The 141,807-nt window shown below is 40.9% G+C and overlaps 2 protein-coding genes and 2 long non-coding RNA genes across 9 annotated transcripts; 2 read left to right on the plus strand and 2 right to left on the minus strand.

The window, feature by feature from the left end:
* The first annotated feature begins 7,577 nt into the window (after positions 1-7,577).
* LOC310676890 lies at positions 7,578-28,440 on the plus strand. 5 transcript variants are annotated; one of them, XR_014510771.1, is made up of 5 exons: positions 7,578-7,710; positions 10,300-10,369; positions 12,190-12,325; positions 14,255-14,345; positions 27,830-28,440. It is a non-coding gene; the product is annotated as an uncharacterized lncRNA (long non-coding RNA). The 5 variants fall into 5 exon arrangements; XR_014510772.1 differs by lacking the exon at positions 27,830-28,440 and adding an exon at positions 18,146-18,581; XR_014510773.1 differs by lacking the exon at positions 27,830-28,440 and adding an exon at positions 17,210-17,439.
* A 5,228-nt stretch (positions 28,441-33,668) lies between these two features.
* Positions 33,669-66,897, plus strand: CXADR (CXADR cell adhesion molecule). Of its 2 annotated transcripts, XM_083439288.1 has the most exons (8): positions 33,711-34,014; positions 48,737-48,897; positions 49,235-49,433; positions 50,566-50,718; positions 52,951-53,073; positions 53,189-53,327; positions 55,366-55,552; positions 66,367-66,897. In XM_083439288.1, exons 1-8 carry the CDS (start codon positions 33,960-33,962, stop codon positions 66,406-66,408), a joined length of 1,059 nt encoding a protein of 352 aa, XP_083295414.1. In that variant the 5' UTR covers positions 33,711-33,959; the 3' UTR covers positions 66,409-66,897. The 2 variants fall into 2 exon arrangements, with proteins under 2 accessions (XP_083295413.1, XP_083295414.1); XM_083439287.1 differs by lacking the exon at positions 66,367-66,897 and having other exon boundaries at positions 33,669-34,014; positions 55,366-59,527.
* Positions 53,112-86,797, minus strand: LOC310677021. Its single transcript, XR_014510861.1, has 2 exons — positions 86,689-86,797; positions 53,112-53,273 (listed from the first exon to the last, which is right to left on the minus strand). It is a non-coding gene; the product is annotated as an uncharacterized lncRNA (long non-coding RNA).
* A 6,267-nt stretch (positions 86,798-93,064) lies between these two features.
* LOC310676742 (glutamate--cysteine ligase catalytic subunit-like) lies at positions 93,065-96,426 on the minus strand. Its single transcript, XM_083438854.1, has one exon. It carries the CDS (start codon positions 95,258-95,260, stop codon positions 93,347-93,349), a length of 1,914 nt encoding a protein of 637 aa, XP_083294980.1. The 5' UTR covers positions 95,261-96,426; the 3' UTR covers positions 93,065-93,346.
* Between the last annotated feature and the right edge of the window lie 45,381 nt (positions 96,427-141,807).

Here is a 141,807-nt window from a genome sequence, read left to right on the forward strand (position 1 = left end):
CACAGAGATCAAAATCCTGGATAGTTACTACACAGCCTGTGTGCTTCCAAACCTGACTGGCTTGGCTTCTGAGAGTGGGGAGCTCTCGTCCCAATGCTTGCCTTCCTTCAATTTTTAGTTCCCTGTCACTTGTGTTGCAGCAGATAGCTTGGCATGCAAAATGGATGAGATTTTAAGAATTAAAATGAAGCACCTCTCTACATCAGCTCTTCAAAAGCACTGGAAAAACAGATATCCCTTTTGAGATGCCTTCAGGTCCCTCATTCAGTCTTCACCTAGTAACCTACTCCAACCTGTACCTGCTGCAGTTTCTGAATAGTCTTCTAGGATCACCCAATATACAATGCAGAAAATACAGCAATTTGTCCCTCCTGAAGATGTTACCTATAAACACTATGTTTACTGACCTGGTTTTTAATATCTTATTATTCCACAGTAAAATTCACTGCTGCTTAAATAATTTTTTGGGGGGAGGGGGTGTTGCCCCTCATTCACTCCTGCCAGATTGCTGGGAAACAAAGCCATAGTCAAGTCATCTGAACTCCAAACAAACCATGAATACAAAGTGAACAACAAACCCTGGTTGCTTGTAGAGAAACATATTATGAAACTGGGTCTGTACAACATGACAAACCAGACCATAGTTTTTTTTCTCAGTAGCATGACGATAGAGGAGTTTATCTTATCTATGATTTAATAATGTGATGTGTGAACCAGGCCAGTCTGTGCATGCTTCATTTGCAGAGTACATGTCACGACTTTTTGCTTTTTTGGGGACCAAGCTTTGGAAAACCAATCTTTGGGATCAATCTCTGGAAAATGAGAGATTTGGCAGAAGCCACCACAAGCACACTTAACCACTCTATTTGTTGTCCTTTGCCATCTGCAATCATGCATCTTAGGTATGCTTTGAAATCCCTTGCACAATTTTCAGCCAAGAATTCTGAACAATTTGATCACAGGCAACATGCTATTGATACCTTTGCCTTATAAAATATAGCCAGTAGGTGGCAATACTATCCTAAACATTATTGTTAGAATGTGTTCACAAATGAAAATCGAAATAAATGCATGAGAATAAATACAATTGATGGTAATTTGCTACAGCAATCAGCATTAATACGTCCTTGTGCCTTTGTTTCACATTAAATGCCTCTAGCATTCAGCTTTTTATCTGGCTATTTCTATTTAAGGGTATGATAACAGCTGCATAACAACATACAAACATATAAAAATAGCTACATCAACAGTGCTGGTCTACAGATGTGTCCTCTTAAATGCACCAAAGGATGGATGCAAGAGCCAATCACGGCACTGGTCATGTATCATTGTTAGCATTTCACTCAAGGGCAATGCTGCTCCATAATAACAATTTGTTCTCTGCTGTGTGAATGTACGTATATGTTTATTCACTCATAAACAAGTAGTGGCCATAATGGTGGACAAAAATCTCTTCTTTGTTGAGCATGGTGTCATGCACAATGGAGATAGTAGCTGGTCCCTTAACAATCAGCTGTAGAAAGAAACACTTTGCCTCTTTGTATGTGAAAGCTACCTGAAAGTCTAGTGTACTTTGTAAAGCGTATAAGCTGGCAAAGGTGTTTTGCAATAGAGTTGGAAGCCAACGACTCATGTTTGTTGTTCCTGAAAAGTAGTGTTATGAGTTTGGCAGGGAATAGGCTGTATGCTGAGGCCTAGGCCTCGCTTCTAATTCCAGGAATAGCCAAAATTGCTTCCTGGTAAGGTGATGGGTAATTCAGGGGACCAAAGAAGGAGCTCTGTGTGAGATGGCAAATGGGCGAGACCCCCTCCCCCAACTTGTGAGAAGTTAGAAAGTCAAAACCAGAGTTGAGAGCAGAGAGGACAGTGATGTGAACTACAGTGGAACCTCAAGTTGCAGACGTAATCCATCCTGGAGGTACGTCCGCAACTTGAAGCATTCACATCCAGAAGCACTGCGTCTGCGTACACATGTGGCGCAATTTAGCACTTCTGTGCATGTGCGAGTGGCGAAACCCAGAAGTAACTATTCTGGTACTTCTGGGTTGCCACGGGACGCAACTTGAAAAGATGTAACCTGAAGCGGAAGCAACACGAGGTATGACTGTAGAAGCAAAGCAGCAAGCTGGAGAGAAGGAGAGAGAACAATGCTTGATTTCTGTTTGAATCCAAGGCTGCAGCTATGGAAGAAGCAGGACCTTCTTGGGAGGTTAATGCTGTGACTCCTCCATCATAGGCGCAGGTTGTATATATGTGTAAATAAACCATGTATCATAAAGACAGCATAGTCTCCACTATGCCTCATTCCAAAAGAAAACACAGAGCCTGGGTAAGTGCCTTGAACTCCTGGAATCTTGCACTGCTTGGAGATTGGGGTGGTGGGAAACAGGCTACAGACAGGGTGTGCTGTATAACCAATACATCTGAAGTGCATGCACAGAGAGAAAGAGAAAGGGAGTGGGGAGAGAGGGTGAGGAGAGAGAGAGAATGCAAAGCATCCTGAGAACTGTAGTGTGTTAAGAGTGCTGAGAACTGCAGCTGCCAGGGAACCAGGCAGAAAGCCTTCTTGGTTGTCACACCCGCCTTGTAGAACACACTTCCATCAGATGTCAAGGAAATAAAGATCTATCTGACTTTTTAAAGACATCCAAAGTACAGGAAGGTTTTTAATGTTTGAAGTTTGTTGTGTTTTCATATTTTGTTGGCAGCTACCCAGAGTCAGATGGCTGACATATAAATGTTGTTGTTGTTATTGTTGTTGTTAACCACAGTTCCCAGGATCCTTACGGGCAGATGTGCTTTAAATGTGTAGTGGATACACCATGAAACACAACTTTAATGCTAAACCATTTATGAAGGGGAAAGCTATGCAGCAGGTTGCTGCTTGCAATGCAAAACTGAAACTAAAAACATGGTGTGTGACAGCTGACTAGGCCAGTTCCTGGTATGGCAAGCCAAGAAGTCCAATACACTGTGGTTCCTAAGAGTGAAGAAGAATCTAACTTCAAAACGTAATAAGGATACTTCTTTCTACCAATAAGTTCCTCTCTCTTCTCCCTCGCACTTGTTGCCTAGCCATTTCTCACCACCACCCCATTTCTCTTCAACTTGCGAAAATGGCCTGGTCTGGCAATCATATAGAATTCATGAAAGGAAAGAACTTGGATTTTGCTAAGCACATAGTTAATAGGGAACTGATCTGCAAAAGGCAAATGAGCCGCAGATGCTTGAGAGCTAACTTTCCCCTGCCCCCACAAAGCATATAACCACTGGGCTGGGATATTTGGGAACTGAAAATTGTCCAGCTGGGAGCCCCTTTCCTGCTGATACTGATCTGAGGAAAATGAAAAAGGCAAATGTCCGTTGCTGCATTTCAATCATTCAGTAAAAAAAGAAAGAAAAAAGAAGTCAGAAGAAGCCATCATGGATATGCTGCATGAAGTTTAACCTCCTACACCAGAGCTTTCCAAACTGTGTGTTGCGACAAGTTAGTGTGTTGGTTGCAGTGTGTAGATGTGTTGTGTGAATGCTCCCCATGCTCCCACCAGGGCTGGAAAGAAGTTAGTTTAACCACTGGTTTACTAGTAAAACTGAATTACTGTATCACAAAATGATGCATGTCTAAAAAATGTGTCACCAGCATGAAAAGTTTTGAAACCACACCAAATTTTGGTGTGGTTAAAGATGTTACCATACATATTTTGAATCTCTTGTTCTCGATATCAAGATAGCAATAGCTGCAGAAAATTACCTACATATTGATTTAAGAAGAACCTGCTTGATCAGGCCAGTGACTCATCTAGTCCAGCATGCTATTCTCTCAATGACCAACTGAAAGCTTGTGGCAAACTGGCAAGCATGACGTGAGCACAGGACCCTCTATCCTCCAGTAGCTTCCAGCAACTGGTACTCAGAAGCATTACTGCCTCTGACCATAGAGGCAGAGCACAGTCATCATGGCTAGTAGCCTTTGACATCCTCCATGAATTTGTCCAATCCTCCAGTCATCCAAGTTGGTTGCCATCATTACAGAGGCAAGGGCCATATGTAGGTTATTATTCAGCACATGAAAATCCCAGGCTTTCTTTCTAGCTGATGGAATCAGCGGGGTCTACTCAGTACACATTAGGATCTTGCCCTAGAAGTCATTTCCCAGTCCATTTTAAAAACATCTCATGAAAGATGAACCAGGATGTTTGCTGGCAGGAAAATGATGCACCGGATGACATCTCTTTGGACCATCTGTCAATCTTAATTGCTCATCTCCATCAGTACCCATGGGCATTATTGGAGAAGCATTCAGGCAGATAGAAATGGTTGGCTGCATTGAGAACACGCCAGCAGATAACACTGCAGCTTCACTGGCTCACTAAAGCTAACGGCATTAGGCATGTTATTGCCACACCATTTGGCATTTTCTATTGCACATAAATGCTCTGACTGGTATGGAGACTGCAAGCAGCTACCTCCTACCGTAATTCCTAAATGCTGCTACTGTGTGCAGGGAGTGAACGAGACTAGACAATAATAGCTGATGTGACATATTATCTCATGTTTCGTTGGGGGGGGGGACTCTGCTATTTAAAAGTCACACAATAAGGATGCCTTAAGCAAACGAGCTAATTTGCAAATTGACGGAATTCGACATTTTGCACTTATTTATTTATTTATTTCTAACATTTAAATCCTGCCCTTCAATGGTCAATCAGCATTCTTAGAGTGGCTTAAGAAAGATTAAAAAGAGGGAAATATTGCAAAACAAATGAAATAATAAAACAGGAGCACAACACAGGATGAAAATTCCAATCATTCCTATCACCGGCTGGCCTGAGATAAGGAGACCAATGATACTCAAACACATATCACTCCATTTACATGAAATAAATGTTAATGATATTCAAATGTCCAAATATAATAATATGTCACTGATTCGTATCTTCATCACACTGAAACATGATTTTGAAAACTCCAAGTTGTAATGGTAACATACAGAAGCACAAAGTAGTCACATTGCATGTCAGCACTCCTGACAGCGATGCAACATAGCAGTTAACCTGCACAGTTACCTATGAATATGTTACTATTGTGATGTAGAGACATCACTATGGGAGCATTTTTATTTGCAACCAATGGTATTGGGCTATGAGCAGGACTTGATGGCATGCTAAAGTCTCCATTACCAGAGAATCAAAAGATCCAAATTCTAAATCAGTAGCCAAATTAAAACACACAATTCTCTAACTTAGAATTACTGGATGACTATATGTCATTTTCTAGATGTAGAATACTCTTCTAGCTGCTTCAGAGGAAGCCACTGTTTGCTCTATTATGGCTACAGTTAAAGATGTCCCCAAGGCAATATCTTCACTGTTGTTGTTGTTGTTTAGTCGTTTAGTCGTGTCTGACTCTTCGTGACCCCATGGACCAGAGCACGCCAGGCACTTCTATCTTCCACTGCCTCCCGCAGTTTAGTTAAACTCATGCTGGTAGCTTCAAGAACACTATCCAACCATCTCGTCCTCTGTTGTCCCCTTCTCCTTGTGCCCTCCATCTTTCCCAACATCAGGGTCTTTTCCAGGGAGTCTTCTCTTCTCATGAGGTGGCCAAAGTATTGGAGCCTCAGCTTCAGGATCTGTCCTTCCAGTGAGCACTCAGGGCTGATTTCCTGAAGAATGGATACATTTGATCTTCTTGCAGTCCATGGGACTCTCAAGAGTCTCCTCCAGCACCATAATTCAAAAGCATCAATTCTTCGGTGATCAGCCTTCTTTATGGTCCAGCTCTCACTTCCATACATCACTACTGGGAAAACCATAGCTTTAACTGTACAGACCTTTGTTGGCAAGGTGATGTCTATACTTTTTAAGACACTGTTTAGGTTTGTCATTGCTGTCCATGGAGTTTTTTTGGCAGGGATACTGGAGTGGCTTGCCGGTTCCTCCTCCAGGTGGATCACGTTTGGTCAAAACTCTCCACTATGACCTGTTCATCTTGGGTGCCCTACTCGGCATAGTTCATAGCTTCTCTGAGTTATTCAAGCCCCTTCACCATGGCAAGGCAGTGATCCATGAAGGGGAATATCTTCATTACCATACTTTTAAAAAGTTCCCTTCATTCTGAGGCAGCCATATACCAAGTCAGACCACTGGTCTATCCAGTCATTTACACTTAACTGGTGGGAGATATTCAGGGATTCAGACAGGAGTCAGTTGAACTTGGGATCTTCCACACGGAATGCAAGTATTCTTCCACTGAGCTATGGTGCTTCCAAGGTTTATTAATACAGATTATGTTGAGGAATGCAGTTACTTAAATAAAAGCAAATTCCACTGATTGGCTTATCATGAATGATAGATAAAGAGGCATGCAAGGCCATTGTTCCTTTTCTGATTACTTCTCTAGATTTATTCTGTGTATTAGTTTCCAAGCAGGCTGGATTACTAGGATAATCCATGCAGGCCGTATGTTCTAAAATTTCAGCAGTTGTGCATTTTAATCCCCTACAAATATCTAAGAGAAAGATAACATGCCTCCACTCTCCCTCTTTTATTGTATTGCTTCCTTTAAGCCATGAAAATGAAGGCAAATATTTTCCAGCTGGTCCACATAGAATAATAGAGTACACATGTGTATAATTAAGATAATATATATTGGGTGTCAACAGTGTACTGTGCATTATACCAAACATTAAAAACATTCTGATTTGTGCCACATTGGATTGTTGGCATCTGTCTGTCTCGAGAGACAATGGAGTGGAGGGTGAAGTCAAACTGCTGGGTAAGCAGCACTGAAGTGTCCTCCCTGGGGAGCAAATCTAAGCAATGTGTATGGAGACCCTGGGCTGCCAGACCAGACCCCCCCCTCCCGTCTCACTGATGTGGTTGAAAGAAAAGCAGAGCAATATGTTTGGCACCAGCTTGACTGCAAAAATTGCTGGCAAATGAAGCACCATCCATCCGTTTTAGGGACTCCAGTCTGGATTATTGTTGGTTTTACTCCTTAGGCTTTTCTTCTCCCAAAGATGTCCCACAAGGCAGCAGAGGCTTAGGATCAGAGTTTTCCTTCCAGATGGGCTACCTTCCCAGGTTGACAAGCCCCACCTGCCCCTTACCTCCCTCTACAGCATGTGAAGGAACCACCTTCTTAACTGTTGGACCCACTATTGGTCTTGTCCGCTCAATCTGCCGGAGCCTATCTTCACATGCATGGGAACTCCTTAACTCACTGAGAGTTTGAGACCCATGGGCTACCCTCACCTTGTTTAGCTGGCCAGATGAAGCCATTCCTGAGGTGTGGTTCCTGTCACATGCTGATAGCTTCTAGGAGCCACATATGGAAGCTGAAAGGTGCTGAAAGCCTACATCTCAACAGGAAGTGATCTGACCATAACATGGGATTGATGTCAACGTCCCCCACTTCCAGATCCTCTTCCTGCCCAGTCTAGAAAACATGGTCCAGAATGTGACCTGCCACATATGTTGGACCATTGACATGTTGGGACAGCCCCATGTCATAATGACAGCCATGAAGTCCTGAGTCCACCTCAAAGCCAGTTGTCTCAGCATGGATGTTGACGTCTCACAAAACCAGGAGTCTGGGAGTCCTCAACATAGCCTTCAAGACCAGCTCTGTCAGCTCACGTACGCAGCAAGGCAAGTGGTAAACCATCAGAATCCCTGACCTTCTGCCCTGATTTGCGCCAAGTACCAGGTGGGCACAGCTAGGTCAGACCAATTCCACCCAGCTCATGCACCCAGGTCTCAGAGATGCAGACCAGATTGGCCTCCTCATACACAATCAGATAAGCAATGTCTTATTCAGAGCTGACCTATCATTCAGCAGCCACAGACCTGAGGCTTGCCTGATAGGACAACCACAATTCCCCAGGTTGGAGGAGGAGCTGGCACACAGCAGTCACTGTCTTCCTGTGCTGTATGCCTCTTACCTGGCCTGCCCCACCTGTCACACCATACCTCTCCTTACTTTGAACTATTGCAATTGCACGCCCTATTATCCCCAGCTTCTCTCCTCCCAGACAAATCTCTCCTTCCTCAGTAAAAACAACAACAATCCACACAAATGAAAAACAGTTAACCCGCCAACAATACCCAGCTCTACCTCTCTTTCAAATCAGAACCGGTGAAGGCGGTGAAGGTCCTGTGTGAGTGCCTGGAGGCAGTTCGAGGATGGATGGCGGCTAATGGATTGAAGTTGAATCCTGACAAGACAAAAGTACTGTTTTTGGGAGACAGTGGGTGGGCTGGTGTGGAGAACTCCCTGGTCCTGAATAGGGTAACTGTGCCCCTGAAGGACCAGGTGCGCAGCCTGGGAGTCATTTTGGACTCACAGCTGTCCATGGAGGCACAGGTCAATTCTGGATCCAGGGCAACAGTCTACCAACTCCACCTGGTATGCAGGCTGAGACCCTACCTGCCCGCGGACTGTCTCGCCAGAGTGGTGCATGCTCTAGTTATCTCCCGCTTGGACTACTGCAATGCACGCTACGTGGGGCTACCTTTGAGGGTGACTTGGAAACTACAACTAATCCAGAATGCAGCAGCTAGACTGGTGACTGGGGGTGGCCGCCGAGACCACATAACACCGGTCTTGAAACACCTACATTGGCTCCCAGTAGGTTTCCGAGCACAATTCAAAGTGCTGGTGTTGACCTTTAAAGCCCTAAACGGCCTCAGCCCAGTATACCTGAAGGAGCGTCTCCACCCCCATCGTTCTGCCCGGACGCTGAGGTCCAGCGCCGAGGGCCTTCTGGCGGTTCCCTCATTGCGAGAAGCAAAGCTACAGGGAACCAGGTAGAGGGCCTTCTGAGTGGCGCCCGCCCTGTGGAACGCCCTCCCATCAGATGTCAAAGCGATAAACAACTACCTGACATTCAGAAGACATCTTAATGCAGCCCTGTTCAGGGAAGTTTTTAATGTGTGATATTTTAGTGTATTTTTGGTTTCTATGGAAGCCGCCCAGAGTGGCCGGGGAACCCAGCCAGATGGGCGGGGTACAAATAATAAATTCTTCTTCTTCTTCTTCTTCTTCTTCTTATTAATAATACCTCAACCTAAGATTGTGAAGCTGGAGTCAGTCAGGGCCCCATCCTTCAGCCAGATGGGAAAAGGCATGCAAGACAGGAAGGAGTTCCCTGAGGACTCATAGCCAAGATGGTCTCCAACCTCTTCCCAGAAGGATAGTTTCCCAGCTTCCATTATAGTACCCTTTTTCAGCTCTCTGCTTGTAAGCTGGTTTCATTATACTGTCATACTTCGGGATAAATGTGCTTTAGGTTGAGCGCTTTCAGGTTTCACTCCGCGTCGACCCAGAAGTAATGGAGCGTGTTACTTCCTGGTTTAGCCACTTGCGCATGCGCAGACGGTCAAAATGTTGTCACACGCATGCATGGAAGTGGCGAAACACGACCCACGCACGCGCAGACGCGCTGTCGCGTCTTACATTCTGTTCAGGATGCGAATGGGGCTCCAGATCAGATCCTGTTCACATCCCAAGGTACCACTGTAGATGTCAAAACCACTGTTGTTAACAGTCGGAATCTTGATCTCTTCAAGTCAGACCTTTGCACAAACAAGTCCCATTAAATACAGTGGGGTTTACTTCCTGGCTGTCATATTTCACCAACAGTGCCCATGTAGAAAATGGGTTCATTTATTGTTAAATCAATATGCTTCCTAAGGGAATCTTCCAAATCATTTACAAATAATGGCTGCGCACCTTCAATCAGAGATACTGCACACAAACTGAATTGACGTTATTGATTTCAGAAGTCCTCCTCCAAATTTACTGAGAGACAGATTTGACCCTATTGCTCAGAAACTGCTTATGCTGGAGATTAATGCTTAATACCCCTCGATTGGATGTTACTTTTTGCATATGCTTCAATGATCTGTTCCCTGGTTGTATTAGACTATAAAACCCACTGTATCTGAGCATTAAAAAGGAAATACCAAGGCAACTATGGTACATCTGAAAGATTTTATATTAAATAAAACACTGTCTCCAGGTTTTGTTAGTAGAAAACCTTGTTTATAGTCACCAACCTGATACCCACTAACAGGAAGCACAAAGTAGGTTATTTGATACTGTTTAGAATCATCTGTCTAGTGTCAGTAGTTGATCCAATAGCAAAAATGATTTTGCTTACACGTGTCTCCCCTGATGGCACTATATATCTCAAACTTCTGTTCCCATCTATTGCCTTGCTTTCCCATTCCCAAGCTACAGCTACATATTTGTCCGATGGCCAGGTATATTCCAATCACTTCTCTTTTTCATTAGATTCTGGTGAACCCATGTAGATCCAAAAATGAGAGATAGACTGGATGGGAGCCAACAAACTACAGCTCAGGTGCGTAGAAATAATTGTAGAAGGCATGCCTGTTCTGGGAGGTATCAACCAGAAATTCAGATCTGTAAAATCCTTTCCCCTATTTAGAGCCTAATGTAATACCATGTCGTAAAAGCTCGTTCCTGATTCTGCTAATTGTATACATTGGTCCTGTCATTGAAGTTTCCTTTATATCCAAGAAATTCACCACATGCTGTTTTGCACCACTGTGTAAAATCCTGTTCTAACTAACCATGTAGATCTAAATATCAACCAATGGAAAATTACACTTCATGTAGCTAATGGTGGACTGTAGTCCAAAAGGGGAAGGGCACAATAAATCTGTTAGTCTTCAAGGGAGCCCTTTATAATAACAGCCAACCCTTTGAAATAATAATGAAAAACACAAATCAGCTCTCAGTGCCCCCCTTCACCATTATCCAACTGCAAGCAGTGATTTTCCACTGCTGTGGTGCATGATTAAATGTAAAGAATCCATTCAACACACTATACACCATTTCAGTCTCTCCACAGGGCACGGAAAATCCCACCCAATTTGTTGTCTTGATACAAATATGAAATAGTAGGTTGACTGAAACTACTAGAGCTTTGAAGTTACTGAATTCTACGCTTACCTGAAACATTCTAGCTTTAATTACTTTGGAACTCATTGAAATTACTTTGTGCAGTTGACACATAAAGAAACCATAGAATTTTGCAGGGTGGTGAATTTGCTGCTTTTTTCATCTGTCTCACTGATAACAGTACACTCAATAAACAGCTTGGTGGCCCTTCAGCTCAATGCCCAAGGCTAGCACCCAGCTCTGCTACTACTGTTTCCTTCTCTCACTGTTCTGATGCAGAAATACCGTGAATTATCCATCCTTCCTAACAGTATATATAATACATAATATCAGTCTCCACCCCCATTGTTCTGCCTGGATACTGAGGTCCAGCGCCGAGAGCCTTCTGGCAGTTCCCTCACTGCGAGAAGCAAAGCTACAGGGAACCAGTCAGAGGGCCTTCTCGGTAGTGGCGCCCACCCTGTGGAACTCCCTCCCATCAGATGTCAAAGAGATAAACAACAACCTGACATTTAGAAGACATCTGAAGGCAGCCCTGTTTAGGGAAGTTTTTAATGTTTGACATTTCAATGTATTTTTAATCTTTGTTGGAAGTTGCCCAGAGTGGCTTGGGAAACCCAGCCAGATGGGTGGGGTACAAATAATAAATTATTATTATTATAATTCACATTGCTTAGTAAGTGTGAACACTGTTGAATTTAGCAACTGTCATTTCCTTAGCAGCAGCAATTATTAGACATTAATTGCATTTAAACTGCATCACTTTAAATTAAGATGTGTCTTTCTGAGTTTAAGTCCCTATAAAAATTCTGGCATTGGTTTTAAGTAAGCTTTTCTCCCCCTCTTTAAAAACCACTTTATTTTCTTTTTGGATTCAATTAATATACTGGTAAGCCAATCCAGTCCTCCCAACTGCAAGTGCAATGGCACCATGCCTGACTTGGTGCTACCTCACCCCTTCTTCTTCATCGTCTGGTAAGCAGCAGCAACACGACGACAGTCAAGTGAGCAGTGCTGCTTCATCACACCAACTGATTTCAAAACTCTGTCTGAGGAAAATCCTTGTTCCAAGAAAAGTATCTGGCATCATTCCCAGTACATGGATTTAGAAGAAGACAAAACTAACTTTTTCTTTTTTCAGCTCACACAAATTTGGTTTTCTTAGGACATTGAGTTGTTCATAAAAAAAATCAGAGTATTGTTTGCAGTTCATGGGCTATTAACCTCACTGTTCACAATGTTTTCATTTGTACCCAGACAGCTGTGTTTGCAGATATGTGTATCTGCAAACTGAGGCTATCACCTCATGCATCTTGTCCATGAAAACTTCTCTCACAATAAAGCTGTTTTAAAAGTTCCACAAGATGACTTCTTTGGAATTGTACAAAGAAAGGTACCTCTTTAGAACTAATCTAACATTATCTCAAATAACTCTCTGCTACTTTCTGCTAGCTTGATTCTTAATGTCATAATTATTATTTTTGAAGAGTTGTGGCTGATTCAAGAATACTTTGTATAATAATTTCTAATCTTATGGTTATGACTCATCAGAGCTGTACATAAATACTCAGAATAACCCTAAGGCTTTTTTTCTCTACAGTAGGAGCAGAAAACAATAATTATTATTTTCAGAAAAAACACGGTATAATTTTAAAGAAACCATCATACTATATTTTCCGCCCTGGTACACTTCTGTCATAGTCAGCACTTCTGTGTGATAAGCCATGTGGTTCAATAGGGAGCCATTTGACATCTGATCTTGATCCATATGGAGAAGAAGTACTTGTAGCAATAGAATGGATTTCATGAAAAGCTACAATGACCCTGAACCAAAAACAAAACATTAATCATCACCCGTTTGTCTGTTCTACAGAACTGGATTAATATATATGATACTTACAAAGAACTTCACATTTTATTAGGCTTATGAAACAAAGACTAATTTGCCAGGGGCAAATTAGAAAGAAAATATAAACTTCATTAAGGGAGATTAATTCAGAATAGACAAGCAGCAGTGCTGGAAACCTCTCAAAGTAGAGAATGAATTACTGTGCTGTCAGCAATAAGCCAGCTGTCAGATCTCCATCATCCAGGTCAGTAAACAAATGAAAACATACATAAGGGCTTCATCAGCTAGCTGACAGTGATGTCTGAGGCATGTCTTAACACACCTTAAATCCCTAAAGTTAGCATATGCAAATCCATAGAGAGTTGCTTAACATTCACATTCCTAAGCAAGGATATATTTAAAACCACCGCAAGGGAGGGGTAAAACGCCTTATTACCATAGAATCATCAGTGCACAGGGTTTATTACAGAGTAACATAAAGACCATGAAAGCTGATTCGTATAGTCAAATTTACAATCTAAGTGGGAGAAATATCAGAGGGAGAGACAAAGGATATAAGAGAAATGAATTGCCGTGACTAGAATTACACTCCCTTTGGTTTCATGTAAGGCTGCCTCATGGGATGAACATGGAACATTTTTCTGGAAGTGAAGCATTATTGGCCTCTGGACTGGCCCTGCCCATCCAGGCAAACCACTGGCCCTCAAGAACAGGAAGGGGATGCGTTGTAGCTCAATGGTACAACCCATGCTTCCAGGCAAGGTTGGGAAAGATCTGAAACCCTGGACACAGCCTACTTCCAATTAGTGCTGAACTAGATAGGCAAATTGTCTGACTTAGTATAAGGTTGCTTTCTACGTTTCTATGTAGGTGCAATAAATGGCTCCCTTATGGACTGGGACCTTTCCTAACAAGTTCTTACTCGGACTAACGCATCCCAGTGTGTTCCTCGGTGCTGAGCCTTGACGATGTGTAAAACAGGCTTTCTTTTTGTTTACAGTGATAATGCGTGCGATCTTTTGTTGTCATTTGTCCATGTTTTCCTAACTCTACAAATGACAATATCCTGGAGGAAATGTTGGAGTAAGATGCCTGCAACATCTATAACTGTGTTGCTTCTTGAAGCCATAATCTAAAGTGCATAGAGATATACTAAAAAAACCCAGGTGCCAACATGATCCTTTTGATCTTCATAAAATGGCATCCTTCCACTGTTGCTCTTTGAATGACACCTATAACTACCTTCAGGGGATGGCTTTCCTATTAGAGTGAGGCATCTGCCTCAGTGGATGCTGAGGAGCAGCAGCAAAGTGTTGGAGGACAGACTATGTGGACTGCCATTTGCCTCCTAAAACTGTTGACCTTAGGTGCAATGAAGGATACGGTCCTGCCACCAGTTTTGAAGTTTGATTCAGCTGCCAGTCCAGTTAGTTTCTTAATATGAAAGGAGTGCCATCTTCTCCTTAATTTCAGGCCACAAAATGCCTTGGGTTGGACCCTGCCTACCTCTGCAGCACATGCTGATCATCCCATTGGTTTGGCCCTTCCTCCTCCGATGCTTCTGGTGAGTTGTGTGCCAATTGCTTGTCGGTTCGTTTATGTTATTATACAAACATCTTCTGTATAATTAAGGTTTGTTTCTAATTCTGCCATTCTGCTTGTGGAATAGATTTGTGAGTGTGCAACAGAACTTCTGCTCCACGCGGCTCCTGCGGGCTTTTCTACGAGGAGGGAGAAGGGACTGACTGGCCGCATCAGTCCCTTCTCCCTCGTGGGGAAAAGCCTGCAAGAGCCGCGCGGAGCTTGTGTGTGGCTCTTGGGGGCTTTTCCTGCCTTCCTCCCCCCTGCATTCGCTCCATAAGATGCACACACATTTCCCCTTACTTTTTAGGAGGGAAAAAGTGAGTCTTATGGAGCGAAAAATATGGTAATATCGAAATTTGGATTTTGAATTGTTTTTTTTTTAATGTATGCTTATATTTTTAAAAAATCAAATGATAAAAATTATAAAAAAGAATGTGATGTTCTGTCTCTGTAATTTGTGTATGATTAAAAAAAAGTATACAAACCTATTTTTGCACCTGCATGGTTGGCATGACTAAGCATCCAATCCTGGGGGTATCCATTATATTTGTGCATACTCAGAGGTTGCTAACTTTCATCCTTTGGTTATCCCAGGCCTATCTAATCCGTTTGTAAGCAAAACAGATTAAAAAATGGTCAGTCAGAGAATGATGCATTGTGATAAATGATCCTGTGGGCACATGAACAGAAAAGGAATGTTGCACAAAAAAATAAATAAATGAAAGTTCCCCAGGTGCACTTCAGAAGCATGTATGTGCTAAAAAAATGGCAATGATTTGAAAGCTTGGAATATAGGAGACCTATTTGGTCCCAATTTTTCATTCATAAATCTCACTCAGTTCTAAATTGCAGTGGGGCCATGCCTCTCATCATTAATTTAGATTCTTCCGAAGATAATTACCTCACGTTAAATTATACTCACTGTAATTGTCTGAGCAAAATTGGTAATTGGGAAACTTGCTATACTGTAATTGTAATGCATCTCCCAAGGTATGTTAAAAGTATGATTTAAGCTGTCACAAACAAGCAACACCTTTTCTTACCTTTCAATCTCTTTGATGTTTACATACCTGCTAGAACTTATGCAAATCTCTGTTTAAAGACACACATCCTGGCAACACCCCCGAAAGCTGTTATTAGTTTTAAGCATCAACTTAGGAAATGACTTGAGACTTATTAATATGCTCAGTATTACACAAATAGTTCATGGCAGCAAAAGGAGTTAAGTTTAGTGATATAATTTTGGGGAAAGAGATCTAGTTTTGATCATATCCCTCTCTCTATTTAAGTCAATGTTTTTAGGCCAGCTAATCAAAAGTAGCAAATGTTTGAATGTGAAAAAAATGTCAAAAAGACAATAAGTATTGTGGGGTGTAATGAATATACTCAATTATTTTAGATAGAGCTTTGACCAAAAATCCACATCAACTATTGGCTGTAAACAAAAAGTTATCAGTTTTTCATCTTTTAACAGTCCTGTTGTCTGCCAAAAAAGTTGAATGGTACAAGGAAAGAAGTAGTCAGTGGGGGCTTCCTGTAATTGAATGGATAAGCAGAAATGGGATGCAGTCAGCATTTCCAAGCTATAGAACATGTAATTCAGCAGGCAATACTATGTAACTTCTGCAATGTGCTTCTAGCACTACTACTTGCCTGCATTTTGTTTCTTTTAGTCATTTAAAAATATTTTTGTTTTGCAATTTTAGTATTTATAATTTGTTAGATGCTTTGAATATTTTACATGGAAAAGAGTGATGTAGTAGCAAATACCAAAAGCTATCCCAGAAACATTACACCAGCAGGTAGAAGAAAACACATAACTGGGAAACATATCATCTGGCAGAATAGAAATATTTTTAATTTATGTCCAAAAGTGGCCAAAGAAAATGTCATTCATATTTTGTAGGGGTGGGGGCTAGTAACAAAATCATCCAAAGAAACTCAAATTATTCATAGGGGGTACTACTGGTGGACCTACATTTTGGGGGGCCTGAAAATTGAACTGTTATGAGGCCCCCTTCGCAACCAGCAATGGGTTCTGGGTAACCACTGTTATCTTCTTCAGTGGAATTGTTCCATGACGGATCACCACACCTTTACAACATCTGTGCCACTGAATCTCAAACTATGATATTGTTGAAATCTATACAACAAAAAATTGATCAATGTCAATCGTGCAACTAAAATTGGGTCTACTAGACCCAATTTTGAATCTTAAGCTTCATTAGTTTCATAGTAGATATGCCCTCACCCGGGGGGGGGGGGAGGGTACTTGATTACAAACAAACTGATAAGTGAGAATAAATGAGATCACATAACTACCTACAAAACAAAACCTCTCTCCCTCTCCCCAGACAGCAGCCTCAAATTCTCCAGTATAGGTAAGGAAGGAGAGGAAGGATGAAAAAAAATCACATTTGGCGTTCCCACTCCAAAAACAGAATCTGTGAACAATACCCAGTATCAGAGACAGCAGTGATTTCTTTTTTTAGTACTTTTTTTTTAAAAAAAACCCTCTGCCGATTACAGTTGTGTAATTACTCTCTGCAGCTCCCTGTTCCTGCAACTTGTAACAGAGTTCGTGGTACAGTTCTGCTTCTGAACACTGTGTGAATTGAGCATGTCAAAGTTCATTTTGATAAGGGTTTATCCTTTAACCACAAACCGCCCTTCAAGCAGCAGTTCTATAGGCAGTTTCGGTGTTTATTGGTGGCGTAAGAAGTACAGCTACGGTAACATCCCCCACAAATGTATTCATTTATCCTGTTCATCTGCAATCTTTATGGATTTTTATAATTTTGGAGTCCCTCCAATGATGTTTCCCTTTTCACATGTTCAAATTAGGGTCGACTGAATGCGCATAGACTGGGGTTGGCCTCCAGCTGTGATTCCAGTCTTCTCTCACCTGCCGTTCCAAGAGTTCAAAATGGCTTACATCCATTGGGGGAGGAAGGGGGGTGCGGTCGGCTGTCATCCCTGAGGGGGGTGACATCGCCGCCCCACCCCCCTGGGACGTTCTCCCTGTCCCTGCGGGTGGCTAGCCCCGCCCCCGGGTGCACAGCATGTGTGCCGCTCCAGGTGCCGGAGCAGCTAGCTCCGCCTCTGCTTACATCACACACACAAAATGTCAAAAATTAAATTAAAAATATGAGAAAACCATGGCATTTGTTCTCCTGGTAGCTGAATCCAGTGCATACTCTTTCCACTTGATGGTTATGCCAGGTTGTCTGTGGATGTTGCATTAATGCTACTGGACTCAGTTAGCTTTGGGCTCCTTCCCACTCTATGATGAACATGAGCAACTTAAAATGCAGCTAGGTCATTCTTTTTCTCAGTTCAGATCGAACCTGCTTTGGGGCCAAATGCGTCAAAATACAGTATTTCATAAATAACCCAACAGGATAGATATGGATTGTGCGGCCGACCTCGTGTGTAAACTGCTTCCCAAACCAGTGTTGGGAACACTGTGGGTGCAGAGAAAACAGGACTGTGTACACAGCCCAGGCAAATGATTATCTTGATTAAGCAGGTAAATGATTATGTTAATAGAATTAAGCAATTATAACTACCAATGTTTCCAGAACACTTTAGTAACGATTGGGGGAAATTTATAGTATAAATCAGAGTCCGTATCAAATCCTATTTTCAGTGTCACTAGAAGCATATTATGCAAACAAGTCTTTAGCATTCTGAATTTCAGTATGAGGCAGTAGTTTCGCTAGATAGTAGTATTTTGGAAGGCAATGACGTAGGTGTCTGTTCTTTTTTTGGCTTGATCAGCTTTATCACATGCCATTTATGGAGCTTTCCCGGAATTCCTCTGAAGGTTCTTTCTGAAAGCGTGTGGTGATACTCGTCAAGAACAGTTTGGGAAATGACTCAAAAGCGGCACACAACTGATGCCTTGTTCTAGCAACAATGTTGGGACACTCTTCGGAATCTCTCCAGTATTCTGCCTTGATGACTTGCTTAATTCCAGTTATTTAGTATGTGAGACGTGTATGACAAATACGTCATGGACAAAGTTCATTTTACTAATTGTTTGTCCTTTGACCAAACCACACACACAAGTGAAACTGCAAATCATTTGGCAGCGTCAGGTTTCTCTTTTATGGTATGTTTTCTTTGGATTTAGGTTTCCTGGTGGAATAAAAAGTACAGCCACACCTTCCTTCTAGAGTCTGTAATAAATCCTTTGTCCCTTTCCTTTCATTCTTCCTGGGTTCTTTTTCAGCTATTGTTTGGCTAGCTAATTGACCAGACTAATTTCATTTTTTTTTTGTGGGAAATGAGAGCCCTCAATGCCAATCTTTGATACAAATGATGTATTTTAAGAACGTATGTTGTGTATGTGATCATAACACTAGATTTGTCTTCCTTTACCTTGCACCATCCAGATGTTTTGGGCTCCCATAAGATGTGTTGCCTGAGTGTGATGGAAGTTGGGAGTCCAAAACATCTGTATTGGGCTGGGTTGGAGAAGGCTGCTGTAGATAGAACAAAACAGGGTCAGAGTTCCAGAATACAGTGGTGGGTTCCAAACACCTCAGGTTACAAACTCCGCTAACCCGGAAGTAGTACCTTGAGTTAAGAACGTTACCTCAGGATGAGAACAGAAATTGCGCGGCGCCGGCAGCAGTTGCCCCATTAGCTAAAGTGGTGCTTCAGGTTAAGAATGGTTTCAGGTTAAGAACGGACCTCTGGAATGAATTAAGTTCGTAACCAGAGGTACCACTGTACCAGGTACTGTATTTATTTTTTTTAAAAAATGTGTGCAAAGCCTCTAAGTAACCTTTGTGCATACTCAAAAATCCAACATTTACTGGTTGGTGGAATGACGGAATGGAAGGGGTGGGACTATAGGCACATAACTTTGCTCAATCTGAACACTTCATGTCATTGGCATGATGGGAAAAAGGACAAACACCCTCTAAAAACAGCAATGTGATTGGTATGTGGATAGTCCTCTATAATTTCATTATAGGTTTTCATTTTACAAAAACATCATTAAATATAGCACCTATAGCACTATAAATGGAAGGGTCCATGGTGACAGCACTAGAAGAATAGGGAAGAAAAGAGCAAAGTCAGTTCTGAAAGGTTTGATGCTGGACGTATATCAACTATAGTATTCAAATCAGAATGGATCCAAGCAGTTGTTTATTTTAAATTGCTGTTATGGCCTAATCTGTATTGAAACTGTCCTTTGTTTTCTCTGGTGATATGTTTCGCTGACTAGCTGTACGAGTTAATCTGGTCTGTGACCGTTTAATAAAAATTTTTTGATGCTGGACCTGACAGGGAACATATACTGTACATGCTCTAGTGAGAGGCAAAGGATAAACAACTGCTTGGATCCATTCTGATTTGGATACTATAGTTGATATACATCTGGTGGATGTAACTTTGGCCTCTGCTTGGGCATGTTTAATGGATACTTTTCAATTTGTACAGCGTGAAGATGAGCATAAGGTCCTTGGTAATGCAAGAGCTACCTTCCTGGCTCATCGAAAGGGCCAGCAGAGGTGTTGCTGAGTGGGTGAAGGGGGTGGTCAATGACTCCTTACAACAGAGGAGGGCTCTGGTGACCCTAAAGGCAGCAGTTCTGTAATAGGGGCTGGGAACCCTTAACTGGGTGCTCTTAGTACTCATACCATTCTATATTTCTTAGGAGGCATTCAAGAAACCCTTGCAGTTAAACTGATAGAGTTCTTTACAGTAGACATACTCGATGTAGGAACCAGGACATCTTTGGAAGTAACTGCTAAGGGAAGTATCGGTATAGTCTGCTTCCTCACCCATTCTACTTTGCAGAATGGTCTCTTCCATTGTTTCCAAAGCAAAATATTTGCATAAACCAGAGTTCCCTAATGTGGTGCTCTTGCATACCCTCCAACATTTCTGCAATGCAAATAGGGACGTCCCATTCCATAATGATAATTTTACTATTTATACCTCAGACATCTTATTGGGTTTCCCTAGCCACTCTCGGCAGCTTCAAACATATATAAAAACATAAGAAAACATTAAACTTTTTTTTAAAAAAACCTTCCCTATATAGGATTGCCTTCAGATGGTTTGGAGGGGTTGAATAACTCCATACCTTCCAACATTTCTCCAATGCAAAAAGGGACATCCTAAGGAAAAGTGGGACATTCCAGGATCAAATCAGAAACCAGGATGGCTTCTCTAAAGCATGGACCTACCTGGAAAATAGGGACACTTGGAGGGTCTGCTCTTGAGGTTTTTGCCTGGTTCCTACAAAGCTCCTGAGCCCCCCACCCACTCACTGCCCCCTAAGCAAAAGATGGTGAAGGTCATTATCTTCCCCCCCCTTGAGAAGCACATAGCTGAAGTAGGAAATGGGAAGACCGATACCTTTTCCCACTTCATTTTTCAATTCTCTTTGCTTTCCAAGGCTCAGATTAGTTCTTCTGGAGTGGCCTTTTATCAAGATTGCCTGGAAAAGCAAAGTACAGTATAATTGTGTATTTGCATTGGGGACTGACCTAGTGATGGAGGAGAGAAGTGACCAGAGTGGATGATGCCCACAGCACTTGCTCAAAAATCCAAATCTGCCCATGGGCCAAAAAAAGGTTAGGCACCTCTGGTAAACTTTCAAATCGTGTTGTGCTCTTTAAAATCCCTGTTTTAGATTCAATGCAAGGAAACAGGGGACCTTCAAAGAAGGACATTCCTTAAATAAACCAATCTGAATATTTAGGAAGGAATCCTTATTGCTCAGCATCTCTGTGACTACTTAAAACAATTGAGCTGGCATCCATGTTGACTCAAATGCAAATGGTCCCTGCAGGCTATTTGAGTTAAAGAGCTGCTTGTTTTATTCAATTGCACTTTGGATTTTTATTTAGTTCCTCCCTAGGGGATACTGGGTTGATGTATGCTTGCTTTCTCAACTCATTATATTCAGCTATTATACATTCACTAATCCTTGTGTTTTAATTAGTAATTGCGGAACTCAGTGTAATTGGTTTTTATTGTATTTTTCAAATCATTGTAACTCTTCTATTTCACATTTTTATTTTGTGAAAATGGTTTTGAAGCTAGGTGGGGCCTGACTTCTAACCCTAGAAACTCATCCACAGATAGCGTTCTTACACACAGGAATTAGCATGTTTGCTGGCTGTCATAATCCACCAATGCTATGACAGTCCCAACACAGAAGAATCTGAAGAAGGGTATCTGAAGAAGGGTAGCTGAAGAAGTGTGCATGCACACGGAAGCTTATACCAAGAACAAACTTAGTTGGTCCCTAAGGTGCTACTGGACAATTTTTTTATTCTTTTTATATATTTCAGCCCCAACGCAGTAAAACATTTTGTGGAGATTAGTCTAGCCTGATTGAGGCCTATTGCTCATGATGAACATTTTAAAACCAAGGATTCTGACTGAATTTCTTCAATATATGGTTATTTTAATAGACATTGCTCTTATTGTGCCTGGTAATGAATAAATATCCAAAATAATGTGCAAATTGAATTGGTTTGGAAGAGTCATTCATTCATTTCTTCACAAAGAGCTTTCTGACGACGAATGTCTTGAACACTCTTTCCAAATAAACTCTTCCACTAGTCATGAATTTTAGGGGCTGCTTATTTATATTTGTAAGAGCTTTGATTTCAGCTTCAAGGTCCACAATCATTTGCATTCATATTCTTTCTGTGTTTTTCTTGGAATTGTGGGAATTGAGTAGCCCTGAGCCACTTTTTTTCATTTTATCATTGAAGCATCACAGGGACAAAGCAAATGTGAAAGGCTTGGAGCAAATATCCTTCGACATATATTATCATTTTTTTTAGATTTTCCAAACAACCCTGTAGCATCTGGTGTGCCTTTGGTGTGGTTATGAGAATGGGTTTTTACATTAGATGTACAAGAAAAGTTGTGGGACTTTAGGACATACTATACAGTACAACTTCTTGCTTGGTAGAATTGGAGTAGTTTTACAAAAGCATTGTTGAATGTTTGTTGCTTGCTGCCACATAAAAAGGCACATGTGCAAAGCTAGATGCACTGAAGCAAGTGAAATTAAGTGGTACCCACTTATGGAGACAAGGATTGACAGACGCAGCAATTTGGAGAAAAATGAAGGTGAAGTTTATTGCTGAGCAATAATGGACCCAGTTGGAATCCTTTCCAAAAGACTGGGACCTCAAAGAATACAAGTTCAGGAGTTATATACCTGTGTGCATCACAGATCATGAGACAATCATGAGACAATCACAAACGCCAGCGAAAATAACCAATAGCATGAATCTGCCATGCTCCTGGCCATACGCAGAGTTCGCTCCCCAACTTCTGCTTTCCATTGTCTGTACAGTAAAGTACAGTCTGACCTTTTCTCTAGTTGATTGAACAGGGAAATGAGACTTCAGGGAGGGGATCTCCTGGCGCTAATTCCCCTATGCAAATGCTCATGTAGGGAGTTTTTGTGGTTTGGCCCTTTCTGTTTCGTGGACCATTTTAGCCTGGATTTGAGGGGAAGATTTGTACCAGCGCCTTCTGATTTATGGCTTCCACTTTTCTCTAGGGTGTAAAAAGTACTAGGCGAAAGGTTGGTGTCTGGACTTGCGGTTTCAAGCAGTTTGCAGTTAGCAAAAGATTTTCTTGATTCAAATGGATTATAAAAATCACTGTAAGGCCTGATTATGTGTGAGCATATGTCAATATATTGATTACTGATAACTGATTATATGAATAGCATAAGGGTAGCCCTCCCTCTTGCTTTAGCACAACAATTTTTATTGACTCAGTTCTTCATAATGCACTAGAAACAAACTGTCATTATCGACTGGAATTCTAAGATTAAGAAATCATATAAATCATAGAAGAATAGACTACATGCCGGAAGAGTACTGTAGTATACTTCTCTAACATAAGCCATGGCACACCTCAATAAGGAACCATGTTGTGCTGGATTCTTCAGAGGCGGGGCTAAAGAGCTGTTATCTTAACACATGCTTATAGTTTCCAAGCTGTGCTGCTATTATGAGGCAAGCTATTTTGAACCTACATCCATTTCATTGTAAATTAACAACATGCTGCAGGAGATATGCTTTAGAAACCTTCTCACACAGTGCAAAACAATTCTGGAAAGTGTCCACAGTATTAACTGAACACCCAAAACATTGCACATTTGATCTTCTTATGTGAACTACAAAGCTAAACATATATAAGGCTTGTCATTTCGAGGAAAATAATTGATAACGCTATTACTGATGATTGGAAGGCTGTGAAAAATATTTGGGTGAATTTATTAATTTATTCATCATAATTTATAAGCTATTTATAGGCTATCTAAGTGATTAACATAAAATAGCAAAAACATAAAATAGCAAAAATACTATTTGTTAGAAAACAGAGAGGCATGCATGCCATTGTATTGGCTGGAAAAATCAGTATTCCCAACTCCAGTTTTCAGAGCAACTATGCTAAAGAGTGACTTTCCTTCATTCCTGATGCAATCAGGATTGTAGAACCTTTCGTTTTAGATGGAGCAGAGGATATGGGAGGAATCTGATAATTACTGTATTTTTCGCCCCATAGGGCGCCCCTAGTTTTTTTTTGGGGGGGGAATAAAGGGGGAAAAAATATTTCCCTCCCCCAGGCGCGGGGCTGGGGCGGGGGAAGTTTGAGCTTCCCCTGACCCCAGCCCACAGAACAGGCTGCTATCTGCAAGCCTAGGGAGCCCGGCGGGAAGTCGCGCCAGTCTGCCCAGGCTTGTGGATATCTGCCCGAAGCCCGGGGCGCGCTGCTCAGCAGGTAGGCCTCACTTCCTGCCCTGAGGCATGATAACTTTGCCCAAAGAACTTGTTTTCCAAGCTATTTTAGAATGTTTGTAGCTCTCTTCTGAATCTCTTCCACTATAGGCTCTATAGGTCAAAACCAGCACCTCAGATTGGGCCCAGAAAAGAACCAGCAGCCAGTGCAGTCAGGCCAGGATCAGTGCAACATGCTCAAACTGTTTTGTCCTGGTTGCCAAACTCTGCACAAGCCAGTTTCTGAACTGTCTTCAGAGACAGCCCCACACTCTTAATTCTGTCCTTTCATTTTAAAGCTATGTGTCTGTAACCTGGCTAGACTGAAAATTTAGCATAATGAAACTTTGCAGCTCAATGTTGGAAATAACAAGTTAAGCTGTAGCAAGTGCTACTATTTGGCAACCAAATAGTAGAAAGGATACATTTGGGTGTGTATGTTTAACTGGCTTTTGCTCATAGAGACTGAGAGCACCGGCTGAGAGCACGGAAGTACAGTGGTGCCTCGCAAGACGAAAAGAATCCGTTCTGCGAGTCTCTTCGTCTTGCGGCTTAGCGGATTAGCGCTATTAGCGGCTTAGCGGATCAGCTGATAAGCGGTTTAGCGGATCAGCTGTTAAGCGGCTTAGCGGCTTGGGAAAAAGGGGGGGGGGAGGAAAAAACCCCCGCAGGAACTCGCAAGACATTTTCGTCTTGCGAAGGAAACCCATAGCAAATTCGTTTTGCGAAGCACCTCCAAAACGGAAAACCCTTTCGTCTAGCGGGTTTTCCGTCTTGCGAGGCATTCGTCTTGCGGGGCACCACTGTATAGAATCATGAGTATTGTAGAGTTGGAAGGGATCTTGAGGGTTATGTAGTCCAACCCCCTGCAATAAAGGAATCCTGTCCTGGGTGGGATCAAACCACCAACCTTCTGGTTAACAGCCAGATGCACTGAGCCATTGTGCCACAGGAGTCTTAAGGTTAGTGGGTATGAGCTTTGAAAATCAAGCTGGAACAAGCAACCTGAGATTTTCTATTTTAATATATGGAGACTCTGGGCCTACATAATGCATGTCCCCATGTTTGTGAAGTGGTCAATATTGAGATCTTCTCTGATAGCTAGAAAACAGATTTTGGCAATGCCATTCTTGATCTTGTTGGGTAGGATTTTGCTCTCCAACCCATTTCCGTACAAAAGGAATGCTTTCTCTGTGCCAGTTCAGAGAAGTCTATGTGGTGAACTCCTAAAGACGCAATGTGTCTGCAGTACTTCCTTTTCACACCTCACCCTTTTCCTATTTTTGCTTGCTACAAGGATTCCTGGCCAAGATAATTGGTGTGACCATCACTCCATCCTTGTTCTGTGTGTATGTGGGGGGGGGGGGGTTAGGGTTAGTCTTCTTAGGTAGGATAAATCTTCTCTACAATTTCTATTCCCCTTTTCATAAATATAACTTTCTGTTAGAGAAAGGACACCCTAGCTGTGTAAAACTTTGATTAGGAAATAAAACTTTTAAACTTTCATTTTTTGGTCTGGTTGTTTCCCTATATATTCCAATGTGAAGAAGGACCTCAGGCTGTGGTTATTTGTAAAGAAATCCACTGGGCTACGTCTCAGGCCTGATCACTTTGGCACACACAGCAAGGCTATTGTTTAATAAATTAGCAATCAAATTCTGGCCCCAAACTGGATCCTAACAAGTAAACTGAAGGGTGGCATATATACTGTGATCTATTTTGGAACTCATTTGGGCCTTGGGAATTATGAAGGAAAGGAATGAAACATTTTTGCAGAATTGATGACACATCTATTTACCATTTGTTTTGAATTGTGGATTGGTTTCACTTCCTTATTACTAATCCACTAAAAATGGTTCTTCCTTGTGTCATTTCATAAAATATAAAATTATTAGAACACAGAAAGAAACCAGCAATGAGCTATTTTAAAGGTGGGATGATTCACAATTCTGTTTGTATAAAAAAATTATCTCTAGTGCTTTCTCATTGCCTATCCTCAATAACTGCTTGAACAAAGGTTCACTGTAAAGGACTATGCAACCCTTTAAAAAGAACCTTATCTGCCAAAATAAGGTATTGTTTAACCTTGCAGTAGGCTTTCCAGAGTTAGTATAATACAGCAGACTGTCGAAACCTGCCCAACCTGTTTTAAATGTTTTGAAAGCAGTTTGCATAGCTTGCTCTTTAAATACACATGTTGTAAAGGGTTTCAGAAGGTGTTATTTCAGAAGACAGGTGCAGCAGCTTAAAGAACAAGGTATCTTAGGCTATACAAACTTATCTGAAACTACCATTGAACTTAATAGTATTTATTTCTGAGAAGATTTCTTAAGTAGACATGTATAAGATTGCACTTATAGTCTGTTTCAGATAAAGTAAAACAAGTGAAGTGACACTCTTGAAAGAAAATGGGTGATCACAAATTTTAAAAGTGTGTGTGACATTTAGATATTGCTAAACAGTTTTATTATTCATATACCCACTTATCTAAGAATATGTACCATTGAACTCTGGTGCAAAAAAACTACTCATTGTGGTTTGTATGTTGTAACACAGGTTAACATTTAAATTCTATAAAACAATTACAAAAAAGAGAAAGGGTCCACATTTTTTTAAAAAAAGCATAAAACATTTGTCTGCCCCGTAAAATAAAAGCCTACTGTAATAAAAAGGTTTTTATGTAGCTAGCAAAAAATAGGGGAGGGGAGCCAACCACACTTTATGGGGCAAGGTGTTTCGTAATCTGGATGCAGTCGTAGAAAGGGCACCGTATTGTCCCTCCCACCAGCTGTACTTCATCTCTAGCTCACAGTCCAAGTCTAGCTTGTTTCCTTGGCCTGAGACTTTAGTGAAACCTACTTCCTATTAAGTGCCCATAGGTTTTCTTCGCCTTGTGGCCTACAGTCTCACTTCTGAACCTATGATCCATGGACTATTGACTTGTTTATTTCTGCTTCTTTCAGCCACACTGTTTGACTGATACATCATCACTTCACTTTCTTATTACACCTTTGGCTTTTATTAAATTATGTAATTGGGGAGTCATTATCCCATTAATCTCACACTGAATTCTTGTAAAGTATTCATCAGATTCTAAAGATGCTTCATCATAATCAGACCTGAGCCAAGTATCATTTATTCTAACCACGTGATCCTTCCCTTGGAATAGACAAGTTGTGGTTTGCTTTCATGCCTATTCTAAGGTACGGAGTTTCGATAACTATAATTCAACTGCAGAAACACTGTGGGATTTATTTAATTAATGCTTGCTCCATGCTAATCACCATGGTGCCTTACTTCGTATAGCAAGCATAGGCAAACATGGCCCTCCAGATGTTTTGAGACTACAACTCCCATCATCCCTAGCTAACAGGACTAGTGGTCAGGGATGATGGGAGTTGTAGTCCCAAAATATCTGGAGGGCCGAGTTTGCCTATGCCTGGTGTGTAGTATTGCAGCCAATATTAATGGAGCTGTGTTCTCCTGAGAGATGCTGCTGCTTGTTTCTCTCTTTCTCCCCCCTTTCCCCTGGGAGAGTAAAGAAAGACTCTCCTCTTCAAAAGCCTAAAACTAAGTCATTCCATTTTCTTCTTACCTGAGACTCTTACTTTCTTCTTTTGCTTTTTGGCAGTGCAGTGCTGGAAGGCACATCTTCCTCAATATGACAAGTACTTTTTCTCCACAGGACATTCATACTTTCAGGGGATGGGGGCAGGAAGGACACCTGTGTTTCCACCGTTGTTTCTCTCAACTGTATGACCAAGTATAAGCAACCTGTCTGTGAAGCAGAAGTTCATCAAATTCCCCCAAATATGTACCATGCAGATGTGCCTTTATCCACTCATGGCTTCCCATTAGGCATTAAAAACCATTCAGACACCTTTCTCTTCCAGTAGTGTTCATCATTTAGCCAGTCAAAAAAGAGAGCACGAGAGCCAATGCCTGTATCACACACTTGAGAGTAAACTGAATAGACATGAGAGTAGACTGAGTAGAATACAGGTGAGTAATCAGACCACAGGCTCCGAACTTCATTTTATGCAACCCACAAAGCTCCTATACCTTCATTTCCCCATTTTCCTTACTTGTGTTTGTCCTTCGCTTTCTATGTAGAAGCTTGTTTTAAAATGTTTCCCCTTGTTGTATGGCTTTAGGAATAGAAGTTTTCTTTTTCTCCTTCAGCTGTGTGTGTGTGTGTGTGCGTGTGTGTGTGATATCGAAGTCAGAAAGGAATTACCTTCACTGACTTTCCAGAGCAATGGCTGTACTGGTTCGTCAGAGAACAGGGAAGCAATAGTATTTCCCCTTTTCTTGAACATGATGTATAAGTGACCATGATGGCTACAATAAGCAATTTAATAATGAACAATGATGTTGATGTTTAGGTTCACATAATTTTACACATTTAAGCCCCCTAAAGATATCTTGTCTAAACCATTTTGTAAAGAAGAAAAGACTCCACTAAATTCAATTAGCTTTCATCTTTTTTCCATAAAGTCTCTTAATTTTAGCGACTTGCTGAGATACAAAGATCTCATTTCAAGCCAACAGGAATATCATTTCCCATTCACTCATGGGAGCAGATCTGTGAAGTCTAAACACAAGAGTTTCAGTTTCCAAAATGCTGTATAGTATTACATAAAATTACTAGGTGGTGTTATGTTGCATAAACATGAAGACCACCGATCTAACAAAGATAGCTTTTTATTTTTCTGTGCAGCGTATAATTACCTGATTAACTATTCCATCATGTACAATTTATGTCAACAGGCCACGCAACCAGGTTTTTCACTCATCTAGTCTATAAAAACAAAGTTAGACTACTACTGGTCTTCAGAACATCAAGGAGAGTGATGTATAGTCAAATGTATATTTCCAATCATGTATGATCACTCATATTAAATAGAAAAATACCACTGCAAATCTGCCTAACGTAATTCACCCCCACTCTCTAAACACCCAGGCTCTCACCCTGAGTGGTGTCACAAGCATCCACAGCAAATGACTCTCATTTCTTATCCACATTCAGAATGGAGCACAATACATACACAAAGGAAAAGAGAATGGCAGTATGCCATAGATTGTGTTCCTCTCCCCTTCCCAGTCCTGGGGAAGCTCAGGAACCTCAACAAGAAACATGCAGATGGCTTTGCTGGCTACCCACATCTCTCTTCTCCTTAGCAGCTGACACAAATAGTGTTCAAGGTCCTAGATCATTTGTACTGGGAAATCAATGTGTCTTGCCTCCTAGTGTTCCCACTGTCCAGGGACTGATCTGAACTCAGAGCACACCAATTATTAAGATAAGGTAGTTATGGGGGCAGATATCTCAGTACAGATACTGATTTCTCCTCTCTCCTATTTTTCCCTTTTGCAATATGCAAAATAGTTCACATCAAGTGAATAAATTAAATCCCTTGCTTAAAGAACAGATGCAGGTTGAAATTTCCAGATAGGTAGCCATATTAGGCTGCAATGCCAAAAACAGCAACAAGTTTTATTGCAACATAACTATAAATTTTTTTGATTCTATGATAAAGACTAGCAAATGTCTCAAACCAGGGATAGCTGCCCAGATTTTGCTGGACCACAGCTCCCATTAGCCCTGATCATTGGCCATTCTGGCTGAAGCCAAAGGGAGTTGCAGACCAGGAACATCCACACGATGTTGGCTGCACTGTTGTAAATTTAATCTGATGGTTGGCACTAATCAACTGAAATTTATGCTACAGTAAATGTGTTAGGGTTGTAGTCAGCATTAGTTCTGCTCAGAGTAGACACTGAAACTAATGGACCTATGTTAGTCATGGATAAAACTTTTACTCTTCAAGGTGCCACAATAATATCTGTTGTTTATCCAAGTTAAAGAGATTCATGTTGTTTCTAAAATGGCTAAAAAGACATTGGCTTTAGGGCTTGCTTAGTAACAAAGACTCATGATCAGTCTAATTTGGCAAGCCACAAGTGCTTATTGTAATCTACCAGACTTTTATTTTGGGGGGAAAACATACCTTTTAAAAAGCAATGCTAAATATATAAATAACCCCTTACACAAACATTTGTTTTGCCTGATCTGGAGGAAAATCTGAAGAAGCTGTTAAGCACAGTGATTGCCTTTGTAAAGGGTAAACAGTACTTTCAATTGTACTCTCAAGGAAAAAATGACATGCATCTACTGCGTCCCCTGTAATTTTACCAGGAAAACAGAGACTCAGATTTGGCAGGTAAAAGCTGTAGCTTTATCTATGGTAATATAACTAATGATTTCAAAAGATATAGGGCACATTTACATATTCATTATTTCAGCAGAAATGGAGGCATCATGATTCTCATCAGTGGGAGCCATCTACCACAGCAAGTGACTAATAACCACCTTTTTGTTAGCAAGAAGAAAATACACCCTCTTAGGTAACAGCCCATAGGCTCTATTAATGTCCATAGAACGCATAAATTAACTTGGGTTAATAGGGCTAGATTGATACTACGAAGGAATACTCTCAGACTCTGCCCAGTCATTAAAACTCATTTTAGTAACCACAGTCACATTGTTCTCTGTACAATGCTGTTTCTCCCCACTGCAATTTAACTAAAACCCCATTCCTGAGACACTTGCATGTTTTAGACAAAGTCCCATGCCTTCAGCAGAAATACAAAATGATGCTTGTGAAAGACAATCCAAATATATGGAATTCATCAGTTGTGATACCACTTCAGTTTTTCAAAGTGTCATGCTGTTCAATTGAATTTTTGCAGCTTCAGACTATATATTATTATTTTATTTACTTTCCCTGAACAATTGTGTCTCTTTTTTCACCATGCTGTCTGTAATTTACAATTCATGAACTCTGTGTATTGGGTATTTCCCTTTAAAAAAGGGAAAAGTTGACAGCTATGCAATCCTTCCTCCTAATAAACTATCCTTCTCAAGCAAACTCCTATTAAACTGTTTCTCATAACATTTTAAAACACAAATACACTTCAAATGTTCAAGGTTTAGTTAACAATGTACCATCAGCTATCTCTATCTGCTTGTCAGCAAAATTATATTTGCCAAGCTCAGTGTCTATTCTGAGAATGGAGATAACTGGGCACATGCAAACACATTCCAGTCCTAATCCTTCTTTCCAATGGACATTATCATCCTTCTTTTGTTAATGTAGTGGCTAATGCTGGCCTTTAACCTTATTCTTTTACCTATTAGATTTCTTACCTGCCCTTTGCTATCACGTCCCAGGGAAGGTTATAATGCTGAACTATAGACAGACAGACAGACAGACAGACAGACAAACAAACAAACAAGTTACAACCATAACAGCATAGCCTGACACAAGTCATTGCAGCTCAATCTGTCTACCTCATAGCACTGCTGTTAAGGTGAAAATGACATCCTGAGCTCTATGGAGAGAGCCAAGACTTTAAGTAAGTAAGTAAGTAAGTAAGTAAGTAAGTAAGTAATAATAAAGGCTTGTAAATAGACCACACTGCTGTATAAAATCCTGAAGTCCTGATCAGAGTTTAGAACTGTTCAGACAAATCAGCAGCTCTAGTTTTTAAACGTTTGAGTTCTCACAATGAGCATGATAACATTTCTAATGCACTGTTAGTGCAACTGTTTAACACGAGTGTTGGTTGGCTCTGCAAATCCACTGAAGTGGTTGACAAGTGCAAGTGTGTTGGGGTTTAACAGAGCAATCAAAGCTCCTCTTATGCTGGCTGAGGAGGAGGGTTGGATTGGGTGGACGTTTCCCTCCGCCCAGTTCTGTTGACTAAAAAGACCTGTTGGTGGAGCAATGCAGGTGTCATTCTGCCAGTGCAGAATGTGGGTACCCTATCTGTGGGTAGGAGTGCTGTTGGTAGGGTAGGCAGCAGAAACCTCCCAAATGAGGTGTTCTGGAGGAAAGAAGGAGATGCTGAGCTGGCCTGGGATCCACTGGTTCTGTGGGCCCACTTGCTGTAGTAGTAGCATCTCTGCACTGATTATTCAGCCCCTTCTTTCCCTCCTGGCCACTATGAGAGGTAGAGCTGTAGATGCAGCAGTAGCCATGCGGCTCTCTTAAAGCCCCAGCAGTAGGAGCAGAAGATCTGGATTGCTCCCTTAGACCTGGAATCTTTTTTCACTAAACAGGTTCAGTGAGGAAATGCCTAACAGTTCCTTAAGGCAGGGATGGGCAGAAGGTATTTTGGCATCCGCTGGTAGATCCCTGATAATCTGCTATAGATTGGGAAGGGTTTCTGACTCCCAATTGCTTTAGAGTTGCAACAATACAACTTTTTTCATCTGGGCTGCTGAAATGAAGAAAGCCAACAAGGCTGGCTGTTATGTACTGAGTTGAATAGGATCCAAACTGCAGCAGTCTGATTGGTCCTAGAACAATAGGATCCAAAATGCAGCAGTCTGATTGGTCCTAGAACAATGCAGCAGTATGATTGGTTGGCAGGAACCACCCAATCATGCTCCAGATAGAAGTGAATCCACAACCTGATTGGCTTACAGTAGAATTCCGGAATTAGCCATTCATGTGCAGCCCATTGTGTAAATAATGTATATAAAGCAGATACTTTGAGGGGACATTCATTCATTCCTCCTCACCACTATGAGCTGAATAAAGAACATGAAATCACTTTGCGACTCTTGAGTATATTTCACTTGCCTTACCATTAAGCAGAATGAGACAACTGCCTCAGGCAGGAGATTTAATGGGGCAGGTAGCATGGGCAAAGTGTTGGAAGGTAGAGCTATACCCTGCCCTGTGTCTCTTTAAACTAATCAGCTGTCTTCAGGTGCTGTGGAGATGTTGTCCATAGCCAGAGCTGGGGTAAGAGTCAACTATCAGTTTGCCAGGGTTCCATATGTGGAGTATTTCCCTCCCCCCTTTGCCTAGGGGTACAAAGTATTTTGGGAGCAGAATTATGTGAACAAAACCCAAGATCTTCAGTCATATCTGGGGCTGAATTCAAACGCCAACATGTGCTCAGAAGACCCTGTTCCTTAATTTATGGTCATACCACACCATACGTTTAAAGTACTATTATGACACTTCAATAATTATGGCTCCTCCCAAAAAACCATGGGAACTATAGCTTATTAAGGGTGCTGAAAACCCCTATGCACCTCCCAGGGCTACAGTGCCTTATGTAAATTTAGTTAAAATGGTGTTGAGTGTGGGCCTTTGTGCTGTTTGGTTGGGAGTGTTGCTGTAGCAACTGCAGCTTAGTTAGAGCATACCTACCTGAGTGTCACATGCGCAAAAAACAAAACATGGGGAGTCTGCGGGAAATAAATCGAACTCGCACTCCGTAATGGAAATTGGAATGGCCCCACTTCACTCATAAACAAGATATCGAAAAGGGGCAGGGGAACTCACACCGTTTTCTTTTCTTTTCAAGGTGCTAAGGAGCAAGCAACCCTAGCCATGTCTACTCAGAAGTAGATCTCATTGAATTCAACGGGGCTTACTCCCAGGTGAAGAAGCAGCCGCGCAGCTCTTGCAGCCATTGTTGCACGCTGAAAGTGTCCGCAGGGGTGTGCGCGGCGCTGCCTCGCCCGGCGGGCATTGCTTGCTCGGTGGGAGGCTGCAAGGTAGGTGGGTGTGAGCTCAGCCCAGTCAGACGCGCAGGCGGGGAAGCCCGTCCTCCGCGGCGAGTCCAGCGCCTGCCTCAGCCTCCCATTTGTGCCAGCGCAGCGGAGCGGGCGGCGGAAGTGACGGCCGCTTCACCTGCTGGGCTTGCGAGGGTCGGGCCGCAGAGTGTCCGCCGGGAATTTACTCGGGAGTCGCCGCTGCTGCTGCTGCTTCTCCGGCTGACTTGTCCCCGCCATGGAGTCGCTGCTGCTGGCGCGCTTACTGTGGAGTCTCCTGTTTCTGTGCGCAGGTAAGGAAAGCAGGCGACGGAGCCGGCGCCCTGAGGGGAAAGAGACCCCGCTTCCTCCCCCCCACCCCGCTTCGCTTCGCTTCCCCGGCACTGTTTTCCCTGCGCCTCGCTTCGTGGCGGCCCCCGCCCCACCTTCCGCGCGCGCTTCCCGGGCGCTTCTTCTGCCGGTCTCCGCGGGAGGAGGTGGGGGAACAAAGAGTCGGAGTCGCGGTGGGCAGCACGCGCGCGGGGGTTGATTTTCGCGAAATATGACTGGAGGTCCTCAGTCACTCAGTGCTTGGGCTGCTCCAAAGTATTGCCTACAGATACCCGCGCGCACTTTCTGAAATAAAAATGTTTTCGGAACTATGGATAAAAAAGAGAGCTACGAGCGTCTGTGCTTGGCGCGAAGTACTTCGCCTGTTGGCGGCTTCCCACGTAGCTATAATGTTTTAAAATGTGGTGTGTGCAACTTCTCTCTCTTTTAAAACCTTTTTTTGTGGGCTTTGTTCCTTGGTTGGGGTTGGGGGGGGGCGAGGGCGCGCTCAAACCGGACTGGTCTCAACCTGGGCTGGCCGAGCTCCTCTCTCTGTCTCTGGTGATTCACCCGGGCTGAGGTCGAAGGCTTTGTTGTGTGTGCTGAACGTCCCTCCGCCGCCCTTCCCTTCCCCACGCCCCATAGCGAAGCCCTCCCTCCTCTGGACTCGGCTGCCAGCCGGAATTTGTGTGTGTTCTTTGCGTGGGATGACTTCTTCTCTTAACAAAACAAATAAAAGCAAGGCTTCTTCCAGATCCTAGCACCGCCATCTCAATCCGCACAATCCGAACGCGGCAGACTGGCTGTGCCTTGGAAGGTGCAAGGCAAAAAAGGAAGGGGGAAAAAAGATTTTGCCAAACGTGGGCTCTTCGACAAGCAGCCAAGCCGGCAGCGCCAGGAGGGCTCAAGAGGGAGGAGGGGCAAAGCTCTCCTTGCAATCTCTGTGATCTGGGCAGCAGCGTGGTCCTTTCTTCTACTCTCTTCCCCTGTGTTTCTGGGAAAGAAAGAAAAAGACACCGAAGATCTTTTTTAAAAAGCAAAATATTGTGCTCTTCAGTTTAGGATTAATTTTTAGCCTCTCTTCAGAATTGGACTCTGTGACTGTAGATTGGGAAGCTAGTTGAATACTGGAAATAAATAGGATTAATAGCTGCATGTAGAGTAGGTACATTTTTTTTTTCCTTAAAGGCTGAGGCTGTTTTGCGGCTTGAACATGTGAACTTAAAGGCTGCCTTCACCACAGTGATTTTTTTCCCCTTGGTATCTCTAGGAAAGAAAACCTGTATTACCGGCTGTACTGAAATAAATCCATAATGCATGGCGAATGCATGTCTTTTTACTTTGGCACAATTCACAAAACGGGCAGGACTGTTTCTTAGTAGTTTGATACGACTTATATTTAGAAGATTCAGTTCCTGAAATCTGCAGGAGGAACAAAACTGGCTTGGAGTGTCTATGAAGAAGTCTGGCAGTCTTGAGGCAGTTGCACAATGCACAGATATTAGTGCACATATGGTTGGTTTGTTTTTAAATGGAAGTCATATCCATAAGAAAAGTGAAGTGGCTTTCTTCCAGTGTGTCATCTTGTATTGAACTTGAGATACTGATGGGGCATCTTTGGAAATGAATTGATGTAGATGTTCTGCTCCATGAAAAATGCTTTGCCCAGCAAGTATTGGGGCGGGAGCATGGGATGGTGGGAGTTTTGTGTGTGTTCTCCAAGTTGGTATGCTAACTTTACAATAACCACAAACTAAATTATAAATGTAAGTTTGCAATCTGGATAACTTTGAAAATATAAAAGCCTTTTTGAAGGTTTTCTTCATAGAACTAGTAATGTAATACTGGACAATTCTCTTCATTTTGAGAAATTGCTTGTAATTATTTCCTCTTCTCAAAACCTAGCTATTAAATTGCATGCAACAATCAGAATTCAATGCATGCAACACCTGTGGGGTTAAAAGCTATGCAAAATAAAAGCTTTTCAACACTTTTCAGCCCTTTGTTTCCTGTTGAAATGTTTTATGCTATTGTTGATGTCATACATGCTTTGGAACATTACTCATAGGATAAAAATCCTGTCCAGTCATCAAATAATATTTTGTTGAAAGTACATAGAAGTAAAAAACTGATTCAAGTTTTAAATAGCCTAGAATCAGACACCTGTTTTTACTGTGTGGTAATAAAAGTGACGATTGATTAAATCTCATTTATAAGGCAATACTATTTTAACTTTGGTCTGATGTCAACAAATGTTTTCATTTTATCCAGAAAACCAGTACTTATAAAATATATGGTTCAGAAATGGATTTCTTTCCCAATTGTCACAGAATTATACCATACACAGATAACTTAGGTTTCTCATCAAGTGCTGCGCTGAAACTTAATCATCACAATTCCTCATGTAACAATGAAGGCATATAATAACACTGACCACTAGTTTATAGTTTGTTAGCTGGTAATTAAGAATTTTCAGAATTGAAAACAGGGTTTGTGCAGTTGAAGGTTTGCAAATTTTGACTTGGATTACTAGTTAAATTATTGTTTGTAATCTTCATAGAACTCTCCCTGTAACAGACCTTTGGAATTTGCAGATACATTTAGGAAGAGCAAGTGCTTGCTTGCTCTTCTGCTAGACTTTTGCAAATGGAGAAATGGGTTCTGGCACTGCCAGCTTCTGCAAATTTCTAATGGGGAAAGGGAGTGAATCCATGTCTCCTTTTCTTCCTCCCAATTCTCTGTGGTGGAACAGGAAATGTTGGTAATCCTATAGTAAGAAAAGCTGCAAAATCCTATAGTAACTAAAGCTGGGGATATAAGGGGAGGGGAAAGGAGTAGTTTGTTTTCTGTTTTTTTACTTCCTACAAAACCCAGAGGTGGGACAGAACTCACAGCTTTTGCTCATTAAACTTTTATGGGGAGAAAAGGGCAGGGTAGTTATTGTCTCATGAATGGAAAAGCAGGGATTGATTGATTGATATTTATTAAATTTGTATACCGCCCTTCATCTGAAGATCACAGGGCAGATCACAACATTAAAATACATAATAAAAACAAAAGCAAATCAATAACCCCTCCTCACGCAACACATTTAAAAGGCCAAATTCTGAGCATTTGTAAGGTCTTACTTCAGTGTGCATTCTTTTATGTTTAATAAGATCAAATGGGGAAGTAAATCCCTTGTCGCAGTCTGAGCGTTCTTATGTCCTCTCCACTTCATGGGTTCTGTGGTGTGCAATAAGCTGTGTGCTGCTCTGGAAGCCCTGCTCACATTCCAAGCATTTATAAGGCCTCTCCTTGATGTGGATGAGTTGATGTCTAACAAGGTTTGATTGAGAACTATACCCCCTACCTCGGTCTGAGCACTTCTGTGGATTTTCCCTTGTATGTCTTCTCTAATACACTTTAAGGCTGTTCTTCAATAGAAGCTCTGTCCACATTCTGAGCATTTAAAAGGCTTCTGTTTAGTGTTGGTTCTTTGATGCACACTAAGGTTGGAATGAAAAGTATACCTCTTGCCACAGTCCGAGCATTCATACGGCCTCTCCCCTATGTGGGTTCTCTAGTGTGCTTGAAGGCTGGTGCTGTAATTTAAGTTCTGCCCTCGTTCTGAGCATTTATAAGGCCTCACTCCAGTGTGGTTTCTTCCATGTTCAGCAAGCTTTTCCTTGTAACAGAAGCCTTTCTCCCCACATACTTGGTACACGTACGGCCTCTCCACAGTGTGGGTTACTTGGTGTAAAGTAGGGCTTTGCATGAAGCTTTTTTTCCACACAGTTCACATTTATAGAGATGCTCTTCAGATGTGGGAGGGTGGTTGCTAGTAGCAAGCAGGTGAGTTAATGTGCAGAACCTTATATATTAGAAAGAAATTAAATTGGGAACACCTAATAAACAGTTCAAGTCAGTCAGAGCAGGCTTTGTAATTTTCCTTGTTACATCTGTTTAATGCAATGGCTCTCAGTATCTTAACCACATTTGATTTCTGATTTCCACAGTTGATGGCTCGACCACATGTTGCACGGATTCTTGTTCTGCATCCTTCTCACTAGTCGAATCCCTGGAGCATTTCAATGCATGGAAATGAACAGGATAGTCCATTGGTGGTGAAAGGGTGTCTCCCAGGAAGTGCAAAGCATTCCACTTCTACTACAATGTGGCTCACTTGCGGCCAAAGCACCTGTCAGTTACAGGTGGTTGTGATTGGCAAGGAACCTTCTTTTTGTGGGAGGAAGGATATATGTGAAGACAGATTGTGCCTACTAAAAAGTTGTGAATTGCTGGATTGAATGATTGTTGGCTTCACTTTAATTATTTAAAGGATTTTTATCCTGCCCATAAGCTAAGACTTCCCGAGCAGCTTACAGATCATTCAGTTAAACCCAACAAGACAGTCCCTGTCCTCAGGCTTTCAGTCTTAAGTTTGGGCCTGTACAGATAATGCAGTGCAAATCAGATCTGATCCCATGTGATTAATCCTAGACATTCAAACTAAAATGTGCACACAGTTTTCAGACGGAAAAAACACATTTCTCAGCACTAATATTTTTTAAAAAAATTAAGATGTACACAAACTGTTCACCAATCTTTGTGTCTTAATTTTTAATTTCATTATTTGTTAATTAAGGAAGAATGCTAAATTTCCAATTTTTGCAGTTCTTGTCTGGCAGGCATAGCATTTCTTAAGTATCTGATAGCTAAATATTTTATTAGTTTTTGAATTTTGTTCTAGCCTTATGTGTCTAAAATAATGAAAAGAGGCTGCAAGGTTTTGTTTTAGAGTTTGTCTTCTCTCTCTAGCATTAGAAAACAAAAATTTAATTGAGTGTTCTATGTTTTAGAAACTTCCTTTCATTTCCCTCAGTAATAGTCTCTAGAGGTCTCTGGAAGTAATTATATATTACAAAGGGAAATGTGGTGGTCTTAATTCTGTGTTTTCTTGTAACATCAAAGCAGTGACAGAGTTGGCAGTTGTAGTGGTGTGGAGATGGAAGGAGGTGCATAAGCTTTCTGCTTTCTACCATTCTCACTACAAATGCCCAGCCCAGCAGATGTTTACTGGTTTTCCAAAGATGTGGGTAGGATGTTAACTAGATACCATGTAGTTCTGCTCTCTCATTGTTAACCACTTTCTAGGTAGTGTTATCTTGGCAGGCACTGGGCAGCCAATCTTTAGTGGCAAAGTTTTGTGGCAACACCTAGATAGGAGCTGGCTGGTGTGACTACAACATAGCCTTCTCTAGGACAGTCCAGCCTCTTAGGCCAAGTGGGCTGGGCTGCAAGAGTACTTTGACACAAAACCTGTGAGCCGCAGGCTGAATTCAAATTGTAATACAATAAAATACAATATAGAGGGATGTGGGTGGCGCAGTGGGTTAAACCACAGAGCCTAGGACTTGCCAATCAGAAGGTCGGCGGTTCGAATCCCTGCGGTGGGGTGAGCTCCCATTGCTCGGTCCCTGCTCCTGCCAACCTAGCAGTTCGAAAGCACGTCAAAGTGCAAGTAGATAAATAGGTACCGCTCCGGCGGAAAGGTAAACGGCATTTCTGTGTGCTGCTCTGGTTTGCCAGAAGCAGCTTAGTCATGCTGGCCACATGACCCGGAAACTGTAGGCCAGCTCCCTCGGCCAATAAAGCGAGATGAGCGCCGCAACCCCAGAGTCGGTCACAACTGGACCTAATGGTCAGGGGTCCCTTTACCTTAAAATGCAATATATACCAAATAAAAGGAGGAATTAGGATACAGTTGTACCTGGGTTATTAAAAAGGCCTTGGTACTTGTATGTTTTGGGTCCCAAATGCTGGAAACCCATAAGTAAGTGTTCTGGTTTTCTAACGATTTTCGGAAGTTGAATGTCCACCGTGGCTTCTGCTTGAGTGCAAGAAGCTCCTGCAGCCAATCAAAAGCTGCCCCTTGGTTTTCAAATGGTTTCGGGAGTCAAATGGACTCCTGGAATGGATTAAGTTCAAGAACCAAGGTTCCACTGTATATAACAGCTTCTAACACAGCACATTATTAATGTTTACAACAACCAAAAAAATCATTAAGTGGTCCACCAAAGACCCTCAGCAATTTTCAAGTGGTGGTGGTGGGGAGAAAGTTGGGGAACTACTGGTATTGAAGATTTACTGAGGAGAAACTACTCAGGAAGAAGACTAGGAACTTTAGTTGACTGGAAGTTTTAGATCAGAAATAGCGGCAGTGGCGTTTGTTAGCACTGTCTCGCCAACAATTGACTGAAACATCCACGGATGTAGATCTATTTTCTCCTTATTTAACTGATACCGCAGCTCCCTTCTTTTCTGGGTGCAAGAAGCTTGTATGTATAGTAGTCACCTTCTCGGTAGGTGTGCCCACCCTGTGGAACGCCATCCCATCAGAAGTCAAAGAAATAAACAACTATATGACGTTTAGAAGACATCTGAAAGCAGCTTTGTTTAGGGGTGTTTTTAATGATTGATGTTTTAATATATTTTTAATCTTTTGTTGGAAACCGCCAGATGGGTGGGGTATAAATAATTACTACTACTACTACTATCACCTATTGACCAATCCAATAATAATAATAATAATAATAATAATAATAATAATAATAAATTATTTATATCCCACCCTCCCCAGCCAAAGCTGGGCTCATTGCCATGTCCTTTCTGCTTCCAAAAAGGTAGCAAATATCAAGTGATGCTCTGTTAGCTTCCTTAAGTGCAGACCATTTCCTATGTAGGATTGTTTTAAGGATTGTAGCATGGATTTCTATAAAATATGATTGAGGCAGCCTAACATTTTTCTAGTATTTTGTCCTATGCTCATGATTCCACTAATAATGTGCTCAGTGCCAGAAAACTCGCGACAGTGTGGAGGCTGTCAAAAGAGTTTCACATATGGTCAGAATTCACATTGAAGCAAAGACTTACGCTGGCCACCACTGATCTCCAAATGCCCACACTTACTTCCTCCACCAATTCCATAAATGAATAAATGCATACTTCCTAAGGGCAGGGTCATGCAGATAAAATACTTTTTTTAGGTCGTTACCATCATCATCCCTTTCCTTGTCCTAATTTTCCATGTGTAACATTCCCTATTTAATGATAACAGGGTTTTGGTATGTATGTATTTTTTTTAAGGTGTGGGAGGAGAAATGGCGCCCTGCATGACTCTCTAGTAAAATGGCTGTTACTGCCCAATTGGAACTGTGAGCCAGCTGATTTGTGCAGTACCACAGAAGCAAAGTCCTCCACCCCTCCCCCATTTTTATGTCTTTCTGAGGCCAGGCTGGCTGTCAGAGCTATGATGGGGAGAAGAATGCCATGGTGCTGCAAGTAACAGCCTGAGGAGTGAGTGAAAATGGTGGGGATTGAGGTGGAGTGGCCTTGGTTGGGGGGCACGGAGGCGGAGGACCACTGCTGCTACTACTAGCTCAAGTTGCCACTGTTCCTGGATTTCTGAGCCACTCGCGTGGGGACTGGAATGTCCTTTTCACAATGCTATATGCAGTGGGGTGACTAACTGTGGTTGCGCGGGACTGAGTGGGAGGAAGGCAGGAGGTGAAGGGAAGAGAGCAAGGGAGATGCGAGTTGGTGCCCCCCTTTGCATTTGTAGGAGCTGGAGAATGTGCCAAGCTGGGACTTCTCCTGGGCGACTGCGAGAGGAGTGGGAGACTGGCGCCTGCTGGCTTCTCCCAACTTGCGCCTTTTCCTGTGTTAACCAGGCATGCTGGTTAGAGCTAGAGGGTGTGGGGAGGGATGGGGGTGTCTGCCTGCCTGCCTCTGGGTTTAGTCCCCAGACAATGAAGTCAAGTGCTATTATGTTTGCATGAGTGGGGAGGGTGGCAGGGGGACTGACAATGAGGTATTATTGCTGCTTAAAGGCTTATTTTTCTTTTTTAGCTACCCTTTAAAAAAGGATTTTCTTAAAAAGAAAAAAATAGTGCTTTGAACTACCTGCATGCTCTGCCAGGGTGCCGTCTGTTGCGGCTGTGTGCAGAAAGCAGCAGGAAGGGACAATGGGAGAGGGCATACACCCCAACGGAGGCGATGCCTCCTGAACTGGGAAGGCAGGTCAGCTGAGGAGGGAGGGGAGTGTGGACAGGAGGCAGTGGCAGCACACAGTCTGGAACTGTTTCCAGGTGCGTTTCAGGATACTAGGAGGAGAACTTCCTGACCTCTGCTGCAGGTTTGGCTTGGCTCTCCCCTCCCAGTCTTGCCCACTTAATTCTAGAGTGGGGGTGCCCCCCTTTCATGCGGACGCCACCCTGTATACTCCTTCCTATCTCTCTGAGTCCCTTCCTCCTTCCCTCTCACCTGGCTGCTCTTGGCTGGCCCAAAAACAAAGGTAAAAATAACAAAACCGCAATCTGAGACCAAAAGAAACTGAAACCAGCAACCACAAAAAGGGGCTGCTTGGGAAAGCTGCCTCTTAGCATTAATAAGGACGATAATGATTATTATTATCCTGTTCCAAGAACTTCCACAATTGGGCCTTTGTTTTTTACTATTCTGCTGAAAAGTGTGTGTACCTAGGATTTCAAGAACTACGCTGTCAAGGCATGTTTTGCTCATCTGCAGAAGTTTACATTTGCAGCTAAACTCAAAAAAATTCTTCTCTTTACCTGTCAGATTGCTTAACAAATACAGAGACTCTCTTTGGGAGCTGCACCTATATTTAACATAACTGCAATACAATCCTCCTCCTCATAGAGGTGTCATATGTTCTTGGGAACTGCTGTTAAGAGAGTTGCCTTAGAAACATCTTCATTCTCTCCCAAGTGGCACAATAGTTGCCTGGATTCTGTTTGGCTACTATATTTACTTTTCTAGCCAAGAAGGGATGGAAATAAAAGCATGGTCACACAGAAGTATATTATATCTAATCATCCATCCCAGGTTACTTCATAATGTATGTAAAGTATCAGTTTCATTTTTGGGGGGAAACCCACTCTATTTATCCATTCTACAGTGCTGGCCAGTATCTTCAAAAATACTCAGACCTTTAAAAGCTTAGTGAAAGGAGGTTTTCAGCTGGTGCCTACAGTCAGATGATATCAGTGGCAGTCAAAGCCCAGGATGGAGGATGTTCTGTAATAGAGGTGTCATTTCTGAGAAAGCCCCTGTCAACTCCTAGACCTGCAGATTACAGAAAAAGGGGGTTCCTCCAGTTGATTCTCAGAGCACCAGCAGTACAGTATGGGAAACACATTCACTCAGGTAATTAGGTCTTAAGCTGTTCAGGGCTTTTTTATATGTCAAAACCATCACTTTTAATAGGGCTCCATAAGAAAAGGCAGACAGTGCAGGTCTCCCAGCACTGTCATTCCACTGTCCCAAGTTGTTAGGCGTATTAGACCTCCAGCAGCTGCCTTCCTTATGCACTAGCTGCAATCATTTCAAGGGCAGCCCACATAGTACAACAAATGAAAATGGGTAAAAGCCCTGCTAGATCAGACCAAAGGTCCTTCTAGTCTAGCTGCCTGTTCTCATTGTGTCTGTTCACAAGCCAGAAAATGAGCACAATAGCACTCACGATTCCTAGCAACCATTTTTCAGAGGACTGCTTATCCTTGAAGTCATGATTAGTAGCCACAGATCACCCAAACCTCCATGAATATGTCTAATTCTCTTTTAGTTGGTGGCCACCACCTCATCTTGTAGGAGTGAATTCCATAGTTGTACTGTGCACAGTGTAAAGTTGCACTTCTTTTTGTTAGTTGTTCATAGAACCATAGAGTAGAATCATAGAATCATAGAGTTGGAATAGACCACAAGGGCCATCGAGTCCAACCCCCTGCCAAGCAGGAAACACCATCAGAGCACTCCTGACATATGGTTGTCAAGCCTCTGCTTAAAGACCTCCAAAGAAGGAGACTCCACCACACTCCTTGGCAGCAAATTCCACTGTCGAACAGCTCTTACTGTCAGGAAGTTCTTCCTAATGTTTAGGTGGAATCTTCTTTCTTGTAGTTTGGATCCATTGCTCCGTGTCCGCTTCTCTGGAGCAGCAGAAAACAACCTTTCTCCCTCCTCTATGTGACATCCTTTTATATATTTGAACATGGCTATCATATCCCCCCTTAACCTCCTCTTCTGCAGGCTAAACATGCCCAGCTCCCTTAGCCGTTCCTCATAAGGCATCGTTTCCAGGCCTTTGACCATTTTGGTTGCCCTCCTCTGGACACGTTCCAGTTTGTCAGTGTCCTTCTTGAACTATGGTGCCCAGAACTGGACACAGTACTCCAGGTGAGATCTGACCAGAGCAGAATACAGTGGCACTGGAGTCTTTGGTGAGAAACTTTATTAAAAACTTTGACTTAGGTTGTGCTATGGACTGCATGTCTTTCAGTAGGGTGCATGAAAGAGACATGACTTTTCTCACAATCCAGAGAAACCTTGTGAATATCAGAGTCCTCCATTCTTTCCTGACAACCCATAATTACTCCAATTTGCAAGTGTCTTAACGGGAGATGAGACAGACTTTTCCTTTCCAATAGAGGCACAGCAATGTACCATTTCAAATGTATCTCAAAAGGACCAGCAAAGTACCGTTTCAAGCAGTGAACTCCTCCACCTTTATGCAAGCCTTCAAATCAGTTTTGGATGATATATTGCTATATTGCTGAGCCCTACACACCAAAGCTCAGGAAAGGCCCTGACATTCTAGGGGCGAGACAAAAAATGGCCCGGGTGGAAAAGCCCCAGTCACACTGTTCTCAAGTCCTGGAACATGTTGTGTTACAAATCAGATGTTGAATTTCATGCACTGCAGCACAAACTAAATCTTAGAACCACAAGAGAATGTGAAGTCAGTGCACAGGGGCCAGAGTGTTGCATCAAACAGTCAAGTTGGCAAACATGCATTGCTGCACATGTCAGCAACTGGTGAGATAACAAATAACGCTGATGCCATAGGCTCCCTCATTCTGTTGATAATTCTTTTGACCACAGGACTGACTGGCTGGTGCTCTCTTTTACTGCAGCTGAAAGAAAACAAATGTTTTCTGAATTTGATAAATGTGTCTCAGTAGAGCAAGGCCATCAACTGTTTGTTGCTAGGAGAAATGTTTGGTTAACGTTTAATTAAATTAGATTCTGAATTTGTTCAGAAAATGCTGTGAACACACTAGTTTTTAATAATGGGGATATATTTTTATTTATATATTTATAGTTTTATTTTTTTTATGAGAACCAGGAGTATATCTGTTTAACTGCAGAAAACATTAAAGCTGTTCTGTGAAGTAACTTGTTAAAAAGTACTTGCTATGACATAATTTACTGTGAGGACTGTACTGGTAAGGACTGTATCAAACAATGTATAGTCCCTGGTAAGGACATACATCAAACAATGTATGTTTTCCAATCAAAATAGACAACAGCTCATGCAGTAGGATTTGACTTTCCTTGCCTCTGCCCAGTAGCAGGTTTTCAGTGTCTGCATTGGAAGGTTGCTGGGGTAAGTGTGGGCTCTCTGAAGCAGATTTTGGAGATGTCCATTGGGTTGCAGAAGGTGAAGTCTTCTTGCATAAGTAAGTCTTCTCTTCCAGCGTTGGATTCCTCCCAAAACTTATACATGAAATTTCAGTTTTAATTATGTGTTTGATTTATTTATTGCTATCTTGACTTTAAAGATCTATGAAGATGCTGAAAACAACACAGTTTGGTTCTGTCCATGCTTGCTTAAGAAAAGAAATAGACATTTGTAGTGTAGACTATGAGCTTGAGTTAATTACAGGCAACAACTGGCTGATGCACGTCTGTGCATGTGTACATCACGGCGAACTGGAAAAGGAGGTGGGGTGGTCTTATGTGTGCTCCGTTGTTGCACACATTGGCCTGGAATGCAACCTCCATACAGATTGGCTGTTGCCTGTATTAGAATGTGGTTCTCTGAATATTTTACTTTTTAGGAATTAAGTAGTACCCTAATTTTACATGAAGGAAACTAGTGTGAAAGCTCTTGTGGTCGTATGCTTTTTCATGTCTACCTGGTCTGCTCGTATATCTAGCCCAGTGTGGTGCCCTCCAGTTGTTTTGGACTACAATCCCATCAGCCCTAGCCAACATAACTGCTCTGACTGGGGTAGTGAGAGTTGTAGTCCAAAACTTCTGGAGGGCACTAGGTTGGTAAAGGCTGTTTCCTATATAGCTATTAGAATTATAGAGTTAGAAGGGACCCCGAGAGTCACGTAGTCCAACCCCCTGCAGTGCAGGAATCTTAACATGTGGTTCTCCATCCAAGTTGAAAACATACAGGAACCTGCTTAGCTTTGGAATTGTGCCAGCAGTTCTATTGCTGCAACACTAGGAAGATGAAGTCTATAGGGAAAGTCAATGCATCACTTAACCTTAAAAATTGCCCTACACTGGTGTTCATATGACACTTCTGTAAATCATGTAGACTGAAAACAGAGCCTGGTGAATTCTTCATTGTGACCCTAGTGCTTCTGCAGCACCGGGCGTATTGATCGTTGCATTATAAGCACGAGTTGAACCACAGCTCTGGCACAAAACCAAGAAAATGGATTTGGTGTTTGGGCTTGCATCTTTCTAAGATGTGCATCCTGTTCAGCTCTAACATTGCAGGAGGGAGCTTTAGAACTGCAAGATTACATTTCATGTCCAAGTAACACATTCTGTCTACAGAAAACCCACACTTCCATACATGTGAAAGCTCATGTGAGCTGTCCGAGAGAATGAGAAGAGCACCACGGTACCACCAAAACATTATGGAAGAATTTCATGTTGGAATGTTGGATAAATTTGAGGGGAGGGGAGGGGAATAAGATTTCTATATATATCTAAAAGGGCTTTTATCCCAGATATTTCTGGCAATATATCTGTGTTTATGTTTTATTTCCTATCTTGTCATACCTTTGTAGAAAACAGTATTGGACAAACAAAAATCTGTTTTAAATATAAATCTATATGTTACAGCATATGTTATGGATTAGTGGCATTTAATAACTCTAGTACTGTATGGTGGTATAGCAATTCTTGCATGACTTATCCTTTGTTACTCGGATGTTAATGTAAAAACAGTAGAAATCTGTCATAAAAATCTAATTGGTAGCAAAAAACAGTATAGGAACAAGTTTGTTTCTTTTTTAAGCATTGCAGAACACACCTCACCATTTATATGGAATAATTTTGAAAACTACTTTTCACTTTTTTTTTTAGAGTTGAGAACGTACATTCTTATTTAGAATCCCCAAATTTGTACAAACATTTCTCTTGGTCTTTGCTTAACTATCTCTGAAAAAGTTCTTTGGCCATTATGCAGATGTTGTAATCATTTGCTTTCCTAAATGTGTGCGTCAGAAATTTATTGTCCTTCTGAGTATAGCATGCAACTGAGGATTATGCTGATGTTCCAGGAGGAGATGAAGCAGAAAAGGCTGCCAAAAGCATTAGATCTGAAAACTCATTTGGGATTTTATGAAAATGCTAAACTACACAGTTGTTTAAAATTAAGCTGTCTTTGTCTGAAAATGGAACTTCATGATATGGCTGTAGATTTACTGTGTTCTCTTTTGAAGAACGATGTGAGAAATGTCATATGAATTCACTGAGAAATAGCAGTCATATGTTGATAGTCCTACACTTAAAATTATATAACTTTTGTGAAAAATAGGAGGAATGAAGTAAACGTTTCCTGATTCTAGTGAATTGTTTATCAAACAGTGGCCTGTTTCTCGTGTTACATCAAGCCATAGTTAAAAGAAACAATGGTTTAATGTGAAGAAGCTGCATGTACCACTGTCCAAAAGTCCACACTTCACTCCTCCCCTGCTCCTGCTGTGCTGTAAAAGAAACAAGCCAGAATCTCGCCTTTTCATGAATGAAAACGTGAGCTTGTGGTTTTTTTCTAAGCTAGGTTTGTTTTGCGGGGAGAAACTAATGATAAGTCCGTGTTCGCACATGATGACAAGCCAGGCTGTGGCTTGTTTCATTTCCAGCAGGGGAGGAATTGAAGTGCAAATAGCAGTGCATACAGCATGGCCACATAACTGGTTTACCATGTGAATTGGGCCAATATGTCAATACTAGATTATTGTCTGAATTTGGCCACATGGGAGTCTCAACGTTTGACATTACCAACTTACGCCCCCCCCCCCCCACATTTTCGTGGGAGAGGGGGTAGTTCAGTAATAACACAGAGAGAGTGTTATGTACTGAAGTTCTCACCCTGGGCCAGCAGGGGGATACTGTAGATAGTTTTCACTCAGGTCCACATATGCAAATAAGAGATTGAAAGTGACATTCAGTGATTGGGTAGTTACAGAAAATGGTTACTGTTGCGTTCTAGTGGAGCTCTATATAAGCAGGCTGGCTGAACCCTTCAGTTCTTTTCTGGCCTGTGAATAAACAAGAGCTATTTGAAGAATCGCTGTGTCGTCTGACCATGGTACCATGGTTGTAGAATTCAGTCCTGCTTGCTTTAGCCTGCACAGCATTGCACTGGCCTTTAAGTATAGCAGAGTAATGAAAAAGGCATGCAACATCTATTTAACATAAAAAATTCTTCAAAAGATATGAGTAATGTTTTCGTCCCTAAGGGCAAACAGCTAATGTAATCAGTGTTTCCTTTGTACTTTGCAATACATAGAATGCAAGAGGTTTGCAATAGTTGGTTCCAAGTCTCCAAGTTGTGCATACAATATGTTTTCATACTTTTTTAACTTCTAAGGTGTTAAAATTTTTGTTTGCTTCTAGATCTCACTGAGGGCGTAACAATAACATCAACTGAACAGACGATGGTAACAAAGGCTCTAGGAGAGAAGGTTACTTTGCTCTGCCAGTATACTCTTGCAGCAGGAGATGAAGGACTGCTTGACATTGAATGGGTTGTCTTGGAGCCAAAAAAGGAGCAACCAGTAAGTGAAAACCTTTATTAAACTCCTAGGTCTTCCATATGTTTCACTTCCATTTTGAACGTAGGTGAGCCCAAAGCTGAGACTAAGAATTCAAATGTTTAACCTAATGTCCTTCCAGAAAATAGTTCTAGGACATATTTATTTACTACTGGGAAAAATCGAAATCATATTGGATATATATAGAGCATGAGACTCTTAATCTCAGGGTTATAGGTTTGAGCCCCATGTTAGGCGAAACACTCCTGCATTGTAGGGGGTTGGACTAGATGACCCTAGTGGTCCCTTCCAACTGTGATAACTCATATACAAGATAGTCATCTGTCTCTTTTCCTTTCAGGTAATTATGTACAGTCAGAACACGGTTTATGACAAGTATCATATGGCTGGGCGGGTACAGTTTGTTAATCAGAACCCAGCTGATGGAGATGCGAGTATTGATATCCTGAACTTACAGCCGGCTGATAGTGGCCTGTACCAGTGTAAAGTGAAGAAGGCTCCTGATATGCAGACCCACAGAGTTCAGCTGTATGTACTTGGTAAGATATTTCTAGTTTTGCAATTGCATAAACTGTACATAGTGCAGGCTTGTGACACTCTTTTCTGTTGAGAGCTGTATTTGCTTGGAGATACGTGTTTGCTGCATGTTGGCAGGGGGCAAGACTGCAGCAGCAGCAGCATGTGGAAATGGGGCCAAAAGTAGGTGCCCCCCCCCGCTTTCATCCCTTTTCAGCAGTCTGCGGAATAGGGAGAATAGATAACTCTTTGCTTGCAGAGGGCTTCCAAAATTCTGAGCTGCAGGTTGCCCTGCTTTAGTGAGTTATTAAAGGTAAAGGGACCCCTGAGCATTAGGTCCAGGCGTGGCCGACTCTGGAGTTGCGACGCTCATCTCGCTTTATTGGCCGAGGGAGCCAGCGTACAGCCAGCATGACTAAGCTGCTTCTGGTGAACCAGAGCAGCACATGGAAACACCGTTTACTTTCCTGCCGGAGCGGTACCTATTTATCTATTTGCACTTTGATGTGCTTTCGAACTCCTAGGTGGGCATGCATACAATTAATATTACTTTTTATCTGATTTTATAAAGTGGCTGTAAGTATTGGATGAATAGTTGGAGATTTGCTAGTATTTATTTTAATTCATATAATTTATATATCATCCTTCATCCGAGGACCATAGGGCAGTTTATAGTATTAAAACACAAACAGAACAATACCACCACCCCTCCCACACAGTTTAAAAGGCCACAGTCTAAGCACGGTAAAGAGGAGTTGTTAGATGGACAGTATTTAAATCAGCCCCCTTATTATCTTGCATTAGCTGGGCCAGGAAATAAAGCATTTTGCATGCCATATTTCAGATTAAAGGGCACCATGACCATAAGTTTGTTACATTTTGAAGCAAGACATAGTACAAACTGGTGGGTGCGACAAATATGTGGTGTGATATGCTAAGAAATGGCTCTGTAGTTGGTCTCATGGAAGAAGTAGCTTAATCTTTTTGAAATTGTAGTAACAATTTGTTGGCAAACTACTGATATTTGAAAGAAAATAAAATATGTGTATAAAATGTCTGTGATGTATGTATAGTTTATGTTGCGGCTACATATACCATTTAATGAGTACATAGTTCTAAGTTTGCATTCATAGTACAATAATATTCTTTTAATAGAAAAACCTCAAAAGACCAAATGCTATGTCGAAGGATCGCAGGAGATTGGAACTGATGTTACTCTGAAATGTAAATCCCAAGGAGGCACTCCCCTTATAAGCTACCACTGGGGAAAGATGGGTAAAGAAGGACTTCCGGACAGATCATCACTGAGTATGCTTCTATATTATTACTGTCGTTTTCATATTTGAACACGAGTGTCTGTTCCCTTCTAACTTCAAATGCTAAACTAATTACAAGCAGAGCTTTGAATTTTAAAGAGTTGATTTTTAAAAAATTGAGTCTGCTCTGCTGAGTTTCTTTAAAGAATTTTCCAGAGATGGTTCCTTGGGCCATGAAGGTAGTAAAAAAAAAAAAAGCCCCCTGGTGAGCTCTGGAACTTGCTAAAAAGAAGACCTATACAGTGGTACTTTGGTTTAAGAACAGTCCTGTTTATGAATGATTCAGTTTACGAACTCTGCAAAACGTGGTGTCCCGGTTTGCGAACTTTACTTTACTCAGTCCAAGAACAGAATCTGAATGGTGGAAGGGCACAAAAATGATTTCTATCATGCATTTTACTGCAGTGATTTCCAACCTTTATGAGGATGCTTTTTTAACCTCAAAAAATTAATGGTCCCCCACATGCTAATTGTTGTAATTTTATGCAACTTTAAGTCATATAATGAATAATGAGCAAAAAAAGTATGAACACAGTAGCATTTTTAAAAGAAAATGCAAATGTGCCAAAATCAAAGAAAGCAGCAAGGATTCGTTTACTTATTTCCTCAGTGTACCCACAAATCAAAACCTAAGCAATTAATTCCGAAAGGTATTGCATATCAATTTATCTATAAATTCATTTATTTCTCCAATATGCCCCTTGATGAACCCAATGAATACATTCAAAAAGGTATGAAAGACACAAGATAAAATTATTTATTTCCCCAGCACACCCAGTGATCAACAACATAACTAATCAATCAATCAAATTGAACCAAATATTTATTTCTGAGTAATACCCAAAAGAATTATAAAGAAAACTTTAATTGCCACCAATGATATATATGGCAATTTATAGAATCATGACTCTCTTGTATTCTTCAGTAAGTTTCCTAATCACTGTAAGTAAATCTACTTATATATGCAGTTAATTTGATTCTATTTCATTTATAGTTTTGTTTGTTTTGTTTTTTTAATAAGGTGGCAGGCATGAGCAGCAAATGCTGCTCAGAACAACAGGCAACCCTAAAAGGTCTGATGCCCAAATGATCTCTAAGACAGAAAACTCCCCCAAATCCACAAATTTTATTCTTTAATAAAGCACCAAAAGTAATCTCCACTGCTGCCGTAACTGAGGAACTCAAATGCAGCCAATAATTAGTAGGCAGAAAGTCCACAGCATGGAGATCACTAAAATTAAATTGAGGGTCTACAGCCCTCTACAACTGTGTATTTCACCTTCTACAATAAGCCCTAAGTGTTGTGCATCATAAAAGGCCCGAAAACGCCAAATGCAACATGTCTCTGCTACGTTCTTGCAACTTGCCACCAGGTTTTCCCAAGTACACCTCACAGCAACAAAGGAAAGTAGAGAAGGCATAGACCAATGCTGTTGAACCATGTTCCCACAATTTCCAGTGGTCACAGTCTCCTCAGGGATAACATGGCACTCCTGGGAATGCTGCTGCAAAGAGGTACAGCAGCATAGGAAACTGCAGACTTGGAGGAGCATTACCCATGGATCCCTTGGGGGTTCCTGGCCCTAAGGTTGGGAAACAGTGTCCCAGTTCCTTAAATATTTTGTTAATTTTTCCTATTTATAAAACTATAAAAGCAGGCTGTTCTCAGCAGTCAGTTAATTAATTTTAATAGAAATTTTCATTGGATAATACTAATAATGTGAATTATAAAAAAAAGCTTGGAAGAAAATGGTATCCTCTTGTAATACTATGAAGCTTATCCAGGCAAGGTAGAAAAACCCAAATCTCTAGATCAACCTAGATTAAATGGGTGAGTAAATATGTGGAGGCAGGAGTTTTTCCAGACACCTTATGAAAAGTCAATTTAAGTTTTAGCTAGTAAACATCTAAATAGCAGTAGCAGATTTGGTTGCTAATCAGTTTGGGACCTCATAGCTACTTCATCTTGATTTGGAGGGTGATTATAGCAGCCCCCCTAATAGGAATGGGGTGAGTGAGTTGGCAGAGTGAGTGTCTCTGTGAATATGTTTGGAAACCAAACTTCTTCTGCACCTTAGCTGTGTTGAATTATTTTGTGTAAGTAATATGCACACAGTCAAAAGTTAAACACGTAAGAACATAAATCCATGCTTTATTGATTATTCCTACCAATGCTACTTTTGACAAATTCTAATGAAGTTTATATGTATATATATATTTACAGATTCAGATACAGGTGATCTTTTGATTAAAAATGCTTCCCGGGCTTCCTCTGGCACATACAAATGTGTCGCTTCCAACAGAGTTGGTGCAGATGAGTGTTCTCTTGTGCTGAATGTCACCCCTCGTAAGTATTATGTTTTGAAAGCAAAAACATAGAAATAATAATTTGGTAAGGCTTTATCATTAAACTGAAGAATTAATTCCTGCCATCTCATGCATCATTGTTCTATTTGTTTTAGCGGTGAATAGAGCTGGAACCATTGCTGGAGCTGTAATAGGGACTCTTTTAGGACTCTGTTTATTAGCTTTTATCATCTTCTGTTGCTGCAAGAAACAAAGAGAGAAGAAATACGAAAAAGAAGTGCATCATGATATAAGGTGTGTCACTCTGGCATGAGAAACTAGGCATGAGCTCAAAAATTTAATTGTCAATTTTACAAAATGTTTTGACAAAGGCATATAGTTTAACCAACTTGCATGAAATACCAGAAACGTTGACATCTACTCATGTACTTCTTTGACTTCAAACTTTTCCCTTGTCCTGCCCTCAGTTTGAAAGCTCAAAGTTACTTATAACTTATACAAACAATTTAAAGAATATTAAATATATGCAATAGTGTGTATAGGGTTTATAAGACTAAAATATCCTAACAACTTGCCTGGGGAAAGTAGTACATAAGCTACCAGTTTGAACTATTTCACTAAAAAATCACCACCTTGCTTAATATATACGAACATCCTTGAAATGCAGGGGAGACTATGTAGTGTACGTGCCAAAGTTGGCCCCTAAGAGGCAGTTTCATAAATGTGTAGTCATTCCTTGGATCAAGCACCTGGTATAGTATTTCATGCTTTAGCTATTTAGTGGTAGTGACAAAGAAAGTTTCTTGGCCATCATTGCATTCACAAGTATCCATCCAACACACCATTGCAGAGTTACCTGACCAAGAGACACCATTGAAGGCCTGCTGTAACAACTCTGCGAGGCACTTTAGGGACAAAATCACTTAGATTTCAGTGGCATTGGATGCCACAATAAGAGCAAATCCGATTGAGGGGTCTGCTGCTCCATCTATACTGGATCAGTTTAGGTAGTTGCAGCTTGAGGATGATGTGGACAAGCTGTAGGGGTTGACTGGGTGGGTCCAGAGGGTGATTAATCAGCAGTGGTGCTCCCTCTCCTTAAGAAGATATCCCTGGACAATTATCAACCAGTGGCAAATGTGCCCTTCCTGGGAAAGGTGCTCAAGAAGGTGGTGGTGGTCCAGATTCAGGCATGCTTGGAAGAAGTTGATTATTTAAATCCATTCCAGTCTTGAGTTCAGGCTTGGTCATGGCACTGAAACTACCTTGGTCTCCCTGGTTGATTACATTTATTGGGAGAGAGCTGGGGAGAGTGGAACTCTGCTTGTTTTCTTCAATTTCCTGGTAGCTTTCAATGCTGTTGACCACAGTATCCTTCTGAAGTGTCTCAGAAGGTTGGCGCACTGTTTCAGTGGTTCCACTGTTATCTCCAGGGCCATTTTCAGAAAGTAATCATGAGAGGCTACTATTCAGTGCCATGGGAGTTGTCTTGTTGGATCCTGCAGGGTTCAATCTTGGCCCCCCCACCCCATGCTATTTAGCATCTTTTGAAAAACCTCTGGGAGTTGTCATCAGGATATTTGAATTGTCATCAATATGCAGTTGACTCCCAGCTCTGTCTCTTTGTTCTAGTTGTGGTGTTAGATTGGTGCTTGGATGAGGGGATATGCTGGATGTGGGCCAATAAACTGAACCTGAATCCTGAAAAGACGGGTGTTGTGTGTTCCAAGTTCTCATGTCCAGGAGGTGGGGAGATGGCCTGTCTGGACAGGGTTGCCCTCCCCTAGAAGGAGCAGGTTCACAGCTTGGAGGTGCTGTTGGATCATTGCAGGCTCAAGTAGATTTGGTGGCTAGGAGTTCCTTTTTTCACCTCTGGCTGGTTTGCCAACTCTGGTCCCTTCCGGACACAGATAACTTTGCTCCTGTACTCCATGCTCTAGTAACTTCTAGATTGGATTGTTGCAATGTGCTCTTGTGGAACTGTGCTTGAAGGCAACTTGGAAACTGATTGGTCCAAAATGTAGCAGCTAGACTTTGGGCTAGGCTTCTGTTTATGTCCCATATAACCCCTGTTTTGAAACAGCTGTACTAGTTTCCAGTTCATTGCTGGGTCCATTTCAGGTGCTCAGGATGGTGCTTAAAGCCCCAAATACCTTAAAGACCACTTTCCCTACAGACCTCAGGTGCCAGGATTGGCAGAGGGGGGCCTTGAGGCAATGTTTCATTGAAATAAATGGTACCAAGTCAATATGGATAGGGATGTTTCTAAGTGTTTGGGTTTTCCTTCCTACAAGACTCTTAAGTAATTTTTAAAATCTGCTTAATTTTTCAGAGAGGACGTTCCTCCTCCGAAGAGTCGTGGTTCAACAGCCCGAAGCTATATAGGGAGTAATCGCTCTTCTTTGGGTTCAATGTCTCCTTCCAATATGGATGGATATGCCAAGACTCAATACAACAAAGTACCAAGTGAAGACTTTGAGCGTACTTCTCCTCAGAATCCAAATTTTCAACCACCAAAGGTAGCTGCACCTAATCTAAGTAGAATGGGAGCAATTCCTGTGATGATTCCAGCACAAAGCAAAGATGGTTCCATAGTATAGTACAGCATTAATTTATACTTTCTGCAGTTCAGTGCATTAACTTGTTCCAGTTCTACACTTTTAAATATGCACAGAATTGATCTCGAGCATTGACAAGTGCGCTTTGTTTACCACCTTTGTACCAATTTTGACCATATACACTAAAAACTGAAAGTTTTGAAGAAAGTTTTGTCATCTCTGAGTAAACATGAAACACTAGCAATATTTAAATTCTGTATGGGTTGTTAAATGAACCCTTTGCTCTGATTTTTTGATAATATTAGGAGATACTGAACTGTATGACATGAATTGTTTGTCCTTACATTTTTAGAGTGAATGAAATATATTCAGCATCTGTTACAGTGATGGAAATGTCTTGTGTAAAAAATGGACGTAAATTCTTCTAATATAGACCCTGGAATATTTTTATCAACAACTTTAAACTGAATGAATTGTCAGTTCCAGCTAGACACAACCAGCTTGGTTGATTTTTGATCTCAGTTGTTCAAAAGGCACTACCACTGGTCTCTTTCTCTTGTAGGAAGATAGTAATTTTCTATGACCATTCAGCCACTAAATATATCTTGTACTGCTTGCCCCATGAGCATAAACCTCTTTATTTTTGGATACATAACACTGTGTGTGTTTGCACAATAAGCACCTGATTTTTTAAAAAAGAAAATTTAAAACTGAAGTCTTATTTCCAGATTAACACTTGGCATTCTGTAACCAATACTTGCTGCATGTCAGACACTCTGAATTTCTGCGGATTTGTGTGTGCAGAAGTCTGAATTGCGGGTTGGTTTGTTTCTTTTTTAAAAACCCCACTATCACTTGTGTGTTCTTGGGATATTTAATATTGCTCTTTATGTTGTGTAACGATAGTGAAGGACTTAAGGATTTTGTCCCCTAGCTTTTCTGCAGTATTGATACCTTCAATGGCTCTTTCCAATACCTTCTGATAATATTTTTTGGTTGTTCCTCCCATCTGTGTTCCTATTCTATTTTAATTAGAAAACAGAAAAGAAAAACCTAGAAGGCCATAAAAGTGAAACCTCTACTTAATTTATAGTCTTTTATCTGTTTATTTAAATAACCAGATGAATTACTACGAAGCCATTGATACTGAATTTGTATAGAAATGTTCCCTGTCATAATTACATGGATTTAAATATCAGCAGATATTTAAACTGCCACTGCAGTAAGCTATATTACTGTGTATTATTTGCTCTGATGTTAGTAAAATACAATGTCTGCATTATCTGCTCTTCCAACTTGAAGAAATTTGGATTACCTGTGTGTGTAGCTATGAAAACATCAGATAAAAAACCAATGTTGTAAATATCTATGATTTTCTTAACTTGGGTAGATCGGATATTTTCATGTATTATAGTGAGTATTGCATAACTTCACATCAGGACTTTTATGTGAAGTACATACGCCCTGATGAATTTTGGTAGCGAATAGATTGTAAGTGTGTAAATAGTATTCATATACTGAGATGTTTTAGATTATCTGATGCCGTTGGATTGAATATCCTTTTTTTTTTCATCTGTGCCTTTTCAATAAACTTTACATCTGATTGTAAGTTAAGTTTCAATTATGGAATATTCTGGTGCCTGACTTTACTTTTCTTAAAGGTGCTACAAGATGAAGGTATAGTTTTCAACACAATACTGTGACTTAATTCCTTCTTACTTGATGTTTAATTTTTTTCCCTTGCCAATGTTTTGGATGTTGCTCAATTGCCTGCATAATGTCATAATGTCCTGTATTTCAAAATGACTCCTTTTTGTTTGTTGCTGTGTCTATAATACCTTCATGGGGATTGTTACTATTTCCTGTAAAACCTGCTTATCTACTGTGTTGCACCAGACAGATGGATGATTAGGAATTTAACATGTGGCTTTTGAAAAGAGGAGGCAAATGATGATGATGATGATGATGATGATGATGATGATACCTAAACATGCAATATGAAAGCAAGCCTCCTTTAAATATGTAACATGGTAGATCCATTTTTTTTAGAGGGCGGGGAGCACACACTGCTACTTAAAGTCAGGCTTGACATTATACACAATAGATTGGTTGAACTCTGGACTCTTTTGCTTCAGACTGAAGGCAAGCTATTGTATTTTTGCATGCTTTCCCACTCAAACAAGAAATACTAAGTGTGATAAACTGGCACATCAGGCAACAACTAATAAATCTCTGTCCATGATCTGCAAATTTAGTACATACAGAGGGGAGCATTTGTAGGAATATTCGAAAAGGTTACCCTACTGCACTGTTTCTGAAGTAATACAGTCCAGATTCTAGAATTCTGCCACACTGCTTAAGCAGATTAGCTCTCACTCAACGATTTAAAAATGCTGTGTTGCACAGTTGATGAACATGGGGTATATTCATATAGCATTGCCTCGGTACTCTCTACTTGTGGTATAAATGGGCAAAAGGCATAATTGTGTGGTAGCACACCAGTCAGAAGAATTTCTGCATATTTATTAACTTGTCATCTCACATGAAAGTAATAAATGGGTAGAATGAAGGATAGCACGATGGGCCTTCAAAACATAGCTCTTAGGCTTTGGGACCTTGACAGTGTCTGCTTGTTTATAAAATTGCATGGAGATTGTAGTAATAGGAACTGACAAAGCAGATCTATATGTTTTAGGTAAGAAGTGACTTGGGACAGACTTTGCTCTAAGCACTTAACTTCTAGACCCTACTGAATAACCAAAACACCAGTCTGAAGGACACTGCTATTATAAACATGATAAGGTCCGAAAAAGTTTCCCGTGGTAAACTGTCGGATTTTCTTTAGGCTGTGTGTGTTGTTGCTTTGACAAACCAGGAAGCAGGAGAAGGGAGAGAGGTCATGGCCTGGGATGGCACTGTGCCCCTGCATACCAGTAGTCAGTTCATTATTGTACTAATTTACCATCTGGATGCTGATGATCTGTAGAGAAGTTGTGGAACAACAGCACAATCAGTGTTTGAGAGGGGGGAAGCTGGTATGTAGGGATTAAGGTTAATATGGTCTGCATTGATTTGACATTTAAAAAATAGATGTCAGATACTGAATTATGTAGAAGAAAAAATAATGGCATCCCTGTTGCTAGATGGGAGGAGGTAGCAGACTAACCTAAGTAAATGTCTTCAGATGGTAATAGTACTTCTGCTAAACCCCTCTCTGAAAGGCAGCAAGCAGTTAAATAAAAATATTAGGGCCATCTGTAAGTTAGTTCATTCACAGCAGTTTTGTATGTTGTTGATTTTAAAATGGCAAGTCTTTTAGCTTAAATATAAAATGGCAGTCTTCATGAAATACATTTTCTTTCAATCAAAAGATGGTACCTAGAATGATTTAATAATTTTAATGTATTACCATACATTTAAGCAAATAAATATTTAACAGTATCTCTGATTGGCACGCCCTCACAAGATTGAACTGATAAAAAGGGATTATTTTTAAAAACGTGAGTAACAAAGTTTTGAATATCATCTCCTTGGGTTTGAGCCTCCTCACTGTTTATAGAGGCAATTCTAGAAATAATTCATTTTTCTTGGCATGTACAAGTTGTTGTCATAGAAAGGGTAATTCATTTGTGGTAATTCATTTGTTTAAAGGCAATGGGATAAATGTACTTGTGGACCTTCCTAGTTTTTGCTCATTATTAAGAATGCTTAGGCCCATTTGGTGTTAGTGTATAACTCAGCAATTGGAGCAATAATACAGGACATTAATGAGGCACTGTGATAGGTTTTGGATTTGGCAATGAATGCAGTTTGTATGCAATTCGCTTTTTCAGACTTCTGAAGTACAAGCACTGAAATTTGTAGGACAAATCCCAAATTGTTGTAGTTTCATGACTTATGTATTACTTGAAATAAAGTTGTTAGTGAAAACCATTATTCTGATACAGTGTCTGAGTGTGTGTTCTCTCTGTACCTGCCCCCATCTTCTCCTGTAAGTAATTTTGAAAGGATAATTTGTTTTTGTGAAAGCTGATTGTGGTCATTCTTAATATTCTGCTTCTTCCTTTAAAAATTAAGATAAAAAGTAAAACCATGTGGAAAGCTGGGGCAGTTGTCCTGTTTATTAGCATCTAACTGTTGAGGAATAATTTGTGTCAGCATGAAAGATGTCAGCTTATCCACAAGCCTTTTTGCAAATGTATTCTAACCCATCAGACAGCAAACTAGAAGGAATTGTGGGTTTAGGGTGGCTGTAAGCTATATTGATGCACACTTTCTACTGTGCTAATGCAGTTGCCCTTGCATCCAAGGGACAGTGAAACATGGAATTAAACCTTAACACTTCCCAAGTAGGTGCCTAAGCATAATTTGGACTCGACGCACCACGAAAGCAGCCAACATTAAGCTTCAATCATGCCTGGCTGTGTGTGGAACTTCAGCTTTCAATCTGCACGTAGTCCAAAAGGGAAAATCGTAATAACTGCACACTCAGTATGGCCAGCAACCTTGGCCATACAAATACTAATATTTGTTCACAACAGGGGTTCCTGTAGTGTTTAAGATTGGGGTGAAACTAATGATAAGATACGTTCCCACCAGTATTACAGATATTTGGAAAACTAGAGAACATGAGAAAACCCTAAACTCATTCATTTTCTTGTAATATAGTTTTTATTCATTTTCATCTGTTTAACATTGTTGCAATGAGATATATATCCGCTTACATTAGAGCAACAATTACCTAAAGTTAAAAATAAAGCAATAAACACCCATATAAACATTTCTGAAGATATTTACAAAGTTAACAATTATTACAAATATTACAGATATGAAATGTTTACTCCAATTTAACGTTAATAAATTGGCGACCATAAGCAAAAGGTACTTCGTATCAACAACAGTTAGAATTTATAGGGAGGAGAGAAGGGGGGGAAATTAAAATAGGCACTTCGTTCATGCCAGACTCTGCTGTAAACTATGGGTACTGTTCCCAGACTGCATACAAATTCTAAACTCATACTTTTAAAATTCTCTTTGTGTGTAGAAATTTGTGTAGTTTTCCCATTCAGGTTATGATTGCAAAAGTTCTACTCTTGATTTAAAGAAAAACATGTCGTCGTAACTTCTGAAGCCAATTTTAAGATTATGGGTTGAGATAAGAATTCACAAAGCCCAGAAAGGCTTGCCTTCAAAGCATACAAAGGATAGTTAATGATGCTCAAAAATCAAAATCTGAGAATACTATAATTGTTATACTACTGGTCCTGTAGTATAATGCAGCTCTAATAATAAATTATATCCCACTCTTATTCTAAAAATATGAAGAGTAGAATTTTGTTGTTGTGTGATGCTTGATAAAATTAGAAATCAATTTAGGACTTTCATTCCCTTTCTGCTTATACCTTTCTTCTGTTACTTTTATCTAATTCCCCATACTGAATCATACGGTGCCAAGTTAATATAGCACAAAAGCTATGCAAGGCTTTGGACTAGTGAATGATTACTTTTGAGGCTGAAGCAAGCTGACATCTCTGGGCACAGCTGGTGAATTGAAGAACATAGTTGAGAGCCTGTGTTGTAGCTGCCAGCTTTCTCTGTGCTAGATGCTACTGCTTTCTGGTAGTAAATAAGATTGCCCTTTCCCATCACCTCTAATTCTATAACCATCCATACTGTAGTATTTCCAGTAATACAATATGCTTAACAAAACAAACGAAAGTATGTGTGGCAAGAGGAAGTGCAATTTGTTAGTCATGGGCAACTTAAAACCATCAGGAGCGACGCCTCATGCCTTTCATATGGACTGTAGATTTTGGGTGTCACGTAGCAGTACAGAGTTTCAAACAAATATGTGCTCTCCCACATTCCAAGCATGTTTGCACTCCTTTCTCAGTGACACCTATGCTGGCTTGGTCGTGTCCACAGAATGGAAGATGGCAGGATCCCCAAGGATGTGCTCTATGGGGCTTAAGGCACCAGGTTCATAGGCAGAGCAACTGCGTTACGAAGATGTCTGCAAATGTGACATGAGGAATGGCAACATCAACCCTGCTGTGTGCAGGCAACCACAGTGCCTGGAGACAGTAAGGTTGCGTATCAATAGCAGTGACCAGAGAAGGAATGACCGCTGGGGGGAGCACAGAGAGAAGAAACACCATGATTCATCTGCAGCAGCACAACTGGGTGCCTTCATTTGCTCCAGCTGCAACAAAGCAGGTCTCTCTATTATCTCTCTCTACAGCAACAGCAAGCGCTGCAACCTTCCAACAGTTCAAAGGAGCAGTCCTCCAGTGTCTCCTGGGACAGATGCCAACAAATATCTGTGGGACTTAACACCTCTCTGGCAATAGGAGTAGAAGCTTCAGGGAATGGAGTGACAAATGTTGGAAAGATTAATACTTTCCTCATTGAACTGCAAGTTTTATTTAACCTTGGGCTACACTGGTTCTTCCAGATCTTAACATAGCCTAAGCATTGTGGCTCATGCACTGGTAACCTTAAGGTTGGATTTTGGCTGGGGCAGGGAACTTTCTTGTCACACCAAAGGCCCCATTCTCATCTGGGCATCCTTCTGTGGCCTCCATGCCAGAAAGGACCAAAGGCTAAAGTGGGCCAAGCAACTCATGCAAGTTTTTCCTTGGTACAGAGAGTTGGTTTTTACACCCACCAGCCCTCTTCTCCATCCAGACCACAGAGAGGCAGAAGTTAAAGGACACATTCCAGCCAAACAAAAACATTCCAGCCAGACAAAAATCCCATCCAAAGCAGGAAATTGATCAATTATCCACACAGCGCTTCTGCCTTTATACCATAAGCTTCAGTTTGGACAACAGAGTAAGGCAAACTTTGGCTTAACTCAGAACAACAGAGAAGCAAATATGTTGTGAGCCCACATGTTTTCACAATCTCACTAAACCAGTGTTTGGCTTAAGTGTGTCATGCAAACCAGGCCACCGATAAGTACCTGGACTGATGTTAATAACCAGAATTAGAAAGGGGTGGAGAATGGAGGAGAATCCGAATGATGATTGAACATGAATTTGCCAACATGAAATAAATGTTCTTGTGACCTTGCCTGTTCCGTTTCCAGGTATAATATCACAAAGAGTAGGCTGAAAACTGGATCTTGGGTTGACAGCCTAACTGCAAAATATTTTTTGCCTGGGGGTAGGGGGAACCAAGCCGTGCTGCTTAGTTTATATATATAAATATAAAATACAAGTAGACAGGTACTTTCTTTTAGAATGGGGTGGCCTAAATAAAATATAAACCAGACACTTGACCTCTGTGGTAAAGTAAGTAGCTCCTCATTGTTGCAGTAAATGTTGCTTAATATTGGTTAGAAACAGTAGAAATGCTTTTTAGTTTATACTGCTTATCTCTCACACACGTCTTAAAATGGTGAAAAGTTTAGATATATGACATGACCCATTTGTATACCCTAGTGTCTTGATTCCTTTTGACTTTGGTAAATGTGTAAAAAATTCCCTGGGGGGGGGGGGGGTTGGTATAAGACTACTCAAAGACTACATAATCTCATAAAAGAGTTTGTCTATACAAAATGCACCAACCGTTTCCCAACTCAGCTGCTTATAGCATTACTTAAAATGCTTTGCGAAATACTTAATAAGTGGAGGAGGAGGGGTGCTTTGCAAATGCATATTGTCCTTTAAATAGGCTGACACTGCCATACCTGAATAATAAAACTGCATTGATAGAGAAAATAATTCATTCACCCTTGTGGCATAAATTTCATTGTTTTACTCTTTTTGTAAACAATTTTGAGGTATTTCTTACAATCAAGTGGTATATTAATTTTATGAAAAGATTTTTCTTTTAGTGATTGCATATCACATTTTTGAAGCATCCTATACCACTGCTAAAAGTTTTGATTTAGGAAACATTTGGCTTGGATCAGCCAGGATTTGATAATGTGTAACAGACTATCTAAAATGTTTTATTCCCCTTCATGATGATAAAGCTTTGTATTTTCTTCCTCTGAGTGATGATACTTTATAAACTTTCTTTTAAAAACTGCATTGGTTCTATAAAACCAATTTAAGTTTCATTTCCTGTTCATCCCTATGGAGTTCCTTTCAATTCCACATAGCAAATTTCTGTATCTTGAATATAGAACATCCTTGGTTAATAAAATATTATAAGACGTAATTATTTCACAGCATTGAATTTTGAAAGAGTTTTGGCATGCAGTTGTTCCCATAGTGTGTGTGTGTGTGTGTGTGTGTGTGTACATACATACACACACTATAATGGAACTAAAGGGGCTGATATTTCACCCTGTCATTATTGAAAAGATGAGTAGTTCAGTTGAAAACATACTGTTCACCAAACCCCTAAAATTCCACTGTGTGAAGTAAGGGACATTTGTGTTTTTTGCATGAACCGATCTGTTGTTCTCGCTGTGTTAATATAAGCTTTCCTGATATACCAATAGCTATCGCATAGTCCAAAGTTAAATTCCTTTTATAGCGAAGCTGACATGTCAGTTCATCAAAGACCAAACTTATCTAAGGCACTTGGAAAAAATCTTTTTTGGTTCACTGCCCTTCTAGGGAGATATAAATTCCTGGGACAGGTCTTAATGCATCAGATGAGAAGACTCTGGAAGCAGGAAAGAACACTTCTCTAGAGCAGAAATAGTACACCCTGATCATGCCAAATCATACAAAAAGTTGAGACATCAATTCTCCCTTGTTTCCAGTGATGATGTGCTTATAAGGGAAAGAGGTACTTTTGTTGGCTGAGAAAATCCCTTGGTTTAAGATTCCTTGTGACAGGTAGTCTGTTAGTAGACCTAAATTGAGCTAACCAGGGCATTCTGCTTTATTTGCTTCCAGTACTTCTAATGAATATTTGCAACATTAATATCCTTTAAAAGTCTGTTACGTATCAGACAGAGGTTCCCTCTCTTATATTTTTTATTCCTGCTGAAGGCCTTCCTTTTCCAGCCAGTATTTTAAATGACTATCTGTATTGTACTTGAACTTTTAAAAATACATCTTTTTATTGTAGATGTTTTTCTTTTAAAATTGCTTTTAAATGCTTTATTGGCAAGCAGTTCATAAATGGAATAAAGAAAGATTTGTGGCTATTTCTGCATATCCATTGTTTCTTATGCTATGTAGTTCCTGTACGAAGTAAAAAATTCCTTTTCCCTTTACTGGCATCTATTTCTGAAATATTTATCATTCTATGTTTTTCCCATTACCACTGTTTTGCACCTGGCTCTGGTTGAGGAATTTGGGTGTTACAGAAGAAAACCCCCCCACTAGATCCCACAAGCCTAAATTCTGCTCACCCTTAGGTCAATGAGTTCCTGCCCATACTGAAACCTGGGACATTGTAGCATGCAAGTTAGTTTTATGTTAGTGGGCTCTCATTAACTACCATATTTATGCGATTCTAATGCGCCAGTGAATGTAATGCGTGCCTCAATTTTAAAAAAAAATATTGAAACCAAAGAAGTCTTCTCTGGCGCCATCAAATCTAATGCACACTCTAATCTTTGTGACGTAATTTGGTCCAAAAAGGTGCGCCTTACATTCGAGTCAATACAGTACATATCTGTTTTCTAAATCCTAAGTCAGTTGGTAAATATACACAAGGAGGGTTCAGGACTCACTTTTCATATATGCAAGGGATTTAAGCTGTAAACTACTCTTGAGAGCACTGCAGTGTTGAAGGTGTGAGATACAAATAAAATGTATCTGAATTTAGGGGAAAATAGGAAATGATTTTGTGCAAATGGTTCGGCATGTGCTTGCACAATCAGAAAAATATCTTCTGGATAGTCATTCTTCTGTTCTTTAGCTAAGCTGGATGCATCCCTCCCACAAGTGGAATCTTAGATCCAGACCATTGTGGCAAATTCAGAAGGTTTTAAGGCTTAATAAAAGACTGTCTGAAGCTTATAACACTGAGTCCTCTGGGTTCCCCCCCTCTAAAACAGTTTTTAAAAAAATGAAAAAAGAATGATCATTAAAATGATAACAGACCTAGACCTAGAGATGAAAGCAGAATGAATAAGAATTAAAAGAAGGCAACAGCCTTGGACACAGTTATGTGAATAATGTAAATGGAACATCAGCTTGCAGAACTTGATAAGAATTTGGAGTGAAAATTTGGGAGGGAGAGGCAGCCGTCGGAGAAGGAAAGGTTTAAACTAAGATACCTACACAAATTAAAAGTAGGGGGTCAAAAATGTCAATTGTTTGTGTTTTTGAATTCTGCCTCATACTCGTACCCTTGAGTTCTACATCTTGCTTCCCACCTGCTCCTTCAGTCTTTAGAATTGGGAGTCAGAAGTACAAGCGATTCTGCAGTGTTTCTTACTTTTGTAATGTGCACCATCTTGTTCAGAATGATTTGATTATATGTAAAAAAGGAAATTCATGTATAACATATTCCTAATCTGGGATGGAAAGAGTAGTAGCACTTGTGTTTGTGAACTAGGTTTGAGATACTCTATATAAAACAAACATACAACAGAAAGAATCCTAAACCACTTAGCTTGATTCTTTTTGAATAAGTAGAATTGGTTTTATTGGAGGGGAAAATTTGGATCCTAGAGCATTTACACAATTTTAATTTCATTGACTTTACAATTTGAATTAGACTTGCAGTTATCCAGCCACGACAATTTTACAGCTCAAGGGTGTCTGGATTAATTTTTTTATATTCCAGTTCAAATTGATTATTTATACTTGAATATACTAGATCTCTGTATTGATTGATAATATTTTCTCTATTTATAGTATGGCCACGCAAGCAGGATGGGTGACATAACAGTGGTATAAACTTGAAGAAACAACTTGTTTGTCATGAATTTCAAGTTACGGAACAAATGAAGTACTCTGTATTTTGTCATAACTTTTAGAATCTACAGACAAGATGGTAATGTAGACTAAATTTATATTGCAGGTAGCATTTTGCCTGCTGAATGTTTACAACATGTTTTGCTTTAAAGATTTCTTCCATTGTAATAGTCCTAGACATGAATATGTGGGAAAATATGAAGGTTAACACTGGATCTGCGTGCAAATTCAAAAGATCAACCCAGATAACAATGTAGCTCATATTTTTTGTGGTTAATTAATTCAATCTGTTTGCTTAGATTTGTATGAAATTACACTTAGCAATGAATTAGTATGTTTGAAGCAACATGTGCCTTCCATACTGTATATTTTGGTGCTGTCTTTTTTAATCTTCTGATTTTTTAAACACAAACACACCTTTTTTAAAATACTTGTGCTTTGTAACACTTAATAAAATTTTGTACAATGATACCTTACATGTACAGCAAATGCTTATCCATTGAAGTTGGGAATTGTAATCGCCATTGATTTCTATGACTTGCATGGTGGTTCAGTAATTTTAAGTGTTGTGCTCTTAAGATTTTTTTGCAGTGAACCTGCTGACTGCTTCTTAGATATTGTCATTACTAGCACTTCGATTTGGGTCTTGAAACAAATAAGAAGCCAGTGCAATTGAATAATATGTTCACCACCAACTTTCCTTCTCAGGAGGGGGAGTCCACAGAATTCTGTATTGGCTGATATTGCGATGCAGGAAGAATAGGCTGGAGTGGAGAACATCTGGCTTACAAGACATATAAAAGCCACCCATTTACTTCCACTGAGAAGCATTTTTCCCAAGCCTAACACCCTCCCAGAGGGCTATTTAGGAGGGTTACAGCTATAAAGGCAAGGCTTAGTCCAGGGGTCGGCAAGGTTTATCTCACCTGGGCCAGTTCACTCCAGTGGAGATCCCTCCATAGGCTCCATTGTGTGTGAGGCCGCAATTTCTGGCGCCTGCGTCTGCACAGATGCAATTTCCGGCACTGTGGAAGCGAGTCCCTGCACTGCGCTGTGCTGCTTTAGCACAGCGCGTGGGGACTCGCCGAGCGGGCAACTCGGTTCGGAGGCCAGTTAAACGACCCCCGTGGCCCATGGGCCTTAGGTTGCCTACCCCTGGCTTAGTCCTTCCCTCCTTCCTCCATAAAGATCGCACCGCCCTCTGGCAAGACTCCTAATACAGTTTTCAATACTTTGTGTGTATAAGAGAATATGAATGGAGGGGAAGGGAGTCACATGATGTGTGGATGTGTGTGAATTGGTGTGTGTGTGGGGGGGGAATAGAGGAGAGAGAGGGATGGTAGCCCTGCCCATTTTAGTACTGGTCCTGCCCACCATTGGCATGCAGTCCCAGAAGTTCATCCATGAGGGAATTTGTTCCTGAAAGATGTTTCCACCACACCTTGTACCTTGCACATTCATCTAGATGGGTAGATCTGTTGACTCTCTATCCCTACACTGACCCACTACTATAGTTTCTGACTTGCCTGGATTAAGCTTCTGCTTCTTGGCACTTAACAGCGCTTATATTAGCATTATGTGCTAGATGTTGGCCTCTGTTAGCTTTTAGGGGCTAAAGCTCAGATTGAGATGGAAACAAGACCTCTGCTGGTTCCGTCTTATCTAAATTGTCTTTAAATTTATTTATTTATTTATTTATTGATTGATTGATTGATTGGTAAAAAGTGGCAGATACATTTAATTAATAAATAATGAAATCTAAAATTAATTTATCCCAACAGACCTTTCTGTGGGATGTTAATGACTTGGTCAGATTCTGATACTGGTTTACTGGTACTACTGACTTTGCCATAATTTTTTATCTGTTTCTGTTTTATTGTTTGTTTGATGATTTGTAATTGATATTTTTTTTCGCTTTAATTTCTTGTACCTTGCCCTAGTTTCACTGAGTGAAGAAAGGCAGGCTAGAAACATTTTTTATTAAAAATTAAAATAAATTTAAAATAAACAAATTCTGTTCTTTTAAATAGCTTCTGTAAATAATAACAAACTGAAGGACCACATCTCAGTGGTAGAGTATCTCTGGCTTGCATGTAGAAGGTCTTGGGTTCATTCCTTGGTAGCCCCAGGTAGGGCTGCCTGAGATTCCTGTCTGAAACCCTGGAAAATGACTGCCAGTCATCGTCTTGTATGGACCAGTGTCCAAATCGATACAAGGCAGCTTCATATGGAGTCTTAGATTACGCTTTTAGCAATTTGGATGCCACTGTACACATTTTCTATAGTTCACATAGCAACGTGATGTTATCTGCTACTAGACCTTGGAACTTGAAAGATGTGCTAGGAAACTGAAAATGAACTCCTTTTCAGTGCCTCTTCAACACTTGTATCTTCCATCATACTGAGATTTCAAGCATTTTTTTGCTCATTTTATTTTACTGTAGTAGTAATATTCCAGACCCTGAGCCGATATAAACTAATTTTAGCATGACCTTTCCATCGAATGCTGGGGGGATGCTTCTATTTAAGTTCACAAGGTACCTCACCATTCTCTCCCATCCTTCAGTACCAGTAGGGACATTGAGGTGTTGCCAGTTTGCAACATTGTTAGGTTGATTCACGTTTAATTTAAATCCAGGTGATTAATGAAGGGAGGAGGAAGATTGGCAACCTGTGCAATACTTCCCTTGAAGCTCTGTGTTGGGAAGAGGTTAGAAATAAACAAGAAGGTCTTGGTATGTGAAGCCTGCTGTGTGGAACAAAAAGTGCCTTGCTGGCCATAATGTTCGTTCTGAATAACAAATAAAGAGGTAGTTTGACATAGCACATGATTTGACCTTAACATTTCTACTATAACATGTAGGTGCTTGGAATGGTTTATGATGATGTGCCGTCAGCAAAGCATCACTAAATGCTGTTAGAGCTGGGTTTTGCAGAAAGGAATATCAGTAAGAATATTTCAGCTGGGGTGTTAGGGCCCTCTCAAATATTACAAAGCTACCACGGGTCACTAAACTTGAGTGCACTGTGGGCTGATTTTATGATTGTGTAAAAGCAACAGAGAAGTCAGAACAATGTGAAAATATCAGAATAAATACATCCACTGTGGTGATCAATACCTTCTGAATTTTGAGGGATGAAATTAGTTTCCCAAGGAGGCTTTAGGCAGCTTCTAAAAAATAATAAAGTTTTGTATGACTTGCTGAAGAAGCAGGAGGTTTTGATCTAATGTTATATTATGGAAAGTATAATTGAATATTTGATGCCATGTACAAAGTATTGAAAATGGCACTCGTAGTTTAAAAATTATTTTGGGATAATTGCTTTTATTGCTCAATCTCAGATTTCCTGAAATAGATTGCTACACCAGCAGGTCAGCTAAGACAACATTCTTTCATTCTGTTAAAAACAACAACTGGTAGTTGCTCTTTCTTCCTGCAAACGGTGTGTGTTGCTTTTTCAGGCAGAAAGCAGTAGTTTATTACCAGGGATTATCTCTTTCTGTGGGCTGGCTGACTCACCCACAGAAAATGTGCTTATTCAGGAAGTCTGCAATCCTTAAACCTCTTGTTTGGAAACAGATCTCTTGGAGGTAATTGAACAGCTCTGACTCAAGAGAATTGTGGGTGGCTGTTGTAGTCTGGAGAGGATGGGGGGAATGTGAAAACTAAAGAAGTCAAAATAAATGGTTAATGCGGAGAATTACAACAAAGATCACTCAGAGACCTAAAACATGGAGCAATTTGGATCACAGATAACGGTGCTGAAATTGCAATTAACTGTTCACACCCTGGGACCTTATGGTGAAGGGTGGCTAATTAAGAGGTAAAAAAGAAGGTAAAGGGACCCCTGACCGTTAGGTCCAGTTGCAGACGACTCTGGGGTTGCGGCACTCATCTCGCTTTACTGGCCAAAGGAGCCGGCATACAGCTTCCAGGTCATGGGGCCAGCATGACTAAGCCACTTCTGGCAAATCAGAGCAGCGCACGGAAACGCCGTTTACCTTCCCACCGGAGCAGTACCTATTTATCTACTTGCACTTTGACGTGCTTTCAAACTGCTAGGTTTGTAGGAGCTGGGACCGAGCAACGGGAGCTCACCCCATCGCAGGGAAGGGTGGCTAATTAAGAGGTAAAAAAGAAGGTAAAGGAAAGGACAGGACCCCTGGACGGTTAAGTCCAGTCAAAGGCGACTATGGGGTTACGGCGCTCATCTCGCTCCCAGGCTGAGGGAGCCAGTGTTTGCCCACAGCATTCTGGGTCATGTGGCCACCATGACTAAACTGCTTCTGGCACAAGGGAACACCATGATGGAAACCAGAGTGCATGGAAACGCCGTTTACCTTCCTGCTGCAGCAGTACCTATTTATCTGCTTGCACTGGCATGTTTTCAAACTGCTAGGTTGGCAGGAGCTGGGACAGAACAATGGGAGCCACCCCGTCACAGGGATTTGAACCACCGACCTTCTGATTGGCAAGCCCAAGAGGCTCAGTGGTTTAGACCACAGCGCCACCCTAAACAACACCACACTAAAAGCCTACATACCAAGACACAGTGTGTTCATAACCCATCATACATGTATCATGAACTCCAGTTTCCTCCCCAAATGTGTTTTAAGTTTATAACTATTTCTAACAGTAGTATGAGGCTTTGAGGTGGAAGCTGCTTGAAGGCTATCTGCTAAAGGAAATTGCTGCTTTTGCAAAGGAGCTATTTCCTCGTCTTCTTTTTCCCCCAGCAGCACCTCTATCTAAACCACCTTTTTAAACTTGGAGAAGCATATGCTTCTTCCAAAACATGCGACTCTCCATTAAATATAGGTCCACAGTAGAAAGGATGGGACTGTACATGCTTGGCCAAAATGCATAAGCTGGATCAAAAGGTGTGGTTAAAGGCCCATCCAGTACAGTAATTAGATCTTTGGAAAAGAATAAGGGAAATCCAAGTTCCGATCCCCACATGGCCAAGAAGCTAGGTGACCTTGGTCTGGTTGCTGTCTTTCAGCCTAGGTGCCTCGCAACAACCAGGGGTGTTGTGCTGAGCACTTAGGATAAAAATGTAATAAATGTGCCCCCTCCCTTGGATCCTTTGACCTGCTGTTTTGATTGTCGGATGCTGAGGAATAACCAAAGGAGAGATTTCTCCCACACTCTGCCTGCCACTCTGTGGCATTTGCTTACTGTCACATGGAATATTTAGCTGGCTAGATCATTGGTATACATTCTTAAATATTATCAAATGGTGTGAACCCAAAGAAATCAGAGTTTGCCTCTCATATCCAATTTGTTTTCAGCACAGCCTATGGCTAAGGTTTACATTTGTGTGCAAATGACTTTTCTCGCTGTTTTCATAGGTCATGAAATGGGGATATTCAGAATATGGTTCATTTGTCTGAACTTTTGTAACGTCCTTTGCTTTTAGGCTGAGCTGACAAGTAAATATTTAAAGAGTTTGTCTCATGAAATGTAATCTGCATGCATGGAAAGTGTTGAGAACAACTCAAACAAGACATGGGGGGGACGCTGGGGATTTCGGATAATTGACTGGGGTGTGTCTAGGTTGTCATTTTGACTTGCTCTTCAGTTAGAAGTAGCTTAACATTATGTGAAGTGAATTTCTGAGTTCTAGTATTCTTTCCTAAGTGTCTATTCAGGGTAACTGAGACATGGAATTATTATAAGAAGAAGAATAAAAAATACCCTGAGCCCAAGTAGTTATAATGTTAGTGAATAGCCCACGACATGAACTAGTGTCTGAAGGGGGTGGCAGGCTCAAGGAAGACTGACAGCTGATAACAAATGTATAACAAGGTGGCAGAGCATACATAATTCATCTTATCAAATTCACTAAGTATAAAGATAGAATTCCAAATATTGAGTTGGAACAACCTAATTAATCTCAAATGCGTGTCATATGGCTAATACCCTGGGATCCGTGCTGATATACAGGATAATCACCTCATTAATAGTATTTAGCCAATAATGTAATGAGATAAAATGAGTGCTTAGAGCAACTAGATACCAATCAAAACCAAGAAGAACCTAATTCCCTGTATTTTTCTCATACCCTCCGTTTATTTCCTAGCTGCTACAATGGGTATTTAGAAGAAAACCTTTTATTAAATTAGGCCAAATGCTAAGTAATGCAGGCTTGTAATTTAGGATTACAATTAAATGTTCGTTAATGTTTCCGCAAGTCTGTTGATAAAGGGGGGGGGGCAAAGAGGCGAATAATAAAAATGTGCCTGTGTCTCTACTGAGGTGAACAGAATTATTTTTCCTGCGTGTCTGATCTAAGTGGAACTGAGCTGCAGCAACAACAACAAAGAGATCCATGCACAAAGGTACGCAGTGTCTCAGTTGTCATGATGTGGTGTAGAATGGAAATCAAAAGCACTCTCCCTATGGGAATCCAATGTTTTTCTTTTCCTTGAAACTGGCCTCTGAAGCCTTGTGGAAAACCTCTTCAATGCTGTGGTAACTTTCTGAATTCATCTATCACAGTCCGAATTCAGTAAAATGACACTGTGGCCATGCTTAATGGTTATATAGTGAGTTACTGTGTTTGTGTCTTTGTGTATGCAGACAAACAAGCCTAATCCAGGTCCATTCATTTCAATAAACTGAATCAGCATTTAGTTCAGCTGCCTGTAGCAGCAAATTGTAGATGGTTAGGCTGAATGTCTCTTGTTGTGAGCCTCATTCTAATCATTGGGAGGCAGAGATACACATTGATCTATCCCCCTTATGTTGTTTTATTTATTTCAAAACAGCTATTGAATTAATTAAAGAAATTATGCACGCCTTGTATATTTAAAAGGGAAGATTATTCGTATTCTGTTTAAGGGGGAACTAAGTCGCATTAAATGATGTAACAAAACAACTGTGAAGGTAAGAAGCTGCTTTGCAGACCTCTAATTAGATGCTGATGCAGGTGGCGCTGAGCCTCTTGTGCTTGCCAATCAGAAGGTTGGCGGTTCGAATCCCCGCAACGGGGTGAGCTCCCATTGCTTGGTCCCAGCTCTTGCCAACCTAGCAGTTCTGAAGCACGCCAAAAATGCAAGTAGATAAATAAGTACCACTGCAGTGGGAAGGTAAACGATGTTCCCATGCGCTGCTCTAATTTTGCCAGACGTGGCTTAGTCATGCTGGCCACATGACCCGGAAAAACTACGGCTCCCTCGGCCTGTAAAGCAAGATGAGCACTGCAACCCTAGAGTTGTCTGTGACTGGACTTAACTGTCAGGGGTCCTTTACCTTTACCTTTTTAATCAGATGCTGAAGCAAACATGAACTTGTCATATCAGAAATGGTCCAGATATGCACTGTAGTCCCTGGAAAGACTGATTTAAACTTTATGATGAATTCCGTACTTGAAACAGGTGGAAAGGGAAGATTGTGAGTGGGAGGAGGTCAAAATGAAGTTTCTGAGCAGAGTGTGGCACTACTTTTGAACCACTTTGCTATGCAAATTAGATGAGAGGTGAGACGTTGATCTGAAAAGCGGATTGCTTTGGATTAGACACCCACCAGGACAGCAGTTTAATCTGGCAGCCAATTCACAACCAAACTAATTTTGCAAAGAACCTGCAAGTGAAGAACAGGCTGTCGCATTGTAATGAAAACTAGGGTGGCAGATTTCCTAGTAAGTGACAGACTGTGTGTTCACTCATATGAAATTCTAGAGCAGATTTAGGAATGGCATAGAGCAAGGGGAATGAAGCATCAGGAGTAAGCAAAGATTCCACCCCTGCTTTTCCTATCCTTAAACAGAAGACATGTTGACTTATTCCCCCACCCCACCACTCCCAACAAAGGTTACAGAAACAGAATTTTGCTCTCTCCTTATATTTATGGTGCAGAACAAGGAGCTACTAAAGAGGATTCTTTAGTACTTGAACTTATTTAACAAGATTTATGTACCTCTTAACCAACACAAACCGATAACAGAGCAATCCTAACTACAGAGAGACAATGCCATCTTAAAATACAGTCGTACTTTGGTTTTCAAACAGAATGCATTCCGGAAGTCCGTTTGACTTCCAAAATGTTCGGAAACCAAGGTTGCAGCCAATCAGAAGCCATGGAAACCACTTTGGAAGTTCAGCTTCTGAGGCAAAGTTTGCAAACCAGAATACCTACTTCTGGGTTTGTGACGTTCGAGTTCCAGGTTGTTCATGAACTAAGGTGTTCAAAAACCAAGGTACGACTGTACCCTTATGTCAAACCCAGTTTAGGAGGAATTTGTTTTATACTACTCCTTTTGCCATTTAAGCTCCATTAAGTTCCTAGGTCACATAACGTGAGTTGAAAGGGGTTTGGAATAGGTGCAAGCCTCTCCTTGTTCTGTCACTTGGAGTGGAGGGACTTGCACTGGCATAAACCTTTCTGAGCCCCCAGTGAGTAGGGGTGTTTTATGCTGGCATATCTTTGTCTCAGCCAAGGTGAAGGACCTGATACCTGCTGAACCCAGTCTCAGCTGGGAAAGCCCAAGATCCATCCAGTCCGAACTCTCACCTGGTGGATCTTGAGTATGGATTGCCCTATGAGTGGTTTACATAAAACCACACAAAATATTCATATACAAACAAACTTTAAAAGCAAGTAGACATAACACTGATCAAGATATAGATTAAAAACGAGCACCTTTAAAGCATATACATCATAAACATTGCAGAGAGCTAGTACAAGGAAATAGATATGTTTAAGAGGTGTGTGTGTGTGTGTGTGTGTGTGTTTGGTGTGAGGGTGTGTGTAATAGCATTGTTTCTCCAAGGTGATGCAAGCTTTGCAAAGAGTGGCTATAGGAATATGAAAAATGACAGGTGGAATTAAGACTCCAAGCTCCTCAGAAGGAATGAGGTCATGTTTGGCAAGATACATTAGTATCACCTTCCGAGGCCACTAGAAATAATAAAATATGCTTGAAATCGTATACACAATACATTACTACGTGTTATTTTAAAAAATCTTTGGTGATTTTTAAAAATGCATTATATGAAAAACAATTCTGGTATCACGTGAAAACTGATGGGGAAATACAAAGTTTCTTCACACACATGAAAGATAAGTAGTGGCTGGGATAAAATAAATAAATAAATAAATAAATAAATAAATAAATAAATAATAATTTCTTATTTATACCCCGCCCATCTGGCTGGGTTTCCTCAGCCACTCTGGGCGGCTTCCAACAAAACACTAAACTACAATAATCTATTAAACATTAAAAGCTTCCCTAAACATGGCTGCCTTCAGATGTCTTCTAAAAGTTTGGTAGTTATTTTTCTCTTTGACATCTGGTGGGAAGGTGTTCCACAGGGCGGGTGCCACTACCAAGAAGGCCCTCTGCCTGGTTCCCTGGAACTTGGCTTCTTGCAGTGAGGGAACCACCAGAAGGCCCTCAGTGCTGGACCTCGGTGTCCGGGCAGACCGATGGGGGTGGAGATGCTCCTTCAGGTATACTGGACCAAGGCTCTTTAAGGCTTTAAAGGTCAGCACCAACACTTTGAATTGTGCTTGGAAACGTACTGGGAGCCAGTGTAGGTCTTTCAAGACCGGTGTTATATGGTCTCGGCGGCTGTTCCCAGTCACCAGTCTAGCTGCCGCATTCTGGATTAGTTTTAGTTTCCGGGTCACCTTCAAAGGTAGCCCCACATAGAGCGCATTGCAGTAGTCCAAGCGAGAGATAACCAGAGCATGCACCACTCTGGCGAGACAGTCCGCGGGCAGGTAGGGTCTCAGCCTGCGTACCAGATGGAGCTGATAAACAGCTGCCCTGGACACAGAATTGATGTGCGCCTCCATGGACAGCAGTGAGTCCAGAATGACTCCCAGGCTGCGCACCTGGTCCTTCAGGGGCACAGCTACCCCATTCAGGACCAGGGAGTCTTCCACACCCGCGTGCCTCCTGTCTTGTCAGGATTCAACCTCAATCTGTTAGCCGCCATCCATCCTCCAACCGCCTCCAGACACTCACACAGGACCTTCACTGCCTTCACTGGTTCTGATTTGTAAGAGAGGTAGAGCTCATCCGCATACTGATGAACACCCAGCCCAAACCCCCTGATGATCTCTCCCAGCAGCTGCATGTAGATGTTGAAGAGCATGGGGGAGAGGACAGAACCCTGAGGCACCCCACAAGTGAGAGTCCAGGGGTCTGAACACTCATCCCCCCCCCCACTTTCTGAACACGGCCCAGGAGGAAGGAGCGGAACCACTGTATAACAGTGCCCCCAGCTCCCAGCACCTCTAGACGGTCCAGAAGGATGTTATGGCCGATGGTGTAAAAAGCAGCTGAGAGATTCAGCAGAACTAGGAAACAGCTCTCACCTTTGTCCCTAGCCCGCCGGAGATCATCAACCAGCACGACCAAGGCAGTTTCAGTCCCATGAAGGGGCCTGAATCCTGACTGGAAGGGATCCAAATGGTCCGCTTCTTCCAGGTGTGCTTGGAGTTGTTCAGCAACCACTCACTCAATCACCTTGCCCAAGAATGGAAGAATGGATAGATATAATTATGATCTCCTGAAAGCTAGGCAATATCCTGATGTCCAGGTCATACAGATTATTGGTATGGGGGGCACTGTGACTCAGTGGGAGAAATCTGCTTTGCATACAGAAGGTTGCAGATTCAATCAAAGTGAGTCAATGGTCTGACTCAATATAAAGCAAATTCCTATAATTCCCACTTGGTCTTGATCCAGCATGGTGGTTCTTGTGCTTCCTGTGACGTCTGTGTTGCAGGATGTTTCTAAATGTTGCCGAATAACCACAATGTTAATTTAGGGAAAACATGCAATATACTTTTCCTTCTCAAAAAAAATAAATCCTGGTCCACTATTCTTTTACCTTTTAAAATGCAAAAGTTAACCTCTACACTGACTTTTAACAACACTTCATTGCAGACGGGCAACAATGAAATCCACTTATGGCCAGCATAAAATGCAGATGAAGACATTAATTTGTTTCTACATTAGTTTTTGAAATGTGATAAAAACTGATAAGGATTTCCTGCCAACTTTGATTAAGAATGCAAAAACAGTAAGATTGGCACATTAGTTTTTGAAATGTGATAAAAACTGATAAGGATTTCCTGCTAACTTTGATTAAGAATGCAAAAACAGTAAGATTCGCGCAGCAATAAAACTGCTAGCACATTTGCAAAGCTAAGTATGATTTCAAATTGGATGGACCGCATGCTGAGATATCTGCATTCCAGGGGGTTGGACTAGATGACTCTTGGTGCCCCTTCAAACTCTACCTTTCTATAATTCTATGTATCTATGATAATGGGAACTGGAGATGCAGTGGGTCTTTAGTAGATAGAACTGCAGATATATAATCTGCAGGCCTGAGATATTCTTAGAAGAGAGAGGGGCTGTTGGAATAACCAAGGTTAGGATGTGAGAAGAGGAGAAGCATTGCTGGGAGCCTTCTATACCCACAAGTTCTCCCTGCATGGCTTAAGGTTCCGTCAGGTGCTATGGCCTGAAGAGAAATACAGGTAGAACAGGCCTGTATGGTTTAGCTCTATCACCCAGATCCACTCCTCTGTTCCCTTCAGGAATTTTCAGCTGCTGTGAGGAAACTTGTGTATCTGTGGAGGCGTCTTGTATAAGAGGGATCAGGGTTCAGAGAGATTCAGAACCCTGAATAAAAGGGGGTCTCGAATCATGGGGGAAACCTTCATAAGTACAGGATGCTCCCCTGTTCAAGCTCTTCATGATTTGGGGCTGGGAACAAATAATTTAGCTCTCCCTTTTGATTTTACACCTGAGCTTCTGCATAGGTGTTGACTAGTTTATCCCAGTTAGTTGATCATGGGTTTCCATGATAACACTTTGTGTCATCAGCTATGCTTCATAGATTAAAAAGGCAGACAGCCATGTTGGTCTGTGAAGAAAGGAATGGAAACAGGAGAAAGTATAGTGATGCCTTAATGAGGAGGGCCAAGTAAAGACCCTGATGTTGGGAAAGATGGAGGGCACAAGGAGAAGGGGACGACAGAGGACGAGATGGTTAGACAGTGTTCTCGAAGCTACAAACATGAATCTGACCAAACTGCGGGTGGCAGTGGAAGACAGAAGTGCCTGGCGTGCTCTGGTCCATGGGGTCACGAAGAGTCGGACACGACTGAACAACTAAACAACAACAAAGTGAATGTCACAAAACAACGGTGTAACTTGCGTGTTTCACAGAACTTTCTCAGGCTGGGTGCTAAAGAAAAAGATGGTGTGAGTCAGTGGAGCGGCAATTGGGAAAGAGAATATTAAAGGTGCTGTTTGTAAAGGGAATGGTAGAGACATGTCTGTAATGTGCCCAGGCTTAAGATGGTGATCCAGGAAGCTCTTTACAGAGCAATTATGTTCCTTTGTGCCAAGTGTAGAAGATCTCAGGTGGCATCAAAGTGTACAGGAACAGCAAAGCAGTGATTGCTTTCCTTTTGAAAATAGAGAAGCACCCAGTTTCTCAGCTCTACAGCTTTGCTAGCACAAGTGGCATTGATAGAGAGCACTCCATCTTTCAAGCAATTTCCTAAAATGTACTAGCCCTCTTACTGTCTTGCACACTTATCTGTGTAAATTATTTGTGGTCCAGATCCAACCTGTGTCATTCTCCAATGATAATCTCCCATGTTCTTGGAAGCAAAAAGTTTGCGTAGTGTATTTCCAACTGTTTCTTAACTAATGAATGAGAAATAGTAGTTCCTGAGGTCTTCCACTAGGGAGTACCATTGCACTTCTGAATGAGAAAGGCAAGTTGGCAAATGCTTTCAAGGAATGTATGTACCAGAGTGCTTTTGGATTTTTCTGTTCTGTAAAATATCACCACCACCAACATCTTTGATAGCTATAAATAAATTTGTTCTTTACTTTGTTTATTCTTCCTGCCAGTGCCTGGTGGTTTATCTTAAAGTAAAAATAAACCACTGAAATGCCAAATTTCAGAGGGCTTGTTTGTTTTAAAGCAACTAGCATAATCGTAACTGTCCATAACAATGAGTTAATCTGAAAATTATTGTAATCACTGCAAAAAAAAGCAATGTAGAGTCATCACTCATCACTTTACCGGAGTATCAAATTACTGCTGGTATTTTTGTTTTAGGGTTGTTGTAAGGAAGAAAAGGGCAGCAGGAGAACCACATATATCACCCACCATAGGTTCCTTGGAAGAAAAAAGTAGCATATATATATAATAATAATAATCAGGACTTAGGTTGTAGGGTTGTAGGGTATTTCCAGCCAAACCAGAGTCATGGAGCAAAAAGGAAGGTGGGGTTAAGATCATTGGTTCTGTAAGAATTCTGAGGATGCCACCTTTCTTTAAAACAAAGTTTCTAGACCTATTGGTGATGGAAAATATGCATGTTAAATATGACAGAAAGGGCTGCAGCTCAGTTGTAAAGCACAAACTTTACATGTAGAAGGTCCTAAGTTCAGTTTCCAGTTCCACATACGGCAGGAAAGACTTCTGTCTGAAACCCTGGTGAACTGCTGCCAGTCAGTGTAGACAATATTGTGCTAGATGGACCAATGGTCAGATTTGCTGTTATGCAACTTCCTAAGTCTATGACAGTTATGCATACCAGAAATCAAATAAAAACAAAATCCCTATGAAGTTTAATGAATAATTGTTCAGATTTATTGAAATTTCAGATCTCCTAATTTCTTATCCTGACTTCAGCTAGTTTAACAGTACAAAGAGCAGAATCCTACTGCTTTTGCCAGTGAAACAACACATCACTAGTTCACATGCCTTTGTGTAAAAATCTTGTCCGATCATCAACATAGCTCAGTTAAGTGCACAAGTCTTCTAAGAATGGAAATATTTCAGCACTTCTCTGGTGATCAGTTTCTTCCTGTCCTCTTTTTACTGATATGCACTTCATAAAAGTGACACCCTATCACAGTCAGTCATTCTTTCTTAGGCAGCTATAAAAGTACATTGGAAACTGCAGATAAAAACTGGCCCCAAGATCCACTCTGTTTAAGTGCTCATCCTGGGAGCACAACCACCACAAGAATCATGCAACATTAACATGTCTGCCCTCACTGCGTCAGGCACTGGCACTACAGGGTGGCACAGAGTCACTCTGTTGGAAATAGCCACCAGCCGCAGACATCCCATGAGGGCATTGGGCCAGGTAGGATGCCATTCCAGGTAGCACAATCACAGCATCACACATTTCTTTTTAACGAAGGTACTGGGCTTTTGAAAGAGCTTATTTTGGCTCAGAAAAGGTGGCTGTTTCCACTTCTGCATACTTATCCACAGGATCAGGATAACAGGTTGATAAGGTAATTCATTGTATTGACTGGAGGTAGAGTTTTTTATTGTTTCATGCTACCCCAATCTCTGAGCAATATGAGATTTCAGGGGTTCCATGTGCTCACCCGAGGTTCATATTTCTTTTGGGAACAAGGCACAGAGGAGAATGTGGTGTCTTCATGATATATGGTTTATTTACACCCATATATAACCTGAGCCTACGATGGATGTGTTTGTAGCATCAACACCCCAAAAAGGTATTGATCTCCCATAGCCACAACCTTGGATTCAAACAGAAATCAAACTTTGCTCTCAAACATTGCTCTGAGTTTTTCTCTAGTCCATCTTGCCATCTCTCACATAGCCCCTTTGCTTCATTTATCTTAACTGCCCATCACCGAAGCTATCACCTCAACACAAGAAGTAAGCCTGGCTTATATTTTAACACTTGCTGGAAAATAAAAGGAAAATAAAAGAAATTACTAATATAATGTAACACCTCCTGCATTAATGCTTTTTTGTTTTAAATGACTCACATTACCAAGAGCTTAGAGGAAGGCAGTTATGACAGAATGTTTCTTTCAGAAGAAAAACAATACTGAAATTGTATTTCCTTGTCTTCAATTTAAACTTTAAACTATGAATTAATGCTGCAAAGGTAGATAACATTATTATGTTATCCTTTAGTGGCTAGGGAATTGCCAAGTGCTTTAGTTCTTTGTCTCAGAAGAAATGAGACATGTTAAATTAATGAGACAATGACTTTCTTTCTGTGAGGTATAAAAATCAAAGTCTATTTTGCTTTACAGTGTAAATTAGTTTCACACAGATGTCATACCCCAGAAGAACAGCTTTATCAGAACTGCTTCAACTGTTGCTTTGCCAGAAGAACAGCTTTATCAGAACTGCTTCAACTGTTGCTTTGCCTTACTCATGTTCTGAATATGTGTTGGGACATGGCCAGAAATGAGAAATGCAGTGCATGAACACAGACAACCACAGCGAGGGGTTAGCTATAAAGTGCTCAAGGGCACTTGATAAGCTAGTGGTCCAAACTAAACCAGACCAAAAGAAGTCCCATGCGAGTTATCTATTGCAGGACAATATCATTTAAGTGACTTCAGGGTGCTGGTGTTTGGAATGTCACCCGGTTTGGAATGCCACCCTGGTAAAATATTGTCGACACCAGGGGTAGCCAATGTAGTGTCTTTCAGATATTGTTGAACTCCAACTCCCATCAGCCTTAGTTATTCTGGACAATGATAAGGTACAATGGGAGTTACAGTCCAATAACATTTGGATAGCAACATGTTAGCTACTTTCAGTCTACATTCTATGCAATTATGGACTATTTGTAAAGAACTGGAGCCATTTTTAAAGTGAACAAGCTATTAAGGTCCAGCAGAACATGTAATATATGGTCAAAATGCACCAGTACAGTAGTTCCCAATTAGCTAATTACTGAGGACTCCCTGTTTTTCAAATCCAAGCCACAGACCCCCTACTTTGATCTCTATGGTAGTTAAACAATAACTATAGTAAACTACAGTCTTCATAAAAGTTTTCAGTGGAGTGCATAGCACCTGCAAGAAGCTACAGACAACAACTGATTGAACAGAATTTGATCTGAAGCACAGCTTCTTTTTAATTATTTTCCCCCTCAGAAACCCTGCAAATACCTTGTATAGATGCCTCACCAACATCTTGATCAAAGAAAATGGGGGACTTTAGCCAGGAAAAGCCTAATGTATTGATTTCTGGCAGATTATTAGCGTGCAAGCAAATTTGTCTGTTTCTAGAATAGGACTTGCACCAGACTTTCAGCCTAAATGTTGAATCTGAAGAATGATGATGACGACGATGACGATGATGATGATGATTTATTATTTGTGCCCTGCTCATCTGACTGGGTTGCCCCAGCCACTCTGATCTCCCTGCAGAGTTGTAACCAAACTGACAAACAGCTCTCAGCCAGCAGCTACTTATACTATGCCTTGTGAGGGGACTCTATATTTGAGAAGCTTTAATTAAAATGCTGAAGGGGACTCTTGTTCCAACAAATTTCTATCTTCTTGGCTAAATATGAAACAAATATTTAGAATAGGAAGCATATACATAGGGGTGGGGGGAAGCCAGAAGTAAATTATCCACTTTAAAGAAGTATTTCAGAACAGGTGCTGATGTATTTTGAAGTAGGCATTTGCTCATTTCTACAGCCTTCTACAATGGAAGATCAGATTATATGGAACAGCCAGCATTGGCTTTTGTACTCAGCTCCTGTTGTTCTGTTGCACAATAGCTGCTGGGTTTGTTTTCTTGTTCTATGCATGTCTCTAATCCTTTGAGTTATGCTAGCAGCTGGGCAAGTTCAGAGAACAGCGAACAGGCACACACATGGCTTGGATGCCAGGACTCGCCAACTCATCCTTCATGTCGCTCTTATCCTCCACCCCCATCCTTTCTCCAGGTTCTCCAGCCAAAGATTAGTGTAGAGAGTTAGAAGCAATGTGAGCTAGAAGCTTAGAGCAGAGTTAGGAGTGATGCCATGGAGAAGGCAGGCAGCAAGTTGCAAAGCCAGAGAAGCAGAGCACAATGTTTGATGTCTGTTTGAATCCAAGGCTGCAGATATGGGAGAAACCTTTTGGGTTGTTAATGCTGTGAGCCCCTCCATTGTAGGCTTCAGGTTGTGTATATATGTATGTATAAATAAACCATATATCATAAAGACACCATAGTCTCCACTGTGCTTCATTTCCAAAATAAAACACACACCCTGGGTGAGCACCTGGAATCCCTGGAATCTTGTACCACTCTGAGATTAGGGTGGCATGCAATAGTGTTTTAGACCATTGCTAGGAATGTTTATGTTTAATTTATGCCTGCAGAATTAATGTTCTCCACATCGAGTGTGTATTACATGGCCTAAATATTTTAAAATTCACTAAGCAAGTACTTAAATTCTGTCCTCCTCTGAGGTTCTATCCTGATATGAAAACAAAACAAAGCTGTTTGACATGCTCCCTATGTTTTCCTGTGAACAATTAACTGTATTTAAGGATTTAAAAGCTTTGTGCCAGTTTTGTTTGGCAGTAACGACAAATGTCTTTTACAATTTTAGCACTTATCTAAAAGCAGGAACACATCCTGCCTTGAAGCTTTTATTCATGACTTCAAAGTCATTTGGAGCCTGTAGATATTTTTTCTAACACATTTTCCTAATATGGTTGGCACTATGTGGGTGCTAATCTGGAGTAGTTAAGAGGCTCAGTTTCATCTCCCATACAATGCACTAGAGGTATACTTAAGGATGATAATGTCGTTTGGCTAAAGCATCCTGTTTAAACTACAGTCAGGATATGGTTTAGATTACTCAGGGGCAACTATTCCAAATAATGTAAGGTGATGATTTGCAGTTGATCCGGCTGCTAACATAAAGGGATAGTTAATTAATGAAACTACACAGCCTTTGTAGGCAGATGGGGGAAAACATAAGCAGTAAACTATCTCTCTTTTAGTCTGCTCATTAGATATTAAGAGTCCATTAACCATGTAATACACTCATTTAAATTTTGGTTAAGGCCTTCAAGAGATTTGAATTACTCTGTTTAAAAACCACAGAAACTAAAACCAACATACACAGAGAGAGTGATCTGCCTAGAGAAGAATAAAAACTCTTAGCTTGCCAGTTACTCACCTGTCCTCCAATTATAGATAGGACTGTGTACACACCACACATCTAAGTCACTACCTGAAGAATTCTTGGAAGCAGAGTTTGCTCAGGGGGCTGGGAATTGTAGCTCTGTGCAAAGCAAACTAGAGTACTCTCCCCCTTTGTGGGGGGGGGAAGAAGATATGTCCTTTAAATGTATGGTGTGTATGCAGAATAGAGACACCTGGCCAATATGTGGCTGTCAGCTTATGTCTTTGAAGACCAAGTCTCCTTCTACGTCCACTAAATCCACTAGATCACACTAACTCATGTTAGGTCAAAGTCACCTCTAAATACACAAATAACTTTGCTCACCTTGACAGGACCAAGAGACACACAAATGCTTGGCCTCTCAGACATTTCTCCTTGTTATCTTAGCATTAAAACAGAAAATAAGGCTAGCTGCAGTGAGGGAAATGTACTTAGCACATGTTCAGAGCCAATCTAGGATCCTCTGTGTAAATGCTTCAAGTATTTCTCATTTCAACATAGTATTTTATTTTACTGTAAAAATGGTTGTAAAATCAATCCAGAGGGAGTGTTTTCTGATGATACATATCATATGAAATGTTGGAAATACATATTACCACGTGCATGGTCGATTTCAGTCATCAGACATATCAGTCCTGCGGCCTATAAAAAGCCATGGCAGTATATGCCACGTTTAGCTGAGAGAAACACATGTTTTCTGCAGTGAACTAAATGGAATGTAAAGGCTGTTTTTGATTGTGTTTACTTAATTAAGATTAAAAAGACGCACTGCTGTATGTTCAAGCTGAGCCTTAGTCTGTGGGAAATGTCAGGCAGCATTAGGCTCATTGTCGACACTGGCCTAATTTCTGTTGATGTTAATTAAAAAGTTTTAGTTCGCCAAGTCAAGGAGAAATAGTGGTTGATGGCCCTGAAATTAATTTAGAAAGTGGCAACTTGCTTTGTCAATCCACCTCATGTACTTGAAAATAACTCAGCAGGTTGTAGGAAATAATCCTTCAGTTCAGATGCTTCCTGACTCCATTTAACGCAACACCATGCCTGGCCTTCTTCAAAACCCTGCCAGTGCAATTCTCAACATGTCTGCTCAGAGGTAATCCCCACTGTGTTCAATGGACTTACTTCCAGACTAGGATGTAGATTTGTAGCCTGGCAGCATAATCCTCTGCATATTTTACCCAGAGGTAAGTGGTACTGTGGGCAAACAAAGCAGGATGAATTTTCACTAAACAAGTCCTCTGGAAGCAACACGAAACTATGGAACCAGGGAAATCCTGGCTGTGAGTCCTGGAGGACCTGCTTCTTGCCCGGCAGACCTTTTCCCCCTCGTCTAGGAGGGCTGGGCCCTGACTGACTCCAGCTACAAAAGCTGAAGCTGCTGAACAGAATCTTGGACTGTGGGGTTAACTTGTGTGGATTATTTTTCTGAGGGAGGGGAGTTGTGCCGGGGAAGAGAGGAGCTAGGGAGAGGAAGGGACAGTTGCAGCGGTTCAAAGAAGGAGGAGGTATGGTGTGGAAGGTGAGACAGGCTGGGTAAGGGGTACACAGCACTGACAGTGACTCTGCCGTGTGCCCATTCCTTCTCCAGCCTGGGAAATTGTTGTCCTATCAGCCAGCTGTTGGGTCTGCAGATGCTGCTGCTGCTGAATGCCAGGTCACCTCTGAACAAGACCTCCCACATCCATGATCAGATTGTGGATGAGGAGGCTGATCTGACCTGCATCACTGAGACCTGGGTGGATGAGCAAGGTGGAGTTTTTCTCACCCAATGGTGCTCACCTGAGTATTCAGTGCAGAATCAGGACAGACTTGAGGGTCTGGGAGGGAGAGTTAGGTAAAGGTAAAGGGACCCTTGACCATTAGGTCCAGTCGTGACTGACTCTGGGGTTGCGGCGCTCATCTCGCTTTAGTGGCCAAGGGAGCTGGCGTACAGCTTCCGGGTCATGTGGCCAGCATGACTAAGCCACTTCTGGTGAACCAGAGCAGCACACGGAAACGCTGTTTACCATCCCGCCAGAGCGGTACCTATTTTTTACCTGCACTTTGACATGTTTTCGAACTGCTAGGTTGGCAGGAGCAGGGACCGAGCAACGGGAGCTCACCCTGTCACAGGGATTCAAACCGCCGACCTTCTGATCGGCAAGTCCTAGGCTCTGTGGTTTAACCCTCTCTCTCTTTCTCCACCCCCCCCCAGTTGGTGTGTGTGGGGGGGGTCTAGAGTGTGTGCTGGTCAATCAGAACAGATTAGGGATTCTGCTGGTTTACCACCCGCCTTGCTGCTTAGCAGTTTCCTTACCTGAGCTGACAGAGCTGGTTTCAGAGGCAGTGTTGAGGACTCCCAGCCTAGTTATTTTGGGGAACTTCAGCATCCCTGCCAAGGGGACTGACTGTGGGGTGGCTCAGCACTTCATGATTGCCATGAAGACTGTGGAGCTGACCCAACATGTCACCATCCCAACACATGCAGCACACCACACTTTGGACCTTGTTTTTTCAACTTGGTAGGAAGAAGGTGGTCTGAAAGTGGACTTGCAAACTCCATCCATTTGGATTTCTTTATAGAAAAAAAAACCACAACACGAAACTTTATGAAAGAGGCATTTCTATGAGATGCTGACTTTCATCAACATTTCAGCTCATTTCTCCCTGTAATTCACTTCTGGGATGTGTGAACAAATATTTTTGTACTGAGTCCAGGATTTATTATCTCAGAACAGTTGATTATGTAAGCACCCGCCCTTCTATTGCCTCACAGCAAGCTCCGAGAATCATGCCATAAGTTGCTTGTTAATCAAACAGAAGTATGTTATATTTCTGTAGCTTTGCAGTTTAGATTGCCAACCCAGCGCCAAGTTCAGCAAGTGCTAAGCCAGTCTCACTGTCACGCTGAATGCTAATTAAACCGAGTTGTATCATGCTTTTCTCTTTTGCTTCCCATCTGTTTACTCTGATCATTTTCCCCTCAGAAAAATCAGCTTTCCTTTCCTACTTTCATTTGCATGATCAAAATGCAGCATGCTTAATTATGAATTATAACTGTGCACATTTGAAAGCTAAATCAAGGGAAAGTAGCTCCAAAAAGTGTTTCCTTTGAGGTAAACTGAAGATTTGGTGTTCATTTCCTTCAGATTTTGATTAGTTTAAAACGTGATGTAACTTATGTGTTCATCTCACCAAATATTGTTAATTGTTTATTGTCACACAGTAAGCAAAAGGTAGCTGTGCTGACCAGAAACAAAATGGATTAATGAGAAGAAGGCTGACCTGGGGTTAAAGTCACAAGGTCTGCAACTCATGGATTATGCAGTGGTTTTCAACCAGTGTGCCATGGCACCCTGGGGTGCCTTGAATGATGGTCAGGGGTGCCGCAGACAACACTGGTCTCTGTCCCTCTTTTCTTCCCTCCCTTCTCTGATACCCTCTTGCATCTCTGCCTCCCAAAGGCCTGCACAGCTGTTTGTTGCATTAGCCTTTGCTATAAGCTCCCCAGGTGAATGGTGCCTCTGGATCTGGCCAGGGGGTGCTTCCCAGGCCCCTGTGAGGCAGTGTGAGGAGGCACCTCTCTTTGGGGCAGGGGGCAGCTCAGAGACCAGGGGTAGCAGCTGTGGCTGTCCAGAGGACTCCCAAGGAGAGGGGAGAGGAGAGGAGGCTGAGGGAACACTTCACAAGGGAGGGTGTTTGAAAAATGGTGAGAGACTGCCAGCTCTGCAGGCAAGGGCTGATCCAACTAGGCTCCTGAGCCCCACTGGGTGCCACAGAACGAATGTAGTTGGTCAAGGGAGCCGTGGACTCAAAAAGGTTGAAAACATCTGGATTATGGTACAAACTAGCAGATTTAATAGGTTAGGCTCTCATAAGTCTCCAAGGCTTCAGTGTTTAGCTGACTTTTTTTCTCCACCCACAACCTGTCTGCCTTCTTTGCTTTACACCCAGCCCAACAAAGAGTTCTGGAGAACTCTAAAGTTTGCTCACTATTTTTGTGGGCCTAACAGACATCCTGTCACACTATAGATTATGGATATAGATTATACACATTGTTGTACACATTATTTGGCTGGAGACCTGTAGCCCCAAATTAGATGAACTATGCATTTCGAAGGAGCATTGTGTTTCAAGTTTGCATATTGTTTCAATGAGAATTAAGCAGGTTCACATTAAAATGTAGACCAAGCCAATTTCTTCCCCACCCCTACAATGCATAATGCCTGAGAGCAATGCTACTTTTCGAGATAAAGAGGTGCCGGAACTCACCATGAACACCTCCCTCTTTCTCATACAATAAAAACAAAACTCTCCATGTGAGGAGAGCAAGCTTTTGTAGTCTTTTTCACAGCCAGTAGTTTCTTTGTTTCATCAGTTGTTTGGTTGTTGAGAGGTTATATTTTTTTAAAATAAAATTTTTAAAAAACTTGGGTGTTATTTAGAACTACTGCCCCACAAGTACCATTTTCCTTGTTGCTTTTGAAATTCACAGCCAGCCTCACAGCCAGCAGCATAGCCTATGCTGCATTTAGGAACAGGCAGATACTTAACTTTTAAAAGCCTTTTTTTTCTAGTAGATTCCTGGAATGTAAATTTTTGGCTTTGCAACTAAAATAACAGAAAACCAGTTGTGGCAATAAGTAAATATATATATAAATCCCATTATCACCACAGCACACAGGAAGAACTTGAAGAATGTATGCACTGTGTTAGGCTACTTTAAAAAAAAATAAAAAAAGAGGCGAGAGTTTCAGAAATCCCTCTGTCAGGAGGTAATGAGGAGCACCCAGTGGGTTGGCTTTTAAAGAGGATTAGGTAAATTCATGGAATATAAGGCTATCAATGGCTATTAGCCATGATGGCTATGCTGCATCTTCACTGTCAGAGGCAGCATGTCTCTGAACAGCCATTGCTGAGAACTGCAGGTGGCCAAGTGCGGTTGCATACGGTTCCTGCTTGCCACAGGCATTTGGTTGGTAACTTGAGAGCCAGATGCTGGACTAAATGGGCCACTGGCTTGATCCTGCAGGCTTTTCTTAGGTTCTTAGTATTTAACAATGACTCATGTATGTATTTGTATAGTACACATACAAAACTGAAGGATGTATATAGCAATTTAAACTAGTCAATGCGTTCATGAAAGGCACCCCTTCCTCCAGTTTGGCATGGCTCTAGATACGTTACAAAATACTTTATCATGCACTTTACAATATTTCAGTGAATAGCTAGCATTGAAATCCTCTTCAACTGTTGCTTTTTATGCTGACCTCTAGCGGACAAAATGAGGAATAAATGGAACAGAAACAAAACCAGAAGATTACAGATTAGCTGTGTTCATATATGAATCGATACATAGCACCATTTTTTGAGCAGAAGACTGCAAGCCCTTGCAGGGGACCTAGTCCATTTTGAGATATGGCCATTTGTTATCTTCTGAGAGAGGGCTACTTTTTAATCACATTGAACCTGTTTATAGTGAAGTGTATATAACTGATCTACACCAGCAAGTATTTAAAAAGCTACGAAACATTTGCGGCCAGCTGGTTTATTGTGGCATAACTGTGATGAATTACTGTCCCTTATGGAGGATAAACAGAGCTGACAACCTAACTAAAAACTAAATATAATAGGTATGCAAAACACACCCTCACTTTTTGGAGCATTAAAAATATAGGATCATTCAAATCTAATGCCGAACCATGAGTTGTTGGTATGAAAATGAATCCTAAGAAGCCTTAGTGCTTTGTGTTCATGTCACAAATGATAGTCTGCCCCCTTTTTTTTTTGGTAATTCAGTATATTATGGTTTGCCACAAACTATTTGAAAGTTTCCAACTAGCATAAAGTTTCTAACTACTATACATGATGGCAGAATGAAGGTGGAAGAAAACAGTACATTCATAAAACTAAAAAAATTCCTTCCAGTAGCACCTTAGAGACCAACTAAGTTTTTTATTGGTACGAGCTTTCGTGTGCATGCACACTTCTTCTTAAAACTAGACTGCGTGTGGTATCCAAAAAAGGAGTTCATTTATCACAAGGACTTCTGGCTGCAAAACAGATTTCCTCCCTCTCTTCTTCTTCTTCCACACTCCCCAACACTGTTCTGAGTCTTTCCCCAGCCTTCTATAGCAGATTTGGAGGCGGCAAGGGGGCAGATGGGGAGATGAGAGGAAGGGTAAGTTCCGTTGCACAACAAAAATTTCTTGCATTAGCAGAACTACTTTGTTAGATACCACCCTAGGGTTTACAGTCTTATAATAATGAATGCAAAGAACAACCAAGTGAGAAATGGCATATATATATATATATATATATATATATATATATATATATATATTTGAGGGAAACACTCTTAATTCTTTCTCAAAGTCCAAGAAACATAATCAATGTATAACATTTAGGTCACTGGGCTTTGTATACACCCAAAAATCCTTAAAAAATTAAAATGTTTGGATGATGACGACAACAACAACTCCTCACTTAAATCAAGCTTCTTCTTTTTTTTTTTTAAGATTAGAAGGCAGTTAACAAGCAATCATTTTTTGAAAAGGTATCCAAGATGGAGGCAAATATTACAGGCCAGCTAGCCTAACACCTCTTCTGTCTAAACTGATAGGCAGCATTGTTAAAGTACAATGATTAGAAGGAAGAGCAAGCCTTGTTAAGGAAGATACCCATGATTCATTTATACCCCGTCTCTTAGCCATGGGCCAAAGGTTCCCCACATCGGCATAGTGGGTGAGGTTCCCATGTTTCCTAATTGCATGTCATCTTGTTTTAAAGACATGCAGACATAAAAGTGGTGCCAGCAGTTTGCATACTTGAAAAAAAGTATCTGAATTGACCTCAGAAGGCCCAGCTAACAAGGTCAACCAGACTACCAAATTTGGTAGCGACTTTAAGATCTGTATATGTAGTGTGCTCTGAAACAAGTACAGTGGTACCTCGGGTTAAGTACTTAATTTGTTTCGGAGGTCCATTCTTAACCCAAAACTGTTCTTAACCTGAAGCACCACTTTAACTAATGGGGCCTCCTGCTGCCGCCACGCCACCGGAGCACAATTTCTGTTCTCATCCTGAAGCAAAGTTCTTAACCTGAGCTACTATTTCTGGGTTAGCAGAGTCTGTGACCTGAAGCGTATGTAACCCAAGGTACCACTGTATTAAATAGCTTTTATGCTCAATGGATAATTAAGTACTGTATTTTCTCAGTGGGATAGCAATCTGTACCTCAGAGCCATCCTGTGCACAGGAGTCATTGTGTGGACAAATCCTGAACTTGTGGATTAGCTGTCTTGAACCTGGCTTTAATTTCAAATCTTTTTTTTTTTAAGGGATAGTCTACATGCAAGTGCATGAGACTCTTGCTTTTTTGCATTTCAAATTGAAATGGTGCAACAATTTGTGCTTGTCCACAAGAGGGTAGCAAGATTACATAGCTGCTAATTTATGAAGATTTCAAGAATATGCTTGTTATTAGTGGTGCTTTTTTTTAGGGCTCGTTGTTTTTTAAACAGGAACTCTGATCTAAATATTGGTTATTATGTGTCATGAATCAGATTCTGTAGTGTAAAAGCCATTTAAAAAGATGTAGGTCACTGATTTAATTGGAGACATCCTATTTTCATGAGAAAAAGATTGTGTTTTTGGCACCATGTGTCTGTAACTGGGTTTAAATTTATGAAAACTTTTTACAGGAGAAAGAGATGTGTGATTTGGGTCTTCACAGAAACATGATGGGAGTGTCAACACCATGTATTGCAAATAGAGTGGAGGTGAGGAATCGGGTGAGGTACTTGCCTGCTCTTCCACCATGGCAGATGTTATGTCCAGGTAGAATATATGGCATGCTCTCCAATATTCACAGCCCACTGACCAGCAGAACTAAGAGATGTGATCTGATCCTTGATGATTCCTCTATCCCCCCACAAGTGCCCCATCTACTCCAATCTGTTTGAGGGTTGGAGGATCCTCTGGAGCATATGGGGTACATGTGAGCCATGGGTTAGAGAGAGCACCTAAAACTCCCTCTTTCCCAGGTAAGAGTCACCACTGGACACCACACATGAACTGGGTCAGAAAACCATAATGAAGTATGAATATATTGGAGTTATGTTATGATAACTTTAAAACAAGATGAAAGTGGAGTAAATACTAAGCACTTCTATAAACTTGGAGTTGAGGATGTTTTTTTTTTTTTTTTTGACAATTAATAAATGATTCCCAAATGTCAAGTTACTTAGATGTGACTCAGCAGAAACTGTAGCTATTAGGAACTCAAAAATCTGTGGCATGAAGCCACTGAATGAAGCTGACAGACTTGTGGAAGACACAAAAACACAATTAGTAGAGAAACATGTTGATTTTTAGCCCAGCTTAGTAAAGAAAAATACCTTTGATTCATCATATCCCATTTAAAACAGTTAGGCAAACATCTATTTAAATTCAAGTTTGTGAACTGGGCTGCTTGACTGGAAACCTGATTTCACATGTCAGCTTCCGGTAGAATCAGGACCACATCACCTTCTCAAGGTAGAATGGGAAAAATATCTATGTGAATCAGGTTCTGGTTATTTCCTGAAAATATTGCAGATGGTTCAATTCCAATAACAAACATTTGCGAACACTGACTCTCCCCGCATTGCCCCCAAATAAGCACATTAAAAAGTACCAGCTGGTTCACAATGTATTTCAGTATAGCCTTATTAAAATACATTGATGTTAAATTAAAAAACAACAACATTTTACTATTTACATGTACTGTACACAGCATAAAACATAAATATAAAGATACAATGTGCCTATTGTAGGGAGTTTTAAGAGAATATTCTGGCAGATAGGCCCATCTTAAATGGAAGTAGAATCTATTTTGATCTTCGCATTACAAAACTGCAGATATTTACCAGCAATGTAGCTACTGCTCCAGCAGAGAATGTGTTATACTTTCCACAGTTGATTAAAGCATTTCATCAAAAAGCATCAGTTTTAGTTTCATTGCATTTTACTTTGTTAAAGCATGCTCCAAGCAGTTCAGGGCATTCAGCTTGTTCTTCAGCAATTTGGTTGCATTTCCAAATCAGACTATAATTCAACTCTTCAGTAATCACACTGTCGTTTTTGTATGCTGGGTGGTTAGCGACAAACTCTCGCATCCATCGAGCAGCTGTCATTAACTCTCCTGATGCCCTCTTTTTAATTAGTTTCAGGTATTTTAAAATGCTGCACCTTGTATCCACATCCACTTCCATACTTTCAAGGTAAGAGTTTAAAATTGGAAGTAATCCAGGAAATGTTCCCTTCTTCCCATTGATAATTGTATCTATGCTCATTAAGATATACTCTTCGGCATCTGTTTCTGGAACATTCTGAGCTGGGCCACATCCACCCACTGCAACATTTCCACATTTATAAATATCTTTTCTGAAATAAAACATGCCCTGCCGGACAGCATCTCGTTTCTGAGCCACTTTAATGTTTTCATCCACCTTGGACAAAGGAATAAGAAAGTCTAGTTTGTACGAGAGAATGACTCGTGTCACCAACACCACAAATACAACATATGCAGAATTTTCAAAGTCTGTTAACTGGACGTCCATTGGTCTGAACTCAACCCTCCATCCGATATCTGAATTGGGAGGAGGAGGTTTAAATCTCATTGACTGCCAATTCGTTGACTGAATATTTTCAAAATGGTCAGATTCACTTGCATCATCCAAGTGTATTTTCTCTTCGAAGAGAACCAATGGATCACGAATAAATAAGTGAGCAATGTGTTGGGCCAAAAGATGGTCAATGCCTTCCTTTACCAGCTGCTCATAGATTTCTTTATCTACTGCCAAATCAATGTCATTGTATTTTTCACTGCCTTCAGAGAGGTAAGCGTCTATGGAATCATATCTGGATTTGTTGATTCTGTAGCGGTTGTTCTTTAATGGCTCCAACCCCTTCTCCTCCCTGGTTCTATCGTCTACCGATGCAGATATTACTCCCCAACGGCAGTCAACATCCGTCACATAGCCCCGGTAGAATGGAGCTGCAGCACTTAATGCCATCAGAATGGGACACATTGTGGCTAGCTGGTCATAAAGGTATCTTGCTTCAGAAATGCTGCAAGCCTGAAATGTTACTTGAAGGCAGCAGTTGCCCATTCCAAACCCCATAGCATCCATATATACATGGTCAGGCAGGGCTGCTTTTGCTGCTTCACCATCATCATTAGGAAATGTTTCTATAAACGGCGATAGGGTATTCATGTCCTTAAATATTGGTATGTTTATCACTACTTTTTCTCCTCTTCTGTGCCGAATGTTTCTTGTTAAAGTACCAAACCTGGGGTGTTTGCTGATGGCTTCATCTGGGAAGAAGAGGGACTTGGAGGCTCCCGTCTCAACAGGCGTTGGGACACACTCTGGTACCGTAAATCCCGGACAACCTAATCTTGGAAATGATGTTATAGTGCAAAGAGCTTCATTTTGTTTCAGCACTGATGCCACTTCCTGCCGACGCTTTCTCATGTTCTCTTGCACAGTGTTAAATCCAGACATTGTTTCTCCATATGGCTGTCCAGGAATCCCTTCAACCATATAGCGTCCATATTCTGGCTTCCACAGAGTTGGATGGTTTGAGTCTACCCTTTCAACCTTGTCTTGCAAAGTATGTGCAATTTCTTCTCCAGTTAAGGACAATCGTGCTGTCTTATTTTCATGGTCAAAAGCTACCACCATGTATTCTACCTCATCCCCCCACTGGAGCAAATCCTTGCACCTCTCCCTAACAGCTCGGTAGATGTGCAAGAACTGGAGGATGCCGTGCTTGCGCACATGTTCCGCATATTGCTGTGTCTTCTCCCAGCTCATTGGGGAACCCTGTGTCAGAAGCCCCATGGCCCTCAAGGGAAGCCGTGAGGAGAGCTGAGATACCACAGGAAGGAGACATAGGGAGTGGCTGAGGGGACGGGAAACTGTGGCTGCCAAGAGGGTGGGGGAAAGAAGCAGTCCAGCTGTGATGAAAATTATTTCGGATAGTGTAAAAGGAAGAAGAATTAGGAGGAGGGAGAGAAAGGAAGATATACTACTATTCTCTTAACTTCTCTTTCACTTCCATTAAGCTGCCTGGCCCCCAGGATGGAGCGGTCCCTGGTTCATGCTCTTATGGTTACACTGGAAGAAGAAAGTTTTGAGGAGGCTGTCAGCGACTGTCTGTGTATAGATGAGTAAGTGGTGGTGGCTGTGTCAGCAGCAGGGCACACGTGGTTGGGTGTAGAGGAGGGAGGTTGGTCCTTTAGGTTGAATTTCTGTAGTGGGATTTGTCCTAGGTTGAAGGAGAGAGCATACACCATTTTTTATATACAAACAAGCTGAGTGGGTTGTCCTCAGCGCAAAGCCAGCAATGGCAATCCACCTAACTCACATGCGCAGCGGAAATTATGTGACATATCTGTGGTATTGTCAAGGAGCATGGCTAGTTGGAGGCCACAGAAGGGCAAAGAAGTTCTGGTCTGCAGGGCAGGAGTTTGGCCCTTTTCGAGCCACAGTCTTTAGACCAAGGGGGTGGAGCTTGGGAAAGAAGGACATGAAGAAGAAGAGATGCATGTAGTATAAAGAGAACACAGTGGTCAGGAAGATGGAATACTGGAGAAACAGAGTCATGGCAACGGGTGCTAGGCAATGGTTGTTAGCAGGGAGGTGTGGCAGTTGGAAAATGTGGTTGGAAAAATTGTTGTTTGTCTGTTTCAGTGTTTGCATCAGTGCTTTGAGCCACATCCCAGAAGGAGCTCCCTGAGCATTGATAGTAGGACAGGTACCTCTAGTATACTGTTTTCGACACCTACCAGAAACATTGCATAAGCATGTCTCTCCAGCCATGTAGATCTGACATGTATTTGAATATGTAAATTTTATTTTATAAAGTATGCATTTAAAACTGTTGATTTTATTTTTTTTGGGGGGAAGGCTAATTTGTTTTTTTTTTTAAATCTCATTTTGTAGGTAATTTTAATGAATATTTTGTGTAAACTGTTTAAGGTCCTTATAGTTAAATAAAAAGCAATAAACCACAGATTCCTCTTCACTTGAACTCATGGCTTCATAACGACTCAAATGCTGGACTGTGTGTATGTGTGTTTACTGGATTGAGCAGAGCCACCCCTCTGTTAGCTTCTGCCATCTCAGATAGCCTCCTGCCTGCCACTGCTGACACTGCCCAAATATCCTCATTCCTAATGTGAGTGCAGGTAGAAGGCCTACTGGCAATATTTTCACCAGCAGAAGAACTTCGCAGGTAGTCCTTTAATGGGCACCCTCAGATAAGGATAGGGCCAGCCAACCCAGGACCTACTGAGCTGCTGTCATAACTGGATCATTAGCTGGATTTAAACCAAATCAAAGGCCTAATCAATGCACTAGCTGGAAGCTGGTGCAGCAGTTGGGCTCAATCTGCCTACTTCTTCGCTTTCTGCTGCCACTGTTATGAGTGGGCAAGCTGGAGGTATGGCAATAGCTCTGCCACTCTGCAAACCACAGTGGTTGCCACAGCAGCGAATAGTTTGCACTGTAGTCCAATCCACAGTCCACACTGTAGATGCCTCCCTTGAACTTAATCTCACTAGTACCCTTGTAGAAAAACCTGAAGACAATTGGTTTCTTCTGCTAGCACACACTGCTTTGAAGTTCTGTGGTGATCTCAAAATTTACCCTGGTCTTCAAGGTACTGGTAGTGATCATGACACTGCTCTCAGTGTATGATAGCCTGTTTATGTTCCTACAAATTTTGCTCCAAGGGGAAGAAGTCCTGAAGGCTGGTGATAACAGGGACAACAATGAATCTAATGTTCAGCTGAATAGAATTATGAATGTTACTCAGGATTTGGTGTATTACATGAGCAGAGACAAGAAATTGACTCCTAAGCATATTCAACTTTCCTCCACACTTCACCAAGCAAAGAAGCAATAAGTTAGTGGAACATTTTTTATACAGCTGAAGAATGACATGAATTATGAACTATGAGCATAACTTCAGAGACAGCACATGTGTTAACAGATCAATGGACTGAAATTCAATTTCTGGTTGGTAGTCAAATTTTTAGATGTGCCAAAAATGCCATGGACAACAATAAAGCTCATTTTAAATAGAATAGTATTATACCTGGCAGCAAGTCAGGTGTCAAGTCCAAAGTCTGGGGGATCAATTGACACAAGCAAAGTCCAAAGGTCAGGAAATGCAGTTCAAACTCAATGCAAGTAACCCACACTTGAAGTCCAGCAATCAGGATACAGTCCAGAGTCAAACCCAAAATACAGTCCTGTAGAAATCCAGGAGCATCCAAGCCAAGGCCCTTCAACATGGGCTGTTGGACAGACATAGCACCTCAGCTCTGCTTCCTTTTGTACTTTGCATGCTGATTTCAGCAACTGGGCTTGATGAAGCATGTGACCCTCACCTGTTCCAAGCCACTTCCAGCTGAGGAATCACATCCCTCCTCTCAGAGCTAGTGAGCCCCACCTGGCTAGCTAGTCAGCTGGGTTGTGGGTCCTTGCCTGCCTCAGCCTCTTAGAGCACCCATCCTGCTGCTCCCTACACTTCAGAGCCCAGTGTGTTCGTGGAGAGAGCAGCCCTTCTGGCTCTGATGATGGTTCCAGCTGCTCTGGTTCCTGGGCATTGGCTCCCATCCTCTCGCCATCCTCCCATCACTCTGTGAGTACCTCCTTCCCCACTCCCTGCTTGCTATGGTGTGTCCCAGTCCTGGCTACACCCTTCGCCAGGTTCCTCTTCCTCCTCCCCATTGTCCTGCCAGTTCATGACATAGACTCATAGAACTGTAGCATTGGAAGAGGTATCCCAAGGGCCATCTAGTCCAACTCCCTGAAATGCAGGAATGTCAACTAGATCATACATGAGAGACAGCCATCCAACCTCTACTTAAAAACCTCCAAGGAAGGAGAGTCCACCACCTCTCATAGGAGTCTGTTCTACTGTGAAACATGTAAAAAATTATAATTTTCTCATTGAAACTACATTTTATGTACCTTAATAGTCCCCCTGAAAAATGTTGTACACCATAGAAAAAATTGCAATGATGGTTTTATGAACTGATTTCTTTTTTTAAAAGTTCACGGTAATCCTTGAGAAAGTGGCTACAAAATATGACATGAAAAATGTGATGGGTTTGCTAGATTGTACACAGTAACCAGAAATGTGAGAAATTGTTGCCATTTTTCAAGATGGCAGCCAAACTAATGAGAAAAAATGCTATATGTTTCTAATATTCAGATTAAAATGTCAGAATTTGTACTCAGAATTACTGATGTGCACATAAGCCTGCTTGGTTAATTTTGCACAGAAGGGTTCTCATGTAGCCCTGAATATCTGTACGTGTGAGCAAATGTGAGCAAATTGGAACATCACAACATTTAAAAATCTGTTCCTATTTACAGATAGTTAAAATACAGCTGTGTAGTTTTAGTATAATGATTAGCAATTACATATATTTACATATATTTGATTATATGTAACTGAAAACAGCAGGAGACTCCAAAATAGAGCTGTGTGTGTGCATGTGTATATTTCTGTTGTATGTTTAGTTTCCAGTGATTTATAATGCTTTGAAAACCTAATAAAATAAACACAGGAAAAAGGAAGCTAGAAGCTTATTAATTTATTGGTAGGAAGCTATCAGTGGGATGCATTCAAAAGGAAATGTTACTAGTGACAATATGAAATAAAAAGAAACTCTAAGCATTTTTTAAAAAGAAGAAGAAAGCTTAGAATACTCTGACATGTTTTTTTTAAAAGAAACATATCAGGTTCTTTTCTCCAAAGAGAGACTTTGGTAGATACCTGCCTAAAATGTAAATAGAAATATTCTAGAATCAAGTCAAAGCTTTAAAAGTGTAAATTGAAAGAACCTGTTGAAAGAATTCCAGAAATGCATTTTTTAAAGCAGTAGAAAATAAACATGTTAAAGGCATAACTTGGGATGAGTTTATGCTGCTTATCAGAATACTATATAATCGATGACATACTGGAATCAAGTTTGCCACTAGGTGGAGACTTTTGTCTAACTTCTTTTATTTTAAACCTTGTTTTTCCATCTCCCAGAACCTGAAGATAGATTTTTTTTTTTAAAAAAAAAAACCTACTGTTGGCTGTCTTCTGACAGTGCTATGCCTTTTGCTGTTACTGTCACTGCATGTGACAGGAATGGGTTGTGGCTATAATCCAATCTTTTCTTGGCAAAGAAGTTGCCAACTGCTAGTTGAATGGAAAAGGATCAGATGGAAAGGGGAATACATACTGCTTTTCTCCAATAACCATTCCTAATATCTTGTTTAGGCATTTCTTTTGAGCATATGGAGGAAGGTGAATCCCTTTGAACAAAACAGGAGATGAAATTAAGACGTGGCAGCAACACAGACCTCTGAACTGATGACATACCAGATTTTCCAAAGCTGCATTTTCATTGAAATTCTTACACAATCTCTTTAAATGTGAGCAGAACTTCTAGACAAACAATAGTATATCAAAGTTGCAAAAGCAGAGTAAAGCTGAGACAGCTCTATAGATGGTTGTGGGGCTGTGCAAAGGCAGAACATCTGCTAAGAACATAAGCCTACAGTTGTACCTTGGAAGTCAAACGGAATCTGTTCTGGAAGTCCGTTAGACTCCCAATATGTTTGAAATCCAAATCATGGTTTCTGATTGGCTGCAGGAAGCTCCTGCAACCAATCAGAAGCCACGGAAGCCCCATTGAACGTTCAGGTTCTTCCGGGTTTGTGGCATTTGGAAACCAAAACGTCGAGTTCCAGTGCGTTTGACAACCAAGGTACGACTGTATAAGAAGAGTCTACTGAATGAGGCCAATGGCCCATCTAGTCCAGCATTCTGGCCAGAAATAATAAGAAAGGGGCAGAAATCATAAGAAAGGGATATGTATGACCACCCTAGAAAACAAGGAGAAGAAAAAGAAAGTGAGAGGAACAGGGGCTAAGGGTTGGTTGGGGCATTGTTCCACCTTACACAACACAACCCCACTGGCTTTGATAAGTATTGGCAAACTCTAGCATTAAGTTCCAAAGATAGCTAATGTGGTGTGGTTCAGGGGGAAATTTAATTGTTACATCAGAATGTCAGGGCTGGGCTATGGGCAGTAAGTCACAAGCTGGGAACTGGGAGTCTGGATTGAAGAGTGATCAGGGTGAGAGGGCAAACCAGGAAGAGCAAGACCGAAGAGCAGGATGTGAAACATAAGACGCACAAGGGCTCAGGTGAACTTTGTTGCTCAAGCAAAACACCACTGGGACACAAAACCCTCTTATTCTTTCCTGCCCAGGAGGAGCCATTGTCCAGTCTGGAAGGCACAGCCAGTTCAGAACAGAGAAATGTTTTAATTGAGAGGTTGCAGCTATGCACTTTACCACACGGGGCAGTAGTCAGCAGTTGCTGACACAGAAGCAACCTTTAAAACATTTCTCCCGTCAAAATCCTTTGAACTGTAGTTTACCCCTCAAAGAGGATTCTTTGGGAACTGGGAGCAGGTGAGGGTATCAGGACAATTGCCCCTGAAGAACATAATGCTACCTGGTGACCAGATTTTTTTACTTATCCGCTAAATTGTCACTCCTGCCCATCACTTAGTCTCTGCTTTAGCTGGCATTTCAGTTCACTTGCCTCTTTTTATATCTAACCATTTATATCTAACCAGTAAATCATGGTGTTACTGAGAGAGCCTCTCCAGAACCTATTGTTGATCTAATGGGGTTATTTTGTTTCTTGAAAGTATGTTTTTAACCAGCTTTCCACTTTGATATGTATATCCATAATTTTGTTAAATGGACAGGCTCTTCACCCACGAATTCCCAACTCAGTTTTCATTGTAGCTCATATTCTTCATTTATATTTCACCCTTGGTATGCATTCTTTATCATTAACATATGTATTGAAAAAGATTTGGCTGAATACAAAAAGCACAAACCAGAAGGAAAGCCCAACAGGGAGACTAGAAAAGACATGCTCGGGGAAAACATATCTTTATAATGAGCTGTGATCAGGAAACTTTGTAGTGTGAAGCATCTTTTGGGAGAGATCAGAGTGGAAGGATTAATTCAATTCTGGCCAAGTGCTTTACTCTTCTTGCTCCCACTTCTTCTATTTCCTCTGCACATTTTATAGGAAATTAATTTTGCACATGTTTTCAGCCTCTTATTCACAGATGAGTGTGACATAGTTCAGAAAACTGAGCTAAGAAACATCTTTAGGCTGTGAGATAAATATGCCAAGTATAGTTGAATACTGAAAAACAAAGGTTCTTTCTTGAATTTCTCCCCCCCCCCGAATAAATTGGACAACCCCCACACAATCTGACTTTGTGCTCAGGTCTAGAATGTAAGCATATTCATTTTGTAAGCATCTCATTTTGAAGAAATCTCTACAGAGTGGAGTGAATGTCTTGTCTTATTTGAAAGGTAGTGAGAAATGGTCTTTATTGCCCTAAGTAGCATGGGTTTTACCAAACTGCGGGAGGCAGTGGAAGACAGGAGTGCCTGGTGTGCTCTGGTCCATGGGGTCACAAAGAGTCAGACACGACTAAATGACTAAACAACAAGGGACATGGGTGGCACTGTGGTCTAAATCACTGAGTCTCTTGGGTTTGCTGATCAGAAGGTCGGCAGTTTGAATCATTGCAATGGGGTGTGCTCCCGTTGCTCTGTCGCAGCTTCTTCTGCCAACCTAGCAATTCAAAAGCACATCAGTGCAAGTAGATAAACAGATACTGCTGTGACGGAAAGGCAAATGGCGTTTCTGTGTGCTCTGGTTTCCATCACGGTATCCCGTTGTGCCAGAAGCGGTTTAGTCATGCTGGCCACATGACCTGGAAAGCTGTCTGTGGACAAACGCCGGCTCCCTTGGCCTGAAGCGAGATAAGCGCCACACCCCATAGTCGCCTTTGGCTGGACTTAACCGTCCAGGGGTCCTTTACCTTTTATTGCTATAAGAATTCTAATAACACATAAACCCCTGTAACAATTACACAAACAATATCAGGATTGTTTTGTTTTGTTTTGCCTTTAGAAATTGTTCATGAGTAATTTTACTGGTTCTACTTCATTGGTTTTGGTGAGTGTATATATGTGTGTGTGTGTGTGTGTGTGTGTGTTTGTATATGGCATTGTTCTTCAATGTTATTAACCCTTTCCCCTATACATCCTGCATGAGGGAGTCATAACATTTTATTCTGGTTCATTCCCATCACTGAAATTATTGCTTTCAGCAGTCTTGTTTCATTCCTAATAGATCTATATCTATGAGTCCTAGAAGATGGGGAAACCAACTATTACTGTCCTAGTCTTATGGGTTTCTGATAGGCATCAAATGGTCTCCAAAAGTGTCCAAAGGGCTGGTGTAGATCAGCTCCTCATCTGCTCTGGTACAGGCTATTTCAGTGTTCTTAACAATTTACCTACTGCCTCTGAATCTCAGGGCCACAGAGGAAATAACTCTGGCTTGGAAATGGTGTCCAGAGCAGCCAGATGTTGGTCTCCTGTAGGGTGGGGCTTCCTTATTGAGGTTGCTGCTGCCTCTCTTGCAGTTTTGGCTCCTGGTGGCAGATTCAAGGGGCAGTAGGGGAGAAAGGTGTTTAAAGGCTTCCTCCAGTCCACAGATGTAGTAGCTGCTGCCAATCTCCTGGCTAGTTTTGGCATATAGCTAAAAAGGAACACGAAAGATCCAGAAACGAGCATTGTTCTTGCTTCTATTTGCAGCTTTGTTGGAGTGTCTCTTTCTCAGGCTTGTCAAATTCCCCAAGGATGCATTTCTCCCCTATAGCCTACAGATATTTAATCAGAGAAAATACAAGTAACGGATAAGATTTTTCAGCAGGGTAGAAGAATGATGTAATTGTTTCATTTGAGCCTCTGAGTCTGGAGAGATCCATACTCGCTTTGATTGTGTTGAGCTGCTTGAATCATATGCAGGTGGGAAAGACTTTCTAATTTCCATCTGGGATACCCTAGATAATGTGATTTAACCTAAGAAACAAAATAGAATCAACTCCCCCCTTCCTTCCTCCCTACCTGTCATGCTGTTTTTGATGGCTGGACTCCTACTATTCTACAGTACAGCTTTGCTAAAAGTTAGAATTTATATAATGCATTCCACATACACTGGGTTGTATTCAGCTAAATCCTACTTAGAGTAGAACCACTGAAATTAATGAGTCAAGTTAGTCACACCCATTAACTTCAATAGGCCTACTCTGAGTAGGACTAGCATTGGATATCATCCATCCAGGATTGTCTACTTTGTCTAGCAGTCTGAATGATAGGATTCTAGGAAGAGAGTTGTTAGAAATGTGTTTTTCCTAGGAATGCTCTTGACATAGACTGGTTGTACAAACTGCAGACATTATCTCTCTGTTCCCCAGCACCAAAATATTCCCTTGTTAATTATAAGACAGAGAGATATAGCCACATGCCACATACCCTATCACTTGTATTATGGTCTTCCCATATAAGATTTATACATTGGTGGTAGGATGCTGTGGTTGGGTGTTGAGTGACGGCATCTCCTGTGCTCTGTTGTGGTGACAATATAATCTTGGAGCAGTGCTATTTTTCTAGAATGAGATTTTATCCTTGAATGGTCTCATAATGGTCTCATAAAGGTAAGGGGGCCCCTGACCGTTAAGTCCAGTCGCGGACGACTCTGGGGTTGCGGCGCTCATCCCACTTTACTGGCTGAGGGAGCCGGCGTTTGTCCGCAGACAGCTTCCGGGTCATGTGGCCAGCATGACCAAGCACCTCAAAATGGGTCTTTTAATTATTCATGGTGATTTTGCGCTTGACGGTATCAGGGGCATCTTGGAGTGGAATGACATTGTAAGGCCAGTGAAGTCCTTTTATACATCCTGGCCCTGACTTCTTTTCAGACTCCACTCTCTGGTTGTGTATTCTAGGGCGTTAAAAGAGGCAGCTGTGGCCTGGAGCTTAACGCTCAGTCGACTCTCATGTCAGGTATGTCACCTTCATTGGCACATTCACACTGAAGAGTGCAAGACCCAATTATTATTGTTTAAAGAGTACAAGGCTGTTGGAGGTGAGTATGCTGGCCTGCGGCTCGGAGGCTGCAGTGTCTGAACCGGACCCAGGCCTAGGGGTCTCTGGCATCTTGGTCTAGGACTCTTTAGAGTTTTGGGGTTGTGGTCTCAAGTTCTGTGATGCTTCTTGGGCCCAGTTCCTCCTAATCCTCACCACTTGCCTCTTGGCCTCTATGTCATAGCTGTCAACTTTTCCCTTTTCTTGCGAGGAATCCTATTTGGAATAAGGGAATTTCCCTTAAAAAAAGGAAAACATTGACCACTATGCTCTATATCTGGGTCACTGCTGGATTCTGGAATCGCGACCACACAGCCATTGCTGTGGGACTGATGGTGCAGGAGTGCTCTACCATCATTGTGTGTGATGTGTGTGTGGCAACACAGGTGCATGTGTTAGGGATATCTCTTCATCGTGATGAATTAATTGGTTTCATCCAAGCTTGGATGGCATGAGGATGTAGCTGCCTGAGCAGGCCAGGACCACCAGGACATTGGGGGTGTGCCTGTCATTCTTACAATGATTTTTTGTTTCTTTCTGGTTTTGTGTATCCCTGTTGTCTCGTGGTGAGATTAATCCTGCTTTGTCCTGTTCTTGTGGCTTTTATATGTTGTTTTTGGTCACCAGGCTTCCTAATATAGCTGTTCATTAGTTGTTAAAAGAAGTACAATAGGCCTAATGCAGAGACAACAAATCTCTCTCTCTCTCTCTCTCTCTCTCTCATCTATCTATATCTATCTATCTATCATCTATCTATCTATCTATCATCTATCTATCTATCTATCTATCTATCTATCTATCTATCTATCATCTATCTATCAGTTTAACTATAGATACTAATAATGTAGCTCTAGCTAGCATTTTAACTTTTGCTTTTTGACAAATATATGTGCATAACAGTGAGTTTTGGTGCATGTAAAAAAAAAAATAGCAGGGGAAAATACAAGAAAATGGACATGGAAGCATAATTTCAGGCACCGCAAACCTGTGAATTTATTTGCATATATGCCCCATTAAAATCATTCTATTGTATTCACCACATGGGGATTTTAGCTTATTATGAGTAAATTGTTTCTGTTAAAGGTATATCAGGACATAGCAGACTAATTATAAAGGGATACCTAAATTCCCAGACTCAATTACATTCATGTGCACCAGTTATGCTTATTGATTTACAACTCAATTCTATGGATTGTCTTAATTTTATTTCTTTAAGTTGCTTACTAAAGCTGCTGTAATGAACCCTTCAAGCATTTGGCCTAAACTTCATCTTATGCTTACAAAACACAACAATATAAACCTTCTTTGCCCTATCCACCAGGCACCCTTCTCTGTTCCAGAATCAGCTCAACATATATCATATTCCATCTAAGTTTATACACCAACATTTTATTATATGTGTTATATGACACAGAATGATAAACTCCAGCTGTGAGGGCCCACTCAGAATATAGTAGTTCCTCTAGGAATAGCTAAAATAGTGAAGCAAGCATATCATGAGCCGCTAAAAATCATAACCAAAATGGGCTATTTAACCTGGCATCTCACAGGGACAAAGGCTCTCATGGGGGGGGGCAGGTCATCTTTAGCTGAATCATCTTCTCTTACTGTGTAGATTTGTGGAGACTGTTTAACTAATTATGGAGTCAATGGCTGTCAGTCTTTTCGCGCAAGTGTGCATTACGTGATTTGAAACCTGTGGTGTCATTATATCAAATTGCCTGGGATGCTTTTTTAATAGACTGATTATGCCAGTGAGTCACTTCTGAGGAGTCATGATCTAATTATTGAAAATACATTTTGGATGACTGCAACAAAAAATATAGGGCAGTGTTTATAAACAGGAAAAACATAGACACCCAACATTTACAGTTGTGTATGGCTTCTGTAATGTATAAAGCTACAAAATTCATGTTACATTGGGCTACTGTGATACTCACAAACAAGCCCACTCTATATCTTGTCTGTGGTACATCCGGCTACTTCAAGTTGTCAGTTTAGAAGTTAACTTTGTTTTGTAAAGAACAAAGTCTATAGTTGACACACCAGTCCAATTCAGGGTGGATGTTGGGATTCTGGTTTGCTACTCCAGTCTTATTAAAGTGCTCCTTCTCCCCCAAAACTACTTGCTAACTATGACAATGTGTCCTCAGTTTTTAATATTTTATTCCAGCTTGAATTGTCCCCAAGCAGGTACCAGTTATGAGCCAAGAATAATTGTCAGGAGATTGGCATAGGGGAGCCAGACAACTTTTGGTTGTGTTCAACCAGTGCTTTTTTCTTTAAAAAAATGTTTAGGGGTATGCGTACCCCTGTGGCCCCCACCCCCAGAAAAAAACACTGTGTTCAACTAACTTTTATTCAGAGTAGTCCCACTGAAATTAATGGGCCTAGCCCCACTGTATATTTAAAGCAGTATCATACTATAAATAAAAATAAATATCTGAAGAAGTGTGCATGCACATGAAAGCTTATACCCAGACCAAACTTAGTTGTTCTCTAAGGTGCTACTGAACAATTTATTTATTTATTTATTTATTTATTTATTTATTTAGACTGTGTCACACCAACATGGTTACCTACCTGAATCTAGAACTATTTTAAATAGTTAGTCTTCCCACAAAGAATCATGGGAACTGTAGTTCTTTTAGGGTGATGGGATTTAGGAGACGCCTATTTCCCTCACATGACTATCATTTAGAGAGCTCCCTGAAAATAGGACCTGAATGTTCAGCATTGTGCAAATTGTAGCACTCATAATGTACCTGCAGCTCACTGGTAGGGCATCTGTTTTTCAGGCAGAAAATCCCAAGTACAATTCTTGACATCTCCAAGTCAGACTGCGAATGTCCCCTGTCTGACACCTAAAGAGCTGCTGCCAGTCTGTGTAGTCAGTATTGAGCTAGATGGACCAAGGGTCTGACTCAGTATAAGGCAGTTTCTTATCTTCCTCCTATCCTGCCCATAATTTTAAGATTCGCTTTACAGTCTCTCTTAGTGTGCTTGCCCTTTAGTGAGGGAAATGTTCTTCTCTATGGTGACCCCATAAGCTATGGAATTCTTTTCCACCAGACCTGCATCAAAATTCAGGTTTCACAGAAGGCCCTGAATACCTACCTTTTTCCAATTGGCTTTCCAGGTGAGATGACTATGAGCTGCCTGCTGGTCTAGTTGAAAAAGTGAGAGAGTAGAAACCTCAGGGCCTTGAAGCAGGTTGAGTGCTGGAAAAGAGTTTCATAAGAGTTAACAGGAAGTGTGCAAAAATACTACCACATCTCATTCATTTGAATAGGACTTTTGCAGCAAAAATTCCTGCTGCATTTGCCTCCCCCACTTCCCCCATACAAAAAACCCTACAGCTCTATTGATGAGCTCTTAACTTTTATAACCAAACTGAACAGAAGGTGGCAATAGAAAATTCTCTTTAAAATGTGCTCGAGCAGCACTGCAGTCTGTCATTTCTTTTCATTTTTTTTAGCCTGCATAAAGAGCTGGCATGAAACTCACATATTGCTTCTGTTGCACTGTAATTGCTTATATGCAGGTGGCTATATATTATTTTTTTAATCATTGCTCCCTTCCCACCAAATGTTTCGCCATTAGCCTAGCAGTGCAGATGTGTTACTGCCAGCAATAGCAGAAATTTAATAACTATGCCCAGCATAGGCAATAATATCTTCAGATACCTTTCTACCGGAGCCTAAAGTTCTCCAGTGAATATTTTTGGCATGAAAGTAAAGGCAGACAGTTGCTCAAAAGACTCCTTCTTCAGAATTTTATTTTGGGAGGGGATGTTTGCAGACCTGTTCAGTTCTGGTTTCTGTGCCAAAGTTTTGTGTTGTTTTAAAATCACTTATATTTTTCACAGTAGCACTTACATTGTCAAGTAGCTAATCTGAAGTGGCTAGGTTACATGATAATATTCCTGGAGCTAATTCAGTGTGGGGACAATGCCTTTTCAGGAAGTATTGCCTTCAACTCTACTTAGCTATATGACAATGCCATTGTTACTGGTGAGAAGAAGAAGAAAAAGGCTGTTTGAAAAGGAAAACGTGGTTGTTAACGGGATGGCAGATATGAGAAGCATAAGTTGTCTGCATATATTTTGGGGTGGAGGTGGACAGCCTGAAAATCTCCATGCCTTTGCTCAGCAGCACCCCACTGCAAACACACACAAATCCCTCCACTGATCAGCCCCCTGAAAGTCACCAGAAGTGGTTGCTTTTTCACAAGAGTAGAAAACCTGTGCAAAAAAGCAGCCAACTTCCTGTTTCACTTTATCCCCATGCAGCAGTGCAAGTGTAGGATATGTTGTTCTGCCTTCCAGATGTTAGACTCCAACTCCCATCAGCTCCCAATGAGCATAGGAATGCTCAGGAATCATGGGGCTTGTAGTCCAACAACATCTGGGAAATGCTCCATTGGCTGCCCCTGCTGTAGTGTATGGTCCAGTGCCCCAAAGCAGGTTTGCATGCTACATTTTGTCAAGGGTGAAGGGGTGTGAATCAGTTTAAAAATATTTGAGAGTCAATTACTTTCTGGCAAGGGGACTATTGATTGAAGAACCCAAGGTCCAGGAATGGGGAACAGGTGGATCTCCAGATGTTCTTGGACTCCAGTTCTCATTAGACACAGACAGAATAGCCAATGGTCAGGGATGATGGGATCTGGAGCCTGACAGCATCCAGCGGCCACAAGTTCTCCATCCCTACACAAGGTCTCTGTGGGCATATTGAGTTAGCTTTGTGGTTCTTTGGATCCTAGACAGCTTGTGAGGCTACCAACCCCATTGATAAACCACTAAAACTAGAGGACCTAGGCTAATTTATGGCATATGCCAAATTAAAGATGCATGTTGACTCATTCTGAATGTCAGTTTCAGAAAAAAACACTTGTTTGGTATGTTTATAGAAAAACCTGACCTGGTAGTTTCCAAGTAGCTGGCAAGTGTTTTGCTTAGGGACAGCCGGCCAGCTTCAAATCCCTGTTGCCTATGAAGCCACTTGGGTGGTCTTGGGGCAGGTCACTCTTTGTCCGTTTCACTTACCCAAGGAGTTTTATGACGCTCCTTGGAGCTCCTTGGCAGAATATTTTGCAATAAATCATATCATGAAAACAACAGAATTTCAAAAAAACATGTTAGGGCTTTCCTTTCAGAAACTCAAAGGTTGAGGGGTGAGCCAATTTTCTGATTAATGTCAGAGGTTGCAAAGGAACTGTTTTTGCCAAAATGTTAAGAGAGGGGAGAAGAACAAAACAGGTAGAGACTGAAACTTATAGTGGGTCTGATTTGCAGCTTCCAAGCCCTGCAATGCAGCAGTGACAGAACTTCTGCATAGTCGGGGAGAAAATGCTGTTTAATGAAACCACACATCTCTCTATCTCAAGGAAGCTTCCTACCGGGGTGAATAACATTTTCACGGGAAGAGGGAATCCTCATAGGATTGTGGCATTAGAGTAGGATCAAACCCTGTGCACTGCAATCTCAGTCCTGATTCCCACCACCCCTATTGCAATCTTTTTAGATTTGCAATTTACATCACCTGTAGGTTGGTCCTCAGGGCAGTCCTCAAAGTTACAACTATATTTGTAGTTTGTTCTCACCAACAAAGCCCACATTCAAGGCTCCTCATTCTGAGGACTCCACAAAAGAACTGTCTAATACCTGCACCACTTTTATTTCATTTTCCTGAGTTTCACACCAACTTTCGGTTGCCATTCATCTGAATTCTGCATTTACAAAGACTCTCATTTAAGTCATTTCTATCTCACCTCTCAGCCCAATTTAGATTTAAAATTGGTTTCCTTGATCAACGGCATAGGAGCATACTTTTGTATTTTGCCCCCACACCCTGTGGATGCATATGTATCCCTGAATATCAGCTAAAATTAGTCTCCTAATAAAACCACAACATCAATGAAATGGAGTAGAGGATGGCATGACAGAGAAAACAACCCTTCAAATTGAAACGTTATTCACCCAGCAAGGCAAAAGAATCTTGGAATAGAAAGGTCTTCATGAGCTGGTGGAAGACAGTAATTAGTGGGTGCTGGGAGCATCTGAACCTCCTGCAACAAAGGGCTTCACAAACTTGTGCAGCCAAAGAGAAGGCTTTCTCTCCAGTCATCATGGATCATGTTTCCACCATAAGAGATATACAGACAAGTGCCTCTCCATCACAGTTTAGGCAGTTTAAAGACGGCTTAAACGTTTCAGCCTCTCTAAAGACATGTAGCCAATATTTAGGCAATTTTCAATGCTTCCAAATGGGTGGTGGCTGTGTGTGTGTGTGTGCATTTTGCAGTATGTGCACAGAATTGTTGGCCCACAGTTTCCCCCTATTTAATCCAGATTTACTCTCTCTGGGAAACCAACCACCTATAACCAATGACCCATTTGAGATATCTCAGTGAGCCATTTTCAGTATTAAGGCCCCATCTGGAAGTACCCTTTTATGATAAATCAGGTTATTTTTCTTTTCCTTGCAGCTTTTATGAGCTTTGGTTCCTCTGCAATGTTATTACACTTAAGAGGAAATCTTCCAAGTGCAGGTTAGAAACCACTGCAGTATATTTGAACTGTAAAAGAAAAAAATTGGCTTAACTTACAAAGCTATTAAGTTAATTGACATACTGGGCCAAACATAGATGAATTTAGCCCAATCCTTGGGGAGGTGTCACTTTTTGCAAAATAATGGGTGCCTTCAAACCTGATAGGGAGTTAATAGCAGGTACTTAAGGTTTTGGCAGGGTCTTTTTTGCTTAGCAAGAGATTTTTCTGACACTGTGGCACCAGCCCAGGAACCGTGCTTCCCAGATTTGAGTGGCATAGGTTTTCAGGCAACTAAAGCACAAAAAACAAATTAATATAAATGTGACTTGGGTACATTTGACTGCAGAATTGCTTGGCATACATTTTAAAATGAAAGGTGTAGACATCTGAGGATAGATGGAGCTGCTTTTATAATTATAAGTTGGTGTATGCATTGTAGCTTGTTAGATTTTATTTTTTGCGTTGCTCTTGTTTAAATAAATGATGGAAATAAAAGAATAATTGCTAAGGTTTAAAAGCGAAATGGGATTTATTTATTCCTAAACAGTGCAATTACATTGATGATGGAGATGTCCGCAATTGTTCTAGAAATGCCTGTCACATCAGTGGAATTTGCAGTAACAAAATGTCTTGGCAATATAACAGGGATAACTTTTGCTACATTCACACACCATGTTGTTGTTGTTTAGTCGTTCAGTCGTGTCCGACTCTTCGTGACCCCATGGACCAGAGCACGCCAGGCACTCCTGTCTTCCACTGCCACCCGCAGTTTGGTCAGACTCATGTTTATAGCTTCGAGAACACTGTCTAACCACCTCGTCCTCTGTCGTCCCCTTTTCCTTGTGCCCTCCATCTTTCCCAGCATCAGGGTCTTTTCCAGGGAGTCTTCTCTTCTCATGAGGTGGCCAAAGTATTGGAGTCTCAGCTTCACAATCTGTCTTTCCAGTGAGCACTCAGGGCTGATTTCCTTAAGAATGGATAGATTTGACCTTCTTGCAGTCCATGGGACTCTCAAGAGTCTCCTCCAGCACCATAATTCAAAAGCGTCAATTCTTCAACGATCAGCCTTCTTTATGGTCCAGCTCTCACTTCCATACATCACTACTGGGAAAACCATAGGTTGCTTCTAATGAAATTGTCCTAGCAATGCAAGGACTTCAGACTACACACAATGAAACTTCCTCTTCCTCTCTTCTCCCTGCCCCACCCATCTATTTGGGGTTTTTCCCCAGTCCCTGCATCCGATTGAAAGAATTGCAGGGAGAAAAGAGGAAGAGGATGGCTCATGCACAGGTTTAAATCCTTGTGCAAATGGGATTACCTAAGTGAATACACAAACCCATGTTTTGCTGGTTAAATTCAAAGTGAAATTTGAGGTCAGAGGGTACCACCCTCATATGATAATGTGATCTGTAGAATCAACAAATGTTGAATCATCTGCCCACCATCTAGGCTCCATTTTGGAGCTCTACCCCTGAGCTACAGTATTTCCCTCACTTAAAACATCAGTAGAGTATCTTTCTCCATGGAAGCTATCCCATTTGAGCTTAGATCCTCTTTGTTATGTTGGAGAGGGTGTCAGGTTATTGGAATGTATCTTCATATATCGTGGGGATGTCATGCAGTTCTGGAGACATTTTTAATTAAATTAGTGCTATTTCAAGACAGGCTATACAACCCTCTCCACAATGAGCTTTTAAAAAAATTATTTCTAGGGCAGGATGGAGATCTGAAAAGTAGGAAACTGATAAGCCCATTGTTATCAGCAGCCAGAGTGTTGGTGGCACACACCTGGCATGATTTCTGTGGAGTCACCTTCCAAAAGTTCAGTGAGGTATCTTTACTTGAGAAATTAGGACATAAGTTTAATGTGATTCAATTTTGGCAGTGTGCAGAGGCAGATTTAGGGAAGTGCAACAGGTTCCCCCACACAGGGTGCCAAGCCAGGCGGGCGCCTTCCTGCCTCCTTCCCAAAACTAAGTGCTTGCTTGCTACTAAGTGCTTGCTTTCAGTAGGAGGTGTGAGGGCTCTGACAGGGTCCTAGAGCCCTCCCAACTTCTTCCCAAAGCCTAGTTAGTACTTACCCAGCTTGCTTTGACAGCTGGCGGGTGTGTGTGTCAAACTTTGGCCTTGCACAGGACACCATATTACCAAGGTCCACCCCTGCAGTGTGGCATGATTTTATTGTTTTTACAAACATGGGGTGGCTTTCCCTGATGTGTTTCTTCACTGTGGGTGAGAGAAGGGAAAGGGTAGGAAATACACCAGTTTACTATAACAGTTCACAACCATTTCTCTGTAATTGCTCTAATACTTTTTTTCCTGGGATTATTTATTCTTTGTGACTCATATTGGCTCAGATGATGATTTAGTGATTTTATATTTCAGATTTTTTGTTTTGTTCTGACTGTAAAATTATTATTATTATTATTAATTATTATTATTATTATTATTATTTTAAAAATGTATATGGGAACATCTGTATTACTTTTGGATTGCATGGGAACATCTGTATTACTTTTGGATTGCAACACACAGTTTGGAAAATGATAATCTGTGCTTCCAGGGACTGCTGTACAATTGTACCTTGGTTGTTGAATGCCTTGCGACTCAAACGTTTTGGCTCCCGAACACCGCAAACCCGGAAGTGAGTGCTCCTGCAGCCAATTGGAAGCCACACCTTGGTTTTTTTAAATGTTTTCAGAAGTTGAACGGACTTCTGGAACAGATTCTGTTTGAAAACCAAGGTACCACTGTAATTGGAATTGCTTTGGGCGTCAGTGCTGGATGTTGTGAATTGATCTAGAAACCTATGTACACAAAATGTTACCCTTTCCTCTATGAGCATTTTCTCAAGAACAAAATGAGGCCTTGAAATTAGACAACATTAAGCCATCTAAATCACATCATGAAACTTTAGTGACAGCTTCCTAACTACAAGATAGTCCTGCAACAAATAGAAGTCCTCTGGGATAGTTTTGGAAGCTCCTTCCTTTGATGTTTCACAAAAAGCTTAGACAAGCATCTGGTGGCGATGTTCCTAGAACAGATTATTGTTACACATCCTCTCCATATTCACCAATGAATTGTGCTTCCTGAATGGACATTTCATTATTTAAGATATTTATATATCACCTTTCTGTCTTGCTTCCAAGATGAACTAGGCACATAACATCATGAACATGTTAAAACAATCACATATCGTTCCTAGTTACGGGGAAGATTTGCTCCTAAAGTGGATGTAGCAGACATCCGTTCCTGAGGAGGAAATTCACTCACTTTGGATTTTAATGATACCCTTACATTTCCATTATGACAGAGCTCACAATTCCTGTGTTTTCACACTTCATTAACATTTGAAGCCACATTTAGAACTCACCTACACAGAGGAAAGGAAAGCTGTGTGAACCATTGTGTTGCAGTTGGGTGTATTGTTTTTGATGCAATTATTTAGATACTGTAACACATATCTACATCGAGTCCTTATTCCCTACACTCCTTCATACACATCATTTCCTGTTTCCAGTATGTTCAGTTACCTGAAGTAATGCTGGGCATTTTGCTAGCCACCCAGTTAGACTAGGTGTTCAATGAATTCTGAGAAACCCGGAAGCCATCATCTATGCCCTTTGCTACATAACAAGACATCATTTGAAGACATACCTAACAAAGGTATCTCTGGTATTTCTGTACAACCTGTTACTTTGTCTTCTCACGAAAATAATGGATGGTGGATTAGGGCAGGGTTTTTTTTCATCTTTGACTTTCAGACACCCAACAGGCAGCTGTTCCAGCAAAATCTTGAAAGCAGCTGTCTCCAGATTTAACAAGCTAAGTAGGAAGCACACTTGTGGCACTGGAATACTGCCATTTCAGTCTTTTGTGTCTGCAATCATGCCATCCTCACTATAAAAACAAACAAACAAAAAACCCTCATAAATAAATCTGCATTGTTTGCTAATTCAGATTTACAGCCTCTCCATAGCTTAATGGGAGTAACCACTTTCCTTAACTTGGTTATCTTTGCAATATCTAGGAGTGCAAAACTGGGGTGCTGTCAATTTCTAGAGGAATGCATGTTGCCTGTTTTGTTGAATCCAGTGAATGGATTGTTCCTTGACAAGCCTACATGTTACTAAGTGCAAAAGTGTTGCTTAGTTGGTTTTTAAGTTTTACTTACAAAATTTATATACCACACCATCAACTGTTCTCTGGGCAGTTAACCTCATGCTAGATTGGCGGGGCTGTGGGGAGGAGGGCGCTCAGGTCAAATGCCCTCTAGGCCTACTTGAACTCTCCATAGGACACAACCTACACTATCGCTGCTTTGCGCTCCAAGTGCGGGCTGTAATTTGTCCTTGAACTCTGATAATGCCCCTTACTTGTCTGGGTGCGGGACAGGGACTGGTGCATGAATATGTTTAGAAACTAGCCTACTGTACAAAAAGGTAAGATTTACCTTTTATTCTGGCCCCACCCACCCCAGCATGTGGCCCTCAGAAGATTCTGCAGAAGTGAATGTGCGTTCACCCTACATGTTGCTTGAATGCCGAGATAGAACTAGTGAGTGGAGTTCATGGTTCAGGGCAGCTGTGAACTGAGGTCTCTTCAATCCTAATCTAACAAGCGCATCACTGCAGCACACTGACCCTGTTATGCCTAAAGCCAAAATCTGAGACACAGATTAAACACATCTCCTAGTTGGTTGGTTCTGCTGTGAGGCAAGGGTAGAGTATGTCACTATTTTAAAAATAGGTGTAACATTTTGGCACATTATGCTAAAATGAGTTCAGTTGGACGAGATAGGTCTCGCTGGGGAAACCAGTTGGCTAGGTACAGAAGCAAACAAAGTCTAGCCAGACATATCTGGCAGGTTTTTTTTACTTAAAATCTCTAAACAGCTTGAATTGTTTCATCAACAAAATCCTTTGTAGCTTGTAGTTTGTGGCGTATTACTAGCCAGCTGACTCTAAAAAGACACTGCTGGGCATCTTAGCTACAGCACACAAATTATTGTGGTTTTATTAAGCCTGTATTTCCTTACTCATTTGCTCCTGCCCTTTCAGAGAGTCTGCCTGCCAGTCTTCTTCCCCCAGTGTCCCTTTTCCCTTTCATGCATTTTTATCTTTATAGAGAGGATGAGACTCTGTACAAAATCCACTTTAAAGGTCTGCCTTATTCTGGCTTACCTCTGAGGGGATCTTAGAACTGGCAGCAATTTACCAAAGCATTGTGGGGGGAGGGAAGAGAATCAATTTTAATTAGTATTTTTGGCTTTAATGAAAAGTGATTACAGAATTGGCATTTTAGCTAATACTGTGGAGATTTATGGCAGGGTGATGCTAATTAATTTTCTGTTGAATTGCTGTCGGCCATGAATAACTGCCATAAAATGGCAGTTTTGCTGATATCAGGACTATATCAGCACTTCAGAGCTTCTGGAGCTAAATAGGTTGCAGGTATACTTTGCATTACTTCTCATAAATGGCACGTTTCTTTATAAAAATGTTCTGGAGAACCCAAACCTTTTGCATTTTTTATAATTAGGGAAATACCTTTCCATATAATTTGTTGCCAGAATATATACAGTACGTTCCTTTCTTTACAACAAAGAGCATTCTCTCAGCAGTATCAGGGCAGGTTCTATAGATTTATAGAATCATCATCCCCTGTTGCTTTTGTGCTTCCTGACTGAATTTATGCAGCATTTATTTATAGTTGGGTTTGTTTGTTTTTTACAAGATGCATACAATGAGATATGTCACTTGGATTTATGTTGTTCTAAATTAAGAAACTTTTCAGGAAAGGGACCCTTCTTTATGCCTGTTGCTGCAGGCATTTGTAGAACAACGTTTTGGCAGGAGATGCAAGGTGCAGATTGCAAGGCAAACAGACAGCCCCATAGAATCATACTTGGGAAAAACAAGGGTCATCTATTCCAACCCTCTGCAATGCAGGAATCTTTTGCCCAATGTGGGGCTCAAACCCATGACTCTGAGATCAAGAGTCTTATGACTGAGCTATACCAGCAGAAATCAGTCCAGGCCTGCTTTTTAAAAGGGGGGGGGGGTGTTGTGTTGGTTTCAGAGCAGCCAAATAAAAGGGAGATCAACAGTCTGGCATCTGTACTCAATCCTGGAATCCATGCAGTCTAGCTAGATGAAAGTACCCCTGGTCAGGTGCCAAGTATATTTTCCCACCACTGTGTAACTACAAGGAGTTCCCACACATCAGAAATCAGGGAGAAGGAGTTCCTGATCAGATGGCAACATTATCAGACAGACTTGGATCCCAGCACCTCATTTCTCCCTTAGAAATTAAGCATGGGGCATTGGTGGTAAGAAGAAACTTCCTTATGGAACAAGGGAAACCTATCAGACTAGCTCATTTGGAAGTTTTCAGGTGCTGACAAGAGATAAACCATTTTTATTTAACCAGGGTTTGGGACCTGAGGTAATCTGCTGTGTGATTTTGGTTTCTCTCCACCTGTTGTATGATTTTTGTTTCTTGTTTTGAACTGCCAAGTGTGTTTATCTTGTGTAATCTGGAAAGGTGGCTTTTTTGAGGGTAAAGAAAGGAGTATACAATGGAATGAATGAAGGACTGAAGGAACTGTTATTTAAACAGGAGTTCAAACCACAACTACCCACCTTTGTGCTAGGACAAACTAGTCTGCTGAAATCTTGAGATTGGCAGCTTTTGAAAATTCAAAGGTCGCGGATGAATGACAAGTCATCAGCTCCTACTCAAGATACATGACTTGCATGGGAAAGTGAAACCAAGAAAAGCAGGGTTATTTTGGCACTTGCCATCCACTTCTCACATCTTAGGTGTACTTTGCTAACATGGATGTTAGTATGATAGTAGGGAATTGTTAAGTGGTTTCACTCATGCGGATGAGAATTAGTTGCAATTTTGAGGGTTTTCTGGGAATTAATGACACACCTACTTTTACTTTGGTTAAGCACCATCAGCCTAGACTGTTGTTTGTTTTGACTGAATTTTCTCCTTCAATGATGCACAACTTCGATTTTCCCCACTGCGCGGAAATTGGATATACAACAGCCGCAACTAATACACTCGTGGGAAACTGAGGAGGAGTTTATGAGGCTATGAACTTTGGATGACACTATGCTCTAGCCAGAAGTTGGCACAACTGGCTTATGGCAATTTTATCCTTTGTGCAAATGTTAGCCTAATAACGTACTTGAGGTCAGTGACACATGTGGGCAAAGTATTTTTCTGAAACTTCATGGGCTGAATCCAGTTGTGATCTTGCAGATGCCTCCACTAATGGGAGGGCGGGAATCCATTTCCCCTTTCCCCTCCAGCCCTTGAAAATCTGCTTCAGATGATTGGGGGATCCTCTAGACTATCACAGAAGCCTGGAAGATGGTGTGGGTGGTTTTAAGGGAGAATCCATGAGAATCATTTCACTTCTCCCGCCCATTGACATCCAAAACACAATTGTATTCAAACCCTGCTCGTCTTTATTATTCTCTTCCTCCACATTCCTCCTGACAGCTTGCACCACTACTAGACAGTCAGTTTAATATTCTTTTCATTTTGAAAAGAAATATCATACACTTCTCAGGTGCTTTAAAGTGCAGCAATAATAGCTTCCAGAATTTTCATATATCAAAGGGGCCACAAGCTCATTCCCCCAAGCACCAATCATCAGACATGATGAGGAAGAAGACTGAAGTCAAGAATTGACAATGAAAAGTGATAGTAAACTAGGGGAGGGTCTTGTGGCAGCAGAGGAAGAGCACAACCAGCGTTACTTGTGCTATATAGAGTAACAGAAAGTGAGACTAGGACTGTTTGTGGAAAGCTTTCTGATCAAGATGGGCCTTGAGGGACTTCAAGGGCAAGAGGGAAATGTCTTGAGTTCCAGATATAAGGAGAATCACAGCAGAAAACACCCAGCTGGGGAATGGAAGTTGGGGGCAAAGGAGACTGATGGGCAATAGATAGTTTTCTGTGGTGTAGAAGGAAGGAGAAGGAGCGACAACAGTGGAGAAACAGTCAACTCAGCCACAAAAAGAGTCAAATTCCATCTCTCTTTGTGGCTTGGTTGAATGGTTCAAAAGATCATAGGTCTGTGCACGCATAGCATTTCATCAGACTGAATAGCAGGGGAAATTTAGTAGGATGGTGTGTCAGCATATCCGAGAGACTGTTTAGTGGACATTAAATAATCCTTTATGTGTGTAGTCCTGCTGGATGAAACGAAAGGGTCATCTTTTTCAGCATTCTGTCCCCACAGTGGCCAGCCAAGTGCCTGTGGGAAGCTCACAAACAGAATTTTACTTACTGCTCATATTCTCTAGAAGATATGCCTCCTCTGAAAGTGGAAGTAATATATAGCCATCTTGATGATTTATTTTATTTAGGAATGTTTTAAACTGAATTGATATCTATAGATCTATATCTATTGATATTATCTATTTCCAAAACAGTATACAAACATAAAATACACCATAAAACAATATAAAACCATTATATAAAAATTCACAGCAATGCAATACCCATTGGGGGTAGTAGGATTTGTAGTCAGTAATAACAGTCAGGAAATAACCATGCACCATTCCATTTCTCTTTATACCGTATGAAGTGTCCTTCAGGATTAATCAAACACTCATTTCCTTTTATGGCATCATTTTGATTGTAAGCAAGCATCTTCCTCTGGAGGAAGCATTTATTACAATAGTACGCTGAGTGGTTCTTTGGCAGACCAGTTCTCCGAGGTTTCCTATTGGGCTCTTCCTGTTTCCCACAGCAGCCATTACATGTCTGTCCAGCTCTTGCTTCTCCAGTGAGAATCTCAAATGCAAGGCCCTCAAAGATGCCTACTGGCACATAAAATCAGGGATGCAATCCAGTGGATGGTTTATAAGCACAATAAATTTCCTTTAAACCTTGAGCACAAGAATTAAAATGTTTACCTTAAAATATTTATTTTGCTTTCTGGTTTATTTTGAGCCAGTACAGAATGTAAAGTTAATCAATCATAATGGAGTCAGCTTCTTGCTCCATGGCACCATTGTGCTCAGCAAACAACCCTTAGGAATAAGTGAATTACTCCAAACCTTTCATAGCAATTGCTATGCGTGTTCCAAGATGACGCTTGGACTCTTGGATCTGTGTTCCAAGATCCTCACTACATCATCTGGCATATCTTTCACTCAGGAATAACTACCATTGCTGCTCATGTCTGTGGAAATTTGGAAGAAACTTTTAGAACTACCTTCCACATAGTATAAGTCTGTCAAGACCATATAATAATTCTATTGTTCTCAAACATTTATGAACATACTGAATTTGCCAGAAATCTCCATTCACCAAGAGCTGTGAATCCTCTAGTTTTCCTCTTTGTTCAAGCAGCACCGTGTAGTCTACAGGCAAACTAAATGGATGTCAGGTTTTCAGGAAATATTGCAGATGTACCATATGTTAGCATAAAAGCTTGAAATATTTCAGCAGGAAGAGATTTTCCAAATATTGCAATTCAGATCTTTAAAATCCTATTAAGGAGGCATACGAGAAATATAAGATAAGGCAAATATAAGTCTTTAGTTACTCAGTCAATTTTGAAATGACGACGGTGGGGATTTTCTCCATCCAGAAATCAGATTAGGAAGGCCATAAAATGAAGAATTAGGAAGGGAGAAGATAACGTATGAAAAGGTTATTAAAAGATTATAAAAACTGATAATAATAACACCAGGGCTACTCTAGGTAGATCACCAAGTTCAAAGGAAAACTGAAAGCAGAAATAAATTAACTTGCAAAACAGATTTCCCAGGAGCCAGAATGTGTCTTGGGGGAAAAAAGTAATAACATACAAAGTATCACCAAACAGTTATGCATCAAATATGCCTTGCACTAATGTCTTAGAGCTTTCCAAATGTTTGGCAGTCTTCAAAAGTAAAATGCCCACCTCGGTATAACTGTAAAGCTAGCTGGTAAGAACGTGTAATATTATTAACCATATGTTTTTCTTGCAGTTTTGAAAGTAACTTCCACAGCTACTGACAAATAAAGATCTATAATTGCAGAGGTGTGTAAAAAAAACACAACCTGCTCATGCATATAGATGTTAAATTAAAGAAGGCAAGTCACAAAATAAGAAGGCAAACCCAAGGAACCTTAGAAATCATTCTTAGAAGTAAAGCTGATGGAAAATGGGCTTCACACAGTGCATAGTTATGTAATTTGCTCCCACAACAAAGAGTGATGGCCACCAACTCAGATGGCTTTAGAAGAGGATTAGACAAATTCCTGGAGGATAAGGCTACCTATGGCTACTAAGCATCCAACCTCCAATGTTGGAGGCTGAATGCCAGCTGGTAGGAATTGCAAGGGGGGGGGGGGGCGAGAATGCTGTTGCTGTTGAGTTTCCTGAGTAATGATCACATGTCTGAGGTCCTCCTTTATATGCAAAGGCAGTTTTAAAGAAATGAATTTCTCTGTCCTTTATGTTTCAGTTGAGATTCCTACATTGCAGGGGGTGGACTGGATAACTCTTGGGGTCCCTTCCAACTCTACACTTCTCTGATTCTATGAATTACACTTTCACAGCACCGTATATCACAGTATACATGTCTACGCAAAAGTAAGACTTCCGCGAGGATTCGGTGAGAGTTACTCACACGTAAGTGTGTACAGGATTGCTGCCGCGGTGCAGAATGTGCACAGAACACTGATTCTTTTAAAGCACATGAGGAACTAGAAGAAGAGCCATATCTTGGCAATGGAACAATTGTTTTGCATACAAAAAGTCCCTGTTTCAACCCATGGTTTATCTGGTTGGGGCTGGAAAGGCCCCTCTCTGAAACACCATCAGTGACTACTGGTAGTCAAACAGTTCACCAAGTTGAAGAAAGCTAGGGTAGTTAACACTGAGATAAATGGACTGTGTGACTCATATTTCTATGTTCTTTCATGGCAGCATTTTGCCAAATTTCTTTCTTTTTTTAAATTGCCACAATTGATGGTAGTCCATCTGCTTTGCTATACCCTGTGCATCTTGAACTGTATGAATCTCCACAGAGTCACAGTTGTCTGTGGTTTCTAGTAGTGGATCAGCAAATGATACCCACTGTGGTGTTCGTACGGAACCCCCAGTCGTCTCACGGACTACTGACCTGTACACTACTAATCCACTGCCACCAACCAGGTCCTCCCTGGTAAAATCACTTCAGTCTCAGTCAGCTTTTCAATTAATAAAGAAGAGTGTATTTTATTTCAGACATAACAAAAACTTTTACAGCATACCAAACGGTGTTCCTCTTTACTTTCTTAGTCTTATGTTCCTCTCTCTATCTCTGCTACCACCCCACACTCAAGGACCAACTGCCCTAACTGTCTCTCTATTACCAACTGCCTTTCCCAACCAGCCAACCCACTCAAACCAACCACCCACCCACCCACAACTCCCAACGAACTCTCCCTAGAACTCCTCTCAGAACTAGTTTTATGGACCCACTGACTCCACCCCCCTGGGTCCTGTCTGAGCATCCTATTTAACTATTTCCCCTCCAGCACTCTCTCATATATGTTAATGTCACACCCACATTTGTGGATCAAAAGTTTCTGGTGATTGCATGAGTGCCATCTTTAATGTATTTTGCAGTAGCAGGGAACAGAACTAGAGTGTATCGGCTACAACTTCTTTCCACATACAACAGAAGCAGCTTGTTTCTGCTGTTCATATAATTTATTGAGGAGATTCCCATACTGGGCGTGCATATAACCGATCCATACTTACTTGCAGGGCAAAGTGCATTAATGAATTTCACTGAAGCAAAGTATTTTTAATGAAAAACGATCCGACTTTGCATTTTCTTGTGTGGAAGGAACCACTCCATCACTCACTTGGAAACATTCCATATAATACAAAAAAATGTAATGGGAATTTGTAATGTAGGTATAAGAAGAGAGCCAAGAATAATTACAGAACAAGAAGCAGGGTGGGGACAAAAGCCTTTAACATCTACTGAAGAAAAGAAAAACGCAAATAAAAATTCCATTTGTTACCATGGAACAAAGAGGAAGACTCATTTAATTTCATAGCCATTTGGCTAAGATTCAGATCACTCAAGTACCATAATGAGGTGGGAAAGGAAGTGTACAACCAGGACACAACTTCAGTGGCTGCTTATTCAAGAGGATTTAATCTGTACATTTTTGTTTAAAAAAGATTTTCTTCTTCCAAGATAGTTTTAATTGTGAAACCTCTCACATATCACATTATTAACTAAGCAGGGCTGTTCTGTCTTTATAATTTTTGTTTTGTCCGCCATCTTGTACCTCTTGTTCTGTTTCCTGATGAAGTATTTAGCTTCTGGAAGGAAATAATTGCACCAGAATGTTAGAGTTATGAATACTGTGATACGCTGAGTAATTCATATGCCTGAAATATTTCTCATATCCAATGCCATCCATCTAACTGGATCTATGAAGACATGTTCAGCAGCCTCTGATGACTGTAATATTCAACCAAAGTTATGCATTTTCTCTCTCCTTTGTGTGCATGGGAAGTATACCTTTTTGTATAATTATATATAACCATAAAGGCAGAACCAACTTAACCCCCAAATTAACAATTTTAAGTGGTACATGTTTCCATATGCGGCTCAGCTCTTTCATCATTATCTTCACAAGATCAAGTCTTGCCATAATGCAATCTGAGAGTTTGGCAGCCTAGAGACATCACCTTCATAGGTAACAAATACAAGGAATAGCTACCACATTGTCACAAAATTGTCCTTTAAAGATTGCTTTGCTACATAACTGGCTGTCTTGGTTAGTTTCTTCTGATAGCGCAAAACCTAGAGAGAACCTGAAACCATAGTTTAAAGTTGCTTTAAGATCCTGGCTTGTTCAGTATGGGGTTCAGTTTGTGTTTCTATAGCATATTTATGAATGCAAACCTCCATTTCCAAAAAGAATAATGTCACAATTAGCACTGTGATGATAGTAGAGCTGACTAATAATTCATAAGGGATATACTTTAGTGAGTTGGCAGTTAGGTTGGCCAAAGGAAGCAAACATTTAAAACATGTCCATATTGTAAAGGTTAATCGATAAAATAAAACTTTTATTTAAGAAATAGCCATGTTCACAAAAGTAATGCCAGAACAATTGCACAGCCACCAATCAGGAAAAATCCAAGGTAATACTTGGGAAAACTAGACAACAAATAGTTTTAAGAAGGAAGTCTATAAAGGTGCATTTATGATTGCATATTGCAAATACAAGGACACCAAGTGAACAGTGTCATGGTAGAAAGATTAGCAAGCCCACTGGCAGAAGAAAATTCCATTCAAAAGATTTGGAGGTCTACTTGCATTTTCCTGAAACCAGCTTTAGTGTCTATTTTTGTAGCTGCTGGCTTTTAGCTACTTAGAACAGCTTTAGTTTCAGTCTCAGATATGAATACTTTACTTCAAACAGTCTTTGAAGTATACCTGGGTTCATCTTGAAGCTATTATGAGAACTGCTAGTTTCCCCCATGGTGGGCAAATCAGGTATCTTCCAGGTCCTAAAGCTGCTCTCTTTGTGACTGAAACACCTGTGTGAATGTAGGCTCTGAAGAAATTCCTAGAAAAGCATTATACAGCACACTTATTACTTATGGCCCACTGCCTTGCTTTTACACTTTCTGAAATTTGACAGATTGAACTGCTTGTTAATTTATTGGGAATTGCAGATTCTCGACTGGGCTTGCGCACAACAGGAGACACAAGAAGAAAGGAAAGCAAGCAATGTCTTCAGTATATTTGTTATTGTACTGTACTGCTCATTTGGAATGAAAGAAAAACTGGGATGGATGGGAGTTGTAGTCTGGAGACTCACAAACCTGCACCGTAGCAGGGGTGGGGAACCTTTAATCCTTCAGAAGTTGCTGAACTCCAATTCCCATTATCCTTATCCATTATGGACAATAGTCAGAGATAATGAGGACCCCAGGCTCCCTGTCCCGGCAATAAATATATGAGAATTGTTCTGCTAAGATGCATGATGCAGTTTGTAAAACTTAGTCTTTATTTTGAGATGCTCCTGGTACCACGATAGTCCCATTTGCAAAAAACATAAACAGAACATAAACAGATTAGTCCATAGTAGCTGTTTTTTTAAGGCATTTTTTCATGTGCATAATAAACAATATGCAACACTAAAACGAGAATATATGCTATTCAATGTCTATATGATAAGGTTCAGGTGGGCATGAGAATCAAAACAATGCCAAAATGGAAGAGCACAAAGCTGGCTTAGAAATCATAGGATGGAAGCCCTCCGGTTCAATGTTTTTGTGTTCATATGTATTTCAAGTTTTTCTGCCTGGGGAATGCTAATGGTGATGGACCCCTACTATACACAGTGAACTTCTGCAGAGAGAATTGAACCAGAGTTATATTTTAAGGAACATGTCTCCAGGATGGTTAATTGAAGTAATGGAATAGATGATAATGCACTAATTAAGGTTGTGACCAAATTTGGTATGGGAACCAACTCTGATTTTTTACGGCTGTTTGGCTGTTATATGTTATCTTTATTTATTTGTTGCCTTCTCTTTGACATGTGGTTTTCCACATGCAGGGATGCTGTGTGTAGGAACATTTCATCATGCAAGTACTGTAGTTCAGACACAGTTTTACCACCTCACCTGCTAATATCAGAATTAGGCCTCAATGTCATTTAGTTGGCAGGATTCTTTAAAGTGAAAATGCAGATAGAATGAGGAAAACACATAAGACAATCGATGTATGTTTCTGACTTTTGCAGCCGCTCCATTATTATAAGCCGCCCCCTCAACGCTGCCTGTAGGAAATAATTGCCCATAAGCAGACAGATATTTAAATAAAGAATTATTAGTTCAAATATGCCAGCTTTATAGCCAGATTGATATAGCTCCACTTTATTTACAGAATCTTATTGATTTTGCCAGTTCCTAAAAGGCCCTTGGAAGGCACAGTAATGGAAAGGATAGTTACTTTTTCTTGTAGATCAATCAGTGTGAATTTCATGGATGGTATAAAGTGGGCGATTTTACAGAGCTCAGCAGATTATTCTGGCTGCTTTCAGCGGCAGCCACTTAGTACTAGTTACCTACTTTCCGGAAAAGCTAGTAAGAAGAACTGAACAATCAAGCACAATTTTTGGCAGCAGATATACACGTTTCAGCTGCTTTAATTTCTGCTGATTATACAATATCTTGCACATCTCCAATGAAATATTACAGTCCAGAACTGCACTGTAAAACGTTCCTTTCGCTCTTAAATCAGATGCACAGTCATCCTGGTACCTAACACTCAAGACTTTGCTGAATAGGTAAAGCATTCATTTTCATATGGATTTTGTGTATGTTATCCCCCTCTGTTAGCATTTAGAGAAACAGCTGATTAATTTTTTGTAAATTCATTTGGAGGCAAAGGTTCCTTCCATCCCACTGAAGGAATCGTCAGAGAGAAAGACCGATTCTGCTCACAGAAAGACTGCTCCCGTCAGAGGAAGTTCATTCCCCTGGAGCAAGGGATTTTTTGGGATCCAACGCATTACCTATTAGACTGAAATATTTTTATGCTGCCCAAGTGATAAAAATGGCCCTCTTTTGCCAGTTAATCTTTCTAATGTAAGCAAAGTGTGTAAATACAGTCCAAACCTGGATCTAGGCATTCAGGAATTTTCCTTTTATGATAACATTTTTTTCCCTTTAACCAAAATACAGTGGTGCCTCGCAAGACGAAAAGAATCCGTTCCGCGAGTCTTTTCGTCTTGCGGTTTTTTCGTCTTGCGAAGCAAGCCCATTGGCGGATTAGCGCTATTAGCGCTATTGGCACTTTAAGGGCTAAAAACAGCTTTTTAAGGCTTAAGGGATTAGTGGTTTTGCTGCTAAAATGCTTTTAGCAGCTTAGCGCTTCAGAAAAAGGGGTTTTGGAGCGGGAAACCCCCCCGAAAATTTTCGTCAATTTTCGTCTTGCGAAGCAAGCCCATAGGGAAATTCGTCTTGCGAAGCGCCTCTGCAAACGGAAAACCCTTTCGTCTTGCGGGTTTTCCGTCTTGCGAGGCATTCGTCTTGCGGGGCACCACTGTACAAACAACAATAACAACAACTTTGTTACATGAGCACATTGGGAGAAGACAAAGATGCTTGGATGTAGTGTAATTCATACTGTCCCCCCTAAGAAACTAAGCATGCTAGGGCAGTTCTGTTTATGTATGTTAAATTAGTATGCTACCAGAGTGTTTAACTTCATAATTCCCAGGCATGGATAAGCAGATGCCCTACCACCACCACCACTTCCAATTCTGTAATAAATAAAATTAATTTTGTGACTCGAATTATTATTATTAATTTCCCATCTGTCCTCCTGTGGAAGCGCAGGTTGGCAAACATTCTAAATGCAATTTAAAACATTCTAAAACTAGTTCAAAACTGATTCTAGGATTGCCAGAAACAGTGTCGTTTAGCCACCAAATGCCTGGGGAATGTTTAAAAATCCTTCCTGAATGTTAATAATGAGGAAGACAGATGCAGCTCACCAGACTCACTAGAGAGGGAATTCCACAAATGGAGAACCACCACTGAAAAGGCCCTATCATAGGTCAACGATAACTGGGCAGCCCCCAATGGTGGCATGACCATGGTTCAGCAAGCATTTACTTTCCTATTTTGTCCCACTGACTTCAGAAGCATCTAAGGTTGCACAATTTTGCCCCACATTGAGGATTTTATTTTTATTTTATGTATTATTGTTGTTCATAGAATTGTAGAGTTCTATGGGGTCCAGGGGTCATCTAGTCCAATCCCCTGCAATGCAGGAATCACAGCTAAAGAATCTCCGACAGACGGCTATCCAACCTCTGCTTGAAAACTTCCAAGGAAGAAGAGTCCATTTCTACCAAGGTAGACCATTCCACTGTCAAACAGCTCTTACTGTGAGAATGTTGTTGTTGTTATTAATTTTATTTATTTACTACCATTCCTCCTTAAGGAGCTTATGTATGTATGCATGCATTTACATGTATTTACATAACTTTATTTATGTATTTATTCATAGCCCTATCAATGTACATGGCCCTTTACAATGTACAGGAGAACAGATTCCTGCCCCGAGGAGCTTACAATATTAAATTTGATATGGCAGGCACAGAGGAAAGAAAGAAAATGGAGCCAGGCCATATAAGGAAGGGGGCTTACATTGATTTCAGGGGAGCTATGCTCAAATGAATGGAATATTAATAGATTGTTGAAATTCTTTTTCACCTACTCACCAAACTGTTCCCTCTTCCCATCTTCAAACATGGAAATCTGCATTTCATAAATGTCTACCCTCATTTCAAAGCAATGATTTACTGAAATAGTCTTGTAATTCAGATACAAGGCTCCCCACTCCTCTATTGACACATACGAGAAAGAGTGAGAGTGCTGGATAAAAGAGTGAAAAAGCACATAAAAAACTGAAAAGAATTAAAATATCATCCACTTCCATTAGGCTTGCAAGCATTTCTTCTGAAAAAGAATAAGCTTGTAAATTGTGGAATGACTAGCCGTGACCAAGCCCAGGCTATTAGCATTACAAGAAGCAATTTGTGGGAAGACAACATCTTAAAGTTTATTGGAAGTGGAGACAACTCAAAGAATCTCAACGATAATAGAATTTAAGAATATGTTTATCTCCTTACACTCTGTCACAGTCATCATGGGCCACTCTTTAACATTCAAGAAATGGCAGAATGAATGCATAGCATTTATTCAAAGGTTGCAAGAGTGGCACTTCATGGAGTGAATTCTTCAATATGCATGCATTTAAATAGGTTAATTAATATGCAAATTTTACTGTGCTTTTCTGCACCTGGGTTTTTAAATTTTATTTTCACTCATTTCATTTCTGCGGATGAAATGATTCCTTCTGGAAAGGTTTTTCAAGAAATGGAAAGCAGTAATTATTTACCCAATAAAGGCATGCTATATAACCTATGGTAAACAGTATTCAGTTACAATGGCAGCACCTGCTTCTCAAGAAAACCCTACTTTTCCTTAATTTTGTAGGTTGATAGTTTACGTAGTGCTGTAAACACCAATTGGCAAAATCTAAGTTTTAAGGTCTTCCCTTTGCATGAGCTCACGGGAACCACTGGTCATGTAAACACATTTTCTAGTTGTTAACTAAACTATATTATGATTCTGCTCTTTGGAGATAAGTGGGAGTTAAGGGACCATTTACACTCCAAGGCTGCCATACTTTTGAAGCACATTTCCATCCCAAAGAATCCTGGGAACTTTTAAGCTCCTTGACTTGCTTGGGAAGCCAGGCCACCTCTGTGTTCTGGCTTTAGATGCCCTAGGATGCGGCTACGAGTTTCATGGGAATGTGAAAAGCTCCACAAGATCTCACACAAGGGTATGAGTAGAATGTGTTTTTGCAAATCTGGGGGTCCCTTAAAGTGGGAACGTGTTGCAGTGAGACCTGGCAACCAAACCCTGTGTTGTGGGTGGGTTGATTGATTAGCCACAACACCCAGTTGGTAGGTCCCTTGATGCTGGGTTTAATCAGGCCAATGGGACACAAGCTAAATGGATCGAGGGACTTATATATAACCATGCATGTGACCCAGAGCTTCCTCTTTTGGTGTGTGCTTCAGAATACCCGTCCACCCTCCCTACTTTTAGGGCTTTTGCACTTGACCCCGCTATGCCGTTGTATGTCGTCTGTTGTTGGGACAGGGGCACAGCAGGAATTTCCCCCACTTGGCTGATTGGCTGGTGCCATTTGGGTTTTGCCTGCTGCATAGCAAATCGCCACAACTTGTAAGGTTGTGGATAGGCTCTGGTTCAGGTGATAGGGATGGGAGAATGCTCTCACCATCCCTATGTGAAGGGTATTCGGTTAAAGGTATCCAGGGACTCGATGGTTTGGTCAACCCCTGAGAGGGGGTTGTGCCCGTGCCTGAGTCCAGGGGGACATTTGGGTGGTAGAGATAGCCTGTTCCTGGCTTTCCGCTTATCCAGGTGTTCACCCTTGGCTGACCTATGCTGGAACCCTGGGTCAGCGCTACCTGCATGGCAGGGAGCTAGTCGAACCAGAACCTATACAACCAGTCACTTTCTGTAATCAATAAAGTTGTGGCCTAAATTCTTCCAAAAACCAAACCAAAATTTGAGTCATGTCTGAATTTATTTAAGGGGGGGAGGGGTTTAAAGGTCTGAACACACAAATAGGCGGAACCCTTTTCACTGCAGCCCCACATCAGATGTTGTATTCAGAGGCATCTTTCCTCTCACTACATCCAGTGGGAGCTAATTCCATAGTTTAACTAGCCACTGAATGAAGAAGTACTTTCTGTTCTGAATCTTCCAACATTCAGCTTATGAATTACATTGCTATTCATTGTTTGGGGTTAAAGATGCTAACATATGTGGTGGCATTAAAACCCATCCTTCAAGACAAGTTGCTTTATTCTGGTTTGTGGCTGTTGTCTTGCAGAGAGCTGATTTTTGACTGTGATGATCAGGAGATGAAGGCAAAGAAATGCAAAAATGGAACAGACTGCGATACAATGATCTTGTCTTCAGCACGGAACTTACTCTTGATAAAATATGTTGTAAATAGAAAAGGATAAAATAGATATGCCCTCCTACCATGAAAGCATTTCCAAAGAATTATCTTTGTTTTAATTATCCATGACATGAGAGTAGGTGAGTGTATTAATGTTTTAGACTGCATAATTCTACCCGCCCCCTTGGGTTTTGCATGGAAGAAAGCTAAAATGGTTGCCAAAGAAGTAGTTGTTTCAATATATACCTGTAAGAAAAGAAGAGGAATTAAAGTTTAATTACTAAATGCATTAAAACCTGGGTATTAATTAAGTGGTTGCTACTCATGGCAAATCAGGCATCAGCACTTTTCTCTGCTCTCACATTTTGCTGACTCCAGGCAGTAATATGCTTTCAAGCTCAGCACAGGCACAGTGAACACTCAAAGCAACCAGCCAGGAAAAGCAGCCAACAAATTTTGTCGATGTTAAAGACTAGGGCTCCTTCCCAATTATGTTAAAAGTCAAGTCTGCAATTGCTTCTTGACTATCGAGAAAGCAAAGTAAAGTGGTTTCTGTGGTAGAGTTTTTAATTAAGGGTTTGGAACATCATACCTGAAGCCCCCAAAGGTCCACAATCAGCTAGATCTCTCTCTCTCTCTCTCTCTCTCAGAGATAGTAAACATGAATTAAGAGCTGTGCAGGCAAGATGCCCAGTGCCCAATCAAAGATGGCATCTGGGCAAGAACTCATTGGTTGATTGACTGGCTTTCCAAAACAGCTTTGAGATTAGGCTGGCAGAGATGAGTTTTTTTATCTGGCTGGTCCAGCTTTTGTTGTAGTCTTCCTAGGATGCTCCCTCTGTTTCAGTCTAGACTCAAGGGTCAAATTAAAATCTGAAATCTTTTAATGGCAAAAGTAAAGAACAAATGAAAAAGATCAGACTGTTTTAGAATCTCAAAGAAGCTCATGGATGTGAGATTGATGAGGAGCTTCCAGGATAAGCTTTTCTCTGGCTTTTCACCACATTCTCCAACATCCGTAGGCTTGTGCACTTCTATTTGGACTTTCACATATTCAGTGCAGAGCTCTGAAGAGGAGCCCACAAATTTATGGACATTGAGCCCCTACTCTTCATTCATTCATTTTATTCGTGCCACTTTTCCACAAAAAATAATAATCACCATGCTCAGAGTGACTTACAAGAGAGATGCATTTCAAACAAACACTACAAAAACTATCTAATAATAACATTGCAAAACAATAACAGAGAAAGTAACATAAAAAACACATTTCAATACGATAAATATAACAAGATTACATAACACGCAGCATCCAATAGCAAAAATGACAAGGGAGTTTCACAATTTCATCTTAGTCCTAGAAACACCCCTCCCATGATGATGTTCACAGTCCCTCTTCAGCAGCAGCTTCTTAAATGGCTTCCAAGAGCAAAGAGTGAGGTAGCTGGAAACCCCCCTCCCATGATGTTGTTCCATGGAAAACTTTCTGGGGGAATAGATACAGCTCTGAGTTTGTGAGTTCATCATTCCTGTTCTGCAAGTTGTCTGGCTACTAACTACAAAATCTGCCATCATTTAGCTCTAAAGTATGCTTTTTCAATTTCCACTTTAACACCATTTACAGAATGTACTTCTTCCTTCTACCTGTATCCTCCTGAAAAGTACACTCTGTTGCTGTTGAGCTTTGTATTCTGAGAGATTTTTTTCAACAGCATTTTCACATACCCATCTGTCAAGACTTGCACATTCCACTATAGTAGGTGGGATAGAGGTATTTGTAAATATCTTCTTCTAGTTTAGTAGTTCTTTACATTTTTTTCCTGGAATATATGGGGTGTTAGGGGAGGTAGAGTACCTCTGGTGAGGGACATGTTATTCTCCTTCTGAGGTAAGTTTGTCCACCTTTGGTCCCTACTCTGTACTCAGATCTCACCTGTGGCTCCTAGAAGCTGTCAGCATGCAACAGTGGCCGCACTCCAGGAAATGGCTATCAACTGGCGGTCTAAACCAGGTGAGAGGGGCAGATGGGGCTCATCAACCTGGGAAAGTATTCCATCTAGGAGAAGGAAACTTCTGGTTGTAAACCTCCTCTGCCTTGAAGCTATGCTCTTTCAGGCTTCAGGAGTAAACCTCAAGGAAAAATCTGTAATTGCTGCCTTGCTAGAAAAGGCCGACAAATAACCCTACACAAATCTGGCATGCAGTCCCTGAGACAGTTGATGGCGCTTTGAACATGGCCTTCTGCCAACTCCCAGAACCAAGTTGGTGCCAAATGCATTCTTCTGCTTTTCTTTGGACCACACCAGCAAGGCCAAGAGGGGGTCTTGTCATTTGGGCAACCCAGGACCTCCCTATACACTGCCCAGGTTTGCACGCTGGAGTGGTCACTATGTGCTCCCTGGAGGTGCACTCCATTGTCTCTTGAGATAGATGGATGTCAACAACCAACTACAACAACATTTTTTCCAAGTCATGGACCCCTTTGAGAACCTGATGAAAGCTATGGACCCCACTCCCCAGTAAATATACACACACAAGTTTGCATGAAATTTATTTGATTGCATTGGGGGGTGGGGCCTTTTTCCAGTTCGCAGCCCCCCTGAAGCCCATTCATGTACCACAGGTTAAAAGCAAAGAAACTCAATCATATAATGTGCAAATACAAAAGCTGATTTCCTTTTATTTTTTAAAAAATGTTTCAGATCAGGAGTCTTGAAACAAAAGTGATAAAAGTGGGAAGAGACATTTGCTTACTCTTGAAATTTCTGCTGCTGGAGGCAGATAGCCAAAAGAGATGCTAAAAAAATTCTCCTCAGTTTCATCTAGCAAAGCCATTCTTTCTATCTCCTTTGACATTTTCTGTAAGGCAATTAAATATAAGTGGTGACTGGCAGGTCAAACCGGCAGAAACAGATTGTTTGTTTTTGAAGATGCATTTGCAAAAATCAATATGAATCTATTCGAGAAAGGGGAGCAATTTAGAGAAATATCCACTTTCCTCATTTTGGTTCTGTCCATTTACCAAGAATACTGTGTGAAACAATAATGAAAAACACCAGGTACCACTAAACATCTGCAATGAATAGCTTGTCGGACAGAAACATGATTGTGCAGTTATTATCAAACCAACGTTTCTCTCAGGTTTGGTCATTTCCTCCCTTTACAAAACTCATTTGAGGAGGCATTTAAACAAAACTGCCTTAAGTAAAATCCTGACATGATGTGGTGAAGTTGACTCTGTAAACTTTGGCTAATTGCCTCCAACTTTAGTGTTCTGTTAGCAAGCGGCCTGTTGGGACTTAACAGAAGAGTGGTTGAGGCAGATTGGTTGCAGCCTTTATGCACTGCAATAAAGTCTTTCAGATTCACACTTGAGACTCTTACAACCGCAAGATTAATATCAGCTCTTTATAAAAAAAAAATCCTTTAGTAGAGATTCATGTGGAGGCTGAGACTTCCCCAAAGACCATGCAGAGTCTGGCTAACTCAACTCATTCCTGTGATCATATTCATCAATGACTTAAAAGCAATAACAACAAAACTCCCATGTGCATTTTCTCCCTGACCTTTCAGATTTTATGTTTCTTCACTTTCCATGCCCTTCTATCCAAAAAAGGTGCACTCCCACCCTCAGTGAAATGAATTACATATATGCCCACCAATATGATCCATCCGTAATTTCAAAGTTCATGGCTTTATCCGCAGCGTTACTGACCATGCAGTGTTTTCAGTCATGAATCCAGTCAATCATTTCACACCGTTTGAGATATTGTCATGTCAGGCCCAGTTTGCATGTTCTAGGTGCCATGTGGAGGCCACTTTAAAAGGTCAACGTTTCCTGGAGTCTGCAGTGGCACACAACACTCTGGCATTTTCATGAGGCAATAGCTTGTCTTAGGAAAAACTATCCAGCTAGCTGCTGTGCCCAACCTGGTTATCACCACAAAAAGTCACCCACAATTTAAAGTGGCATGTCCACTTTCTTGACAGCTGGAACGTGGGAAAAACACCCCTTGCTGCTTTGTTTTGTGCCATATTCTCTGAGAAGGACATCATTTAGGAAGTAATTTCATTTGTTTTCCCCCTCACTCTTTGTTTTCAATATTACATTATAGTTTCAAAATAAATTGACAAATGCTCTGTACAAATAAATAGACGAAACATTAGGTATAATGTTACAAGAGCTGTAGTTTCACTTACAAAATTAAACTCATTTAAAACGTTTCAGAATAATTATGAATAACCGCAGTAAATCTCTTTCCTTCATTATTCAGGTTATATCCCACAGCAGTTCTTCTCTTATAGATGAATATTGATCCATATTTAAGGGGCTTAGGGATCCTTCTCTAGGATCTGCATAACAAATAAATCAAGTCAAATTAAATTAAAAAAACTGAAACATTTACCATGTCAATGTGAGGGAAATGGGGCCATTTTCCTGTGACAAGAAAATACAACCATAAGTCTTGTGGAATCTGCGAAGTTCTATTTAGAAATACAGGTAGGGAAATTTTGTCCCCTTCCCCTTTTCACTGTGATACTGCTAATATTTGATGCCTAGTCCTTGGGTCAGTGATGTGCAATGTACTTCCTTAAGTTTCTTTGGTAAGACCAATGTCATTTCTCCCACCCCATGCAAAATAGTTTGGTTAATGGGTGCTTTTCATGGGGACTGAAAATGTTTCCAACATATTGGCTACTTTTAACATGTGACTAATCATTTGTCTGGAGCATATGGACAACTGGGTTTCCAATAGGATACAACCACAGTGTTTCAGGACTAGTCCTATCATATAACAAGCTGGGGGGCTGCTTCTGGTGGCAAAATTTTGGGGCTCCTTTTTCAGGGCAGCCATTTTTAAAATTCTGTCACTTAAAAACCACTGTCCTCCAAATGTATAAAATATAGGAAAATGAGAATTGATGTCTGGCAAGTGTTAGCCCTTCCATGGTGGCTTCTGGCATTAACTATGTGGTACAGGTGTAGGCAACATCTATAGATGTTATGGACCATGGATTCCAGCATCTCTGAGCATCATCTATCCTGGTTAGGGCTGTTGGGAGTTGTAGTACACAACATCTGGAATGCATCATGTTGACTATTACTGATGCAGTCACAAGAAAACCAAATGAAACACACACACACACACTCACAAAAACAACAACCAGGAAGCAGCATCTCAAAGATGCTGGAAAGGATGGATGTTTATTCTTATGAAGTTAGCCCATTTAGCTAATTTAATAACAAACACTAATTCTTTCCAGCAACATTTCTCAACACAGATAAACCTGAATTCCTAGATCAGCAGTAGGAAATGATCTTGGGTTATAGCTCCCATCAGCTATAGCCAATATGGAAATAGTCAGATGGGAGCGGTGTACAAACATCATCGGGGGGGGGGGGCAACACATTGGCTATCCCTGTAGATGGATGGACTGTGGGGAGATGGGCTGAAATATCAGCACATTTTATGCACAATAGCCTTGAATTCTTGTGTTGCTAGGTTGAAGTACTATCTATCTGGAGAAGCAAAAGCAGGGGAGGCAAGCATAGGATGAGGTTGTCAACTGCAATATGGTTCAGCTCCATCTGAATGCAGATGTCTGACAGAGAAAAGGAGGAAGTTAAAATTATAGTATGCCTGGGCTCCAGTTACCCTCTCAGTGAACCTGTTCAAAGTAATTACTTCTTTTAAAAATAGTCTGTTGGGATCTGCTCAGCAAACAGCGGCTGAAGCCTCTCCTCCCCCGATTGTAAAACTGTCTGTACAGAATGGTCTCTACTAATGAGGTGCTTATGTGAAAAAAGGTGAATGATGAGGTCTGTTTCCCTTTGCTTGTTAAAAGAGATCCTTGGACATCAATCAACACTCCCATTGTTTGGCTTGTGTGCTGCTTTTAGCTGTATCTCTGAAATGGTCAAACATGCAAATGTAAAATAGGAGGTGAATAAGTATGCAGAAGGATGCTGCTTTTGATAGCAAGTTATAGCTTGATAGGGTATCATATCCTATCATGAAGGAACTTTTATTTGCATGTAGGTGATTTGAAAAGGAGCATTAATATAAGGTTATTGAACAAAATTGCACAGTGAACTGTCCCAGGCTGGCTACCAAACACCCCTCTCCATCCTCATCTAGTTTTCACCATTTGTGAGAGAGTCCCTCTTTTATACAGACACAACACTAGGCCGTATCTCTATCAAGTGTGCTCTAGCAGTCTGCTGCTGTAATGGAGGCTAACGTATCAGAGTTACATTGTATTATCAGGGTTCAAGGGCACGCTCCAGCCAGGCAAAAATATTTCCCACCACTTGAATATCTATTCCACATGGAAGGCATGGCTTCCAAGAGCTTGGGCCTAGAGTTATGAAGGACCATGGGGCAAGTAGATAAATAGGTACCACTCCGGTGGGAAGGTAAACGGCATTTCCGTGCGCTGCTCTGGTTCACCAGAAGCGGCTTAGTCATGCTGGCCACATGACCCGGAAGCTGTACGCCGGCTCCCTCAGCCAATAAAGCGAGATGAGCGCCACAACCCCAGAGTCAGTCATGACTGGACCTAATGATCAGGGGTCCCTTTACCTTTACCTAATGCAAAAGTACTTAGTGCAAAAGGGTTCTTTCTTCACACCTGACACGGAAAATCCTCAAGAAATGCAGATCTGTTGACTTAATATAGTGGAGGTAGGGACAGTGCTTGTTGGAAGTGCTTTTGCTCTTCCAAGGGCTAATAAATGACCAAACAGGAGAAGATACTTGTGGTGGCTGTGTACAAAAGGAGTAGGATGCAGAGTAAGTCACTCACATATATCTGGACTCCTCGAACTTTGTAGAAAAGAAGGGTAGGCGTACTCCAGCCACCTTATCCAAGAGGAATAAACCATGGTTTGCTTCCTCTGTCATGTTGGGCTGCTATCAGATGTAGAATCAAATGTCAGGAGACTCTTTTAATTAGGAGATGATGATTATTAATGATTCTATTTATATCCCACACATTACCTCCATGGAGCTCAAGGTAGCACCCATGGTCTTTCCCTGCCCCTCCTCCCATTTCATAGTCACAATAATCCCAAGAGATATGTTATGTTGAGAGATAATGACTGACACAAGCTCACCTAATAAGCTTCATGGCTCAGTGCAGATTTGATTTTGGGTCTCTTCAGTCCTTCCACTGGATCTCAGCTATGATCTGGCTAGTAAGAAATGGTCTTCTCCTTTGCCTTTAGATCAATTAGCAGCTGATTGATCTGAGGATATCAGCAGACAGAGCTTTACATGGCACAAATAATACACATTATTACCTCCTTCACATAATGCACACATGATGGAGGTCCACAAATAAGGCAGGGAACAGGGGAATGATGCTGGAAATGGTACCTGAGATTTCATGCAGAATTCACCCCCCTCCCCTTTTATTGTCAGGGAAAGATTTTTCTCTAATGTGGCATTGGAGCATAAATGAAAATGCATATGAATAAACCTCCAGTTCCTTTATTAAGAGCACCAATTTAATAAATTCACCAATCACTATCCTGTATTGATTTTGGATTATCTTGCACCAGGACAGTGCCTTGTTGTGCTTGTGTACTCATAATTAAACATATTAAAAATAATTTGTCAATTTAAAAAGAAATTTAGATTGATTAATCTTCAATCATGTCAGCAACTTTATTCATATTGGAGTCAGCCTTACACTTTGTAACTCCAAGCAAATCTTTGATGGGTCTAGGCCTCTCAAATAGCTGGTCCACAGTTTAGTATGAAATATGCAAGTCAATGCACAATGCTATTCAAGAATGTTGACACATATTTCTAAAACTGCTCATGCTCAAATGAAATTGGCTTTAATTTCAATGGGTGTATGGATAGCCGTTTTTATGCATGTTTCCAAGCTAAGCTCCCCAATGGGAGAAAGGGCCAAACATAAATCAATGAAACAAAATTCAGTTGTGCACTGAAACACACACCCTGTGCCCAATGACAATGTAAAATAGGATAGCACAATGCAATTTTATTTCTCCACCCTTCTCTTCTGCCTCTTATTGATCTTCTAAACAGATCTGTGCAAATGCTGTTATACAAGATCAATAAGCCATGCTCAGAACAGGTCACAAAATATATTGACATTTTCATCTTGGCAATTATAAAGAAGCTGCATAATAGCAATCAGAATGATTGGCATTAAACAAAGAACTGGAAGCACAATTGTGTGAGGTTTATCATCTGGTATGAGGCTTATTGATACATTCTTGGCTGTGCTTTGTTTTGTTTGAGATGTAATGACTAATTGCTCATGATTCACAAAAGATGCTACAAGTAGGTAGCGCACCTGTACCATTGCCCAGATAGGATAATGTAACTGTATGCTATATCTCTATGTGGAAAGACCAACAGAAGTATATTTTTGGAACAGAGACTGTAATAGAGAGAGAGCTGAGATGGGAGCTGTAAGCTAAACAAATCTTGGGGTGCAAAAAGGAGCCATTTCCCAACCAACCAATAAAAGTCTGTTGTATTAGCCACAGAACATTACAGTACGTTCAATAGAACTAAATTCTCTTCTTTTAAATCAACATTGTACTCTTGATTCACTTCAATTTGTAAAGGAAAAGAAAAGAGAGAGAGAAAGGAGCCATATTATTAATTGTGTAGATTACCACTTTTCTTAATACTTTTAGAATTTAAGCTGCTCTGGCTGTGGAGTAAGTCTATTGTTTGAAATATATGTCACTGGGAATGAGAGGCTGTACATTTAATATGACCTTTGCAACTTTTGAATAGTTTCCAGCTGACTTCCAGTCTTCAGCAATTTCTCTGAGAAAATACCTCCCGCTTAATTAATTGAAGAAAGTGTTAAAAGTAGCCAGTTGCTTGACCCTCAGTTTTAGTAGGTTAATACACCTTCTGATAAGAACCACTATCTGCTTTTCTGGTATATCAGTTTATGGTAATAGCACATTATATTCAACAGTTTTCAAAATTAATCAGAAACATTTGGTCAACACACATATTTCAACAGATTTCATTATCTGATTGCTTTTCTAAGTCAAAGTTATTGTTGTACTTTTTTGTTTTAAAGATCCTCAGTCTGTGGCTCTAGTTACTAAGTATGGTACTGTACACCATATTTTTTGTCATTATACTGTCCTTGAGAAATTCGGGTGCCTATTTGGGGTCATTAATGTACTCCATTTATGCAGGAATTTTTTTTTCAGTTCATCCAGTGATTATTTTCCACTACATGTGGAAATTGTGCAATAGACATACAAGTGTCCTTTAAAATATGAATATTGGAATATTATGAGGATTGCCTTTGTGTCTGTCATTCAAGGAAGACACCGGAAAAACTAGCTCATATTGCACTGTCCTTTGTCCTTTGAGGCAAGACAATACCATTGGTTAATACTTATTGTGGATGAAATCAATCTTATCTCTTTCATAACCAAAACTTGCATTTTGGGTGTTAATCCTGGAGGATCTGCTTGCTGCCCTGACTGACTTCAGCTACGAAAGCTGAGGCTGCTGAACAGAATATTGGGCAGGGGTTTTGTTTATGGGTTTTTTGTTGTAGGGTCATTGTTAATGATGCTACTTTTTGTATCTTTATTTTGGATCTTATGATTTATGTGGAAGCTGTTTAATTTGGTTGTGTACTTTTTTGTGCTTTGTGCTTTTTTGTGCTTTGTGTACTTTTTTGTTATATTTGTAGCTATGCATTTTTTAAAAATATGTTGTCAACTACCTTGGACATGGCTTCAACTTTGGAAAGATGGCGTACAAATAAAATGATTGATTGGTTGATTGATTGATTGATTGACTGGTCTACTAAATGACAAAGATTCTGAAAGCACAAGATGCATGGCATCCTTTACTATGACAATGACTAGAATTAAAGCAAAGTGTGAAATATTTCGGCTATTATTTCCCAATTTATTGTCATTGTGACAGCTTTTGAGTTATTGGGTTGGGTATATCATTTTATTTTTTAAATTAAATTATTGTATGCGTTGATCATAGTACATATGGAACAGATTTTTGAAAGTGCTGTGAAGTGAATTGTTGTGGTTTAAAAACCCTGAAGCATGAGTTGGAGGATAAGATTAGATTCAAAACTTACATTCACCATTTGTATATAGTCCTCACCTATGCAACAGATTAAAATTTAAAACTTTATGTTGGAACTTACAAGTTGAGAGCTGAAAATCCAGATCTGGATTTTGAAGCTGAGCCCCACTCAAAACACTGTTAAATACACATCTTGACATTGATTAGGAAGTCAAAGTATATTCAAGTTATGTGTGCTGAAAATGGAAGGACTGGTGTGTTTCCATTATAGCTCACATTTCTTCAAAAAAACACTTATCATATAATCTCACTCACACAGTGATGTGAAGTAAGAAAACAACACTCAATTAGATATATTGTGTAAAGAAGTGGAACATGTTTCAAATAATTTTCTTCCCTTTAATTTTATGGCAGGAAGTTTATCAACCTCTGATGGGAAATCATTTTTAAGTCATATAAAATCTGTGCAAATAATTGACTCCCTTCAAATTCCTTTCTGGAGAAATCTTTGTGTCAAGCATTTTTCTCATAATATATTCCATAAATTAAAAGTTAAGTGAACTGTATGTGAAGAAGCACTGAAAACACGTGACCATCAGTGTCAAGTATTAATTGAATGGTTTCTGTTTCCTCGTAATTTGATAATAAATCTCCTGGCTTTTAAGTGGTACAAGCTAATATCAATGGAAAAATCATTTAGTTTTCAATAAGGAGAGGTTATTTCTTCTGCTCTAGGAGGTAATATCCTGACCAATACAAAGAAGGTAGTAAATATTCTTCTTTGTCTATAAAGCTTTAGCAGACCAATCACTCACTGTCAACATGCGGACTTTGAACACCAATCTTGAATGATACATTATTCAACTGCCAGGAAAGGAAGACTGTGCCCATCATGGCCTGAGTGATTTTCATCTGCTCAGCCTTGCTCCCTTGCCTCAGAAAATTTTGGTGGAAGTTGCTGCCTTGTATGACATTAGGGAACAGCAAGGATGAGGTCTGGAAATGCTGCAAGTTCCATACGGGCACCATGCAATTTTTGTTCCTGTGCTAGATCTGAGTGCAATTTTATGTTAAGAATCTTCTGTAAGCTGGTTTGAAAGTCTCTAGAGGCTGTAAAACAGGCTATACATATTTTAAATAAATATTCATTTCCAT

Source organism: Podarcis tiliguerta (assembly GCF_965153285.1).
Source record: "Podarcis tiliguerta genome assembly, chromosome: 4".
Lineage (NCBI taxonomy): Eukaryota > Metazoa > Chordata > Lepidosauria > Squamata > Lacertidae > Podarcis > Podarcis tiliguerta.

Coding starts and splice junctions, on each gene's coding strand:
- CXADR (XM_083439287.1), top strand. CDS start 33,960: ATGGAGTCGCTGCTGCTGGCGCGCTTACTGTGGAGTCTCCTGTTTCTG. Junction 50,719..52,950: donor TCCGGACAGATCATCACTGA/GTATGCTTCTAT, acceptor ATATATTTACAG/ATTCAGATACAGGTGATCTT. Junction 53,074..53,188: donor TGTGCTGAATGTCACCCCTC/GTAAGTATTATG, acceptor TATTTGTTTTAG/CGGTGAATAGAGCTGGAACC.
- LOC310676742 (XM_083438854.1), bottom strand. CDS start 95,260: ATGGGGCTTCTGACACAGGGTTCCCCAATGAGCTGGGAGAAGACACAG.